This window comes from Athene noctua, chromosome 11 (genome assembly GCF_965140245.1).
Source record: "Athene noctua chromosome 11, bAthNoc1.hap1.1, whole genome shotgun sequence".
Lineage (NCBI taxonomy): Eukaryota > Metazoa > Chordata > Aves > Strigiformes > Strigidae > Athene > Athene noctua.
Window position 1 is genome coordinate 23,811,483 of NC_134047.1, and position 130,438 is coordinate 23,941,920.

The following is a 130,438-nucleotide window of genomic DNA, read 5'->3' on the forward strand; positions in this document are numbered from 1 at the left end:
TGTTCCCTGAGCAGAGAGAAGATAATTCACAGAAATTCAGAAATTCACAGCACTGCTCTGCCCCAGGACTGCTGGTGGGCAGGAAGCTTGCAGGGCCAGGCAGCACCCAGAAGGCATCTGTGGCCTCAGGGACAAATATCTCCCCTGTGGAAACGGGCTCTCCCGTGTCTTCTCCTCGCCGCTGGTTTCCAGGCTGAAATGCTGCAGCTCTTGGTCATGCTGCTCAGCCTGGAAAGTCACTTCTGGGCAGCAGGGCTGGTGGGAAGGGGCGGTCACAGCACAGACAGCAGATCTGGGGGGGGCAGAAGGGGCTCTGGCTGCTTTTGGGAGTAAACCCAGAGCCCTTTGGCAGAATGAAGTAACTTTGTTTTTTCCACGTGAGGATGCCAAGTTTCAGCCTGATCCACAGCCTGCATCCAGTCTGTGGTGGAAGAGCTACCCTCCCCCTCTTCCCTAAAACAAGGGGAAAAAAAAAAAAAAAAAAAAGTGGGTTTTGTTTGTTGTCTAAGGTCAGTGTCTGGAATTCATCCTCCCTTCCCTCCTCGCAGGATGTTTTCGTGTAATATACTCTGACTCATGAAAGTCAAATGACTTGGACTGTAACGCTACAGAGCTTCCAGCCAAAGAGCCTCAGCAGAGACGCTCCGGCCGCCTGCACACCCCGTGCTGGCACGTGTTGGCTACGGGTTTTCCAGCTCCTCCAACCACCACCGCAGCCGCAGGGATGCCTCTGCCCCCCATCACGCCACGTCTGGCACCCCCCCATCACCGGCAAACCCGACCTGCTGCCAGCCCTCAGCCCAGCACATACCTACGGGGGCCAGGGCAGGTTGAAAGTGGCATTTCCATCGAGGTGGGTGCGTGTACGGCGTCCAGGTGTTAAACATCCTCCGTGGGGTAGATGAGAAGCAGAGAGAGAGAGTCTTGCTGCCGCTGGAATGTTTCGCAACGTGCTGCAGGCATGAATCAGAGGGATCACAAGTGAACAGCTGTTTATTTCTTCTCGCTCTCAGAGCTTGGCTTCTCTTCCCCATCCTATCAGCTGCCCCAGCACGGATAGCCTGGCTTCCTCCAGACTTTGCTTCATTTGGACCGGCCACGGCTCATGACAACACTATTGCAACTTCTTCTGGTATGCTGCTAATCCCCCTCTTCGACAAAATCACAAGAAAACATATTTTTTTGGGTTCTGTTTTGCCTCAGAGAGAGAAACTTTAGACGAGACTTGCGTGGAATGTGTGTAGGGATCCTTTGGCTGCCATGAAAACAAACTTTAACAGCCCTCCTGCCAATTCTCTTATTCTTTAACCCAGGGAATACTGACAATTTAAAAAGTGTCCATCAAAGTCGTTACGGACCGTACCCTTCTGCTTTGTGCCTGGACACACGGCTGGCGCTAAGGCTGTTCTGCAGCATGGGGGACAGGGGACAATTCCCTGAACCCACTGGTCCTCATGCACCGCTTGGCCTCCAGAAATATGTTTATTAAAATTCCTGCATCACAGAAACACGGGTTTTAAAAATGAAAAAAAAAAAGCAGAAGAAAAGCCCTATCGCCTAACTCTATACCAGCCCGCCCTGGGGAGGGAGCTCAGGGGCTGGAACTGGGCCTGGAACTCGCCTCACTCCTCGCCCGGCCGGCGGGGCCCGGGCCTGGGCCTGCCCCCGCGGAGGGGGGTCACGCGTAGCCGCCGTTCGTGCCGTGGCTGTTAAAGGCCCCTCGAGGCCCCGTTTGCGTCGGCACAGGGCGGAGGAACGGCAACACCTGCCCCGCAGAAGCCGCTGCCGGGGCGCGGCCGCTCGGCCTCAGCCCGGCCGCGTCTCCCCGGCAACCGCCGCCGCCCTCCCGGCTCCCGTAGCCGCGCCCTCGGCGCCCCCGCGCCTTTCCCTGGTCATGTGACCGGAAGCGGCCGCCCGAGGCGGGCGGAAGCGATGGAGCCGGCCAAGATGGCGTCCCCCAAGAGCGCGCCCAAAGACGCGCAGGTAGGGCGCGGGCGGCGGGGGCCGGGGCGGGCCGGGGCGGTGTGGCGGGGCTGAGCGGTGCCTCTCTGCCCTGCAGGTGATGGCGCAGATCCTGAAGGACATGGGCATCACCGAGTACGAGCCGCGCGTCATCAACCAGATGCTGGAGTTCGCCTACAGTAAGCGGCGGCCGGGCCGGGGCTGGGCCCGGGGCTGGGCCGGGGGCTGGCGGGCAGCAGCGCTGCCCCTGCGCGGCGAGGTGCTCGGGGAAGCGCCGAGTGGGGCAGGGAAATGCGGTCTTCAGTCGTGATTCCCTGGGAGGGGCTCCCCTGTTGTTGAGAAGTTCCTTTACCAGATGAGTGATTCACGTTGAATTTAACAAGGCCGATGAGGGGTTGAAGTGTCGAGAGAAGGTATCCTAACCTCCCGAATACGTACGTCCCGGCAGAACGGCTCAGACAAGGTGGATACATCTTGGCCGGACAACGGAGTTGGGAAACATCTGAGGAGGAGAAATTGTCCCCAAAAGACTCGTGACCATAAATGGGAAAAAGAAATAGGAGGCAACTCCCCAAACGACCACCCGAGACCCCCACGCATGTGTAGTGTAGTTTTGCAAAGCTACAGTTATGTAAATAAAGTAAATAATGTAAATAATATTCCTATATTTAAGGAATGTAAAGGATGGACTTTTGTTTCAGGGTGTGCACGTTAGGAGGAATGATCCCCCACGCACCCGGCGCCCAACAAATATCTGCTGCTTAATGCTGCGTTGGGGTTAAGAGGTTTATTCCTGCTTTCAGTGACAGTCAGTCTTTCAAAATAACCCTGGAGGAAGCAGTGGTTTGGGTGGCATCGGGAGGGGGAAGTTTTCTTTCTTTTAATCCAGGTTTTATTTTTCAAAGGGTACGTGACTACTATCCTGGAAGACGCAAAAATTTACTCGAGCCACGCAAAGAAATTCAGCGTCGATGCAGATGACGTGAGGTTGGCAATCCAGTGTCGAACTGACCAGTCCTTTACATCTCCCCCTCCAAGAGACGTAAGTGAAACTGTGCTGATAATAACAGGACACGGTAAAAAGACTGCAGGTGGGAGTGTAACCCTGTCTCTCCAGTTCTTGTTAGATATCGCAAGGCAGAAAAATCAGACGCCGCTGCCGTTGATAAAGCCTTATTCTGGGCCTAGGCTCCCGCCTGACAGATACTGCTTGACAGCTCCCAACTACAGGCTGAAGTCCTTGCAGAAGAAGGTAAGAGCTTTGGGCAGGGAAGGATTTACCTAATGCTACTATTGTCAGGAGTATTGTTGGAATTAGGAGTTTTTCACACACACGTCTGCAGGATACGGGTGGGCATATGCAGACCTGTGTGTGTCTAAAGAGTGTCTGAAGCTAGGTCAGTGGTCTTTAGGGATGTGCAGGTATTCTTATTGCTGGTTAGTTTGCATTGCAGAGCGTGTTATAAAATGAATCTGTGAGCTTTTTTGGTGTTAAAGCAGAATTGCCACGTTGGATATCAGATTATAAAAGGAAAAAGCAAGGCTTTAGTATAGATATTAAAGGGTATTTTGTGCTTATATCTCAGTTGTTTCTGCTTGAGAGGGAAAAGATTTTCTTTGCTTGCTGGAAAATGCTGAATGTCTCAGATTTCATATTTATTTCCCCCATTTGAAAGAAAAAAACCTTAAAAGTTAAGCTTAAGTTTCCAGATATTGACATGGGATGTGCCTCGGTGCTAGGTGTTTGGTGGAATAATAATTAAAATGTTCCAGTTATGCTTTTGGGTAGAAACTCACCTGACTGAGGGGAGTGCTGTTTGCCAGCTCAGCAGCCCGGGAGCTCTCCAGCTCACACCAGTGACATTCCCACCCCGAGGAGTTTGAGAACTGCTGTGAAACAGCCTCTTGGGGTTCTGTAGGAAGAGCCGTTGCATTTTTTTCACTTTAAGAACTGCTCATTTCTCGTGGGATGCTAAACTGAGTGTTCCCTCTCAACAGGTCTCTTCCTCTGCAGGAAGAATAACAGTCCCTCGCCTGAGTGTTGGTGCTGTCAGCAGCCGGCCCAGCACTCCCACCTTAGGTAGGAAACAGCTCACTTGGGGTTTCTCATGGTGATTTTATGGAGAAAATAAAAATAGTGAGGAGTAATTGAAAGCATGCTTCAGCTGCTGAGGAAATGTTGGGTGTCACCTGAACTTAGTATCATTTGACAGCATGAGAAAAACGAAATTGATTTCAGAAAAATTATTGGGATCTTTGATACATACATAGAGGCAGTCTGGTTTCGTTTTGTATTTGTGATAACTTCTGTATGTGAAGGGGCTGTTCAAGAAATAAAAGTTTGAGGGTTTTTTTCCTTGCTGTAACACTAGGCTGAACTGCAAATAGACTGGCTCTGAGGAAGGATTTCTGTGCAGAAGGGGCTGTTGGGCGTTGGAATGGGCTGCCCAGGGCAGGGGGGAGTCCCCGGGATCCCTGGAGGGGTTGAAGAGTCGGGCTGAGCCAGCGCTGAGGGATCTGGGGGAGTTGGGAACGGTCAGGGGGAGGGTCATGGTTGGGCTGGAGGAGCTGCAAGGGCTTTTCCAACCCGGATGGTTCTGTGAAATAGCACTAAATTAAATCAGTTTTTAAAAGGTTCATAGATTTATGACTGAGCCTGTGCACTTAAATATTAGTGTGTGTGTAGCCTGGTCTTGAGCAAACGTGTAGTTCTGCCTGAAAGTGTGACTCCTGCCTCTCCAGTATCAGGATGTTTCTGTGAATCTCCGCTCCTTTGAAAATAATAGGTTTCACTTTGAAAGCAAATGTATGAGTGCAAGTGTGTTTTGGTGTTTGTTTTCTTTTGTGTTTTTTTTTTCTTCATTTATCTCCTGACTGAGTTGTTTCTCATTCCAGGTACACCTTCAGCACAGACAGTGTCTGTCTCAACAAAAGTTGGTGCCCCGGTGTCGCTGACGGGTCAGAGGTTCACTGTACAGATCCCGTCTTCTCAGGCAGCTGTCAAGTCAGGTAGAACACGAGCTGTAAAGATCAGCAGCGCTTCCTGGCGTTCTTTTTAGTAGAACAGAAATTAATTTATAATAATAATGTGGGAAATTCATTCACCTCTTCTGGTTTTTTAATATTGCTCATCTTTCCTGTCTCTTTACGGGAGGCCAGCAGTCCTCTCTCTGGTCATGCCAGGAACTTTTAGTTTTTATTCCCATTTTGAATTCCTTCTCTCTCAGGATTATTCCAGGGTTTTCAGCCCGGAATGTTCTGGTGGAATGCTGCTTTATTAGCTTGAAAATTCTGTTTCAGTGCGGGAAAATCAACTGTCATTTTTTTTCAAGCTTTTCATTCAACTTTTTTTTTCCCCACAGCCACACCAACTACTCCGACAGTTCAGAATGTCCTGATTAATCCTTCATTAATTGGACCGAAGAACATTCTTATCACTACAAATATGGTGTCGTCCCAGAACACATCCAATGAAGCGAATCCCTTGAAGAGGAAGCATGAAGATGATGATGACTACGATAATTTGTGAAGAGACTGTCCGGTCCCCTCCCGTTCTTCAGTGATTCATATTGAGTCTGACAGGGGTTTTGCCAGGAATTCTTTGTAAATGGTGGGAGAGCGTGTAAATACTCTGTTAAAGTGCAGCTGGGCGTGGAGCGAGAGGGAGAGCGTTGCCTGTGGAAAGATGAGCTCACGGCTGACCTTTTCCCGCAGCCTGTCGTGTGTTTTGAATCCCGGGCGCAGGGGGAGCAGTGGCCAGCACCCACAGAACAGCCTTCACGTCTCTGTCACCTTACTGCTGAGAGACGTGTCTGGTGAGCCGGGTGCTGCCCCGGGCCAAGCAAAAAGAATTTTTAGAAACCGTGGAATGGTGTGACCTAGATATTCATTTCAAATAACCACAAAAAGAGTCGTGGGCGAGGCGGGATGTAGCGTTTTTGTTTTTCCCCAAATACATTTGTTGTTTCCAGGCCGTGTGAGGATTCTCTGAGCAGCAGAGGAGGGCCTGCCGCAGACTGGGGTTTCTGTTGGCCGGAGCCAGTACCCACCGCTCAAAAGTTAGGGAAGAGGTAAAATCCCAGCCAAGGTTTGTTCTTTATTTATTCCTGACGAGCTGCTCCTCTGTCTGTCACTTGGTGTTGCCGGTGAAGCGCCAGAGCTTGGCTGCGCGGGGCCGTGGCGGGCTCCCCAGTCTGTTCTGCTGAAGACTGAATAAATTGAATGTGGTTTTATATCTGAAACAATAACCAGGCAGGATGCTTTTGTAACAGGGTAAGTGCCTCGGCCAAGGGGAAAGTTGCCGGGGGTTTTACACACACACACACACACGTATGTACATACCTGTACACATGTGCACACTCATATCACTGTTGTACACCTTTATACACCTAGTTTTATATATATAGTATACAGAGAATATATATTAAACACCTTTTATAGATCTATACTCAGTATACAGAGAATATTTATATATTACATACCTAGATGTATTTATATATTATACAGATAATATATATTGTGCACTTTTAGAGATCTGTACCCAGTACACAGAGAATATAGTGTGTGTATATAGATCTGTAATAGTTAATTATCATGCACAGAACCAGCCACCCTTTTTCTATCATATGGATGTATATATACACACACATTCCTGCAGTGACAGGTATTTAGACAGTCTCCAACACCCTTTTTGTAACAGCACACAGCATTTGACAACACACACACCAGAACAGGTAACATATACTTTTTATTTTCTTTTTTATTACACACATCCACACGCCCACAGGCACTATTCTTAACATAGATACGTGGTTCAAATATATAAAGCTGTATTATATCCTCTTACACACCCCCTGCTTTTTAAAATCGTTGATACAGGGTATGTGTGTAGGTTCAGTTTGCACATGCGTGCACACACTGATTTTGTATGGGCAGGGAGGCACGCTGTCTGTGAATGCACACACAGTCTCAGGCACTGATTGCAGTTTTATATCTAAGTATAAAATAATAATACATAATATATAACAAACCAGCCTGTTTGATATGTGCTGTATGTAGCATGTAGTCATTTATATAATACATAATTATGTTATTGCATATTGTAATTATATACACGTCTTAGAGCATTATTTATAACTATCACCTATAAAAAACCCCACACGTCCTCACAGAATCTCCTATTTCTGTACACACAGAGGTAGAGTTTTGTCCTCTGCGGCGGCAGGTGCCCTTTTTCATATATCTAATATGTAAAGTACACAGATAGCACCTAACACAGCTGCAGCAGGGATGTGTGCACCCCCCTCTCGCTGACAGACCCCCATTCTTGGCTATACACAGTACTGGTACGTGTATACGATAATTAATTACATTCTACTGTCTCTATTTCAGTATTTATGGACCACCCCACACTCTCCCACAGCCATCTATTGTTTTGTATACATACATATATTTTTACTCTGCACACACAGACCTCAGAGACCTTTTTTTATATACAATAAATACATAGCACATATTACTATATAATATGTAACTATATATCTTACCTATATATAATATATAGTGTATCTAAAATACATAGAAACCTATGCTTTTATATATATATATTTATTTTTATATTCTGTGCATGCAGTCTTAGACACCCTTTCATGGAGGTTTGTGTCTAGATAAATATATATTTAAAGAAAAATCTATTCACTATGCAATATATACTATAACAAAGTATATAATCTAATAGAGAACATATAGCATGGTCTTGTATAATGCTCATCTATCATACAGCTTATCTATAACACATATTTATATAACACACATATAGATTTATGTGTGTATTTAAAAAAAAAAAATACAAACCTGATAAATTCAATCATCTTGAGGGTCTTTTCCAACCTAAATGAGCCTGAAGCTATAGTTACATGTTCTCTATACACACAGGAGCTGACAGACTTACAGCTAGAACACTTATTACGTATAATCTGTAAGATACAATCTAGTGTAGCTATAAAGTACACACAGCCACAGTCAGTGCTCACAAACACCTTGTATATATGGAATATTCTATGTATAAATAAATATGTGGTCTCACACACGTCCACACTCTCGTTCAGACAGTCACACACGTGCTTATATACATGTGCTCAACAAAGCCACACACACACAAAGTTTATATATAAATAATATTTAATATATAACAGGGGGCTGTTGCCCACGCCATCCAGGGGGAGTCCCTGGGCAGCTCCTCAGCAGCTGTTGGGCTCCCTGCACAAAATGCAGCTGCTTGTCTTGCTTTAATCCCGGAGCAAGTCCCCAGGTAGTACAAGGAGCTGAAACCAAGGCAGTACTTCAAAAAAAACCAACCCCATTTTTCGGCTTTACTGGGCTTTTCTTCTTTTACAGCTGAAGAGAGCCATCAGAGGTGGGGCGGGGGGGCACAGGTGAGCCCCACGCCATTATTCAGGCCCCTGACAAAGGTGAGGAGGAGTGAGGAGAGACCCGTTCCCTCCTGGATTAGCTCATAATCCCCTGTAGGAGCAGTTTGCCTAACCCACAGATAGGCGTTACCGCCCGTTTGCTGCAGGAGGAGTTGTTGCCTCCGTGCTGTGGCTTTGTTCTCCAGCTCCGAACGGGTCCTGACTCGCAGGTTCCAAACCCCTGCACAGAAGAGGGGCAGGTGCACTGGGATAAAGCGGGTGCCCTTCCGCTGGGTGAAGGCCTTGTGATTTACAAGCTTGTTTAAATCGCTTTGAAACAAACATTTTACAGCCCGCAGGGAGTTTTACATGCTTGGAAAGTATAAGGAGGCCTGCAGTTACAAGTGCAGTCAGCTCACAGTTCTTTGTGAGGGTTGTGATCCCAACACACCCCCCTGAGCTCGGCTCAGTCAGGCAGAGCTCCGCCTAGTGCAGCATAAACTGCTTCTGCTGAACACACGTGTGTGCCAGGAGCCCTGCTCAGCCCTGACCCCTCCTGCCAGCACCAAGCTTGTAAGAGCAAAAGGAAACGCCTCTGCTCCTTCATTGATACTAATTGTATTTAGGAGGAAGCTGTCAGTCAGCCTTTGGGGTTTAGTAAAGGCAGGTCTGAACAGCTCCTGGGCAGAAGGGCCAGCTCAGCTGGCAGAGAGCAGGGGACCCAGCGCCAGGCCCCGAGGGAATGGCCTCAAGCTGCCCAGGGCAGGGTCAGGCTGGCTCTGAGGAAGGATTTCTGTGCAGAAGGGGCTGTTGGGCCTTGGAATGGGCTGCCCAGGGCAGGGGGGAGGCACAGAATGGTCAATATTGCACCAAGGCCCAGCAGAACACAGAGGGCTCCCCAAGGTACAGTGCTAGTGCAGCATCCAGCTGCAAGGAGAACATCTCACTAATACCGGTAGAAGGAAAAAAAATAAATTTTTTTTCTTCACACTGCAACTCAGAAATTAGGACTGAGCAGCAAGAAGGCAAGAGGAAACCAGCATCCTACTGTTCATAACAGAAGACAAATGGCAACTGCCAGAACAGTTCTGAGGCTTATTTTTATCGCAGAAAGCCCTGAGTGTCTGTGTGGTCCATTGTACCCAATAATGCAAAACCAAACATCAGAGGTTTTTAGTAGTTACTTTATTAAAGCTACAAAACCAAGTTAAAATGACTAAAATATTCACAAAGGGCTAGGAGGTTTTTAACTTCATTGAGCACAGACCCAAAGGGGACCAAAACACTGACCGTTCTGTATCTAATTTAAGACTATCCCGTGTCTCCTCGAGGTCAAGCACCAGCCCAGCTCCCAGGGCAGCTCGGAACAGTTCCTCAGGCTGCTTTGGAAGAGTCAGTGCCCGCAGTTCCAGTGCAAATGCAAAGTTCTGTCAAGATTACAGATGAGGCTGTACCCAGTGTGTTCACAGCTCAGGCTGAGGAAGGCAGCTGGAATGGGGAACCTGGATAAATCACCTCCACTCGCTACAGAAATCCTAGAGGAAAATGTTTCTTACCCTTGGCCCGAGACCACACATATAAATATTTACAAAGAATTGGATATGATTTAGCAGGAACTAGTGTTTGACTCCCTTGCCGACACCAGAAGCACAACAGGCATCAGGCTTTTGCTGCTGCAAGAGATCCCAACACTTCAAGAAGTCACCAGCAACGTGGTCCGAGGACGCACAGCACAAGGCAGACGTGGGGCAGCTCCCAGGCTCAGTTATGCTCCTCTTTGATCGGGGTGCAACCTGAGAAGAAGCTGCCGTTGCTACTCAGCATTCTCTTCTTTTTCTTTACAAGTGGTACCTGGTTCTCTTGGGACTCCTCATCTCTCACAGGCAGGGAAGCAGCAGCGCTGGGCTTCTTCACTAACATGTCTTGGTCTGTGATGTCTTTCAGGACCTGGCAGAAGAGCAAGGAAGAGGGTTCTGGGGTCGGTCAGTGCCCCGAAGCAGCCAGCCAGCTCGTGCTGGAGCTTGCGGGCAGCACCTACCAAAGCCAATGTCAAGAGTTGCTTAACTTCTTTACTCAAGTCAAAATTGTAATTAGAAATTCATGGGCTGAGCAGGAAGAGACAACAGCAGGAGTAGCATGCAGAGGGTACACAGAGTCTAAAAGTGAATCCATTTTTTGTGGCAAAGTTATAGTATGAAAACTTAAGAATTCAGCAGACTCAAGATTTAAATACAAGCTGGCTTGACAGCTGGTCTGTTCAGAATTTTCTTGTCTGGGGTTTTCTCTTTAAGGCTCGGGCTCAGCACCACTGTTCATTCTCACAGCTTGGGGCAGTACCTTTGTTGTGGGTGTGACACACACAGGCTGGAAGAAGGTCTCTCCTGCTGTCACTTCAGTGGGGTCTTCCAGTTTGAAGGAACCTTCCGAGTCCCTTGTTTGGTCCTCGCACAGCACAGCATCCTGAGGGACAGTACTGTTGTGAAGCACTTCTACAATATCCATCCCTCCCCTCCCTAACAGCTGCAGAAATGAGGGGTCCCTGAGCCCCCTTCTCTCCAGCTGCAGATTAATTCATAGTTCAAGATGCCTCTGTCAGGCAACTTGGTTTCATGTGATAGTTAATAATTAAAGAATTACTATGGGAGGTCTCCACTTCAAACCTCTAAGATCCAAGAGCAAGGCAGACATTTCCAGCAAGAGTTCTAATGAGCATCAGTTGGTCATGATGCCACACCCCCCTCCCCAAATATTTTTTTAAAGAATGGAAGGGATAACATCTGAAAAGTAGTTAAGTTTTTGTGCCGTCTGAAGCTAAAGATACAATTTTTAATTACCAAGGGCAAAAGATAGACTTAAATTGTTTGTCCTCAGATTTGTGGCTGACAACTGGCAGTAGGTAAATCGGTGTGACTTAGGAAATTGCACGATGTCCCGTATTTAGTGCAAGAGCCTGGTACTGCAGCAGAAAACTTTGTATTCAGTTACCACAGATAAACCCTGAACTACAGCAACATTTACAAGTATTTCAGAGGTGCCTAAGCTTCAGCTCACAGACTGGTCCTGTCCGCTGTCAGTGCAAGTGCTCCCGCACTCCTCTCCGGCACCCACAGACCCAGCACTACTCACCCGCACGCCGGGGTCTCTATTCCTGCACTTTGCCGAGTCGCAGCTGCAGCGCTGAGTGCAGCCCACCTTCTGCTTCCTGCAGCCACACTGCCTGTTTCCACACCGGCCCTTGCACGAGCACTAAATAAGAGAAGAGTTCTGTGCAGGAAGAGCTGCGGGGTTTTCTAGACAGCGTCTGGATTGCCACAGCTGTCAGCACCTAAAGGACAGGACCAGCCCCCAGGCTGCCGGGAACCTTTTATTGTTTCCTGCACGCCAGGAAAAGAAACAAGGTCTTTCCACCTAGAGCCAGCTCTTGCTTCAGTATCCCCAAAATATCTTCATGTATTCAATCCCTGACTGCAAGTTATCCGGCAGGATGCTGCTTTCCGTGGCTGTAAAACAAGCCAAGACTTATACACCAGAAAGCAAACCCGAGTCACCATACCGAGGGCCCTCCATCTAGATGGAGGTGAACATTCATCTTCTTCAGGGAATCTTTGCTACTCGGGGTACGTGAAGCAGCAGCAGACCACATGCAGCAGCTGCTCTAAGCTACGGATCTACACCGAGTAGTAACTTGCACTGGAGTTCCACTGGGCTACATAAAGGAACTCAGAAGAGCCAAGTGTCAAGCACAAACCCTTCCCCCTTCCTGCAACATGGCCAAAAAAATAATTCTCCCAAACCACTAAATAGTACTGTAGGTCAGAATTTATCACGTTAAGCTCCAATGAAAGGAACTGAAACTCGACCTTAAAATCCATAAGCTTTTCTGTGGTAACTGCTGAGGTTTTCAGTCACTCAGTAGTGAAATACACAATAATTTACCCCTTTGTGAAAGGGAAGAAGAACACGGCTCACAACGGAGGTGCAGCTTTACAGCAGTTTAAGCCCAAAGGGGCCCACTGGTTCCCAGCGACTTGTGTTTGGCACACTCAAGTCATCTCTTGCACCCCATCAGGGATTAACCAAGCAGAGAGCTGGAGATCCAGGCCCAGGCTGACACACAGAAGATGGAAGCTGAGGCTTCCACCACGACTGGGAGCCACAGTACACCACAGTGGGAACAGAACACAGGGATACGTGACAGAACATCCCTTTTTTCCCCTAAAAGGAGCTCCATGAAGGAATAAAGCTGCTGTTAGGGCTTGCTATTTTGCTGCTGAAACATATAAGCCAGGTTCAGCCACAGGCAGCAAGACAGAACATGAGTGTCTTGAGGTAGAAGATGATTCGGCCAATGAAAGAGTATTTAGGAAGCTATTGATGACTGTAGGCAGCTTTTGCTTTGTCAGATCATAAACAACCAAGGCCAGCAGTCCTATCCTATTAAGGCTTTTCAGACCAATCTCACTGTTTCTCTGTACACATACGAGATCCTCAGGGATACAGGCAAGTGATTCCCTAGTAGGTAATAACAAGTCAGAGGTAACTGGATCATCTTACCCCCATCATGCTTTTCTTTGCTCCTCTGACTGCTTTGACCGGAACCCAGTCTGCATCCTCCATCTCCCCTCCGGACTCCCCCGAGTCAGAGAACAGCTCTTCCACATCCACTTCTGGGGTCGGTGCACGAGGTTTTGCTGACGTTTGCCGGCGAGTCTTTGGCTACACACAGAAGGTACAAGGGTTGAGGCCCCAGAAGAAATAACAGTGGGTTTACATTTTATTAAGGCACTTCAGAGTCCCACCACCACAGCTCCGGCCCTCTCAGCCAGCCAAGGTGGCTGCAGGGTTAGGGAAGAGATTGAAAAATAAAATAAACAAATAGTCAGCATTAAAAAGTCAATCAGTCAAATTTAAGCTGCTAGAGTTGACAAATCCTTGGAAATGTAACAGATTTGTGTCACGGTCTTGACAAAATATAGTTTTAAAGCATTTATTCCTCCCAGCACTAAGATCTGGCTCTTTTGCAAGGCAATGATTAAGTTTTCTGTGACAGATGCCTTGCTCCATGATTCAGAGATTGGAAATGCTACAGAGAAAACACCTGGATTACCAAAAATACAGAGTCGGACCTAATTAGACTGAGGAAACAAATTTGGGGTTCTGTTGACCTTTTCTTTTTTTTAAGAAAGATCTAAAAAATAGTGCAAGCTAGTTCCAGAAGTATTCTGAAGACAGAAACCTTAAGGAGTGTCTGAAGTAGAGACCAGGCCTACTTCAAAAAGCAGAACAACATGCCCTGTAAAAAGCAACTTGGGAGAAAGAAATCAATTATCACTAGCCAACATTAACTTTTGGAAAGAACCCAGGTACAACACAAGCATGAAAACTGCAGAATCTTTACTTTGGGTGGAATATAATCAAAAGAAGAATCTGGGGACTCGGATGGAATTTGCTGAATGTGACGGAGCTTCTGTCCACTGGCAACTTGGAGGAGCAGCAGTTTCTGTTAAGAAGGACAAAACCAGTCAGTTTTGCAAAATACATTGACCCAACTGTCAAGCAGCTCTTGCAACCGATGTCTGTACAGATCTCTACCTGTTTAAGAGTGTCATTTTCCTGGAGAAGTTCTTGGTTCTTCTCACAGATCTCCCTCATTTTCTCCAGCTCTTCCTCCTGTTGGCAAAGCAAGGTGAAATCTGTAGGTTTACGTGGGGGTAGCACAAATAGTTGTCTAGGACAGATTTTTTCTATTTGGATCTCTCTTGCAAGATCAAAGGGGCTGCTTTATATTCTCCAACAGGAGATCAGCTCTGACTAATCAGGAAAGTCAGGAGTGCTGCTACCTGGTTTTAGGCATAGCATTGCCAGTACAGCAGAGAGAATTTAGTCCTTTCAGAGCAACCATTTAGGATCTAAAGCTCCCTCTATTTCTAAGGTTTATCTCCAGATTAGGTGCACCTGGGACCGATTTTGCTTTACTACATCACTAAACACTCCCTTCCACAGGAGCTTGCTACACCACTTAATTCTCTTAGTGAGAAGACAAGGTGCAGCTTGTAACGATCGAGCTAAAGCTCCTCCATTGCTGGTAGCACAGCAGAGCTCCAACAGCATGTTAAATGTCCTAATCAACAGCATGTTAAACATCCTAACCAACGGTGTTCTGAGCACGGGGCAAGTTTGTGTGAGCTGGTCAGACTGTGGCAGGCCTCACTCCTGTGTTTATGTCTATTTAATGAAAAATACATAAGAAAAAAAACCCCACACAGGCTTATTCAAGAGCAACTATCCCTTGCAACCACCCGAACTGAGCAATCTTGGTGACAACTAGAGACGGTCTTCAATCCTTCAGCACCTTCCTCATTCTAAAGTCACTGCTCCAAGTTCACAGGTAGCCAGCCCTGTGAGCAGAGCCTGCCCCCAGCCACATCCCGACACTCTACCTGGAACCTGAGTCGCTCTTGCAGCTGTTTCTCTTGCTCACTTAGTGAATCTTCCAGTTTCTTCTCTGCTGCTTCTTTTTGCTGGAATTGGCTAAGCAGGTACAGAACCTAAAAACGAATTAATAGAGCAAGTGGGTGTGAGTTCCTAAAGACACATCTGGCAGCCCAGGCATCAAAGGCTGGGACAATTTCAGAAAGAATTTTACTGCCACTTTGATTCCACCCTGATCTACTTTAAAAGTTACCTTGTGCTCAGGTGTAATAGCCTCAGTTAAAGCACTGTGAAAAGTTATTGAATGAAAAAACTTGCACAGGACAAAAGACTAAAAGCGAGATTTTTGTTAACCCTCTGTAAGAGTAACAAATCTTGATCAGACATACAGCCACAGGTTGGTTTCAGCACATCCCCTCGGCCTTTATCTCTGAGCAGATTTAGGAATCAGAGTCTCAAGACACAAACTCTTTAAGATTTCCATCACTTCTGTTTTACCTTTTCCTGGTGGTGTTGTTCCTGCACCAAAAGCTGATTTTGGAACTCGGCCTCCATCTCTGTCATGTGGTTTTGCTCTTCAATCAGCATCTTTTGTATATCTGAACAGTTGGCCTTACTCTGCTGAAGGCTGCTCTCCAACTTGCTTTCCTGCACTTTGGAGGAGACCAGCTGAAAGACAAAAGCAAGACGATCACTTGGGTCCACGAGTTCTGTGTTTCATAACGTCTGCGGGGACAGACACGCTGCAGCCCGAAGGTGAAGAGTTCCAGCCTCACTCCCAGCCACCCGCAGGGCTGCGCTGGCCATCAGCCACAAGGAGACAAGATGAGAGATTCAGCACTGGACCACCACTATGGAAATGCAGAACAGGTAGCAGGAGGTCCTGGTAACAGTTCTAGGTTAATCTCCTTTTCTGTGGCAACTGAAATCCGAGTACTTGGGGGGAGACCCCAAAAATGGATGTTCCCCCATATTAGCCCTGTTATTTTTTTACCTTTAGTTTCCAAGCACCAGGGACTAGTATATAATTCTGCCATCCAGTTGCTCTTTCCTTGATTCCACATCATCCCAATTCCTATTCTTTTCCCCCCAGTCTTGTTCTCCCATCTCAAACTGCCTACACACTGACTTCAGAGTACTCCCCTTGATTCCCTGCAGACTGCCTACTAATTCAGGAAGTATTTTCAGGTATTTTTTTCTCTTCCACTTCTGAAATTTGTCTCTTCCCTCTTACTGTTCCCACACAAGCCTTCTGTAAGCACAGCTTAGCTGCTATCTCCAGACCCGTGTCTATTCCATTTCCTTCTTCCTTGTTTTTTGGATTTCACTCCCCAGTGATCTACAGAGTTCAGGAGAATATTTTAACCACAAGTTGTGAGGGAAATAAACCTGATTCACTTGAATTCATCTCTGCTGTCAGCCTGTTAGTCACCTCCTTTCACTCCTGGCTAGAGCCTTTGTTTTAGTGATAAAATAGGACAATTCAGAATTTACCTCTCCAAGGAGATACTTCAGGGCACATTTAGCCTCTAGAATTGTTGCAATAGTGTCCCAGCGCTGCTTCGCACGATCTCCGTTGTCTGCATCTAAGAGTTTCTGCTGTAGATCAGCTATCTGGGCACTCCTTTAGAAGAACACATGTATTTGAGGTTACAACATGGGAGAAAACCTGGGCTAGGATCTGGGCTAAGATGACTGTTACCAGGATTTTAGACAAAATAGTTCAAGTTCAAATTTTGACTGCTCAGTCGAGCAGCTGGAGTCTGCAAGGCTGTACCTGGGAGTGTCTCCTCCCCTCCACACTTCCCACCAAAAGCACAGTGTTTCCTCATGCAGAGACACTCACAGATAAGAAAAGTAACTTAAGTGACAGAGTCATAGCCTCATATTTTGAAAAAAGTCAAACCACAAAAACCACATGGTCTTATTTTTAGTGCCAGTGTTCAAGTTATTTTTCTTTGTCTATTTCACAGGAGAGTTGTAGATAGAGGCAGGGGAAAAAAAAATGAAAGCAAGGCTGTGCAAATCAGTTGTACTCCTTACCTGAGCCCCATCTCAGTTTCCAGGCTTTCTATCTGCTTTGATATGGAAAGATCCATCTCTGATGCCTGCCAGTCTTCAACGGCGTAGGTGCGTCTCTAAAGAATTGCAGCAACGGACAGAAATGAGCAACAGGTGAAGAAATTGAAGAACAAGAACAAGACTGGCCCTTCACACACAGACACTTCAGCAAAGAGGAGCCACACTATTATAAATGCCTCCAAGTATCTCTTCATAGCTTAAATGCCGTTGCTCCTTCCCAAAAGCATAAAGTCCTTGATAAGGGGTGTGACCCGCTCACATCCACCAGATTCTCAAGTTACTCCAGCAACTCTGTTCCCTAACATGCCCGAGGACAGTAACAACATTAACCCTTTCTTCCAGAAAGGGAACCATCTCCATCCCTACCCTCTGAGGGAAAAAGGTCAAATAGGAGCAAAGAAGTGACAGAACTTGAGGAACAGTCAGAGGTGTGGGACAGGGAGAATGGCATTTCTCTCTCTCTTACCCGGAGCTTTAGAGGTGGGTTTTCCCCAGCCTCTTTCTTCTCTTTAAGCTGAAGGAGCTCCTGTGCCAAGATCTTTCTGTCCTCCAGCAGGTCCGCAAGGTGCCGTCGAGCCTCTTCCGTACTAACGAGAACCTCTACTTCATTTGCAAGCCAGCTCTGAAGGAAAAAATAAAAACGTGAAAGCCCCCAAATTAGCGTAGTGTTCATCGTAGTCTCAACTTCAGGACTGAATCCTTCTCTGAAATGCCTTCACGGATAACTTGAATAATCACGTTGCCTCCCTTAATACGCAACCCCATCTCCCTCCCCTCTGCTCCCCAGCCAGAGCCCATCAGCACCAGCTGGGTTAACAAAGCTGAGCCTGCCCACTGTTCGTTGGAACGCACAACACCGTCACCCACTTTTACTCGTGCAGCAACTCCTTCCATTCCCCGATTCTGAGTTTCCTTCCGTTTATCTGCAGCCTCCCGTTGTTTCTGCAGAGCATCCTTTAGGCGCTTGTTAGCGGCCGCTGCCTGCAAAACATTTTACACAAAAGCTGAACAGTAGTTACTTCACTTAATCCGCAGTGGCTGAAAACATGAGGCATTCACAGTGCCAGCCAGAGACTGAGGCAAGGAGAAGAGAGCGTAAGGTTAATACACTCAGAACAACTTTAGAATTAAGCGATGACTAGAGCTCTTGACCTTAGTCCCTTTGCTGACGCCCAGTTTCAAGGCCTAAAGGTTGCTTCTAGGCCTAAAGGTAGAAGACAGCATCCAAAACGATGGTTTCAAGATACATTTCTTCTATGCAGATGTCCTGAAAGAATTTTTAACTGCGATCCGGCATACCCACCACCCAAGCTCATTTCACACTGCCGAGCTCTAACAGATTTGCCACAGCAGCCTGATGCTCAAAGGGTGATTGAGTCTTTAAGGAGCAGATTTAACTAGAGTCCCTCAAACAGAGAAGCACGATATTTTTCTACAGAAAGAAAAGCACCTATTTCTAGGCCTCCAAACTGCTTTTAAGAAGTTTCTGCATAGCTTATGACAACCTCCAGCCACACTTTACAGACCTCTAGGAATTGGTCAGGAGTTTCTAGTAGATGTTGGCTCCTTACCTCTTCTGTTTTGCGCCGAAGTATGTTGGCCTGCTTCTGGAAATCTCGTTCTAGCTTCAGTAGCTCATATTGTCTCTTGCGATCCTGCAGAGAAATAAGGTTAAGACAGATTGGAGAGAATAAAAAAAAAAAAAAAAAAAAAAAAAATCACGTCACAATATCTATGACCAGATTCACACTTCTGGGAACAGAATAATTTCATTTGCTATTCTGCAAACGTATTCACGATAATGATTTCACTGATCATTACAAGCTTAAGCTGTGTAGTGCCTCGGATCAAACAGATGTTCAGCTTGAAGTGACTAAAAGGGGCTTCACACTTCCCATTAAAAAGGTTTAGGAGCCTATAGCCTGTAAGAGCCTGCAAACCAAAAGTTGACTCAGCGTCCCAAAGCACTGAGGAACAAACTTGTTGCAGTAAGAATTCCTGTCAGACCAGAACTCGAGGTCCAGATGTTTGCTGTCCATTACACTTGACTGCTACAAGCAGCTGCATTTCATTAACAATGCTGTTTACCTGCAGATCCAATATTCCTTTGAAAGTTCATACTTCCCATTCTGTGGCTAAACCCTACAACTTTTAATACTTAAAAATATTTTTGCCCTCTGCTTCAGAGCTGTATCATGACAACTGTGTTGAGAGTTTTAAGATCTCCAGAGATAAGCAAGCAAGTCCATTTACGACAACTGATGAAAGGTGGCAGCCATATGAACTAACATTATCTTCAAAGCACTCCCCAGATGTTTCAGATGCTTGCTAGTTAAACAAAGCCTAGAAGCAAACACTTTAATGATTTGTTTCACTCCTCAGAGGGAGGTACAGTTTGGGGATTTATGGTTTGCTCACCCGTTCTTTTAGCTGGATCACTTCCTTGTCCTTCTGTTGTTTCCACTGCCTGAATTTCTCAGCATCATCTTTCATTTGGCGCATTAGCTGTACCCTCTGGCTTTTCATTTCCTGAAAAATAGAAGTGGCTGGAAGAACTGTCCAGTATTTGCACTCTGGGTAGTTTCAACCTACATTTCCCTAGTGGGTCTGTCAGGGGCAGGGGGTGGCAGGCAGGAAATACTACAGAGTGCTGCCCACTCAGAGGACACGCCTAAGGATGATTTCAAAGTCCTAAACCCCAGGAATTAATCTTTTAAGGCATAAAGGGAAGACTAACACATGCACGGTACACACATGGGAATCAAAGGGAAGTCAAGTGATGCAGCTGAGGCAATAAATTATCAGAACAGCTAGAAAACACTTTGGACTTTATCCCTGCAAGTCTCAGTAGCCACCTGCCTATTGTATTACAATAAGGAGTCTTGCCAAAACCTGGTGTTCTTGGCCTAAAAACCAAAGTGAGTGTCTTCTGTCTGGAAGCTGCTTTATCTACAGTGGAGCAAGTCCGAGAACTCCATGCTAAGGTTAGTTACCCTGATCTCCTGGTTCAGTTTGGAGACGGTGCGTTCTGTAGATTCCTTCAGCTTTAAGAGCTTCGATTGCTCATTCAGCTTTTTCTTCAGCTCATTAATTTGCCCCTCCAACTCCTGAAGTCTTTTCCGACGCCGTTCACTCAGCCTGTTAAATTAAAAAAAAAAAATAAAAAAAAATCACACTTTAAAAAGTCCCCCCAGTTACTGTCATTCTCAAACAAGTACTCCCCAACTTTAGAGCCACCTCATGAAAAATGAAGCAGTTATCTTTCCCACTGACAAAAGCCCACTATCAAGCTTCTCTGCAACTCATACAACTCCCGAGGCATGTTAAAGAGATGCATTTGCATCAAAATAAGAGCTTTTACAAATAGTAAAAGTGCAAGACTGAATTTTAACACAATTTTCAGTGCTCCAAGCCACACAGCTCATGTAGTTGGCTTACTTGGCATGGTTGACATCCTTCTTTGCCATGTGCAGAGCAAGGATCAACTCCTCCTTTTCTTTTTGCAAACTGCTGACCTCCGATTCCAGATCCTTGATATTAGTCTAGAAAGGACGAGAGTAGTAAGTCTGCAAATAAAAATCTTGAAACTACACTCTGAGACACCACTTTAAGGCAGGAGGCCTCGAGAAACCACACTGCTTTCCAACAGGATGTAAGCCACCTTGTCTGAAAGCAGTATGAATGTCCAAAGAGTTAGTCTGTCGTACCCTGAAATCTTAGTCCACAAAACCACGGTGACAAACTAAAAGTTATGACTGAACAATTTCAGTGACAGGCAATCCCAACATAGGGGAAGCCAGCTCAGCTGGCTGTACTGTGAGAAGTAACTGAATCCCAGAACCATCCGGGTTGGAAAAGCCCTTGCAGCTCCTCCAGCCCCACCATGACCCTCCCCCTGACCGTTCCCAACTCCCCCAGATCCCTCAGCGCTGGCTCAGCCCGACTCTTCAACCCCTCCAGGGATCCCGGGGACTCCCCCCTGCCCTGGGCAGCCCATTCCAACGCCCAACAGCCCCTTCTGCACAGAAATCCTTCCTCAGAGCCAGCCTGACCCTGTCCTGGTGCAATCTGAGGCCATTCCCTCTTGTCCTATCGCTTACTACTTGGTTAAAGAGACTCAGCTCTCTGCACCCCCCTTACAGGTAGCTAACGATGAAGTACTTGCAATTTGGCTTGGTATGGCCAAGCAAGCCTCTGAGCAAAAAGCAGAGAAGCCCATTTCACATAGAACTGGTAGTGGCTAACAGCTTATTGCAAGGAAAAGACTATCTTCTGGTGGCAGAGCTGTTTGTAGCCAGCTGGGCATGGTCATTCCCCACCTTCTCTGCTGACTCATGTAGTTAACTCACACTACCCCCACCGGGGCAGCGACCCAGCTTACGGAAATAGAACATTAAGAACATGCTCATGAGAGGACAGATCTTCTCCCTTCTCTCCTCAACATGGACTCACTGCATTAACTGGGGAAAATAAACCAAACATATCCTCCCAAGAACTATTTCAGAAGAGCTCACCTGGTACTGGGACTGAATGGGCTCCAGCTGATTATCATTCTGAGTCATTTTTTTGGCAAGAGCCTCTTTCAGAGCCAGGGCTTTATTCAGTTCAAGCAGCTCTTTGGACATCTGCGCTTGACGGAGGGCATGCTGAGTGGTGAAGTCATCTGGGGATCTCTTGGTATCCTGGCCCATTTCTGCTTCCTGGAGGAGACACAGCCATAAGCTGGAGAGGCTGATCTGAAGCTCTTAACCACATGATCACAGTCTCCGCAGAACACTTCATTTTTTTATATAAAAAATTAGATATTTAGAAATAAGAAAAGGTGATCTTGAATACATTGAGCAAATAAGGGCATAGAAAGGTGGCACATACAAAAGTGACACATTTACCAAACATCCAGATTAGAAAATTAGTATAAGGACACAGATCAAAGAGCACTGAGGGGATAAAGGCATGCTAAGGTCTGCACTGCTGGACTCCCCTCACTTACAGCTGTAGCATCCTGCTCAGAGCTTGACTCCTCTGCAGCAGCTTCCAGTGTAGCGGCATTTTCACTCTATATAGGACAAAGAGAAGAAAGTTTTGTTAAAGTAGTGAAAGATGAAGTCAAATGAAGTTAGTAACTGTCTGTTGGCCTATTAAGACAAAGCATAACACTATTCTCCTGTGTCCAGAAGATTCTCTCTGGAAACAGGATGCCATTGTCTTCCTCCTTTAGTGAGGGGAGTGTACTTCTAGACTAGCTGCACAAGCCACACCTACTAGTCCTCCCTGAACTCCAGCACTACCATCCAGCTCCTCAAAAAAGTAAAGGAGTCTGGGAACAGAGGGAATGCTCAGCAAGGGAGAACAGAGAAGTTACTCAATTAGACAAATATCTGGCAACTTCTATTTAACAATTTCAGGTCCCTGCAATTTGGGTTGCTCATTAAAACTACCAAGTTTATAATCCCAGAACCATCCGGGTTGGAAAAGCCCTTGCAGCTCCCCCAGCCCAACCATGACCCTCCCCCTGACCGTTCCCAACTCCCCCAGATCCCTCAGCGCTGGCTCAGCCCGACTCTTCAACCCCTCCAGGGATCCCGGGGACTCCCCCCTGCCCTGGGCAGCCCATTCCAACGCCCAACAGCCCCTTCTGCACAGAAATCCTTCCTCAGAGCCAGCCTGACCCTGCCCTGGGCAGCTTGAGGCCATTCCCTCGGGGCCTGGCGCTGGGGCCTTGGCTCCAGAGACTCATCCCCCCTCTCTGCCCCCTCCTGGCAGGGAGTTGCAGAGGGCCAGGAGGTCTCCCCTCAGCCTCCTCTGCTCCAGACTGAACCCCCCCAGTTCCCCCAGCCGCTCCCCAGCAGACCTGTGCTCCAGACCCTGCCCCAGCTCCGTTGCCCTTCTCTGGCCACGCTCGAGTCATTCAATGGCCTTTTGGGGTGAGGGGCCCAACACTGAACCCAGGAATCGAGGGGCGGCCTCCCCAGTGCCGAGCCCAGGGCTCAGATCCCTTCCCTGTCCCTGCTGGCCACGCCAGTGCTGACACAAGCCAGGATGCCATTGGCCTTCTTGGGCACCTGGGCACACTGCTCTCCTTCCAACTTTTGGATTCTAAGTCCACACTAATCTCCTACCATCACATTCTTTTACAGAGACTCTGTTTCCCCCAACCAGTGGCTTTTCTGCAGCATTAAAACACAGCAGGACAGTTTGTTTTGAAGTGGATACCAAGAGTCATTCAATACTTGTAGTTCCTGGGCTCCTTAAGCAAGGTTTCTGCAGAGTGGAGTCCCCCACTTGGCAGAGGAACCCTCTGTTTCATTAGTAAACTCACTTGACACACACTCTTCTCTCCCTGGATTCAGTCTTACCTGCAACTGACCCAACACTTGCTGTAGATTGCGAATCACCTCTACGTTCTCTTTTAGTTCCTCATCTTCCACAGTCTCTACCAGCTTCTGCAGATCAAGCTTGCACCTACAGCACAGACATGGGAATAAACCCACGATTAGGTGCCATGTTTGTGTCACGCACGCCAGTAAGGAACAACTTCCCTCACTGAACATACAAATGAGTTCTGGATGAACAGACACAAATTGACTGTACCCAGTTCGTCCCCACGAAACCATTTCATGCTGGAAGACATTTCCTCAGCAGGAGTAGGGTGTGGAAACAGACTTACACAGCATGCTGCTGAAGTTGCTCTAGTTTGGCATTCATCTTCTCATTTTCTTGTTCTGTCTAAGAGAAGTCAGAATTGTACTCAGTTGTAGGAAAAGCAAGGTAAGAAGAAAACGGCTAACTTATTCGCAGCAAAATTACGTTGTCAGTCTGTGGCAAATCGATGTACTAAAAGATCCTGCATGATTGCCACCACCAGTTTGTTTAGACTTCACAATCTTTTCTCACAGGAATATATACTGCAGTGAATTGAAACAAAGCAGAATGGGGTGGAGAAGAGGGAAGAGAGAGCACATGCGCAAGTGCTGGTATTTAAAACATTAAAGCAACATAAAAGCTGGAAGATTCAGGTCTGCTTTTCTCCACTGAAACCAGCAGATCTATAGGCTCTGCCAGGCTCTGGAAGACTTTCGGTTGTGACTGATAGCTAAAGATTTGAAATAAATGTGAAAGGAACTTTAAGGAGAGAGAGTCCCAGCATGCCATTAGTGCAGGAGCTGCATTGATTAATCTTCAGCTAAAAGAGGAAGTCATGCAACTTAGAGCTCTTCTTGGGTAACTAAACCTTACCAGAATGATCCTCTCCAACATCTGTGCTGTCTGACCAGCAGCCTCACTAAGCCCTTGGCTGAGCTTTTGGTTCTCCTCCATTAGTGACTGGTTCTTCTCCATCAGGGACTGAAGATTCTCTGAAGGTGCCATGCTACTGAAACATTAAGGACCAGTTTGCTTGTGAGCATGACTTCACTAGAGGTTTGCAATAGCACTGAAGTTACCTCCAGGTTTCCTAAATCACTTACAATAAATATAGGCTGTAGCAGGCGCAACAGATATATCTGGAGGAAGTCAAACTTTTGAATTCAGATTAAAGTAATACAGCATACCAAACATTTTCAAGAGAAGAAAACACTTTTGAAACACAGCAGTGCTGCTCAACAAATGGCACGTCTGTAAACTGCATGTACTTGAGATATGAAACATCCTCAGAAGACAAGGCCTACAAAATCCAACTCTTCCCTGCATTTTGTGCTTTTAAGAACAATGGAGTTGCCCTATATTTAGAGGTAGAAGAGAGGAAGAAAAAGGGATAGCAAAGTCTGAGAAACAGATACTTAGGGGACATTGCTTAGTTCCTCTCATATTTTCTACAGTGGATTTTTGCAATATTAGGGGTTTGCTACAAAACTAAATGACCCATACATGCATCAAATGTCAGTAAGCATGACAAAAAGAACAAAAAGGAGAAAAAAAAAAGTCCAGATCCTATTAGAAAGCAACCAGCTTGCTCCACCCTCACTTCACAGCACTGTCTAGAGCAAAGGAGATCTAGAGCCTTTGCTGGTGTGTGATGGCTGTCAGTTACATCGAGCATTAATCTATAAAGCTTACTTGATAGTCACTGGGAGGGTCCCTCCATGGGCCTGCAGCAGTAACACCTGTAGCTGTTGTACCTAGAAAGACAATTGCTAGTTGTAAACCTCTCCCATGTAGTAAATAGATGGTTGAAGGAACACAGTTAACATTTAGTCTTAAAGAGTCACCTGTCAACTGTCTTTTTACCATTGCCTGTGGAAACAGGTCAGACTGCTACAGTATTTCATCAAGTCATTTACTCCTAAAAAAGAAGCAAGCTACTTTGTCAGGAACGCTCAGATGGGAGCACGTTACGTCACCCCCAGACAGCAGACACACCGCTCCGGGCAGGCTGTCGGAGGCCCTGCTGATCCAAAGAGCAGGTCTCCCACTTTGCTGAACCAATGCTCTGCTGCTACATGAGATGAAGAGTCAGATTTGCCTTCCCAAGCTGCTTGAATACGTGACTTGAATTTACAGTGCGTCACTAAACATTCCCTAGGCGCTGGTGAACACTCTTGTGCAGCAAGTGATCCATTGGGGAACAAGATGGGAGAGGTAGCACAAAACTGGCATAGGCACACAGTCAAGCAGGCACAGCAAACCTGGTTAACTCACATTGGTAGACAAGCCCTGGGGCACTTCCAGCTTCGGGTTTAACCAATTCTAGCTTATGCAAATTATTTCCCTCTGAAGCTGCCCACACAGGAACACTCTCCACTCCCCACTCTGTGCTGGACACAGGCAGGTGATGTCAGCGAGGCAACCAGCACTGTATTTCTGATTTTGCCTGTAGCCTAACAGCCAGGCGATGATTTGTTCAGCAGAAGGGACATGTAAATCACACTAACACTACTATTTTTCTACAGCATTTGCTTTAGAATTACAAGAAATATTCAGGTATTCCCTTTACAGCACTTATACAGCCATCTCAAGAGCCAGAAAAACACATTCTAAATATTTTTTTCACATTTAGTGTGACTAGGCACCCTACATCTCTACTTGTTGTTCACTGAGCTTAGTACCAGAAGGACAGATCGACTCCTCTCACACAAAGGAAGCACCCAATACCTGCTGCTTTAGATGATGCAACTCAGCTGCCTGGGGATCAAGGTTGACAATTGGTTTATTTTTTATTTTTCTTGCTCTGTCAGCATAACGCAAAGTATTTAGAGTTTCTTCTAGATTGGAATCCGCTGGGCTTACACAGGCAATCATGAGAGTGTGGCTGTTACCACCCAGAGAATCTGAGAAGGAAAACAAGGCATCATCAAAGCTCAGACAAAGAACAACCAGTATGGATCATCACTAAGATATCCCACACCACGCAAGTGCGGCTCCATACTACAGCTCGAACATATCCTGCTGTAGGTTCGTGTCATTGTCACCTCCTTTCTCCTCTGCCCCAGTCAGTACTAAACTAAAGAGCTTTTTTGAAAGCTGAAGTCCCAAAAGCTACGTCTCAGCTCTACACACCAAAGATTTCACATCAGAAGCCCCAAGTAATATTGTTGTCCTGTTAAGTAATTTCTGTAATTGCTGCCCATTTCTGTATGATGTTTCTGGCACAGTTCTTTTAGGTTTTCCCCTCCCTTCTCCCACACATTAGTGAAGACCTCCATGGATATCCAGACATCAGAATTCACATCATCTTCCAGTTTAAAGAATTATTGGCTAAGAACATTGTTTGTTCCAATCATCAAGCTGCATGGCGTTTTATTTTTTTGGTTTTCCACTAACACATATTGGATACTTAAAAACTTTTCATCACAAAAGGGCCCCATAACCAGCTCTGCATAATCCAGTGTCTTTTTATTAAGATACTTTCAGATAGGGAAAACACTTGAAGACTAAGTTTTTCTACCAAATTATTTAACTACCAAAAAAATCCCAGTAAATTGCATTAAAAGAGCTATGCTCGCCTTAAGGGCTAACTCAGATAGAATATATTAAAAGACCTTGCAACTATTGAAGAATAAGTACCACGAAGACCAAGGATTCAGACTAAGAAAACAAAACAAACACGAGGCGCACAGTGAAGGCAGAGGGAGCTTGAGCTTCTGGTTGCTATATCCTCCAGTAAGGAGCTATAATTAGGGTGTAATAATAGATGTCTGCTTCCAGACTTATCTTCCTTCTCCCCACCAAAAAATTGCACTGAATTTGTCTAGTTTTCTCCCATCACATAGAAACTGCAAAAGAGCAGGACTCCTCCTAAATGAATCCATCTCAATGCATTTGCAACCTAAAAATAAGAGTACAGAAGCGGTCTAGCTTTGGTGAGAAGAGGAATGAAACCACTAAATGCAATCCCTTTATCCACAGCACCTACTGCTTTGAACAGTGGATGTATGGCTGAGGGCTTTTCTGCTACTTTGTCATTTACAGTGCATCTGTAGATTTAGGCTTTATCACCCATCTCTTACCTTGCAGCAGTCTTGTTAACTTTGAGTCTCTGTAGGGGACAAAGCCACCCTTTTTATTTTCATCCCCAAGAGCACTAATTACGTTCCCCAGGCAGAGGAGCCCTCTGTTGATGTTGATGCCTGCGTACAAACAGATAACAGTGAGTACAGCCACCTCAATAGCTAGGAACTGGTTATTTCTGTCCTTATTAAAAAATATAAGAAGATTAAAAAAGCACCTTATAAAGGTTAATTAAAGAACTACTTTGCTTTTCCTGACAAGGACTCAACCGATTACCTCAAAAGTGATAAGAAACTCACGCCATACCAGTCCTTTTCCTACAGACCTTCTTTTAGTCTGTCTCCCTCAGCCTTGGTCTTCTTTTGCCTCTCAGAGCCAGCAAGATCAACCAGGTGTAGCTTGGAGCGATAACTGCTGTTCCTGTAGCAGAAAAACTATTTTACTCTCTCAAATAAACATGCAGTTAAGAAAGGAGCAGTCAGTGGTTACTACAGATGAGCTACTGGGCTGAAAAACATACTTCATATCAGAGACAGCCAGATAAAGGACTGCCTCAAGAGTAGCTCAGCTGAGTTGATCCCAGACCAAGAAAGAATGACAGGACTATGAAATTTTGAGGAAGCCTGAGCCCCAAAAGTTACCAGGAGTGGCTGCACGATCACACTTACTTGTCATTTTTCTTTTTCTGATCAATGCAAATGGTGAAGATGGCATGGGACCGTGAGGACTGGGAGTTCATTGCCGTGGAGGCCACTGTTCTGGAGTTGTTCCCTTGCTCTAGGCAGGAGACAGTATCTTGGGCACAGGTGACGTTTCTTTCTGTTAACCCTATAATCTGTATCCAGGAAGAAAGCATCATTTATCCTCTCCCACTTCACCCCGACATACATCAGAGAAATTGCTGTAGCCTGACAGAAGATAAAGTGATGGCTCTGCGTAAATACGCACTCACAGGAATCAATCTCACTTCAAGCCAGAGGCTTCCTACCGAGTAGGAAGGACTGATTGTGCTTCTTGGCAAGTTTGTACTTTCCCTGAAGGGCCAATGCCACTATAACACATGGATGAGTCACACCCTGGTACTTTAGAGATGACAGCGAGCAGCACAAGATTACACCCAACAAAACCGTGAATGGATGAAAGCTACAGGTGTCACGCACACCTAAACTGTGTGTATGACAACCGACAACGCACCCACTACTACAAACTGAAACCATACGAATGAAGCACGACTGATGGACAGAAGCTGAACTATAAAACAGAGCAAGCAGCAGCACGCAGTTTTTCTGCACTACGCTATAAGCGCACACCTGTACAAAACTGCCAAGGAAATATCTTGGGCACTTAAAATAACTTCCCCACAGGATCCCTTTGTGGCGTGCTACTTCAGCCAAACTGATGAGTACAATGGCAACAGAGTTTGAAATTTGGTGAAGGCACCCAAAGTACAACGTTCTCAAATATTCACCTAAATCAGCCTTCAGAACAAGCCAGAGAATGACTTGCAAGTGGCTTTGTCATGAATGTCTGACCCTATTGGTGTTATTCTGAGTAAACTTAAGGATCCTCAACAGCTCAGTTTTGAGAGGAATGAGTAGTTGCAATGATTTCATATGCACTAACAGAAAGCAGTGCTCCAGGAGTCAGACAGCTGTTTCACCAAAACATTCATCCCTAGCCACGTCACCCTCTCACGTACTTATATCTAACAGGGCAACAAACCTTTATGCCTTCTTTTGGATCCTCCCGTATACTGATTTGAGAAGACCGTTCTTTTGATGGGCACAGCAGGTCGAGAATATCCTCATTGTAGATCTGAAAGCAACAGGACAGCAGTTCAGAGTTAGCAGCCTTGCAAGAGAACAATTCACATGAAGATGGACGGTCATGCTGAAATCATGGCGAACTTTGCATGATTCATTTCACCCTTAGATACCCAGGACTCAGAATCGCATTCCTGACAAGACCTTATATAGTCTTCAGTTCTGATTTAATAAAAATACCTACTACTTGAAGGAGGTGGCCTCATTAAAACTTAACTTTCTCTCTAATTCATAACTTTACAATAGTTTGCAACTCAAAACAACTTTTACCTCTAGATAAGAAACTTTGAGGATGAATTCCCAATCCTGCCTTTGCTCCTTCTCCTTGAATAGCAGTTTGATTACCCGAGGGATGACCCCCACGCTAGGCTCATGCTCTTGATTGGCAGTGTAGGTACCTCCCATAGAATACGTTTTTCCAGATCCTGTCTGTCCATAGGCCAAGACAGTAGCATTATACCCTGGGGGAACAAAGGGCGTCCAGATCAGACAGTCACGTGGGAACCAGAAGAAACTGTGATGAACAAAGCTACATTCTAGTAAAAGCATCCTTCCAGAAAAGCACTGCCCCTCACTGTTGGTTTACACAAGATTTATGCACAGTTAGTAACATCAAGGGGGAAAAAGTCAATGAAAAGCTCCCCAACGCACAGATAAAATTATTATTCCAGGTCTCTTAAGACTGCGGTGTTGCTTCACTAGAGCCAGTCATAGAAACAGTGTAAGTCCTCTGCCACCCCAGCTCCACTGTAGCATCCCTAACAGCTTCTGGTATGGGATGTTTATCAATTCATCACATCATTCTTGATAAATTTCTCTTGCCTTACACCAATAGTTTCAAGAAGCAAAATGACCCAAAAGAACACACGAAAATCACTTTGTTAACCCTGTGAAGTGCAATGGGTTGTCAACAGGTAAGATTTGGCACATCTCACTAGAGGCTGGAGTCAGTATCTAGATAGCACAGGGTTTTATTTTCTGAGAAGATCAAAGAAAAAGCGAGTCACAACAGAGAATTAAACAGCACCTTCCTCCACACAGCTAAGCCCACCAAAACCCCCAGTATCTTAAAGCAGAGCTCGATCTCAGTTACCACAAACCTTTGAAGATGCCTCGTATGAGAGGGCTGACAGCTGTGTTGAAGACTTCCTCTTGCTCAACAGAAGGGTCGAACACGTAGTCGTAAGTGAACGATTTATCGTTACCTACCACCACCTGCGGAGGAGACGGACAAGCAGGGCTGACTACGCCGCACCCCGACAGCACAGCCCGGGGCAGGGCGGGGGGAAGGCAGTGCAGACCCCCGGGCGCAGGGGGTTGTCTCCCTTACTTGCGGCTCCCCCGGGACGAAGGACAGGCACATCTGGCAGCCTTCGCTGGTCTCCTTCGGCACCAAGGGCCGGCAGCGCAACGCCACCCGTACCGGGATCACCTTATCATCTTCCCTCACCATTTTCAGCCCCCTGCGGAGGAGCAGAGCCGGCTGAGGCCTCGCAGGAGCAGCGCCCGCTGGGAGGTGCCGCTCCGGCAGGGCCCAGCGCCGCGGCCCACAACCCCCGCCCGGCACCCCAAGGCTTAGGCCGGGCCTAGGCCGCTACCAACCTCCCGACGGGCCGCGCCTAGCGGCAGACCAAACCCTGGTGGCTCCCCGCGAGGCGCTGCCGAGGGGAGAAGCGCCGCGACCCACCACACCCGGCAGCGGCTCTGCCCCGACCCGCCCGCCCCGGCGGGACGCACCTGGAGCCGCCGCCGCCGCCCGTTGTAATGGCGGCGCCGTAACCGCCAACATTCAAACCGGGGTCACGTGCCGCAGCCGGCCAATCGCGGCGCGGGGCGGGGCGCGTCCGTCCGTCCGTCCGTCCCCTGAGGCGGCCGCGCCAAGATGGAGGCCCGGTTACCCTACGATGATTTCCCGGTGGTTTTCCTGCCGCCTTACGAGAGCCCGCCCGCCTGGGTGCCGCCGCATGAGGTGAGGGGACCGCGGGAGGGTGGCGGGGGGCCGCGGCCTCGGTGTGCGGCGGGTCCCAGCGCCTGACGGCCGGCGGCGCGTTGCCGTTTGCAGAGGGTGTATCACCCCGACTACAACAGCGAGCTCACCCAGTTCCTGCCCCGCACCATCGTCCTCAAGAAGCCGCCCGGGGCGCAGGTGAGACCCCTCCCCGCTTAACCCCGCTGCGGCCGGGCGGGTGCCGCCGCGCAGCCCCGATGGGGAGGTGCAGGCCCTGCCCGGTCGTTCCCTCGGTGTGGCGTTTCCCGGGGTTTCATTCCCGGCCGCCCTTCCTAAGGCTTTTCCTGATAAGAATCAGTTGTTGCAGAGGCCGAGCTGCGGGACGATGATAATCCTCGCAGCAAAGGGGACGTCGGGCAGGTTGCGGGTACTTTCCTCATCCAGGGACACGGGTGGGGGAAAGGGGAAGGGAGGAGCCGCAGAGGGAGCAGAGAGCTTCGTGGGTGAGGCGGAGAGAAGCACAATTGTCTCGGGATGTGGAGCCGCTAAAGCACAGGGAGCCCCGCGGGTGCTGGAGGCGAGATCGCCACGGAGGCTGGCAGGGAGGGACGGGCCGAAGGCAGAGGCGCCAACACCGGAGCAGCGGGAAGGGCCCTCGGGCCGAAGCGGGTGACAGCATTTCACTGCCGGTGTCTCTCACAGCTGGGCTTCAACATCCGGGGAGGAAAAGCCTCGCAGCTGGGGATCTTCATCTCTAAGGTGTGTCTGTCCTTCTGCCATTGTGTCTGTTTTGTCTGTTCCCTTGGGTGTTGCTGAGCCAGCTGGGCGTGCAGGGAGACTGTCCCATGCCTTGTACGTGTCTCTGAGCTCACGGCTGTAATTTACCACGGGCCAAGCAGCAATCATACAGTCCTGCACCATTTCCTGAGCCCTCCCCAGCCCACGGGGTGTTGCTGGTGCGCTCCCCGTTCTCCCCAGTACTGTGTGGAGGCCGTGGCTGCACGGGGAGGGAGCCGCGGTGCTGTGCGAGTGTCACTGCTGCAGGCTCCGCTCTTCCCTCCGCAGGTGATCCCCGACTCGGATGCGCACAGGGCTGGGCTGCAGGAAGGGGATCAGGTGCTCTCGGTGAACGACGTGGATTTCCAGGACATCGAGCACAGCAAGGTGAGCACAGAAATCGGTGCACGCACCATCTCCTTCCAGCCTCTTGGCAGGCGGCACTACATAAGCGGTGCATTCCTCCTTCCTGTCCGGCCTGGGTGCTGAGCAACTCTTTCTGCTTTCAGGCCGTGGAGATCCTGAAGACAGCCCGTGAAATCACCATGCGCGTGCGTTACTTCCCCTACAGTAAGTGCCTGCTAGCTCCCGAGTCCGGTCACCCAGCAGTGTTTCTCCTTGGAGAAAAGGCCCTGCTGATTCCACCTGAGCTTAGCTGTTACAAGTCTAAGGCCTCAGACAGCATTAAGCCTGCAGGTTGGGAAGAACATTGGGCTTTGATCTGTGGACCAGGACAGGTACCAAGTCTAAACAGCAAGGACTGGCTCTGGCTGCCCACGTGGAAAAACTTGTAGAGCAGGGCTTAGTGACACAGCGCTGAAAGATGGGATGATTGTGGAGTGGAAGTGTTAACTTTACGAGCTGCAGAAGCAGCTACTTACCCTTGAATGACACAGGAATTGGTTCTGTCACTAGTGGATCTATGCTGATGCTTGTGGTTTTAATCCTTAAGGATGTTTAAATTCTGACTGAGGGGAAAAAACTATTAATGCTCAGTTTCTGCACCCATAAAGTTCATAGATAGAAGGTGGGGGGGAAAATAGAGGTTACATCAAGCTAAACAAGGATTCCTGATAAAATGGAAACTAACTCTTATGTGAAGAAGAAAAATATGAAGCAGGGGAAGAGAGGACTTTAAACAAACTTTTGTTCTAAATGCCCTGAAATAACCTGGAAAGACTGGCTGGGGTGTGAATATGGTGTTGTAAAGGCAGCTGCTACCCAAGAGGGCAAACAGAATTTTCCTTTAATATTTTGGCTCATTCCCCCTTGCCATCAGCGAGTGCCTCTCCTGCTCTTTCAGCCCTGCCTTCTCTTTCCCTTCCAGATTACCAGAGGCAGAAGGAAAGAACTGTTCACTAGTAGGCAGCCGTCTGCTGCGTCTCCAGAGTGGCCGCCCTACAAAACACTCTCCACTCTCTTCCTCAACATCCGAGATGACACATGAAGTTTCCGAGATGACACATGAAGTTTCAGCTGTCGCTGGAGGCACAACTTCCCTGTTGGTTGCACAGGCATCAGCTCTGCTTCCCAATGGAGTCTTAATTTAGCTGGAAGATGGCTGGGAATTTAGTCTGTACTCCTGGAACTGGGTGTTGAAACAAGCTGATATGGAAACGGGCAACTTCTCCGGCAAAATCTGTGCTTCTCTTCTAGTAGGACTTAATTTAAAGGGGTTGCTCTGTGGGTTGTTGGTAGGATGTAAGGCCGAGAGGGTCAGAGCATGGCCTTTGTCCTCCGAGAGATCAACCCCTTCACTTCTCCAGTGATGTGAAATTGTTCCCTTTTCCACTGTCCTACCTCTGCTCTACACTGCTGCGTTTGCTTGGGACTTGAGGAACAGGAGTAAAATCCACTCAAACTCAGCACACATCTCTAGCTGCACTAATCTGCCAAATTTGTACCTCTTTGCTCAGCGACCCCGCCTGATGTGGGACCGAGACGCCCGGAGCAGGTTTGTGAAGGGCTGTGGGGACGCTTGGCCGGGTCCCCTCGGGGCTGGTGCTCGCGTGGTTGAGGGTTTTGCTCGCTGAACCTGCTGCCTTCCCTTGGCACAGCCCTGTCCCTGCCACGTGCTCCCAGCACAGCTCCCCGCCACTTTGAGGCCAACTTCTCCCCTTTGCTTTTTCTCTGAGAAAGAGGAGGAAACCTGTTGTGCCCTGCGCTGGGAGAAAACACGCTCGTTACTGGCAAAACCGGGTGCGATTGCATGGTAGTGTCACGTTGTAAACGGCATCAGGACAGCCCTTGCTCTGGCCTTCTGTGCGGTGTTTCCCGCTTATCTGTAATAACTGAAGTAATAAAACAACTACAGCAACCAGAATTCATCTTATTCCCAGTCAGGAAGTGGAGGGTTGTTCGTTACTGCCCGAGGAGGTGCTGGGTGGACAGCTGGGATAGGGTTTGCCTCCCGTTGCCCCTGCAGTGGGATCTGCACAAGGTGCAGCTTGGGTTTAAGGGTGTTTTTCCCCTGATTGTGGTGGAAATTGGCCCTTGAGCCCGGAGCAGTGTGTTGGCACTGCCAGGAGTAAGTGCTGCAGTGGAGGATTTTGTCTGTGGCGATAACTTGCTGGAGATGGCCAAGAGGAAGAGCCCTGGCACAGCTTCAGCACTGCCAGCCGGACTGCTTGTAGCCCAACTGCTGGGCAAAAAGGCAGCATAAAATACACTAGAATAGAGACTTTCACTCAGAATAAAAAAATTAGCTTTTCTACCAGGGAAATAGGCATCCTGGAAGCCCCACTGTAATGCCCTGAAAAGGTAAAAGAGCTTTTCTACGGAGACAGGCCTCTGTGTCCCATGGGACATTCGCAGCTCCAGTTTCCCAGGATTTACGTGTTCCTTGGGGAAGGAGGATGCTCGGGTTGCAGCGAGGCAACGTTTCAATCCTCCCTCTTCCCTTCTCCCCTCCCTGTTGTGCTTGGACATGCCGGGGTGAAGGTTCAGTGCCTCTGCCTGCTGGAAAACAGCGCAGGCACGCACGCCGAGAGGCACCTTGACCTCTTTCCACAGGGGACTGCAAATACAACCTCAGCGTTCCATCTTAATCCTGCTTCAGAGCACAGGAGCTCCCGGAAGATCTCCCCTGCCAAGGGCAGCTTCCTCCCTGTCATTACACAGGGGTAATTAGCGGGGTGCCTTCGCAGCCATCGTCACGCTGGCCCCGTGACTGCCTGTGGGCTAACAGGAAAGTGTGGATTCTTCCCCAAAACACATTCACGTCTTGGGTATCTGAACCGCCAAAGCAGCGCTAGGGTTTGTACTGGTCATCAGAGCCCATTTTATCCTCTGGAACTGGAGGGACAAGCAGGTAATTGCTGATTCTGTCACCAAAACGGGGAATAAAACTCCTTAATGCTGGGTTTTGTGTTAATGAGCAGGCGTTACTTTATTCAGCCAGGGACATGAGGGAATCGTTCCACCTAACGTGTCCACCGTACGCTGCCTCAGCCAAAGCTTGTATCACTCTTGTTACATGTGTATTGAATTTCCCAGAACTAATTATCATATCGACATAGTCATTATGTGTGGGGCTTGGGTCTCTGAGGGGCTTCCCTGGGGTCTTTGGCAGTCTTTTAGAAGAGGAACTTTCCTTGAGCTTTGTTTGAACCTTTGAATTCTCCTTCCTTATATGATACAACCTTGGTCGTTCTGTTTGTTACAGTCCTTGATCAGTCATCTAGTTCCAAGGAGTTTTCTTAGGTACCTTCCGAGATACATTTTTTCTGAAATGGCACAAACTGTCCTTACTGATTAAATTAGTAACTATCTTTCAACGATTCCTGCTGGGAAAATAACAGGCCCAACAACAATGGATTTTTTTTAGCAACTTGCAAGAGAGGCCAAGAGTCAGGAGCACTGGAGCAGCTTTAGTTTGTCAATGAGTAACTCCCTGGCCAGGTGTAAGGAACTGAAGGAAGGAATGCCTCAAACATTCACTGACACAGAAAACCTCAAGGATGTTAGTCTAAGGAGCTTAGTCTCAGTTTAGTCTGAGATTAGTTTAAGGAATGCCACCCAAGAAAGCGGGAGTGTGTCAAAGGATGCACATCCCCACTCTTGTGTGGTTGTATCCCCAAAGTCCTTAGATAAGCCTCACAGGGGGAGAACTGGACTGAGTGAAACCAAACGTTTCTCATCAACCCCAAGGAGCGCTGATCACTGGTGTAAGCCCAGTACTTTGTGGCTCTGCTGTGTAAACCTGACACCATGCAGGCCTTGCCAACAACTTGATCATCAAAGAGGTGATCAGGACTGGTAAGAGGTGAGCATTTCTGCCCCAGAAGCCGGATGACTGCTCAAGAAGTCAGCAAAAATCTGTGACAACGGGAAGAGAAATAAAGGTGACGGGGAGATCACAACCACTACTCCATTGGACGAGAGGGCTGGTGCACCCAACTCCCCCTCAGTGCACACGCAGAACCCCCGCTCCACCTTCTCCTTGTCTCTCATGGACATGAGTTGGTGGAATACCTGCCCCTCCTCATCTAGTGTGCAAATCAGCTGGTAAGATGAACTGAAAAGGCGACAGAAAACAGTGGGTGTACGATCACCAGACCTGAGGCAATACTGGATCCAGGGCTGGGGACTGGATTTCTTTGACTCTCTTTCTCTCCTTTCTTTTTCTTTCTTTTCTTTCTGATAGATTTATAAGAGACCACATCACTTACTACCCTTTTCCAAATATTTCTACTGCAAGTAAAACATTTTAACTGGCCGTCTATCGTTTGACCTTGATTTAACTCGAGGGGATCACAGAATCTTTATGACCAGGCTCCCACTCCAGGTGCTAACACCAGGGCAGCAGACTGCATTTCAGGAAACTCAACTTTTTAAGAGCAACAGCCCCAAAACTAGCTGAGCTGTGTTAAGGCACAGCAGCTTGTACCTGAGAAACGTCCGGTGCAGCACCGGCTGCCCGCGTGCTCCCCGTCCAGTCTCAGCGCTAAGCGGGGCCGGTGTGGTTGGATCCGCACAGTCCCCTCATGAGAGAAAAGCCTACAAACCCAGAGATTTTCTCTAAAAGCTTCCCTGCTGCCTTACTGTAAACCACGGGATGGGTCTGAGCAGGACTGGGTAAGGTTCCTCCTTACAAAGGTTCACACAGGGGGAAGCATGGGAGCAGCAACCATGGAAGCTTAGAAAAGGCCTTGACAATGTCTCATCTACTAACACCTACTCTTTTTTTTTTTCTGGCTGCTTAGGAGGGGCTCAGGACCCGCTAGAGAGAGGCAAAAGGCTGATTTAACTCCTTCTTGGGACCATATTCTGCTCACCCAGAGCTCCTGATGATGCCAGCTGCTTTAGGAGAGGAAAATTAAACTTCCTGTATTGAAGCCCCACTGGTGCTAACGACCTCTCCTAGCAGAGACCCCAAGTGGCATCCTGTACCCCAAAGATCTCTTTCCTGCCCGGCAGTTTGGACAGGCTGACCCCTCAGTTTAACACAAGCCAAGACTTTGGTGGAAGCGAGCCAGCCCCATCCCCTGGGGCCCTCAGTCCCAACTCACAGGTGCAGTGGCCCACACGAGTGTTGGCAGCCGGCCGGGTGCTGTCACGCCTGTCCATGGCGTTGGGTGTCCCGCTCCGGTCGACACTCGATGCCGTGCAGCGTTACCGTACCCCTCTCCGTCAGCACGTCCAGACGGCGATGCAGCGCTGTGGGGAGCGCTGCTGGCTCAGGACAGGCTCTCCCACCCTGGCAGGGTGCCTGTGGGAGGAGGGGGTGCTCCCCTGTGGCCAGCAAGGCCAAGCACTGCCTTCAGGCTCCCCAAACACCTCGCACCCCCAGGGAGGGGCTCCCATCACCCCCCTCGAGTGCGAGGGGAGCCGGGGCCGCCTGGCCGGAGCAGGCCGCCACTGGGGCAGGCAGGCGCTGCGGAGAGGCAGGGAGGCCCAGCCCCTCCTGCCGCCCTCAGGGCTCTCCCCGGGCTCTGCCACCCCGCGGTGGGGCGGTGAACGCCGCATCGCGGGGTCGGGGGTCACGGCGGCGGGGTCGGGGGTCACGGCGGCCGCTGCCCTCACACCGCCTGGGCGGGAAAACAGATCCTGAGCGGGGCTGCGGCGCCACGCCCCCGCCACGCCCCCAACGGGCAACCACCAATGGGATGCACTGCCACAGCCCGCTAGGCCACGCCCCCGGCCCGGTTTAAAGCCCTTCTCTCCGCCTTGCCCCGCAAAGCCGCGCTTTAAACCGGCAAACCCGGCCTTTGCCCCCCATACCGCCGCGGGCCAGAGTCGTTAAACCCAGAACGAGCAGAGGCCGAGGCCCCTCGCCGGCAGCAGGGGAGCCAAGGTGTTGGTGAAATAACTTTATTTAGTGTGATACACGGCCGTGGTCAGACAGTCCATACTCATAGTAATAGTCACACTTACTCGGCTAACAGCTAGAGACAGCAGGGCCAGACACACACTCAATATTATACACATCCATAGAGAAGACAGTGGGAAGTGAACTATTTTATTTCACTAGTTACCCCCCCCTCCCTCCCGTTACTTAGGGTCTCCCCCCTCCCTCCCCCCCGGTCCGTGACTCAGAACAACACGAGAGCAGAGCAGCGCACGCCTGCCCGTGAGAAGGGGACAGCAAAACCTGGTCTACGGCAGACACGGACACACCGACAAACATCAGCAATTCCCACACAACAGGGGTATGTACAGAGGAGGGGGACCCGGCTCTGCCAGCTGGGACGGGGGTAAGGGCAGGGGACACACGCACACGCGCACGCACACACACACACTCCAGAGTGAAATGGGAAACCACATCCCGGCTGCCTCCTGCAGGCCAGCTCGACCGGAGGGCAAGGGACAAGGCTCTGGGCAACAAAAGGTCAGTTGCCGGTAGCCAGGTGACTTGCCACCGTTAATCCAAGGCGGGGACTGCCAGCTCCCAGGCCGAGGTTGCCCCTTCCCCTCCCTCAACAGCTCGCGGGCTTTGAAGTGCACAGTGTCAGTGGCCAACAGGTATCCTGCCAGGGGAGGGCCACTAGAACCACCGAACACGGTTGTCCCCACCCGTCACACCGCTGTCAGTCGCTCTCCTGCCCACTAGCACCCTCCGGAGCCATCCGACTGTTTTATTCTCCTCGCTGTCAACAAACTGCCAGACTTCTGGTTAGGACAGATGGATGAAACCCCCCGTAAAAGCCTCTGAAAAGCTCCACTAACGTTATTAGAAACCAGGGGCAGGGCATGGATTTCCCAAGCTCCACGGTCAAGAAGCAACACCACAATTGACTTCAGCAGCATATATTCCTTCACCCAGGTCTGACACTTAAGCCCCAGCCCCTGCTCATCTCAGTTCTGGCAACCTTAGAGCTTAGCACTAGTCCGAAAATGAAATGGCTCCCAGTCCCCAGCAGACTACTACAAAGGCAGAAGCAGCTACGTAGGATTTCATCAAGCAGCAACGTAGACAGGAGAGCACAACAGCTACCACGGGCCCTCCATCTGCTGCAGCCCTCCAGCTCCACATGAAGCAGCTCCCGATGACAAACAGAAGCCCAGAGACTAAGAAAGGAGCCTCAAGGGCCTCCGTGACTCCCAGGGCAGGCAGCACCCCCATCATGATGCATTCCAGGTAACTGTTTGCAGTCCATTCCTGTCTCTACAAACCACCCGGAGGGATCTCTCCCCACCCACCCTCACACTGCTAAGCCTCCCTACCCTCTTCCTTCCCCACGCCCGAGAGCCAACACCGACCCAGCGCCAACATCCTCGGGATGGGAAGATACTCCAACTGAGGAGAGCAGTCGGGGGGGCTCTGCTACACAAATGGGAGCAACGAGGCCAAAGCTATCAGAGTTTGGGGGTTTCCAGTGCCGTGTGTAACTCAAGGGGCAGAACTCGGGAGTCATGACCAAGAGTTAGCCAAGCTCATCCGCAGAAAGGAGAAATGGAGGAGCTAATGTTGTGTGTGCCCTACAGGAAGCAAAAGCCTAGAAACGGATAACCTGTATTGTCCAAAAAGGCAAGGCCAAGTCCAACTGACTGGTTTAAAGGGAGCAGCCTTTCAACAGAGGAAGTGGGGATGCAGGATAGTGAGAGGGCTGGAGTGGTCAGGGAACTAAAGACGCAAGGCAGTAAGGAAGGTGGAAAGCCCACCCCCAAGCTTTGTCTTCCCTAACTTGGTGGCTTTTCCATTGCATTCACAAGATACATCTGAGCAGACAGGCTCAAGGTGAGGAAAAGGGGGAGGAGGAGAGGAAGAGAGTGTAAAGGGCACCAACCACAGTGCCAAAGTGCAACAACATAAAAAAAAAAAAACAAACCCAAAAATAAAACGACAGGACACTCATTCTGCACTCAGGGCTCATACCATGCAGTAAGAGGGGCGGCCGGGGCTGCTCCCCACCAGTAAACAGGGAGTTCGCTCGCTTAGTAGATCGTTTTTTCAGCCCACAAAGTAGGGTTGCCTAGCCAATGAGCGGTGATGTTCTTCAGTGAGACTGGCCGGTTGGGGAATGTGCTGCTACAGAACGGGTCTGTTAGCAGGAGCACCCGCTCTCCGTTACTGGCTGCTCAGGAGGTTTCTCTAGTTTGATGTCAATCACTGCAGGAGACAAGTTAAGGAAATCACCTGGTTCGAGGGAAGAGCAGAGAAAGGGAGCAGTGTTTGGAGAGGTTGTCAGCTATCCCTTCTGCTGGAGCAGAGCACATCCTGCCTGAACAGGATTAACTGCAAAACCAGCAGACTCGGTGTGTCAAGACTGTTTAGAGGCTCAAGCCCGGTCAAGCAGGTCTGCACACAAGAAAGTCCTGTGCAAAAAGATGAAACAAACTATTAAAGTATTTTAAAATCATGTAGATTTTCTCCTAAGCTTCAGTGAAGAAAGCAAAACTTGTGCTTGCTGTTAGAAGTAGTTGTGTACATTTCTATACAGACCACAAGCAGGGTCCTTGATTTACACTCAGATACACCGGCCTTTTCAGCCACCTCTCTGCAAAACCCCAGTAAGGCCCGTCCCCACAACGTGCCAACAAGTCTGTTAGCTCAACCTAACAAATTGTCAAATTCTAGAGAACAAGCAGCTACTGAGGGGAAAGCAAGGATACTGTCTTCTTTGCTCTTCTCTGGTGTGCTGTCCATCCCAGGTAAGGCAGCAGCCACACGACGGAAAAGCTGGAAAGTAGCAAGAGGTAAAAGCTGAAGGCTTGTCAGACAAAAAAAAAAAAATCCGTGTTAAAAAAACATTGCTTTACAGCAGATCTTAGAGTCTGAATTGTACAAACTTGTCACGTGGCTACTTCAGCAAGTAGGGATCAAACACCATGAGAATTTTACCTAAGAAATTTAATAGGATTTATTAAAGAAGTTATTCAATGCCCTCAAACCTGTTTTATTTTACCTATTCCTACTTGAACGGAATATGGAATTAATAAGTAACAATGCTTCCAGGGATGCATAAACCACCTCCCTCCTGCACTCAGTGAGCCTGTCATTTACTCATTCCCAGCCTCATCAGCTTCTGCACCCAGCAGTGGTACAGTGCACAGTTTGGGACTTCTGATAAGCAACCTCACGAGACCCCCAAGGTTTAAGAAGTCTACGGAATAACGGAGGTTTAACAGCCCATCCTTTCAGTTCAGTCCTGCTGCAAAACAGCCATTTCTGAGCAGAACAGCTGGCTCAAGAGAGCTGCATTGAAGCTATTAAGGATGGGCTAGAGCTGGGAAGGACTATCATATCCCCCTAAAAAAATGGTTTTGCACAGGTTTTCAAGTCAATGCTTAGAGCTCCTCCTGCTGACATTAAGGCAGCAGCTAACACCACAGAGCCACCTCCAGGCAGGCTGGGGAAAAGCACTGCATAAAGAAATCATCAGCTAGGGATGATTCTTCTCACAGTTGCATGGCAGGGGCTTCTCATCCACACCTCCAAACTGCGTTACTTGGAAAATCAAGCCAGCCCAGCGCTGCAGTTAGCATCCTTTTAGTCACAGATGTTCTCACTGCAAACACCCGCTAAGCAAATAAAGCAACGGTAAGTTAGAACCAAGGGCTAAAGTGGATTCAACCCAGAAAAGCCAAAAAGAAACAAACCCAAAGTCTCCTTATTGCACTGTGAGGGTCTCCTAAGCTGCTGATGTGCAGCAAACTCTACGTATGGTTCCCAGCTGACACCAACAGTACCTAAGCTCCCTGCAGAGCCCTGGGCCTTATGCCCCAAGTTGTCACACTTCAGAACGATTCCTGAACTAGTGGAGAGCGGGATCACAAGCTTATAGCAAGAGGCAATATGGGCACAAGCTGAAATACAAGAAATTCTGCTTAAAGGTAACAAAAAAAAAGGTTAATTTTTTTTTTACTCTCCAGTCAAACACAGTGACAGGTTGCCTGGAGAGATAGATGGAGTCTGCACCCTTTGAGAAATTCAGAACTCAACTGGTGTTACTTCTGGGCAGCCTGCTCTGAGCACGAGGGCTGGACTAGACGATCTCCAGAGATCCCTTCCAACCTCAACTATTCTAAGATTTTCCTCTGCGGTTTGCAAACAGAGGCAGGAACTTCCACTCTAGTAGAATCAGCATAAGCAATTATCCTGACTGATGTCAACACTGATTTTAGGAAACAGGGCATTAACTGTTAACAACGGCAAAGGGAACGTGCAAAATTTTGTTTGGCTGCACAAGACAGTGCCGTTCCCATCGCTCAGCACATTCTGGTTTTCAGTTCCTCTTTCTTTCAAGGTAAGTTCGCTGAGCTTTAACAGGGAACCACTGACTTGACAGGAGAGGAGCTTCCACTAGGTAAAGCAGCAGCAAACATCGGGCAAGAAGCACCTCAGGGGTTGACTTTAAACAATATAAGCAAACATCTGATGGAACAGAACACCAAGCAGAAGCATACACAGAGCAGTAAAGCACAAGATTTCCTGTCGTTAGAACAGGACATTGATCTACCTGTTTCACATTGTAGCCAGTCTTTGCACTGGTCTCAATAAACATCACATTCAGCTCTTTGGCTCTCTGTTCACCTTCTTCTGTAGTGATTTGCCTGGACAAAGATGCAAACAGAAGCGGGAAGACAGAAAAGGAAGAACAGACAGGAAGAGTTAGAGATGTCCGTGACGGAGACGCTCTCCAGCGGAGGGACTGCTTCACCACCCCTTACAAGAGCACAGAGACCACCAGGGAGATCTCAGGACCTCCCACATTTTTAAGACTCCCAGATCCTCCAGCTAAGAATGAGACAACCTCAGGTAAGTTACCAGGGGACCCTGGACTTAGGACTATTAGTAACAGATGAGTAGCACAGGATGAAGTTTGTGCAGTACGTTGGAGCCTCATTCACAGCATCCTCAAGGGAAGGAAGAATCCCCAAATGCTGCACCTGATATAAAAAGCAGTTTCCCAAAAGCTGACAGAAGGGAACTCCGTGAGGTTACAGAAAGATTTCACAAAGGCTCCAGCAGCGAGTGCAGTGCAACAGCAAGTGGTAGGCTGCTGCCCGCGAGCACTTGCAATGGCATCTCTGACCAACACCCTGTACATACCTGTTTCACATTATATCCTGCTTTAGCACTGGTTTCAATATACATCATATTCAGTTCTTGGGCTTTTCTCTCACCCTCCTCTACAGAAACCTGTCTACAGCAACGAGAACAAATCACAGAAAAGAAAAACCAAAACAAAGAAAAATAGTCCAAAAAATGATAAAAAGAAAATTACAGGAAAAAAAAACAGCTACCAACTGAAGCAACATTAACAGGAAAGAAAAAACTTAACAGGCTGCACCAAATAGGAACAGTGCTATTTTTAGTTCAGCTTTTTGGCCTCAGAGCTTCACTTGCATCATCACTTGTTTTTTACCCGAGGACGAACGGCTCCCAATCCGCTGTATTCCACCTCGAACAATGTGACCAAGCTCAGAGTGATACTGGGGCTTTGTCCAGCCTTCAAAGGCTTTCAGCACAAGACAGATCTAACTTCCTTTTAAAAGAAAGGCCAGGCAGCTTCCTTTAATGGTACCTGGATACATCATGAACCCAGATTCTAGCCTAGACCAGAAGGCAAGAAGATAAGAGTCACTTACATTAAACTGATACTCTCATTAAACTTCTAAAATAAGAATTTCTAATGCTAAATGAATTTCAACTGTAGCTATGTTTCCAGCTATTTTCTGGCCTTTCTAATTCTTAAGCAGTGCTGGGCCAGCTGTCCTGCACACACACTTCACTTACATACTGTCAGGAAATAATCCGAGGCTGAAGTTATCCCATTGGGTTTTCCAGCTCCATGCAAAACTGGATTTTGATAGAAATTAGAAAGTCTCAAGTCTAAATGCCAGGTTATTCAGTTAGGGACCCGCAGTTACTTCTAGCCCCCAGGACGACTGAAGAGATACCAAGTGGTCAACATCCAGAGCCGGCTCAAGTAGAACTTGTTACTTTTTGTAAGCTGATTTCAGAGACCAGACTGATCTGAGGTCTTGCCACCTGGAATTCTTAATCCAAATCAGCTATCTAGATGTATTTTAATCAAATTTCTGAAGCTCTGAGCACCAAGTTTTACTCAGTATTTCCACAGTGCAAGGCACAGGACACTCAGAATGGCCTCCCACTGCAAGTGGGAAAAGCCAAATAACTGCCAAGACTGAGGTGGTCTGCGTGGAGGACACAGAACACATTTCTGTAAGAACCATCAGTACAAAGTCCACAGAGTGCCCAGCTGGAGTCTAACGTTATCCTTTTCCCCACCGACTCAAACCATTTGCCATTATTAGAATTGTCTGTGCTTTTCCTGCTAGGCATGGCAAACTAAAATCTAACAGCACGACTCGTCCAGGGACGGGGGGGGGGGGGGCAAAAAGCATCTCCTGACACCAGGCTGTGCACCAGGGATGCTGGGTACAATCTCATATGGGCATTTGGACAACAGCAAAACCACAAGACAAAACCAGTCACAGTATGTTCTGAAGCAGTATGTACGCTGCAGGAGTGAGTAAAGCAAGGTTTAGAATTTAAAATGTGGTAGCATCCAACAGTGAAACAGTCAGATCCCTATTAGGCCCATCACCCCAAGGAACAGAGTAAACAAACAGGCAGGTCAGAGAATAGTGCAAGATTTTTCAGAGAAAACATGAACATTCCACCTGTAAGGCTTTTCAAGCGGTTATCTTTGATCAGAAGTGTCTCGTGAACAGAGAAGGGTTTGATTTTGTAAGACCCCATTTTCGCTCTGAGATCCAGGTGTTTCCCAGTTCTGCCTTTTTGAGGTGCTTGCTTTTGCATCGATAAAAGTTCCCCATCATTTCAATACTTCATACGTGCTACGACACACGAGGCACACACCTTAGAGTACGTGGTGTCTGTGAAGATGTTTCAGTTTAAAATATTGGGACTGTAAGGAACCACACGGCTTACTCCATCTTCCCTTTGCCAACTACTAACCATTAAAATAAAAACCTTTCCTCAGCTACACTGTTTCTGATGTCTTCATAAAGGATGAAAATCTCTGAAAACATTCAACAACGTTTTTGTTAAATCAACAGTTGAGAGAATTTGAAATAGAAATCCAAAAGTGCAAACCTGTGGTTTTTCTAAGCTGCCATTACACTGGTTACATTGGTTGAAGCAGTGTTACAGGATTAAGAGTTTTAAAAGCAAAATGCTCTATGACACGTCCCAGAATATTAAGTCCACGTGATTTTAAGAGTCTAATTAACTTTTTACGTCTCTCGAGGAAGCCTGCTTTTGCTAATCTAGTTTCCTCTCACGCATCCCCAAGATCAGTTTGTGTCATGTATGACATGAAATTTATGCTCAGAGGGAAACCTTTTAGACCGATACTGCAAAAACTTGTGCTGCATCTTGTGACAAGAGACTTTACTAGGAACTTCCAGTTGCACATGCAGAAAGAGTCATGTAAACAGGAATACTGAAGAAAGGCAGATTTCCTTGCTTTTGCATGACGTCTTTTTGGCTTTACCTCAGCATGAAAAGGAAAATCAGACAAAATACATCATTGAGAAACATTGCATAGAGACTTCATTTAAATAAAAGGAATTTTTTTAGGTAGGTTTCTTTAAACCGAAACTATTTGTAGAATAGCAAAAGGGAGTGACTTTGCTTATGCCCAAACCAGAAATCAAATTTCATGACAAGGTATTTATGCTTCATTTAAACATCAACAATTGATTTGAAGATGGACTAGTTGGCCAGCTCCTGGCTTTTACTGGTCAGGGCAGCAAGGCCACCAGCCTCTCCCCCCCACCATTACCTCTTGTCTGCCAGGTCAGTTTTGTTCCCCACCAACATGATGATGACATCGCTTCCTCTCTCTGTCCGAACGTCATCGATCCACTTGGAGGTTTGCTGGAAAGAATTCAAGTCTGTAGGGAAGAATCAAATGGGAGTGCTAAGGATAAAACTTCTTCTCAGAGAGGGAGAACGCTACGCCTGCACTCTCCATATCTCCCCACACCACATATAAATGACCCAGAAATAATTTTCCGCTCAGACAGAAAAACAGGGTGGGGGGGGGGGAAAAAAAAACGTTCTGAACGTTAAGCATCTTTTTGCAGAACTTCTGGTCGTAACGTAAAGAGTTCTGCTGACGGGCAGTATTTCAAACGACGCGACGCGGAAGCATCACTCACTTGTAATGTCATAGACTACCACAGCAATAGTGGAGTCACGGATGTAGCTGGGGATGAGACTGCGGAACCGCTCCTGGCCTGCTGTGTCCCAGAGCTGCAGCCGAACCTGCTGGTACCAGGCCAGGGAGAGCAGAGAGGACGAGAGAGCAAGAGAAAAGAAAGGAGGAAACTGTCCTTTAGAGAAAAGGCCATTTCTAGAATTAACCATACGCACCTCAGTCTGAGAGGCTGACCTTGTAACCTTGCCCCAAACACCCCCACACCACAGAAGTTGGTTTTTCTGCCTCTGGCAGTAGATATTGTGCTTTAATGACCTGCTCTGCTTGCCGAGGGGTTCTGCTGATCCCGGAGAGCTCCAGGTTACACTGCTGAGCCGTAGCTAACAAGTCACAGAGAGCTGGCCTTCCTGGTCTACCCAGAACTCTCCACAGGGCTCCTAGCCTAAAGCATCTCAGATCAAAGCTTTCTGGGCAATTCCCACGTGACAGACAAGCAATTCCCTCAACCCAGACACCCCACAGTAAACCAGCAGCCATTCTCCAGCATCAAGCATCCAGAAGATGGCAACGGGGATTTTCAGGCAAGATTAAGGCAATCAATAACTGACGTTATCAAAAGCAAACGTGACGTGCTCTAGGCTTCACGTGACACAAAGGGCACCGCGTTGTCTTTTTCAGATAAACACAAGAGTCAGGAACAAGCACAAATGCGATGACAGGTCCAGTCTGAGCTCCAGAACTACGCTCAAACACAAACTGACCTGTTACATACGACAGCTCTAAGGTCTTGGACCTGCTTATTTGAAACAATAACGGTCAAAACGTGCCCAGCTACCACAGTGAATACTAAACAAGAGCTTTCCACAACTGGGAGTGATACCATTTCCTTCCAAGTCATTACCCCACACGGCTAGCTGGACAAGTAGCTGCCAGAAAACAAGATTGCTGTTGGCATTCTCAACAGGCACGAGTTTCACAGGAGGGCCGATACTGGATCCCAGCTTAATTACACAAATTGGTTAGATGTGCTCACAAAGCCACTTGTTCAGCAGTGAGGGAGAGCAGCTGTTCATGCACAGGACAGCCGTTAATAAGGCAGCTTGCAGGAGCCTGGCTACAAGGGAGAAAGGAGTTTCAGAAGGACCAATAATTGGCTTGTTGAGAAGAGAAACAGAAGCTGGACAGAGCGTATGTCTGCAAAGTGTCTTGCTACAAACAGATTCAAACAAACATGGTGTCTACATCAGGGTATGTAGATCTGATGCCCTGGGGCTTAAGGAAGATTAAGGTTTATAGTTAAAGCAATCAGCTCATGCTTCGTTTTGAAGGCAGCCTTGATTACAGTAGCAAAAGTCAGGGCTCTTCATCACCCCAGAAACTCCGGGTGACAAACTCCAAGCACCTGCACAATATTACATGGGACTGGAAGATCCGATTGGTAAGGACAGCTTCTGGACTTCACAAGCTTCCACAGAGTCCCCCAGACATTGCTGCTACACCAGTGTTCACCCAGGAAGTTTACCAAGGGGGTGATTTAAACATTCCAACCCTCAGACTCACAGGCAAAAAGGCAACTAGAGGAATAACCACAGAACCGGGGGAAGAACTTGTAGCACAGGGTAATGCTATTTGAGGGAAGGCCTTCAGCCACTACGCAGGTACCACGCAGGCATCCCTCAAACGACCTGAGAAAGCTGCAGTATTGCTGTGGCTTCTCATTTCTAGAAGTCACGTTTGTGTGCAGCCATTTTGAAGGGGAAGAAAAAAACATATAAATAAGCCACTCAAACACGACAGTGTGCTAATGACCTTACCAGTCAGGAAAGATGAAAGGTCAACCAAGAATTAACCCAGCCTCTCCTCAAAACGGGTAACTTGTTCAGAGAGGGACCCGAGTCTTTCACCATGGCTCTCTCCACAGGCCACTTGCATTCCAAGCTGCCCAGCAGATTAACCTCTTTTTTTTTCCTCAGTTCCCCACATGCTACCAGTTTTTCTCTACTAGTTAATAGTATCTTGGCTGGTACTTAAGTATGTCCTATGGGACTGTCCCTATTTCACACTACCGTGACCAGCATTAACTTACAGGAGACTATCTGAGGTTCCCAAATACAGTTACCACTAAAGACAGTGCTGATAAACAACCCTGCAGAGTGGTAAAGGAAACTGTGTTTTCCTAATCATCATCATGCCCTCAGAAGTACATGAACACGTTCCTTTAGCAACAGGAGAAACCTAAAAGCCTCTCAGTCACTAAGAGCAAAGAACAGTAACAAGAACAAATGAAAGTACCTGGAAAGATCAGTCCATTACCAAAGTATGAGATCAGCTTAATTATTTCTGACACGTCTGGAAGCTGTTAAGAACAGCCTAGACTGGCAAGATTTTTACACCTGCATGGATAAACAGCATCCTGTGCCTGTCGCAACAGTGGGGAGAAAAGATGCCAACCTCTGCAGGCTGCCACGCTGCCTCACCTAGATGAGTTCCCAGAGCATCTCAGCACTCCTCTAACCCCAAACAGATCAGTTTTACATTAGTTTGCACCAAACCAGAAATCCTCCCAGAGTCAACTACTTAAGCTACAGGACTGGGAGAAAGACCATATAGTTATTTGCCTTCAATATACACGATGAATCATAAGAAAAGTCTATTATTTGTTAAGTGCTTCAGTCAACCAACACAAAACAAAGCCCTGGTCCATAAAGCCCCACTACAGTCTAGAGTTTGTGACAGAATAAAGGTGGGCCAGAGGTTTTTCATCTGCACTACACTCTTTACTTAAGACTTTGTCCACATGGTGTTGGCCCATTGGTATAAATCCTGTCTAGATATTTATGCCGATACTGTAGCTTAACCAAAAAAGCCAGATCAAGTGGAATCAATAACAAGGAGTTCTAATGAAATAACTGTATTCATATCTTTGTATCTCATACTAAAACATTCATGCCAAGAGTTACAGAGAATTCCCCTCTAAGCTTGTTTATTCTTTAGTAATTATGGTAGTTGCATCTCTTCTCTTTCAAAAGCTCTCATTACTTACATGAATTGCCAGCTCTCTTCTTCAATGAAATGGGAGACTTGAATCCTCACAAGCTGCTACACGGCTTTTATTTAAATGGGTGTTGCACTGTTTTACCTACTCTGACAGTGTCCCTTTGCCTTGGCACCTGAAGTTATTTGTATTACAACTCTGGTTATCCAGAAAGGAAAAAAAACCTGTTATCATTCTGAGGTTTAAAAAAAATAATAATAATCCAAAGCAGAAAGAGTAAAAAGCTGTCCAAAGGCTACCAATCACCCCTCATTCCAATCAGCACAGACACAGGAGAAGTCACAATCCCTATTCACCCATCTGCCAATCCTCTGTGCGTCGCCTCCACTGTTGGAGCTTTGAGCAGCCCTGGGTTAAACAATTCCCCAGTTGCTGAATTATGGGATGGAGTTACCCCTGGTTGTGGGGGAAGATGCTCAGTTATTTCCTCTCTGCTCATGACAGCCCTCTGGTCCTGCAGGACAGCCTGTCTTAGCTCCTTTCGGATAACCACCACCACTTGCAATGTGTAAAAGGTCCATGTTAAAAGCGAGGTCCCTGCAGCCACTCCGGCTCAATACCTACTTGTAATGTCAAAGACAATGACAGCCACAGCAGAGTCACGGATGTAGCTGGGAATGAGGCTGCGGAACCTCTCCTGGCCGGCTGTGTCCCACAGCTGCAGCCTGATCTGGGAAATGGAAAAGTGCAGGGGAAGAGGGAAGGGGAAGAGCAGGAAAATGGAAAACAAAACCAAAACTCAAGTGAAATAAAAATAAAAACAAACAAAAACTGCAAGGCAAAAATAACGCAACAAAAGGAAAGTTAAAACGGAACAGAAACGTGAAAAGAGCCAACGACACTTGGCGTTCTCACAGTAACCTCGGCCTGGCCCGTCGGAGAAACCTCCACAGACCCACTAATAACTCACACAGACAAACACATTCTTCCGTTTAATCATAAAATCAAGGTATCCCTAAAAAATACCTTCTCACACCATCTGCTAAGGAGGGAAATAAGCATATACATACCTCAGGGCATCCTGCCATGCCAGGACTCCGGCTCTAACAGCCCCAGGAGCAGACTGCAGCCTACAGGTAACTAGCTGGGGTCAGTCCTAACAGCAAGGACATCACCCCGCTACCGCTCCACCCGCGGGAAAGCCCGCTGCGGCGAAACGCAGCGCTGGGGTACGAGCCAGACCGGCAAACACCCTCTAAACTGGCTTATCTTAAATCCAGCAAGTCTGGCAACACCAAAAAGGAAATATTACTCGGTCTTTCAAGAATGAGGTTGTAGCTGTTAGGTTGGCAGTCTGGACTGAGGACGAGGCTTCTCCTGGCCCCAGCGGACTTAGTGCCCCAGTGCACTGGCAACGTGCTGGAAATGGGGTACTTGGAGCTGCCCTCCGTGGGAGGCTACTGGAAATGGCTTTGAAAAACCAAATTCCACATAGATTTGTCCTTTTTCCTGGCTAGTATGCACTACCCAGGCTGTATTTAGAGCTGAGTGATCTAGCACAGGTATAATCTCAGGATCTATTATCTGGTCTAAGGACATATCAAATATGCCAAAGCATATGCCGCAGTTAGAGGCTTAGCAGTCTCCATGTCAAGCCCAGCAAAGCCTATTGCAAAATACAGCATTAGCCGTATCAGATAAATCATTTCAACGTCTGAATTTTACTAGCTTGTGTGCTTGTATTGCTCCCTCCTCTTATCTACATTCAACACCTCTGTTATTTAAACAGGCTTTATGGGCTCTGTGGACCACTCGCATAATCAGGAGAGCTAACAGTATGTCCAACATTGGAAAGAAAATGTGATTTTTCTGGCTAGCGGGCCAGCAGGTGAATGACATCCTGACCTACACAAGCACTGGCAGAAAGGGCATAAAGGCATCCCAACTTCACAGGGGTCAAGCAGCACTCCCAAGCTCTTTTTCTTCTTCTACCATTGCCAGTACTGCTGACGAACATTAGCCAAGTAGTTTCTCTCATACAAAGTTTAAGCAAGGTCTTTTCTAATAGTGAATCCCAGGTCAGATGGCAGAGCAGCACTCAGAAAACCCACCACACACACCTGGCTGAGACTTTTTGAGAAGCAACAGACCCAAAGCAACACAAAGGACTTCCACTGCACCATCGGCCCCTTCCTCCCCACGACAGTTTCACAGTTCTCAGCCAGCAGTAAAACTAGCAAAAAGGCAAGTCCTAGCAAAACATAAACTAATGAAAAGACAAATACTGAGAGACAGGAGAGGGATGGGAGGGATCTGTTTATGCAAAAAGGAAGCTTGTGCAAGCTAAATCCAAAATGGCATTATTAACAGTATGTCAGAACTGTGGTGCAAAAGGAGCCTTTCTCCAAGGAGGAGCTATGCCACCGCTGGTAATCGTGAATGTCAAGACTTGGGACTGCCTGGGGTCTGCTCAGACCCATTTATACTGACAATCCCAGGGGCAGAGCTGCAAATTCTGGCAGCAAACTACACCTAAGGTACATATAACAGACAGCCCCTTCCCCAACATACAGACATTAGCCTGCTCCAACTTTGCATGGAAGATTCTGACTTGATTCTAGAGGTATCAGATCCTACCACGTATCAGAAAGAGGAGAGTGGGTCAGCGACTGGACCCAACAAAGGCCTCTGTGGGATTTCAGCAGCCGTTGGAGGCACGGCCAGGCGAAGCAGCACGCACGCTGCCGTTGCCATGCTATCACACAGATGCCTCACTTACCGTGCGATCTTCAAGATACATTGTTTTTGACAGGAAATCAATGCCAATGGTCGCCTGAAAAGAAGAAAAGCATTAGTAGCTGCAACTTGCCTTCCAGCATCTGAAGATCAGATCTTTCTATACAAACTCTCAGAAATATTCACAAACTTATAACTAAGACGCTGAAGTCATCTGCCTTCAATACAGTTGATAAGAACAAAGCAATTTGGGTATGTGCACCATCTTCATTTCACATCATTCTTCCAGCAATTCTGAATGGCACAAGAACCTCCGAGTCTCCATTTTAGCCTCAGACATTCATACATCTTACCACAGATCATATCTGACTGGCATCCCCTTCTGGTCCACTGTAATTCGGTCTGTTAAGAATGATCTTATTAGAAATAACCAAAAGGTAGAGCAAATTGTAGGTGACTGTGCTGAAAGCTAAAAAGCGATGTTTATTCAGGGCTTTCCATATCAGAACGTGCTTCCTTTCCAGTAACATTCAGAAGCTTCATTCCCCAGACAGCTCCTTCTGTACGTCTCCTTCCACTCACGTTTCCACTGCTGTACAGCAATTCCGGTACAAAGACATTTAAAGTCATTTCCTAAGTTAGATGTGCTCCCAGACACTTAAATCAAGCAGATGTCCTAGCCCATCATCACCCCAGGAAACAAGTTGCGGATGTAACAGATTTTAGTATTTTAGACAGATTATCTCTAGTCTTAACACACGCAGGCAGCATAACGTGTTCTGGCAGGTCTGAATCAGAACGTGAACCATTTAACATTAGAAGAGCCCATAACAGTCAATTGCTGTAGTACTTATTTCTGGGAATCCTATTCTGTGCAGCCAGGACACAGTTTATAACAGCTACAATAAGCAGATAAATCTATGAGAGCACCTTACAAAAGTCAGGAAAAGAAACACAGAAAGCACCAGAGGATCCAGTTCCAGTGATTGACTCCCCCTCAAGAAAACAATCTTCTCTTCTTTTTCCAACTTAAAATTACCCTAATCTAAACCAGTAACTCTTTCTGCTCTGAATTAAAAGATAACATCCTAGTCTCATCTTCTTTAAAGATATTTGGTATCCCCTTGAAATACTGCTGTGTGTTTTCGACGAAACTAACTTTGCCTGAAATCTTCAGGCCTCTTTAAACACCTTCAGCTTTTCATCTGCAGCCTCTTCATTCCTATCCCACTTTTTCCTCACCAAGACTTCCCTGTTTTTTTCCATCTATAGCCTTTTAGTTAAAAAAAAAATAAATAGTAATTTTAAAAAATTTAAGTTAAATAAATAGTAATAAGAGAAAATATACCATGCTGCTTCCTTACAGATATATCTATACACTCCAGACTCAACTATTCCTACTTAAATCTCTAAAGATGATACAGACCAAGAACTATCATAAGCATGTTTGTATCTTACTGATTCTGATTCTCTCTCTTTCCTGAGACTTCCACATCCATCGTCAGGCACCCTGACCGCCTTCTCTGTTAGCCAACCCATAAACCAATGCTTCTCCCTGTTTTCCTCAAGGCTTCTCACATATCCAGGCAGGATCTAAACCTTGCTTGTTTTTTGTACTCTGTATTTCCTGACATTATACCAGGTGCTTGGGCTTAATCATAAAGTCTCATCTCCATTTCAAGGCACATTACAGCCTTACATATGATATTGAACTGACATCTCATGGACAAATGTGCTTTGCCCCAACAGTTCTCACAGGCATCCATTTTAACAGCAGGGAATAGATTTACCCATATATACTTTTAATAAAAAAAAAAAAAAAAAAAAAAGACTACCACATACCTGGTAAGTATTGTCAAAACTGTCATACATAAACCTGGTGATCAGAGAGGTCTTCCCAACTACAAAAGAAGAGAAAAATTACTTTCAAGCAGCAGGAGGAAAAAATAACCACTGCTCTGGGAGTGGCACGCTGGTAGCACTGATCATCAGAACGAAGCTGCCAATCTCAGGCTATTTCTCAGCTAGACCCTCCTGTGAAATAACCAGCTAAGAAATTCATTCACAAAGTGATAAAAATCAAATCAAACTCAGTAGGCCAAAAATAAATCGTGATGAAAACTCGGTCCTCAAATTAGGTACGTTGTGATGCATATGACAAAGAATTATTTGCTTTAAGCAAGCAATAAATCTGCTTTGTTACTCATTTTGCTACTTATGTAATCACCAAGTCTAGGACTTAAAGGCATAAACATCAAAACAAGACATGGTGATGCCCCGGACACTCTAGCTGCTTATGGCTGGGTCAAAAAGCAACTCTCAAGATTTACATCCTTTTTTCATAACAAGATTTTAGATACAGTGTTAACTTTGGTGCCTTGCTTCAAAACTCAAAATTTACATCTCCAAATATTTTCAAGAGACAAAGTGCAGAACTGACAAGAAACAGGAACCAAAGCTAAGAGCTTCGATTTTGAGGAAGCCAGAGGAAGCCACGAAAAATTCAAAGGACGTGGATGGAAGAGAAGAGCGAAAAGAACAAATTGCCTAGAAAGGCTGTGAAATTGTGAGCACTGGAGAGGGTTAAAAACAGGTTAGATAAATATCTACCGGCAACAATGCTGATCCCGCCTTAGGAAAGGAGGGGAATTAGACAAGTTCTGGAAATTCCTCCAAGACTACAGCTCTGGGACTGAGGTAAGCTCTAGTGAGAGATCTAAAGAGAGTAATACAGCAGAGAACCCCACCATTGCAAGAAAAGGATACAACTCCTCCGTGTATTATGAGGGAAAGGGTACAAAAGGGAGTCAACTTGAGGCAAAACAAAAAAGATGATGTAAGGGAGGCAGCAGCCACGCCACACCGACAGCGCTGCTTCGCCGTTGGTTTTCTCTCCCCGGTGTGTGCCCCACGCTCGGCGCGGGCACGGCCAGAGGCACACCGCGCGGGGCGGAGCAGCGGCCCGGGAGCCACCGCCGCTCGGCCAGGCGCCAGCCCGGCCCCGCCGAGCCCCGCACCTCCCCACAGCACGGCCGCACTGCGGGCCAGCCCCGGGAGGAGGCCCGGCGAGGCGGCCAGGCCCGCCGAGCAGGCACACCGGGGAAAACGGGCACCGGGGCCCTCACCGGGCCCGCGCCTGCCGCCGGCCGAGGCCTCAGGCCGGGCCGCCCCTCCCTCGGGGGGCCCCGGCGCCTTATTACCGCCTCCCCGCCCCGGGGGCAGAAAAACGCCCTTAACGGTTCCTCCGCCGCCGCAAGACCCTCACCAGTCCCCACCCCCGGTGCTCAACGGGATCCTCCCCCGCCGCTCCCGGGGAGCTTTTGGCGCTTCCTCACCCCCCAAAACACACACACGGGACCTTAACGGCCCCTCAGGACCCGTCACGGCTCCTCACGGCCTTTATCGGCCCCTCAGGGCCCTTAACGGCTCCTCACGGTCCCTCAGGGCCTCTCACGGCCCCCCCGCAGCGGAAGGCCGGTGCCGGCCGCTCGCCCCGCTCACCGCTCTGCTCGCCCAGGAAGACGAGCTTGAACTTCCTCAGCGGGTTCCCGAACTCGCCGCCGCTGCCGGGGGCGGACATGGCGGCGCGGGGAGGCCGAGCCGGAGCCGTGACTGAGGGAGGAGAAGCAGACACCGCCGAGCGCTCACCGGCACCACCGCCCCGCCCCACCCGCCGCCGCCGCCGCCTGCGCGTCACTTCCGGCGGCGTCACCGGCGCGTCACTCCGCCCCGCCCCCGGGGCGGGCGTTACCGTGGCAACGGGGGCGGCCGCCGCTGCGGCCTGTACCGGCAGGGGGGAGTTGGGTTCGGTACCTCGCCCGCCCGCCGGGGCCTGCAGCGGCCTGGCCGAGCCACCGGCTGCCCGGCCCGGGTTCTCCCACCGGCCCGGCGCCACGACACGGAGCCTGCACCGGGTCTAAACCGTGCTTACACCGGGCCCCTGGGGCGCGTTTATTGATAACGGTGTCACAGAGCATTGCATAAGCGACAAACACTCTCAGCCGGGCTCCGCCGCACCCACGCGGGCCCCTGCCCGGCACCCCTGGGTGCAAGGAGGTGGGAGCACTTCCCGGCGTGACGGTACCGGGATGAGGTTCAGCGGCTCCCGCCGCCGCAACCAGGGTTTGGAGTCGGTGCCAGGAGCCCGGGGGAGGAGGAGGGGGGACAGTGGGGAACACACGGCACCGCGGGGAACGTGCTGAGGGTGTCCACATCCCAAACCGGGCCGTGCGGGAGCGGTGGTCGGCCCTGGGCAGCGGGTTAGCTTTCCTCTTTTTCGGCCGCCTCCTCCTCCTCATCCTCTTTCTCCCCTTTGAGTTTTTGGCGAGCGAATTCCTCGATGATGATGTCCTCCTCGCTGGAAGGGAGAGCAGAGCATGGTGAGCCCGGGATGCACCGAGCAAAGAGGGAGGAATCCCTGCTGACACCCAGAGCCTGCTGCTGCGCACCCCAGCCCCGTCACCCCGCACACCCCAGGGAGCGGCGGGTCACCGCGAGCCACAGCCTGACCCCAGCGCACAAATCCGGGACTCGCTGCCAGCGTGCGTGACCCGAGGAGCTGGGCGAGAGCAACTGCAACTTTTGGCGGTTTTTAAGACAATATTTTGCACTGTCAAGGGGAAAAAAGGGAAGGAAAAGAAATTAAAGTGGAGACAAAGAGATTAGTTACCTCCTTGCGAAAGGCGAGCGGCAGATGACATCAAGGGAGAGCCACAAAATGAAAAGTGGGGGAAGAAAATGGAAAAAAAAGAGTCAGCAAAACAGATTCCAAAAGCTTGTAAATGTGAAACGACTTGGCAAAAATCTACAGGGAGCGATGGTGGGGACAGGCCAAGAGATTTCCTCCTCAGGAAGTTTAAATAGCCTCGCCAAGCTGGGAAACTGATAGGCTTTGGTGTGGAAGCCTTGCAATTGCAGCCTGAGTTTCCAGGCTCCAAATCCCAGTGCTCGTGTCCCGTTGCAGGGTGTAACCAGACACAAAACAGCCTTTTGGGGCTTTGCAAGCCAGGGCCGGCTGCGGGGCTGGTTGGCGGCCGTGGCTGCCAGGAATGGGTTTGGCACACTGCCCCTTCCCGGAGGGAAGCAACCCCAGCTGTGGCTTCAGCTGGAATAAGCCCATGGGGTGGGAGGAGAAGAGGGCTCCAGCCCTGGGGAGCGTGCGGGGCCACGGGGCTGTGTCCGGCGCCGCTTCCAGCAGCCGAGGGGCCTCAGCGTGGGGCAGACGGGGACCGAGGCCGTAGGGGACATGATGTCCAGCAGTGACACTCGTGGCTGAGGGATGGAGCACTGCTGGCTGCTTGCAAGGGATGAGGCAAGGTCTGGGCTTGCAGCAGAAGAGGCTGCTGTGTTTGTAGCAAAGAGAGTTGTAAAATAAACCCCGGAAAGTTGCAGAACACATGCCGAGCCCAGCATTGGAATCCTTCCAGCTCCTGGTGCCTGTGCCACCATGGAGGGTGTCATGCTGGCTGCTGTGGCATAGGGGCTCAGGACTTTGAGACCCGGATGATTTAATCCAAGGGTGTGATCTCAAACTGGAATGGAGCATCACATCCATCTGTGACGGATCCATCGCATCCATCTGCAAAGGATCTGTGTGGTTTCTGTGCTAGAGGGAATACTGGCTTGAGGTATAAGGAAACACCCAGAGGGACCTGGGCAGGCTGGAGAGGTGGGACCGTGTGAACCTCATGGAGTTCAACACAGCCAAGGGCAAGGTCCTGCCCAGGGGTCGGGGCAATCCCCAGCACAAATCCAGGCTGGGCGAGGAGTGGATGGAGAGCAGCCCCGAGGAGGAGGACTTGGGGGTGCTGGTGGGTGGAAAACTGCCTGTGAGCCAGCAACATGTGCTGGCAGCCCAGAAAGCCACCCGTGTGCTGGGCTGCACCCAGAGCAGGGTGGGCAGCAGGGCTGGGGGGGGATTCTCCCCTTCTGCTCTCATGAGACCCCCCTGCAGGGCTGGGCCCAGCTCTGGGGCACCAACAGCAGGACACAGACCTGCTCCAGCGGGGCCAGAGGAGGCCACGGAGATGCTGGGGGGGGGCTGGAGCACCCCCCTGTGAGGACAGGCTGGGAGAGTTGGGGGGTTCAGCTGGAGAAGAGAAGGCTCCGGGGAGACCTCAGAGCGGCCCCCCAGGGCTGAAAGGGGCTGCAGGAATGGGGGGAAGAACTCGTCATCAGGGGGGTAGGGATAGGATGAGGAGTGATGGTTTTAAACTGAGATGGGGCAGATTTAGGTGAGATCTAAGGCAAAAATTCTTCCCTGTGAGGGGGTGAGGCCCTGGCACAGGCTGCCCAGAGCAGCTGTGGCTGCCCCCTCCCTGGAAGGGTTCAAGGCCAGGTTGGACGGGGCTTTGGGCAACCCGGGCTAGTGGAAGGTGGCCCTGCCCAGGGCAGGGGGTGGCACTGGAGGGGCTCTAAGCTCCCTCCCAACCCAAACCGCTCTGTGATTCTATGGTTCTGTGATCTCTTTACCTTGGCTTATCTGTAGTCCATCAATAAGCAAAGCACAGGGAGGCAAGGATTGAGAGACACACACATGCAGGTTAACAATACAGAAAGGACATTTCAGTTAACAACTCTTCTCAATACTCAGGTGTTTTTCTAGAAAGAGAGACATCAGGATGGGTGGCAGCTGGGGCACCACAGGGAGCAGATCTGCTCCCACAGTTGGTCCCAGACAGGGTGGCTGCCAGGCAGAACAGGGCCCTTTGCACAGAGGCAGCTGTCCTGGTGTAGTTTGTACCAGTTCCCCTCTGAACAGGCTCTGCCTCTTCCTCCCCCTCATTTCAGCAGCACCCCAAGCACCACTTACCGTCCGCAGGCTTCGGGTGCATCAGGATGACAGGCAGCTCGACACCCACGTCACTGGAAAGAAAAATTTCTTTCAATAAACTCACCCAGCACCCCACTCTGCTCAGCCCCACAGGCAGCTTCCCCCCTTACCTGGAAGTGAGATCCCCCAGGATGCTGTGGAGAAAGGAGAGAAATCAGCCAAGGCAGAGGAGCAATGTTAGACTTTGCTTTATAATAAGGTAGATTCTAAGATTTATAATAGGGGTGGAGGGCAGTGGGGATGGAGGTGTGGGGGTCCCATGGCCCGGGGAAGCAGGACAGGGGGCCAGGGGATCCACAACACAAGTCCCTTTGTCATCTGCCCGGTGGTACAAGATCCCACAGCACGGCCCAAGGGGACGGTCCCCACCCCGGCGCCCGCAGAGCCTCACCCTCCTCGGGACACCAGCAGGTTGACCTTCAGTTTGTAGGACACCAGGATGCCCAGCACCTCCTTGTCCATGCCGGGTCTCAGGCTAGGAGAGAGGCAGAGCAGAGAGGTGAGGTGGGGTCGCAGGCCCCGTCCGTTCCCCCCGCGGCAGCCCCGGGGCTGGCTCCGTGTCGAGTGGGGTGCTCTGGGGTTTAACAGGAGAGGACAGCACATGGTGGCAGTAAAAGAGAGGGGACGGCGGCTTCACTTGGCTAAAGCCATAGAGCAGTTTCTGGAGGCCGCTTGAGCTGGAATTAACTCCTGAGACGAGACCCAATAAAGCTCTGCAGAGAGTTTTGGGTGTTGAGTGGGACTGGGAGGCTACGTCTCTCCTACAAAACGGACGGCTGTGTCACAGAATCCCTTCATTTCCCAGCTGGATAGGGTGGACTCGGGCACAGGAGGTGGGGGGGACCCTTGGTGGGAGCCAAGAGGGAGGAAGGTGTGGGTCTGGCCGTGGTGGGGAGGCGGGGGGAGCCCACCCGGCTCTTACACGGTGCTGGAGGCCAGGTTGGTGTCCTCGTGCTTGAGTTTTCCGTCGAGAGCGAGGCCTTTCTTCTCCCGGTTGGTTGAGAGCATGGGGGTGACGGAGTACGTTTTGGAGAAGGTGGAGTTAGCTGCCACGTTCTCGCTGGAAGGGGTGGAAGAGCTCAGAGCCAGCACCAGCCTGGAGGGTGCTCAGCAGAGCCAGACACCCCCGACCCTGCCCTCCCCACACAGCTACCTGGGCCCGTTTCCTCCTTTCGTTCCCTTATACAACCACTTCTTTTTTTTCTACCCACCACCTTCCCTGCAGCCCTCCTTGTTCTCATCTGTGGCTGGCCTCAGAGATGCAAAGCAAGGAGAGGAAGCAGCCGGAGGCGGGGCGGGGGGGGACACACAGCTGCTCACCTTCCCCCAGGGACCTCCCCAGCCAACACTGGCTTGCACTGGGGGCCAAGGCGTCCAGAACCTTCCCTCTCCTCTGCTTCCTCTGCATCTGCTCTTCTAACTCTGATATTTTTACTGCCTGGTGTAAAACCGTCTTCCCCACCCCCTCTCCCCATCACTTTCCCCTCCTCCTCCTCCTCCTCTCTCTTCCTCCCTCTCACCACGATGCCATGCTGCTCCTGCCCCTTTTGACTTACTTTATCTCCTCGGTGCACACAGTCTTTGTGTATTTATCCAGCGAATAAAGGACCACATCTGTGATCTGATCAACTGAGGAGAGACAAGAGGGAGCAGCGTTGGTGACGCGGCAGAGGCACAGGCACGCTGTCCCCATCTCTGACGGGAAGGCCAGGACGTGCCCCTCCTGCCCCCTCTCACCCGAGATCTTAACTTTTTTCACAATCTTGTTGGTCGCGTTGTTGATATTGACAGTCACATTGATGGGGTCTCCGTGGTAATAGATCTGCAGTGGGAAGAGGCTTGGTTACACATCCGGGCATCCCGGTCCCCGTCCCTGGGGACAACACGTGGTGGCATGAGCCAGGGGACATCCCCCGTACTGACCTCCTTATCCAGGGAGGCTTCGAGGTGCAGGGGCTTGTCGGACATCATGAACTGCCGCGTGGTCTCCGACTTCGGGGGTGGCCCCATCTTCAGGGGTGCAAACTGGATCTTGCGGATGATGAGGCGCACGGAGTTCCTGCGAGGTGAGAAGCTGTCACCCCCAGTCCCCCCGGCAGGGATGTGATGACACAGCCTTTGCAGGGGACACCGCGGTGTCTCAGGCCAAAGGGTGCAAGCTGCAGCCTGCTCTTAGGACAGGGTGGGCTCTGACACGGGGACCACTGCCCTTCCTTTGGGCCACGTACCCATCCAGCAGGTCCTCAGCCCGACCCCTGAGCTGGCCACCCCAAAACCCTCCGCTTGTTTGGTTTTTGGGCCACAGGAAAGGAACGGGATCTCCTTCAAATACCTCTTGTGAATTTTCTCCTCCAGATTTTCAGCACAAAATCCTTTGACCTCGAAGTCTACGCCACAGGCCTGGGGAGGAACATGTACAGTCGCTAAGGAGGAGCGGTTCAAAGCTGCCTGAGGTTTAGGTTCATTCCCCTCCTTCCTCCACTGCATCCCCAGAGATCCTCGTCCCAGGTCCAGCCATCCTTCCTCCCCAACCCTCACCCCAGGAGCCGTGTCCCCAAAAAAGAGAAGCAGCTCCCCACAGCTTAACCCTCTGCCAGGGCCAACGTGTCCAGGGGACAGGGGTTGGGCACAGCAGCTCACCTTTCCCACATCATCTGGCCCTGGCTGGAGAGTGACCGAGCAGGGCAGGTTGGTGGCCATCTGGGCAGAACAGGGAAAGAGAGAAAAAAAGTGAATAAAGAGCATGCGCAGAGATGATGCAGTCAGGAAGGGCTGAGCAGCCCCTACCTCAAAGGTGAAGGGGTAGGCATTCTCCCCCAGCTTCTTCAACAGCTTCTCCTGCAAAGGAGTGAGGGTTTTGGGTGCCTGGTCCGGCACCGGTGGGAAGATCTGGGTGGTCAGGACATAGAGGTCCTTCCTGAAGGTCAACCCAATAACGTCGAGGTCATCTCGGCCGTAGCGAAATGCGCAAGTAAGAGTCACGTAGACTGGAGCCGGGTGGGAAGGGAGAGGAGTGGGGTTAGGGGAAGGGTGAGACAAAGGGTTGAGAAAAGAGGAAAGAAAGAAAAAAACGCTTTAATAATTCTTTAGGAGAAATATGACCCTGTTATCGGGACCCACACCTCAAACACCAAGTTACCAAGATTCATCACATCTTTTTGCAAGGCACGGGGAGCTTCAGAGCTGCCCCAGGCAGAAGAGGTGAGAAGAAAGAGGCAGCTTTCCTCTCCGGGTCAGCCGCTGTCTCCCTGCTGCACTATATGAGCTATAGATGACCCATCGCAGCTCTAACCTGGCTACAGCCCCAGCTGGCTTGTGAGCTTGGCACTGGTTTCCACCCCTTCCCCTTCTAACGTGGGGTTTTCTGTATTAATACCTTTCCTGTCCTTTAGGTACTCCGGGTCGATCAGGCAGACGCCATCTGCAAACAAACAGAGAAGAAGGGCCGGTGAGCTCAGCTGCCTGGGAAATCCTTGCAAAAACACTGCGCTTTTAAAATTCAAATAATCTGCTCGTCAGCTGGGAAGGGGACCGAGGGGAGCTGCTGCTCAGGGGGATGGCGATGCCTCCTCCAGCATCAACACTAGCAGCATAGAGGGATTGTTTAGCAAAGGGACTTTGTCCCTTTCCCCACTATTTTTTTTTGGTAAGGAAAATGGAATATTTGCTCCTCTGGAGCTGCCCTTGCTCCTCCTGCTCCGGTGGGAAGCTGAGGTGAGCAGCCACCAGCACAGGGACCAGCTCCCTGGCCGCTCGCTGCCTGGGCTTCCCCCTCCGTGGTGAGCACAGCCCCACTCACCTACGGAGTCCACCGACTCCACGTGATCCACAAAGTCTCTCTTCCCCAGGTAGAGGGACAGCTGAAGGCAGCACATGGTGAAAGGAAAGAAGGAAACATGTTAGTGTTTGCCATTGAATTGGCCACAATTTTCAAGCCCTGGGTTGTGTCGTGGGGCTCATTAACCTGCTGTTAGTGTGTCAGGCCAGGCACTGCATTTAGAAGTTCATACAGTTGGGTTTTTTAATTTCTATTTTGAAAAATGAGCCCTGCGGTGTCATCATACAGGTATAGCAGGAGTCAATTTGGAGATCTCAAAGGGAAGGGAAACCCAGCCTGTGTCCCATCCCAGGGGCAGAGCCACCCCGCAGGACCCCAACAGAGCTGGCACCTTGGGCTGACCCACACCCCGGGACGGGGCGCACGGTCCCATCTCTGCGCGCGTGGCCTCACCTTGCTGTTGGGGCTGGTCTTCTTGAACACCCTGTGGAGGAAACGCAGACATATGGGTTGGGAACGCTCTGGATGAGGCACAGCCTGCTCCTGCCCAGCCAGGGAGGGAGGGATGGGGTGGCCATTTGTCTCCCTGGGATGAGGAGGGGAGGGCTTCCCGTGGTGCATCTCCAAGAGCTACACCAGAGCCTGCACGGGGTGTCCTGGCCTTGGGGAAACCCGTGTCCTGCAAATTCAGAGCCAAACCCACCCCATGTGGCTGCCCCAGGCGATATCATGCTCCTGAGCTCAGTGCAGGGGCATCAAGGAGGGGGTGTGTGAGCGGGCTGCGTCTTACAGACAAGTGAGAAAACACCAACACGCAGAAGAAAAGAGAAGGTGCTTCGCTGGCCCCGTGACAGCTCGCTCCATCCTGCTACGGCGAGCTCACGTACTGGTCAGTGGGCTCAGCGGGTTGGGGGGGGGGCTGGGGGACTTTCTCCCTCTGCTCCCGCCTCACGGTGCCCTGCTCCCTCCCAATTAAAAAATAAAAAGAAGAAAAAAGCCACTTACTTTGGTCCTTCCGCCATTTTAAGTCAGCAGCCACGCAGGTGGGGATCTGTGCGGAGAGATGGAGGAAAAACGATGGGCGATGTGGTGGGGAAGGGGCAGCCGCCAGCCATCGCTACAAAATCGTTTATGTCCCAACAAACCGCAGGGCTGGGGCACTGCTCGGCCTTCCGCCTTTGCGGGGTTCAGCTGGGGCTGCCCCGCTCCGGGGCCACGCACAAGGCCCGTGGCCAGTGGCTGGAGACCCGGCAGGGGCAGCTGAGCTGAGCAAGCCCTTTGCATCCGCCTGAAAATGTGGCGAAGAGGAGGTGGGAGAGTGATGCTGCAGGCAGGCAGGCTCCAGAAAATAGGAAGCACAGGGGTGACTCCCAAGGGAGCGAGTTCAAGGCTGGGAAAGGCAAGAAAATGAACAAACGGGCTTACGGAGATGCAATTTTATGACTTTTTCTTGTCTGCAGGAAATTGGCTGTCATGGCTTAACGGCAGGAACGGGCTCATTTTGTCCCGTCACTCACAGGAGAGCGAGGAAACCGCAGGCAGAAAGGTCGAGGGCAGCTGATCAGCCCCGTGGGCAGGGGGGTCTCGGGGCGCACGGCCCCTCTGTCCCCATCCCTGGGTGGCAGCACCGGAGCTGCCACCGGGAGCCCGGCCCGGGCTGCCCAGCCCTGCCCGACTGCGCTGCCTGTGTTTTGCTTGCTGGAGCCTGGCATCCAGAATTAAACCGTAAATATGGCACTGATCACCAGCTGATTCGCCAGGAGATTAGATGGGATGAGCTCAGCTTCTTAAAGTTAGGCAGCTCTGACATTAGCAAAGCTTAAACCCAGGTAGGATTTTAAGCCTCAGGGGCATGTGGGCAGAGTTGCCTCTTTACACAACCTCAGAGATGCGAGGGAGAAAGAAGATATTGATCTGGGGTTAGGAGATGATCCTCTTCCCCATGGGAAAACATGGGATTAGTCCCAAAGACAGGATCCGTGATGCCCTCGGGTGCTGCGGGACGTGAAGCTCGGGCACTCTCCCCTGCAGGGTTTTTTGGGCAGCACTGAGAGAAGGTGTGAGGGCAGCGGGAGCGGTGTGGCAGGCTCGGCCCCTTCCAGAGCTCGGGAATTGGGGATAAGGTGATGAGAGGTGGAGGAGTGAAGAGCTGAATTCCTCCTCTGCACCTCTCGAGCCCCAGAGCAGGGACTTGGACCCCTCCTGGCTTGGCTAGAGCTCTACCGGCCCCTCCGCCCCTGCCCTCCGGCTCACAGAATCCCGGAATCATCCGGGTTGGAAAAGCCCCTGCAGCTCCTCCAGCCCAACCATGACCCTCCCCCTGACCGTTCCCAACTCCCCCAGATCCCTCAGCGCTGGATCAAAAGATCAGCCTCACTGAAATCCTTTTGGCCACGTTTTTTCCCCTTTCAGCCCCAAACCACCCCCCTTCCAGCCATGATCCAGCACCAATGTCCCTGTCCCCATGTGTTTTACCAAACAGCAGAATCCATGCCCCAAAGCACTGGTAGGCAGCAGAGCAGGCAGCACTCACCTGGAAGGAGGATGGACAGACAGATGCTCTCCTCTTCCTCTCCCAACACGTCCCACTGCCACCCAGTCACTACGGATTGCTCCCAGTCCTGCTGCTTCTTATACCCCCGCCGTGGTCCCTCCCCTTGGCATCTGATCTCACTCACTCGGCTGTGGCTGGAGATGGGGAGGTGTGGGGTGGGTGTGCGCCACGGGGCAGAGGTACTTCTGGGCTGATTACTTCTGATTGCTTTATTAACTGGGGAGGCGCTTGATGAGTAAGAGTGGGCTATAAATACAGCTGCTGCCAGAGCCCTGAGAAAGCAGCTTACGGAGATTGGCAAAGCGGGTTTAGGAGCAAGGTGATGGTAATTGAGGTGGAAGCTCTGCTCCCGGTGGGCAGGGTGTTGGCAGGGGGGCACGGATTCCCACAGGGGCTCTCACAACTGCTCCTGTGGCAAGCAGAGCTGGGCCAGCCCTGGGCATGAGGGTTCATGGAGGTGGCAGGGGGCCGGGAGGGACCTGCTGGGTTTTATCCCTCCCTTGTGCACTTTACAGAATCATCTTGTTTGGAAAAGCCCTTGCAGCTCCTCCAGCCCAACCAGGACCCTCCCCCTGACCGTTCCCAACTCCCCCAGATCCCTCAGCGCTGGCTCAGCCCGACTCTTCAACCCCTCCAGGGATCCCGGGGACTCCCCCCTGCCCTGGGCAGCCCATTCCAACGCCCAACAGCCCCTTCTGCACAGAAATCCTTCCTCAGAGCCAGCCTGACCCTGCCCTGGGCAGCTTGAGGCCATTCCCTCGGGGCCTGGCGCTGGGGCCTTGGCTCCAGAGACTCATCCCCCCTCTCTGCCCCCTCCTGGCAGGGAGTTGCAGAGGGCCAGGAGGTCTCCCCTCAGCCTCCTCTGCTCCAGACTGAACCCCCCCAGTTCCCCCAGCCGCTCCCCAGCAGACCTGTGCTCCAGACCCTGCCCCAGCTCCGTTGCCCTTCTCTGGCCACGCTTGAGTCATTCAATGGCCTTTTTGGGGTGAGGGGCCCAACACTGAACCCACTCACCAAGGGGCGGCCTCCCCAGTGCCGAGCCCAGGGCTCAGATCCCTTCCCTGTCCCTGCTGGCCACGCCAGGGCTGGTACATGCTGGATGGCACAGGCAGCCTCTTGCCTGGCCAGTGTGCCCAGAGGTGACCTGCTGTCGCCCAGGGCACATGGGACACCCTTGCCACGAGGACACTGATGTAAGGGATGACGGCGTGAGGGCACACGTGAGGCTCGGGACTGCACACACCAGGCTTTTCTCCCCCCACAAGAAGCCGCAGGGAAGGAGCATCCACCCCTCAGTGGTGTGACAGGGACCTGCCACCACCCCCCGCACCCCTGGGCAATCATTTCATAACCCCACAGGCTGCCCTCGCCTGACCTGATTAACCCATCGTTAATTCAAGGTTTGCTGCTGCAAATAGAAAACTGTTGAAAGCAGAGTTGGATTTGCCTTATGGCCGGCCGGGAGAGAAGTGCTCCCTGCTGCTGTCCTTGCTCCCCACGTGGGATCCACCTCCCCTCCCGCAGGGGTGTCTGCAGGATGCTCCTGTGGGTGCTGCCCCCACCTTGGCCCCAGGAACAGGGCACAGACTCCGGGGTCAGCCCAGAGCAACCACAAACTGCACCAACAAGACCCCACTCCTCTTCCTCACCTCCAGCATCCCTCAAGCCCTTCCTCGCTCGGCCAGGCTCGTTGCTTGGAGCCCACCCTTGATTCTGACTGGGGCTCCATCCCAGAGCTGCCTCCTCACAGCACCCCGGGTCGGCTCAACAGCCTTTATCACCTGGGCACCAACTCCTCCCAAATGCAGCCCACCTGTGCCCCTGGCCCTGGGAGCCACTGGGAGCCACCATGGCACACCAGCCCCACTGCGCAGGGCTTTAGCTGTCAGCACATATTTCCCAGGGCCGGGACTTGTCATCTCTTTAATTGCACACCAGAGAGCTGCTTAGTTTACAGATAAGCAGGTGCTATTTCTGCCAAGGTCGGGGGGACACGTGAACTGTGACCTTCCCGCTGGTGGGTGGAAGAGGAGGAGGAGGAGGCAGCCCCCCCACCTGGATACCCGCTGCTTGGCTGGGTGGACGGTGGAGCAGGCACCCCAGGGCCGTGCCTACAGCACCTAATCCCGAGATCTCTACTGGCAGCTCTTCGTTAGGCTCTTAATAAGGCCCCTGAGACTGGTGCCGTTCCCAAGGGCCATGGCTGTAGGGTCTGCGGAGCGTGGTGGGGATGGAGAGCAGATTTTGTTATGGGCATCTTAAGCTCGGATTAATCCTGACTGGGTGGATTCAGCAAGGGAGATCTTGCCCTGGTGGGGGGGCAGATATTTCCCCTCCCAAAGCCAGCCGTGAGACGGACAGACCACATCCCTTCCCGCGCTTGCACCGTGCTCTGACCCAAGTGCCGGGGAAGGAAGCTGGGGGATGCAGCACCGTGTTAAAAATAATAGGGAAATGAGAGAGGGCTTCTTCCTTTTTCCTGTTTAATAAATGCCCAAAGGCTCCTCTCATCCGCCTCATCTCGCCTGTCCTTCCAGGTCCACGTGCTGTGTGAAGCACAGCTCAGACGGCTGCTTCCAGCGGGGCAGGAGGTGGGTGGGCGTGGGGCTGGGGGAGCACGGGGGTCCTGGCTCCCCACGGACAGTGCCCTGGGGTGTCCTGCCACTCCGGCCACGGCTGCGGGGCATCCCCCATCCTCCTGCTTCCGTGCCCTCACCCACGGGGTCTGTCCTCCAAAGGGAGCCCCGGGGGCAGCTGGAGACCCCCAGCAAGCTGGTACCAGTAAACCCACTTTCTGAAATACAACAGTGCCCTGGTGCTGGCACAGCTCCCCGGGTGCCCGTGCTGGTGCCTCTGGCACCGTCCCGCAGCCACCTTACGTAAACACCGGCAGGCAGAGCCGCTCATTTCTCAAAGCCCCTCAAATGCTCCAGGTCTTCCTCCCCTGATCCGGATTAAGCGGCGCAGACGGCGTTAATCAGAAACCAGGCGCCTCCGCGGCTGCGGGGAATTATTGCTGCGCTGTTAAGTAACGGGAGGGAGCAGCGCCAGTGGGAGCGGGGTCTCTGGCAGGGTGGGGGTCTCCAGCACACACCCACCGTGCAGCGTGTCCCCGTGGTGGGTGCTGGTGAGGGATACAACTGCTGCCGTGCAGCCTGGAGCCGCCAGACCAAAATCAAACGGTGCCCTGGCCGCACGGCAGCGGTTGGCCTGGCCACAGGTTCCTCTCGAGGCCGGGAGCCCAGGAGGAAGCCTCAGCAGGGGATTTTGGCATGTTGGTGCCAGTGGGCTTGGACAGGGGTGGTGGGGGAAGGTCCCTTCGCGTTGGGCTCATGGCTGCGGGGGTCAGCTCAAGGGTGGCAGACAGCCAAGAGCATGGCTCGGCTCGGCGCTCCATCCTCATCCTCCTCTGGCAGGAATCCGCTGTCCCGTCTGCTCCCGGAGCCACCCTGGTGCTCCTGGGCACCCTGGCAGCAGACGGTGGCTGCTGCTCATCTGGAATTAATTGGTGTTAATCACCCTAGTGCAGCTCGAGCCAGCTGCACACGCATGGCCCGCTCGCTCTTCGCCCCGAGGAGCAAAACCTCTGGGTTTGCACCCAGGAGCTGCGGGGAGCCCTGGTGCCATTTGCAGCCCCATCCTGCTGGGAAAAACCTCCCTCCTTCCCGACCCCTTCCCGGGAGCCCCTGAACCCCACTCCCCTCCCACCCACAGGCAAGGCGGGCGCAGACAGGGTGACAGGAGTGCCATCGTCAGCCACCTCCCACCCTCAGCATCTCCATCTCCGGCAGAGCTCAGCCCCGATGCGGGCAGCAGGGTCCCCAGGAGCAGGCAGGGGGGTCGCTGCCTGCCTGCCCACCACCCCAAACACATTTTCAGGGGCTTGCTGCTGTCCCACGCCGTCGGCCATCCCTTCCCCCGGGGTCCTGCCCGAGGGATGGGGCTCTCCCCCCTCCATCGCCCCTCGCCCTCGGGGCAGATGAGCAGTGGGGAGCGGGGCGGAGGCCGAACCCCAGCTCCAGGACTGCTGCTGCCTGCACCCTGCCATGCTCGGCCTCGCGTGGCCACAGGCTTCCCCCCATAGCGGGGCCGGAGCGGGAGGAGGAGCGAGGAGGCTGTCCCGGCGCGGGGAGAGCGGAGCGCAGAGAAGGAGGAAGAGCGCGGGCGGCCGCCGCGGTGCCGAGCGAGCGAGCGGTACGGGCTACCGAGCGGGTGGGCCTGGCCACTGAGTCCAGAGAGTGGGGCCAGCGGGGTGGGTGCTGGCAGACCGCCGGGCAGGGGCACCGGCGTGCCCCGCGGGAGGAAGCCCAGAGCGACCAGGGCAGCATCGCGGCTCCGCTCCCGCCTGGCTGCACCCCGAAAGCTCGGCTCGTTGCCAGCAGCACCCTGCCAGAGCCACAGGAGCCCTGCACCGTGTCTGCGAGGGACGGTGAGTGTATCGGGCCAGGTTTGGGCCCCCGCGGGACACCGGGACCCCAGCACGGCCTGGACTCACTCTGCACCGGGGCAGGATGGTGGCCCCGGGGCTGGGGCGGCAGCACGGGGTGATCCCTCCCGGGGAAAAGGATCCCCTCACTGAGCTGCCACTCTCTGTCCCTGTGCACGCTGCAGGCTGGAGCCTCCTGGGATGAGGAGCAGCCGGACCCCCGGCCTCCACCAGCCGCCCCCCCCGTCCTGCTCCTGCCACGCTGCCTGGCCACGGGGCACCCTGTCCCCATGAGCATCACCTCGGTGGCTGCCCATCACCCGCTGTGACCTCCAGCCAGCAACTCGCTCGGGTATCGAGGGAGACTGATCCCCCCCCCAACAACACCCCCACTTTTGCTTTTCCTGGCCCACCCCGTGGGCCAGCGGATGGCCAGCAGCCACTGCTGAGCCCGGATGCAGGCCTGGGACAGGGACACAGCGCAGACAGTGTCCCGCCGCTTCGGAGGATGGCGGCAGCAAGCTGGTACCACCGCGACATCAGCCGGGTGGTGGCGGAGGAGCTGCTGGCCAAGGCCGGGCGGGACGGCTGCTTCTTGGTGCGGGACAGCGAGTCGGTCTCGGGGGCATATGCCCTCTGCCTCCTGTGAGTCACCTGCCTGGCTTCTGCTTGCGGCTTCTCCCTCCTGTCCCTTGCCGGGGTCCCTCCGTCCCTCTCCCCACGCCGGGCTCCAACCACAGCAAAAACTGTCTGAAAAAAAACCCTCTGTGGGGGTGCTGGTGGGTGCCAACTCTCTGGCATGGGGGGTTTTTTGGGGTGATCCCCAAGTTAGTCCAGGGGAAAGCCCCACGTCCCTGGGAGCAGGCGGCAGCCTGGGCCAGCAGCCCTGCGCAACACCGGCGTCGCTGAAGGGACAACCCAAAATCCAGGGCACGCCAAAGCCTTTTGGGCCGCCCGCCGGCCCTGTGCGTGGGAGCGGGAGAGGCCGACTCGCATCACCCTCCCTCTGCAAAAACAAACATCCCCTCTCCCTCCAACCCCCAACGCGGCCGCATCCGGACCGCGATGCCCGCTGTGAACGCCTCAGCTGCTGGGACTTGGGGGGCTGCCTCCCCCCACCGCCTGCGGGACCCCTCGCCATCCCCCCGCCTGGAACCAGGCTGACAACCCCCCTGCGAGCCCCTGGGGCTGCCTGCACCCTTCCTTGCTGCCTGCACCCCTTTCCTGCTGCCTGCACCCTTCCTGCAGCCGAGCGACACGTCTGCAGCGGGGAGCGCGGGGCGGCGCCTCGGCGGCTTTGGCAGGATGCCACCCCCTTTCCTACGCCCGGCCTGGCCCGCTGCGCCGCACAAATTGCAAACACATGGTGCCGAGGGGCGCGGGGGGGTCGCGGGGCACGCTGGGGCGTTCAGCCGGCAGCGACCCCGGCTCTGCCTGCGTCCCGGCACCGATCGGAGGTCGGGGCGATGCCACGCAGGACGGTGGCACGGGCTGGGATGCGCAGCGGCCTCAGAGCGGGTGTGACCGTGCTGTCACAGCCGTGGGCCGAAGATGCCACGCGGAGCCACGGGGCCGTCGGTGCCCCAGCGAGATGTGGCTGAGCCCCGGCGTGCTGTGGCCGTGGCCGTGGCCACTGCAGGCAGGAGAAGGCTGCGCCCCCTCCCTTGCAAACAGACCCAGAACTGAGGGTGGTACTTTTATCTCCAGCAGCGGGAGCTCAGTTCCTCTCTCTGCAGAGGTGATGGGGCGTTTGCATCAGGGCTGGGTGCTGGCACCCCCCAACGGTGCCACACGCCCGTGGTGTCGTGGGGGGGTGTGATGGGGGGACCCTCGTCTGCTCTCTCCCAGGTTCCAGCGGCACGTCCACACCTACCGCATCCTCCCCGATGACGAGGGGCTGCTCTCGGTCCAGGTGGGTGCCCAGAGGCTGGGTGCTGCCGGGGTGCCCTCCCTGTGCTGGGTAATATCACTGGGTGCCACTGGCTGCGAGCTGGGGTGCAAGCAGGATGCAGGTGCAAAGGAGTCGGGGTGCTCATCTCCCCCCCCCAGCCCCCACGCAGCACCGGGTGAGGTGGCATCGGCCTCCCGGCACGCGACCGAGCGTGTGGTTTGCTTTTTGCACGAGCTGCCCGCAACACCCAGCACGGCAGGATGCGAGCGCTTTGCAGCCATCCCCCTTCGGCTGCTTCCCTGCCAGCCCCCCCCCGGGGTGGTGGCACAGCAAAACCCTTGTCCCCTTCCTGCCCGCTGTCCCCTGCCCCACCCTGGCCACGCAAGCCTGATCCCCGTGACATCTGTCCCCACGACGTCTGTCCTGGCTGCCAGCTCAGCCTCACTTCCCCTCTGCTGTCACCTCAGGGTTTCTCTTCATCCCCCAGCCACCCTTTCTAGGCCCCTAAAATTGCATCCCCGGGGTCCCTGGGGAGCATCCCCATCCGCTGCACGAGGTGGATGTCCCCACGCTCCCCCCCATTGCTCTGCTGCCCAGCAAGGGGCCAGGGTGAGCTCCCCGCGGGGTCCCGCTGGCACATCTTGGGGGCCAGACCCACTCGATGCATCAGGCTGCTCCGCGCCCTGGCACACAGAGCTGTGGCAGAGTGGGGGGGTTGTGATGACTTTTCCCCTCCTCTGCTTCCCCAGACCATCCAAGGAATCCAGGCCAAGTGCTTCCGCACCCTCCCCGACCTGATCGGCGCCTACCAGCACCCCAACAACGGGCTGGTGACACCCCTGCTCTACCCCGTGCACCGGGCAGGGCAGGCGGCCGACGAGGACTCGGGTGAGCCGGGGAGGGGGCGGCGGGGGCCGCTCTGAGCAGGGAAGGGGGGTCCCGCTGAGCTGGCTGCCCTCTGCCCACAGATGGGGAGGACGGCCGAGGCGGTGGGCAGGCGGCGAGCGCGGTGTCAGCCGGGGGGGCCGGAGGGGGCCCGTGGCTCAGCGCTCCCATCGCCGCCCGCACCCACATCCCGCAGCAGCTGCACCAGAGGCTGCAGGAGCAGGTGCACAGCAGGTAACGTGCCCCTGCCCGATGGAGGGGATGGGATGGGCACGGCTTAAAGTGAGGGAGGGGAATCTTTCCAAAGATGCTCACCCCACCCTTACAGCCCGGCCAGTGACTTCATGGGCTTCATGGCCGAGTACCTGAACCACCACCTGCAGCTGGACCTGGAGGCGCTGCGCCACGGGCACCCGCAGCTGCGGCACCTCAGCACCGCGCTCGTCACCGCCTGCCGGGCGCTGCACAGGCGAGTGGCCCCGCAGCGACACCCCCCCGGGGACACCCACCTGCGTCCCCGTCCCCTTCGTGGGGGCTGAGCGTCACCACCAAAGCCATGGAGATGCCTGCGCTGCCTCTCACCCGCTCCTCTCCTCCTTGCAGTGAGATCGACTTCACGCTGGCGGGGCTGGAGACGCTGGCCAGGGTGTTTGACCCCCCCGTGTCCCCTCGTAGCCCGGCCAGGGAGCAGGTGAGCCCCCACCCCGGGTCCACTGCGGTCCCCAGCCACCTCCAGGTGCCTCATCGCGCATGGCTGGGTGCAGCTGGGCTGCAGGGGAGGCAGTGGGGTGGTTTCGGTACTTGATGGCACCCAAAGGTGTTGCGCGCCCCGTGGGGCTGCTGGATGCCAGTGGTCACTGGGTGCTGTGTGTGTTGGGGTCCCTGCAGGTGGCAGGGGGGACTTGATCCTGCACCCAGCCCAGGACACAGTGGCGGGGGAAGCTGCTCCCACAGCCAGACCCCAAGGACCCCCCCACCACGTCTCGGGGTGCAGCTTGGACCCGTGGAGAGGAATCCACCGGTCCAGTGCCACCCAAAAATGTCCCTCCTTCCCCTCAGGGTCTCCTGAGCAGTGATCCGGACCTTGAGTTGCTCCTCAACAAGATATCTACTGTCAACCATCTCCTCTCTTCGCTAGAGAAGAAGGTGCCTGTCCCCCATCCCTGCCATGCCAGGCTGGGTGCAGGGGGACACAAGGCCACCGGGCCACCACACAGGGCCAGTGCCCCGTGCTGAGGAACCTCACTCTGCCCCAGCAAACCCCTCACCTAAAATAAACCCTCTGGCAAAGCAAGCTGCCGGCGCTGGCACAGCCCCCTCGGAGCAGGCTGGGCTGGCGCAGGGTGCCCAGAGTTCCCAGTTAGCCCAGTACCCCCAGACCGGTGCCCATCTCTCCGGCAGGTGCTGAAGTCGCTGCAGGAGACGGTGTCGAGGCACAACCTGGCGCTGCCCAGCGTGGCAGCAGCCCCCCTGCCAGCCGCCAAGCCCCTGGCCGTGCAGAGCTTCGAGGTGAGGGTGGGGGTCCCAACGGGGGTCCCGGCGTCGCTGCAAGTGTGGGGCCTGACCCGGGAACCGCGTCCCCGTCCGCAGGTGAAGGTGGGCAAGTCGCAGCGGGTGGCCCTGAGGGTGGACGTGGAGTTGGGCACGGTGGCCATCACCAAGAGGGGCAGCGGGTCCCCGGAGGAGACGATCCCGCAGGACAAAAGTAAGGGGCTGCTGACACCCCCGCACCGCACCACCGCCGATGGGGCGCTGCGGGGCCGTGGGATTCCCCGTCGCAGGCCTGACGCCAGGGTGACGGGCTGCAGAGACATGCACACTCCCACCCCCCATCCCACACGCCCCATGGCAGGAGATGGGGGGCCACCGCTGCCCCCCCTCACGCCCAGTGTTCAGTCCTGCAGCTGATCAAATACCAGAGCGTGCAGAGCAAGGTGAGGCTGGTGTACGACCGGGAGCCGCAGCGGAGCCTGAGCAGGGACTTCATCTTCCCCAGCGCGCGGGTAAGCGGCACCAACCGCGCTCACGGGGTGTCCTGGGGGAACACAACGATGCAGCACAACCCTGCAAGCCAGCGCCTATGCCTGGGGGTCCTGGCCCCCTGATCCGCTGCCGGCACCCCCTGGGGTGCTCCGGCTCCCCTTCAGGACGCTAAGACACCCCTATCATCCCGCAGAAGCGAGAGGCTTTTTGCCAGCTGCTGCAGCTGATGAAGATCCAGCACTCCAACCTGGACGAGCCTGACCTCATCTCGGTGTACGTTGGGACGTGGAACATGGGTAAGGGCTCAAGACAAAGGTCACGTTGTCCTGGGAGGCTGCTGTGGCTCGGTGTGAGCCCGGGGGGGTTTTTAGGAGGTGAAGGCTGCAGGGAGCAGCAGGGCTACAGGCGTGGGGAGGAGCGGCTGGAGAGCTGCCGGTCAGAGAGGGACTGGGGGGGTTGAGAATGAGCCAGAGTGTGCCCAGGGGGCCAAGGAGGGCAACGGCATCCTGGCTTGTGTCAGCACTGGCGTGGCCAGCAGGGACAGGGAAGGGATCTGAGCCCTGGGCTCGGCACTGGGGAGGCCGCCCCTCGATTCCTGGGTTCAGTTTTGGGCCCCTCACCCCAAAAAGGCCACTGAAGGACTTTTCCAACCTCCATGATTCTGGGATTCTGTGATTCTGAGCTGCCTCAGGAAACCTGAGGTCCAAGCTGGGTGGGAGGAGGAGGCTGGAGATGCTTCCCATCCCCAGTGCTCCTGGAGATGAGCAGGCTCTGGGGTTGGGGAGGAGCTTGAGGACCCTGGTCCCCGCTGGTGACCCACCGTCCCCCACCCACAGGCAGCACCCCACCGCCCCGCTCCCTCGCCTCCTGGCTGACCTCAAGGGGCTTGGGGCGCACCCAGGACGAGACCACCGCCTGCATCCCCCACGACATCTACGTTATTGGCACCCAGGAGAACTCCCTGGGCGACCGCGAGTGGGTCGAGTTCCTCCGCGCGTCCCTCAAGACCCTGATGGCCATCGACTACCGAGTGGTAACGGCGGGGTGCAGCCTGGACCCCCCCAGCTGTGCCTGGGGAGGCACCCAGGGCTGAACAGGCTAAAGACACCTCAGGGTGACAAGCACCCATCGCCCCAGGGCTCTTACCCCCAAACCCAGGGTCCTCGCCCACCCCAAATGCAGCCCAGGGAACCTCCTCTGGCCCATGGACCCCCCCAGGAGCCACCTTTCAGGGATGGGTTGTCTGACCTTGCTGCTTCTCCCTCCCCGTGGGGTGGTGTGGGGGGAGCAGGCAGGGTCACCCCGCCTGCCCTCCTCCCTGCACAGGTCGCCCTGCAGTGCCTCTGGAGCATCAAGATCGTGGTGCTGGTGAAGCCCGAGCACGAGCGGCGCATCAGCCACGTCCACACCTCCAGCGTGAAAACTGGGATCGCCAACACGCTGGGTAGGGATGGGGATGGGGCAGGGGGGAGTGAGGGGGCAGCCTGGGGGCCATCCAGGCTCCCCCCCAAGAGCTCAGTGCCCAGCACATCCCTGCAGGGAACAAGGGAGCTGTGGGTGTCTCCTTCCTCTTCAACGGGACCTCCTTCGGCTTCGTCAACTGCCACCTGGCCTCGGGCAGCGAGAAGACCCACAGGTGATGGGGGGACGGGGCTGCCTCGGGGCAGGCGGGTGTCCTGAGGAGCCCTGGGTGGCTGTGGGGCTGTCCCTGTCCCCACCCAGCAGGGGCAGGATGAGGAGGTGTCCCGGGGGTGGCTCAGGGGGTGCTGCTGTCCCCTCCTCAGGCGTAACCAGAACTACAGTGACATCCTGCGTTCCCTGGTCCTGGGTGACAAGCGGCTCGGGGCCTTCGACCTCACCCTGCGCTTCACCCACCTCTTCTGGTTTGGGGACCTCAACTACCGCCTGGACATGGACGTGCAGGTGGGAGCCCGCGGGCACGCAGGCTGGGGGGAGAGTGGCACGCTGGAGGCAGCGCCGGTGAGCCGCGGGGGGCGAGAGGAGCCGGGGCTCACCGTGCCTCCCCGCTCCCGGCTCAGGACATCCTTGCCCATATAACCAAGAAGGAGTTTGAAGCCCTCCTGGCTGTCGACCAGCTCAACTTGGAGAGGGAGAAGAACAAGGTGTTCCTGCGATTCAGTGAGTGCGGGGGCAAGGGTGCTGCTCCCCGCCCAGATAACGGCACCCGGGGTCCCTGCAGACCTCTCCTGGTGCCACCCCCAGCATGCTGTGGTGCTCTGTCCTGGCACAGCCCTGTGCCAGGGACCAAAAATCCAGGGGGATCTTGACATGCACCATGAACCCCCACCCAGGGCAGGTCCTTGGGCTCTGTGTCCCGAGAGCATGCAAGCACGGGGACAGCTGGAGGTGGCTGAGGGTGCCAGCCATCAGTGGGAGCCCCGGATGGGGACCATGACACCCCATGGGGGCTCTCCCCAGCCCTGGGGACAGGCAGGGAGGCTGGTCCCTATGTCACCTCGGTGTCCTGGTTCCCAGGCGAGGGTGATATCTCCTTCCCACCTACGTACCGGTACGAGCGGGGCTCCCGGGACAGCTACATGTGGCAAAAGTTCAAGCCCACGGGGGTGAGTTCCCGGAGCCTCCTGCTGAGCTGGGGGACATCACTGGGGGATGGGGATGACAGGCTTGGACGGTGCCAGGCAGCGGCTGCGTGATGATTTTAGGTGTTGGAATGGGCTGCCCAGGGCAGGGGGGAGTCCCCGGGATCCCTGGAGGGGTTGAAGAGTCGGGCTGAGCCAGCGCTGAGGGATCTGGGGGAGTTGGGAACGGTCAGGGGGAGGGTCATGGTTGGGCTGGAGGAGCTGCAGGGGCTTTTCCAACCCGGATGGTTCTGGGATTCTGTGATGCTCAGCCCCCACACCTTCACCAGCCTGTTCACTCCCCAGAGTGGGTTCAGGCAGGAGGGAGCTCACTTTTTGGGGTGCTGGGTTGCTTTTCTGAGCTGGCGGGGAGCCACATCCAAGGGGGCACTGAAGCCAGTGGCTTTCCCCATTTTTAGATGAGGATCAACGTCCCTTCATGGTGCGACCGCATCCTCTGGAAGTCACACCCGGAGACCCACGTGGTCTGTAACTCCTACGGTGAGTTGGTGGGAGTGCGGGGTGGCTCGGGGACCCCCAAGCCCCCAGAGCTCAGGGACTATCGCCCACCTGCCCCTTCCCACCATCCAGGCTGCACCGACGACATTGTGACCAGCGACCACTCACCCGTCTTTGCCACCTTCGAGGTGGGAGTGACATCGCAGTTTGTGCCCAAGAAGGGTAAGGGACTGGAGGCCATCGCCCCCCGTGCCCGGTTTGGGGCCAGCCCTGGCTGTGGGCGCTCGGCCGGTGCACGCTGACCCGCCGGTACCTGCCTGCAGCTCCCAGCTCCGGCCCCGAGCCCCTGGCCTGCATCGAGTGGGAGAGCATCGAGGTGATCGTGAAAACCGCCAGCCGCAGCAAGTGCTACATCGAGTTTCATTCCTACTGCCTGGAGGGTGAGGTGGTCGGGGGGTGTCGGGGTGCCGGGGGTGCGCCGTGGGGGTGAGCCGGCCCTGCCTGGAGCTGTGCCCCCCGCTTTCCCCCGGCAGAGGCCCAGCGGAGTGGGGAGAACACGTCCCAGAGCTGCGACATCCCCGGCTTCCTCCGGTTGGGCTGGTCTGCAAAGCATCTGCCTGTGGTATGCACCCGGGTGGGGGGCAGGTGCTGGCACCCCCCCCCGACCCCAACCCTTGAGCATCCTCCTCCCTCCTCTTCCCTCTGCTCCATACCCTGAACCCCACAGGGTGCCGGGGGCTGTCACCGTCCCCTCCCTACGACAGAGCCACTCCAGGGCCACCTAACTTTGTGGCAGCCCCCCCTGAGCCCCCTCCTCTCTCTCTGTGTGCAGCTGAACCCCATCCTGCCCGACCTGGAGTACTTGGGGGACCAGCACCTGCTCCTCAGCATCAAGGGTGTGGAGAGCTGCGAGTCCTACGGTGCGTGTGGGGCGATGGGCTGGGGGGGCACCAAGCGTAGCCCTTGTAGAAGGGACCCTAGCACCCACCCCGCTCTGGGGTGCTGTGGCACACAGGGGGGATCACCCGCCCCCCAAGCTGCCCAGGTTGGGGTAACGCTGTGCCTGCAGGCGAGTGCTGCATCGCCATGAGGTCGATGATCGGCAGCATGGCCCAGCAGTTCGAGACCTTCCTCTTCCACCGTGGCGAGGAGACGGGCTCCATGCGGGGCTGGATGAAGGTCCGGGTGCCCAAGGACAGGCGCAGCACCCGCGAGAGACTCTACGGTAAAGGCACCAGCCCCCTCGCAACGCCTTGGCCATGGGGGCTCAGGGCCACCTCGGCACGGGCCATGCCTTTGCTGCCCTCCTGGACCCCCGGCCCTGCGCTGCTGTGGGGGTAGACGCCAGACTTTGATGCTTTTGCAGAGTGGATCAGCTTCGAGGAGGAGGAGGAGGATGCCGAGCTGGCGGCAGATGCCCCGACGTGCCCCAAGCCACCCCTGCAGCGCCTCAGGTACCCCAGGTGGGCTCAGCCCCGCCACGAGCCCCGGCCGTGGGGTGATGCTGAGCCCTCTCCTGTTGTGCTTTGCAGGAGCCGGCCCCGCAGCCTCCCCGAGCCGGCGGCTGGCTACACCAACCCAGCCTACTTCATCTTCGAGGGGGTCCCCAACACGTGGGTGCCAGCCCCCGGCACTGGAGGAGCCTACGACAAGCAGATGGAGAGCCCAGCCGGGGGGCAGTGGCACCGGAGCCCCCTCAGGGCACGGGTGCCTTTGCCCTCTGAGGAAGATCAGTGGGGTGGGTGGCCCCGCTGTGTGCCAGGGGGCCCATCCCATGGGTGCCCGCTCAGCCCCTCTGGTGTGGGCCGGCAGAAGAGACCCAAATCGGCCATCCTGGCGAGGGACATGCCGGGGCTGGGCGACTGCTCGCTGACAGCGCTGCACATGGCCACCTGCCTGAGCCAGCTGGACCGGGTGTCCCCCGAGCTTTGGGGGGACAGTCAGAAGACCCACAGCACCCTGGAGCCGCCGCCGCGGCCCTGCCGGGAGGTGCCGAGGTGCACGCCGGATGCTTGCCAGCGTGGCCACCCTGGAGAGGTACCGCTGTGGTCCCCACGGGGCTCTGGAGCTCAGACAAGGGGATCTCAGGGACCAGAGGGGACCTGGTTGTGGCCACGGGGCCACCAGCGGACGTGAGGTCCCATCCCCATGGCAGTGCCTGTGGTGTGGGCAGCGGGATATGGTGGAAGGTAGAGGAGCAGCAGCGTGCCCCGTTCATGCTGGGTGAGGACAGGAAGGTGGGGACTTCATGGTCCTGGTGCCAGCTGCTGGCACGTGTCCTCCTTCTCTCCCCAGTGGCCCTGCGACAGGGGCGAGCAGTCCCACAGCGTCGGCGGGTGCCTGGGCCACCTCGGCTTGAAGCAGGATGAGGAAGGGCTGAAGGAGCGTGGCTGGGACCACCTGGAGATCGTCAGGTACCCCCAGGCCCTGGAGCTCGGAAAGGGGGGCACCCTGCAGGCCAGCTCCTGTGGCCCCGGGGTCCCCGGCAGAGCCCCCCACGCCGGGGGGGAGGAGACGTGAGCCTTGGGGAGGGGGATGCGGCAGGGCAGGGGCAGATGAAATCCCCACATCTCCACGGCTGCCCCGGGACTCTGTGGGCTCCCTGCTCCCTCTCGGAGGGTTCCCCAGCGCTTGCTCCCCCTCACCCCGTGCTCAGAGATGTCACGGAGCGGGACCTGGTGGATGCCGGGGTGCGCAGCACAACCCACCCTCAGCTTGTCCACAGCAAGCTCGGCGAGGGCACGGCGGTGAGCCTGCCACGGAGACCCGACCTCGGCCCCAGCGCCTAGAGCGCCTCTCCCTGCTCCAGCACCCGTCTGGGGTCTCCTCCAGGGAGCTCCCGGGGCAGGCAGAGAACTCCCGAGGAAGCACCCAGGCCTGGAGCTGTTGGCCACGCTCCCCTGCGCCCCAGCGAGAGACTCTGTTGGACTCTGAGGAAGCTCCTGTGGCCATCGGGACCGACACTCCCCGGGTCTCGCCGCCTGTCCCCGTCCTCCCTCCCCAGAGCGATGGAAGGCCGGTGCCACCAAGGAGGGCTGGGGGACGGGGGAGGTGCTGAGCCCACCTGGCAAGTGGGGACCGTGGGGTGCTTCGGACCTTGAGGCTCAGCTGCCAACTGCAGCCTGCGAGGGCACGGGGGGCATCGGCGGGCAGCCCGGCCCTGCGCAACCCCCATGCCTTCGGCCTCGGCTCCCTCCTCCCAGGCCCAGCCCAGGGGGGATGGCATTCCCAGAGGAATTCTCCTACGGCAGCCGCTCCGGAGGCTGCGAGTCGCCTCTTGCTCTCCCCACCCAGAATAAAGTCTCAGGGATGCTGGGGGGGGTGTGTGCGTGACGCCTGGTTCTGCGCAGGGGCGAGGAGGGAGCGAGCCGAGCCCAGCCGGGTGGGGACAGCACTGGCTCCCTCTGCCCCGGCTGCTCCACGACCATTGCCCCCCACTTCCACCGTTTAACTGGGGACCCTGCAAACCGCAACCCTCAGACCTGCCCTTGCCCAGTGGCCAGTTCTCTCTCCGTGGCCAAGCTCCCCCGGGCTGCCTCACACCAGCCCCCCAGCCTCTTGTGCCTCTGCTCTCCCCGAGCTGGCCTCTTCTTGGCCACAGTCCCCCACATCTTTGGGTGCACCCGTTCGCCCCCGGCATACCCCGTTCTTGGCAATGCTGATGTGTTTGCCCAGTACCCACCCTCTGCTCACCAAAGAGTTAAACCCCCAGACCCAGCTCTGCGGGCGGTGGGACCACATGCTCTCCCCAAAACACGGAGACACCCAGACCCAGCAAGACCCTGGCTGCTGCGACACCCAAAGTAGCCCCGGTTTTGGGGACACTATGCCCAGGCTGGCCTCAAGGTGGCAGTGGCCACCTTTGTCCCTAGGGTTGCCCTGCAGGGTTGGGGTGCCAGCAGGGCAGCACCCCGGGGTGCGGGCACTGCCGGGACCCGTGTGGCTGCAGCGGGGCAGGGATGCTGCCCTGGGGTGGGCGCGGGGCCACGGTCCCCATGGGCAGGGGGACAGGGTCCCCACAGACAAGGGGCTCTGGCCCGTGTGGTTGAAGGGCCGTGGTCCCCATGAGGGAGGGACCATGGTGGTCCCCATGGGTCCCCAAGGGTCCGTGACCCCCACGGAAAAAGGGCCATGACCCCACAGGTGAGGCCAACAGATGCCAAGTTTGGGGGGCTGCGGCGGGCAATGCACCTGGCCCAAAGCCTGCGAGGGCGATGGACGGGGAGCGCAGCGGGGCCCAGCCCTGCGGGCAGCCCCTGGGGCGGGCAGGGATGCGGGCAGGGATGCGGGCAGGGAGGCTGTGGGCTCCTGCCCCCGCCTCCGCCCGCCTCCAGCCCTGCCTCTCCCGGGCACTTTGCTCCCAGCAGCAGGAGAGCGGGAGTGGGCACACGCGGCACGGCACGGCCAAGGGCAACCCGCAGCCCCTCTGGCATGGCCCCCCAGCCTGCGGGGTGCAGGCGCTCCCCGGGGGACCCCCACTCCTGAGAGCCACCCCAGCCCAGGACCGCAGGTGAGCCGGGACAGCCCGTGCTTGGTGGGGAGCAGGAGCTGGGATGGCCCCGCCGTGGCTCTGGGGGGGCCCTGTGGGGACCAGCTTTGGCCCCTCAAGAGATGGAGGCGGGATCCCCAGGGCTGGAGGGATGTGGGGTGGGGGTGAGCCAGTTGTCCCCATGCTCCACCATCCCCAAATCCCTCTGTGCATCCTCCTCCCTAACACACCACTGCCTTCCTCCATCACCGAGGGCCTTCATCCTCGCAGTGTGGCCACCTCCTCTCCTTCACCTTCCTCTCCATCCCCCTCCTCGCTGTCTCCTCACAGGGCAAAGCTGCCGCGGCTTAGCCCGATGCTGCGGGCTCCTGCCCTTCCCTGGGGAGGCGGAGGGACAGGGACAACCCACCCAAGGGTGAAAGAAAACCCTCACCCCCCCACCCAGCTGAGAAAAGGGGTCACCTCGGAGCAGGGGATGTGATGGGCAGCAAGGAAAGCACCCGACCCCGCTGGTGTCTCCAGGGAGGAGGCACCGGCACCCCGGCAGCGCAGGCAGATCGTGCTTTGGCTGCTCTCGCAGTCCAAGGGAAGGACAGAAAAGAAATTAGGTCACGCTCCCCTTGTGCCGGGGCTTTGGCTGCACGAACCACGTGGCGATTAGGGACAAGGGTCCTTCTGCAGGATGTTTTGCATAATTTCCCCTTGTTTTGCAATTTCCGAGAGCTTAGGCGAGAAGAAAAGCCCTGTTTTTCCCGGGCTCCAGCAGCAGCCGGTCCCAGGCTCACCCAGTCTCAGTCCCAGGCTCACCCAGCCCCAGGCTCACCCAGCCCCGTGTCCCTCGGCGGCTGCTCACTCCCCGACTCGCACGTCCCCTCTGTGAAGCTCCTGCCCGCTACACCCCGATCCCCGACAGCCCCGTCCCGACCTGCCAGCCGGCAGGACTTTGGCTCCAGGGCAGAGTCTGCCTTTGGCGCTGCCCCACTCATTCATTTCATCGGTGCTTTTCCAACACCCCCCTGTAAATCCCCAGGGCAGGAGCCTTGGCCAGCTGCTGATGCACCCCGGGCTGGGAGCCCCCTGGGCTAGGGGTGGCCACTGGCTCCCTCCGGGACTGGTGCTGGCCACAGGGACAAAGGACGGGTTCAGGCTGGGTACGGCTGCGGGGCGGGGAGCCAGGGCTGAGCTCCTGTTCCTGCAGCAAAGGGTCAAGGCAGCACGTGTCCCTTGACATGCGGCCCCGCGGCCGGCCCCTGCCCCTTTCCGCTGTGGCTGGCCGTAGGGGTGTTCTACAGGACCCCTCGCTGCTTCCCAGGGTACACGCCATCCCACAGGCACCATCCTGGGGGATGTGTTTGCCACGGGCAACAGATTGCCCAGCATCGCAGCCCTCATGCATCCACAAAACAGGCAGGGCAGGAGCGGGCATCACCTCCCCAGCTCCACGCACTCCCTGCTGTGCTCCCGCAGCGAGCCCGAACGCTCGGCTCAGACCTCACCGCGGCTGGGGTCGGTCCCTCCTTGTGAAGCCGACGCTGGGGAGGCCGTGGCCAGGGAGAGCTTCTCTGGGGACGTCAGCGAGGAGCAGGAACGGGCCTGGCGGTGACGTGTCCTTGGGATGGACTGATCTGAATCAGTAATTTAAACCACAGATTTTGATCATGACTAAGATGAGGAAGTAGGAAACCTGTTGAGATAAAGCTTGCTAAATGTAAATTATTTTTTTTTTTTAATTATTTATATTTTTCGGTGGTTACCCCCAAAGGAAGCTTGCTTAGGAATGGTTAAATCACACTGCTGAGCACTGACCGTGCTCAGGCTTTATCAGCTGCCAGAATCTGCGCACCTGTGCTCTTCTCCAAGCAGCCAACAACCACACAGCTTCTCAGGCTTTTTCCTGATGCGTTTCTCACACCAGATCATTATTATTTTATTTACTGGCTTCTCCATATCTTAGCTGTCTGCTGACCCCATGTCATGGGCATTGGCTTTGATCACTGAACCCTGCAGCACCTCCGCTCTGGTTGGGCTCAAAATTTCATGCTCTCTTGCACTCAGAGATTAGAAGAGGAAAACAAACCTCCTGATGCCTCCTGTCCTCAGCAGCATCGCGGTTTGGGGAGACGCAGCTGCTGGACTGGGACCAGTGCGACCAGCACAGCACCCTGTGGGACCAGCACCAGCGCTTGGGGGCTCAAGGGTTTCCTACCAGCTGTTTTTCCCTCCCAGTTCTGGGAAAACAGAGCAAATTCTTCCCGCTGTTAATGTTTGATCAGGACCTGCCTGTTGCTCTCTGAACTCATCCCTGTAATAAAGCCAGGCAGCTGCCCGTGCCGGGGAGGAAGCTGCAGGGTGTTTAATGGGAGCCCAGAGCTGCGGCTCGGCCCAGAACGCAAACAGAGGGCACGGAGGTGCGTGTGGCACGGAGGGGCCGGTCCCGCGGCCACCTGCCTGCCCATCTGCCTGCTGATGCACTTATCATCATCTCTGTAAACTCAGGGATGTCTCTCCGGGCGAGGCTTTGCCAGGAGAAGCTGGATTGCAGCTCAGCTGACCCCACGGATACACCCTACGGGATGTTCCAGCGCTTGCCCCGAGCAGCCGTCAGTCTGCACGGGGACAAACAGGGGGGGATGATGAGGGAGCCCAGGGGTGAAGGAGCAGGAGAGGATGTAGCGTTCCACCTTGTACCACCAGCATCCCGCTAACACACATCATCTCCCTGAGCCTCCGTCCTGGTGCCCATCACCCCAACAGAGCCGGGAGCCACTCCACTGTTCCCTCCCTCAGATATGGGTTTGGCTACACCCTCGTCTGCTGGCAGCACGGCAGATGCTCCTACTCCCAGGTTACTCATCCAAGCATCCATCCTCAGCCAGCAGAAGTGGCTGCTCTGAAACCGCTTCACCAGGGCTGGAGATGGTGTGGAGCGGCCAGGGCATGGGCAGCCCTCACTGGTCCTTTGCTAGACACCCCGATGGTGGCAGGAGCTCCTTCTACAGAAAGGCCACTGAATGGCCTTCGGTCGTGGCCAGAGAAGGGCAACGGAGCTGGGGCAGGGTCTGGAGCACAGGTCTGCTGGGGAGCGGCTGGGGGAACTGGGGGGGTTCAGTCTGGAGAAGAGGAGGCTGAGGGGAGACCTCCTGGCCCTCTGCAACTCCCTGCCAGGAGGGGGCAGAGAGGGGGGATGAGTCTCTGGAGCCAAGGCCCCGAGGGAATGGCCTCAAGCTGCCCAGGGCAGGGTCAGGCTGGCTCTGAGGAAGGATTTCTGTGCAGAAGGGGCTGTTGGGCGTTGGAATGGGCTGCCCAGGGCAGGGGGGAGTCCCCGGGATCCCTGGAGGGGTTGAAGAGTCGGGCTGAGCCAGCGCTGAGGGATCTGGGGGAGTTGGGAACGGTCAGGGGGAGGGTCATGGTTGGGCTGGAGGAGCTGCAAGGGCTTTTCCAACCCGGATGGTTCTGGGATTCTGTGATTCCCTCTGGAGGAGTGGGCTCTGAACTTCAGACATCCCGAGAGGCAAACGCAACACTCTGACAGCTTGCCCTCACGCCTCAGCCCCGGGGCCCGATGTACCAGGAGGCTGCAGATCCCAGGCTTTGATCCCAGCGCTGTGCGAAGGGAAATGTCCTGCCTGCCTTGTGAACTTGCACTGTCTTGGGCCGGGAGTTGGCTCTGGTGCAGCTCCTCTCCGCAGGGCTTAGATCATCCCTCTCCTGCGGAGAATACGCGGCAGCTGGAGGCCCCCTCACCGTCCAGGGACGCTCTCTCCCAAAGGCTTCTTTAACAGCCCCCTGAGGATTTCTCTGGGCCATAATATTCCCCTAGACAAGCCTTTCTTCTCCTCCCGCCTTTCTTCTGTCAAGGAGCCCTCTGGGATGAGCAGCATTGTCAGGATGGTGCCAATTAGGCTGAGCCGGCTTCCAAGAGGCTGCGCTGGCACCGGCCGGGGGCTGCTGTTGCTCATAAAGGTCTCATTGTTCGGCTCACCATGGGGCTGCTGGCCGGCGGGGCCGGCGCGGCCCTCTGTCTCAGGCACGCTTCCCGGCTCCACGCGGCGCTGGTGTCACTGCGCGCTGCTCAAAGGGATGATTAATGGGTGTCATTGCGGGGGCTGCGAAGGGGAGGATTTGTCAAGCCTCCCTCAGCTCCCCGCGAGGCCCGAACGCGCGAGCTGAGAAAAACCAGAGAACCATCAAAGTGGCCGGAGCTCCTGGAGGGGGGGGAAAATCTGGCATCTTTGGCTCCTTTCCACGCTTTGTGCCTGACAATGGTCGGGATCAACGACTAATGCGCTTTTATTAACTGCTCCCCTAGATCTGGCTCGGAGAACATGGCCACTCCAGTGAGGACGTTCCCAGTTGCCCTGTGGACACCGACGCTGGCTCCCTGGCCAGGAGGAAACACCACGGCGGCGGCAGAGACAAAGTGCGTCTTCAACGAGGAGTTCAAGTTCATTCTGCTGCCTGTCTCCTACAGCATCGTCTTCGTGGTGGGCCTGGCCCTCAACTCCTGGGCCCTGTGGATGTTCATCTCCAGGATGAGGCCCTGGAACGCCACCACCACCTACATGATCAACCTGGCCGTCTCCGACACGCTCTACGTCCTCTCCCTCCCCACCCTGGTCTACTATTACGCCGACCGCAACAACTGGCCCTTCGGGACGTGGCTCTGCAAGATCGTGCGCTTCCTCTTCTACGCAAACCTCTACAGCAGCATCCTCTTCCTGACGTGTATCAGCATCCACCGCTACGTGGGCATCTGCCACCCCATCCGCTCCCTCAAGTGGGTGAAGACCAAGCACGCCCGCATCATTTGCGTGGGTGCCTGGCTCGTCGTCACCATCTGCCTCATCCCCAACCTTATCTTCGTCACCACCAGCTCCAAGGGTAACAGCACCCTGTGCCACGACACCACCAAGCCTGAGGAGTTCGACCATTACGTGCACTACAGCTCCTCTGTCATGGCTCTCCTCTTCGGGGTCCCCTTCCTGGTCATTGTCCTCTGCTACTGCCTGATGGCCAAGAGACTCTGCAAGTCCAGCTTCTCCAGCCCCAGCTCCCGAATGCCCTCCTACAAGCAGCGCTCCATCAAGATGATCATCATCGTGCTCAGTGTCTTTGCCATCTGCTTCGTGCCCTTCCACATCACCCGGACCATCTACTACACCTCCCGCTACTTCCAAGCCAACTGCTTGACCCTCAACATCATCAACTTCACCTACAAGATCACTCGGCCCTTGGCCAGCATCAACAGCTGCCTCGACCCCATCTTGTACTTTATGGTTGGGGACAAGTACCGCGGGCGGCTGCGCCGGGGGCCAGCCCACCGCCTCCGGCCCGTGCCCACGTGCGACCTGGCCCTGGTATCCCCCTCCATGGACGATGTCACGGGTGGCAGCCACGCTGCCAGTGACACCCGAGGGACAGGGACAGCACAGAGCAGAGGCAGGTTCTGAGGGGACAAAGGGGGTTCCAGGAACCTCAGCCCTGGTCTCCAGGAGTTGCAGCCCCTCTGGGCTCCACGTGGGCACCTTGGCACCCCCAGGTCCCCAAACTTGACCCCCCCCTTTGCAGGGGCAGAAACTGCAGGGCTGAGGGCCGGTGGCCACAGGGCTTGTCCCAGCCCTGCCCTGGGATACTGCGGGAGGAGAGTGTGGATGCCACTCAGGGCAGGACAACTGCCAGGCACCCATGGGAGCGGGGAAGATGCTGAGAAAGCCATTTTGAGGAGATAGGCTGATGTCCCATCCCAGGGCACTCCTGGGGACACGTGAGGGCTGACATGTCCCTGGAGAGAAGGGACGCTGGTCCCTCTCTGGGCACGCGCAGCCCTTCCACTCTGCTCAACAGCAACATGCGGGCACCAGACCGAACCCAGGGATGGAGCCAACGCTGGGGCCCCCCGCGTGCCTGGCGAAGGCTCTCGGAGACGTACCCATCACACTCCTGGCCTTGGAAGAGGCGGGGAAGGGGGTGGCGTGGGGCACTTGCTGCCCATAACCCCCCAATAAAACCCTTTCCCCTTTCTCTACGCCCAGACCTGTTTCTCTCTGTAGCAGAAGGAAGAGGGATGAGACGCCCACCCTCGCCCCAGAAACCGTTTGAGAGCAAAAGCCACCCAGCGCCTCGACACCGGAGCGAGGAGCCGGCGTGGTGACACCCGCGGTGATGGAAGAGTCCTCGGGAATCTGCCTTTACGGGTGTTTGCTTTCCAAATGTTTACCCAGCCTTTTTGTTTGTCCAAGTGCCTGCGCAGAGAGGAGCGGGCAAGAGATGACTATCGGCGCTGGCGACAATCCCCCACCAACCCCAGGCAGGGACGGGCCCCACCACGGAGACTCCCATGAGTCCTTCCAGGGACAGCCATAGCGTCATCGGGGGGGTCACCCCCCAGTCGTGGCACCAGCCCCATCCCACCAGGAGCTGCCCAGGTCAGGGGGGGAGGGAGAGGGGCAGAGGGATGCCATGTCCCAGCCCCACGTCCCCATCTCACCAGGGAGTGGAACCCAGAGAGAGGAGGAGACCACCACCCTCCTCCCCAAACCCAGTTAACCCAGTAAGAGCAGCTGCTGCCCCTCAACTCCTGTTATGTCCGACGTGGCCCGAGTGGACCCAGGAGCTGTTTGGTTGCATCTGAGTGGTGCAAAGGTCCCTGCCAAGGAGATGGGACAGACAGGGAGGGGACATGGGCGGGTGGCATGTCCACCTGCACAGGGAGCATGGGGGTAGAGCCCCAGCAGTGCTGATCCTGCCCCCCTCCCCGGCCCCCAGCACACACAGGCAGCGCCGTGGGGGTTGGAAATCTGTATTGGCTACAGAGGTGGTGGAAAAGGCTCATCTGGGGCCAGAGCAGCACCTGCCCCCACCCAGGACAACATGGCCCCAGCTGAGGCCACTTCCCCAGGTCCCCAAGTCCAGGAGTGTCCCCCCTCCACTCCAAGGGGGTTGTCTCCCCATCTTGCTCCCACTGGCCCCTGGGAGAGACCCCTAAAAAACCCATCTCCTTCCCTCCTCCCATGACACCCCCTCCCTCAGCTCGTGGTGTCCTGGTTATCTTGGGGGGACCGTGCCCATCGCTGGCCCCCAGCCTCACACCAGCCCCCGCCACATCCTCAGGGGAAAACTGTGTCACCTGCAGCCTTCAGACCCTTCAAGGGGGACCCTTTCCCCATCTCTCCCTTCCCCTCGTTTCCTCCTCTCCTCCCACCTCCCATGCAGGTTTTTCGGGTGGAGGAGCAGAGGGGTGGAGTGGGGAGTGGTCCCCCGCGTGACCCCTGTGCCGGGGCGGCTGAAATCCCCACCCGCAAGAGCCAACAACCCTTGTGAGCCAGGATCTGGCCGCCGGCACCGGCTGCACTCAGAGGATGTGCAGCTCGTCCGACTCCGACAGCCCGTACTTGGTCTTGTTCTCGTTGAAGAGCTTGAGCAGGGAGCGGACGTACATCTCGTGGTACATGTCCACCATCTCACGGCTCGGGTTCTCAATCTTGGGCACCATCACTGGCTCCCCCACTGCCAGGAGGGGACACAAGGGTCAGGCTGAGGGCATGGCAGGGATACGAGGCAAGTGTTGCTTTCCAACGCCACTCATAGCTGGGTGTCCTTCCTCCTCCAACCTTCCACCTCCAGGGGGTCCCTTCCACCCCACAGAATCCCAGAACCATCCGGGTTGGAAAAGCCCCTGCAGCTCCTCCAGCCCAACCATGACCCTCCCCCTGACCGTTCCCAACTCCCCCAGATCCCTCAGCGCTGGCTCAGCCCGACTCTTCAACCCCTCCAGGGATCCCGGGGACTCCCCCCTGCCCTGGGCAGCCCATTCCAACGCCCAACAGCCCCTTCTGCACAGAAATCCTTCCTCAGAGCCAGCCTGACCCTGCCCTGGGCAGCTTGAGGCCATTCCCTCGGGGCCTGGCGCTGGGGCCTTGGCTCCAGAGACTCATCCCCCCTCTCTGCCCCCTCCTGGCAGGGAGTTGCAGAGGGCCAGGAGGTCTCCCCTCAGCCTCCTCTTCTCCAGACTGAACCCCCCCAGTTCCCCCAGCCGCTCCCCAGCAGACCTGTGCTCCAGACCCTGCCCCAGCTCCGTTGCCCTTCTCTGGCCGCGCTCGAGTCATTCAATGGCCTTTTTGGGGTGAGGGGCCCAAAACTGAACCCACTCACCGAGGGGCGGCCTCCCTAGTGCCGAGCCCAGGGCTCAGATCCCTCCCCTGTCCCTGCTGGCCACGCCAGTGCTGACACAAGCCAGGATGCCGTTGGCCTTCTTGGCCCCCTGGGCACACTCTGGCTCATTCTCAACCCCCCCAGTCCCTCTCTGACCGGCAGCTCTCCAGTCGCTCCTCCCCAGGCCTGCAGCCCTGCTGGGGATGGTTGCAGCCGAAGTGCAGAACCCGGCATATGGCCTTACTGAAACTCCTCCAATTGCCCGGTGGGCAGTGCTCACCCACGGTGGTGATGGGTCTGGCGTAGGGCAGGAAACCACGGGACTGGCCAGAGGTGAGACCCCGGCCATAGAAGACGCAGGGAGCAAAGCCCATCATCTTCTGGAAGCGCTGCTGGATGCTCCTCATCCAGCTGCCCTCCTCAAAGACAACCTGTCGGAAAAGGTCGTTCTCCCCGAAGGAGAAGGAGGGGACAAGGTAGGCCCTGTGGAGGGGACACAGGGTGTTGGTGATGGGGTGCAGGACCCTCAGCCCCCCGCGGTGGTGGCGGTGCCTGTGACCCACCCGTGCTGCAGGGCCATGCGGACGAAGCCCTTGCGGTTCTTCAGGATGAGGGTGGTGACGCCGGGACGGCAGGAGAGTGACTCGGCCGCTCCGCCGATGACGATGGCCACCGCGTTGCCGGTGCCGTTCTGGGACAGCAGGTAGCTGATGGCACGGCGCGTCACCGGGCACAGGCCTGCGGCGGGACCCACCCACCCACTGCTGTGGGATCACCTGCACGGACAGTGCCCAGGGAGGGGGACGGGCACCCCGCGAGGGACCCTGAAAGGGACCCTGAGGGCAGGGTGCTGGCACGGCGCAAGCAATGGAGGAATGGAGGGGGGGAGGGGATAGTTCGGGCAGGGTGCAGGCAGAGCGCTGTCCCTGCCCACTCCTGGGAAGCACTGAGGCTGTCAGTCCCCAGTATCCCACAGATGGGACCCCCCGGGAGCCCCCCACCACGTCTGCCCAAGTGCAGGCAAAGGCAGGAGCAGGGCAGGCAGGAGGTGCGTCCCCGGGCCAGCCATTCGTGCCGGCAGTGCTGCCCATGAGGGCAGGGTGGCAGGCAGCTGCCCGCCCCGCTGCCCACAGACACTCACCCCCACTCATCAGGTACTCCCTGAAGACGGGCAGGCGGAAGTTGCCGGCCAGGGTGGTGAGGAAGGGCCGGATGCCTGGGAACATCTCGCTGAAGCCCGTCGAGCCGGTGATGAAGTTGCAGAAGGCACCGACGCAGAGGATGCCGTGGGGGTGGGAGCCGATGATGTAGTTGTGGCTGGGGGACAGGTCATGCGTCTTCACCAGCTGCGGGGACAAAAGGGGACATCACGGCAGCACGTCCCACCGCCACGAACATCCCACCCCGGCTGCCTGTGCCGTACCTTCACGGGGAAGTAATCCCGAAAATGCTTCCACACGGGCCATCGCCGCAGGCACGGCAGGCGCCTGCCACCTGAAAACCAGAGAGGGACAGCGGGAAGTGACACACCCCCCCCTCCAAGAGCCATCACACCGCTCTTCCCGCTGTGAGGATAATGGGGGAGAGGAAGGATGTGGTGCTGCTCCTCCTTTGCTGTGCTGGGATGGACCCAGAGAAAAGGGGGGGACCCTACAGCCCATCCTGCTGTAAAGTTGGAGGAAATTTATGGGGGGGGTTTCTGCCTGTCCCCACCTTTTTCCGGTGTGTCCCAGTCGAAGATGATCCAGGCCAGGTAGAGCGCGGAGATGGGCCAGAAGCTGGTGAACACCAGGTAGATGAGGAGCAGCAAGCTGACAATTCCTGCGGGAGCCAGGGAGGGTGGGGGGTGAGCAGCAAGGCAGCCACCCCGCCGGGCCCCCCCCCCCAGCACCCTGCACCCCCCCTGCACTCACCCAGCAGCAGGAAGCTGAGCACCCACTGCAGGACGGAGAGGAGCTGGAGCCAGGAGCGGAGATCCCGCTGCGAGGGCCAGGGCGCTGCGAGCAGGGTGCGCAAGGCCGTCTGGACGCTGGGGCGGTTGCCTGCGAGGAGGGACACGGCCCCCCCAGCCCAAACCAGCTCAGGTTACACAAAAAAACAGCCCCCGCCCCACCCGAGCTGACAGGGGGGTGAGGCTGGTGGTACCCGTGGCTGCCACGGTCGGGGTATGGGGAGGAGGTGGGAGGTAGGATGGGAAGGTTGGGATACTCATCCCTAGGGAGCTCTGGACCACTCCAGGAGGTGGCCCTGGGCAACCTGAGGCTGTTTTGAGGCCAGTCCTACCCGGGGGGAGTAGGGGTGGGCACCCCAAAGCCCAAACTCCAAAGATGAGCCTGGGTGCACCAGTGGAGCCGAGCGCAGCTGCACATCCCACACTGTGCCCAGCTCCCCACAGGGCGGGACCTTTCCTGCGCCCTCCCTGCTGTGTTCAGGATCACAGAGAATTCGGGGCTCTCTCAGCATCCACCACCCCAGCAAGCGCCAAGGACAGTGGCCACAGGCCGAGGCAGGGTGGCCAAGACTGGCCATTCCCGCCAAGCTTTGCTCCTAAGAGGGACAGCCCAGCAGCCTGTGGTTGCTCCACTCCCCCCGCCGCCCCGTTGCCTCCAGCTGACCTTGGTGAACCATTAACAGCCCCGGGCCGGGCGCCAGGATCCAAACTCCACGCGTGGCCCCATCCCTCCTCCCCAAAACCCCCGAGGTGCTCCCGGCCAAAGGTCCAACCACAGCCGAGACCCCCCGGCACAGCCTCCGCTGACTGCAGTGAGCTACCCCTTGTGTCACAAGAGCCTTGTTTTCTTGAGAAAACAACCCAAAATCAGCACTCTAGTCAGACAGGGAGATGCTGGGTGAGACAGGAGCAGACCCATCCCCACAGCTCCCCAGGCTGGGGACACGCGGGTGGCTCAGAGGAGACCCACCAAACCCTGGTTTGGGGAAGTTCAACTCTTCCCGGCTCAATCCAAACTATGAACGGGACAACTGAAATAAATTAAACACTGGAGCCATCACCAGCACTGAATTGTTTTCCCTCTCCCCCAAGCTGTGCTTTAAGCCATCCTTCCTGCCCATCCCCATACACCCAGTGAGGCATCTCCAGAAACCCAGCACAGCCCTGATGTTCTCAACTTTCCAAAACGCCGTTTTTTGGGTTATTATTCCCCACCCACCCACCCCAGGAAGACGCAGAGCTCTGCCTAGCAAACTTGTGCCTACCGAACAGTTGCTTTTTTTAGTTCCTTTTTCTAGCTCCCCCCACCCAAGCACTCCACGAACGTCCAGACCGCAGACGGAAAAGGGAGAAACCCCAGGGGCTCCGCCGCTGGCCCCGTCTGCGGTGACAAGAGCCTCTTCAAAACTAAAAAATTCAGACTGCGCGGCCCGGGGCGGCAGGGGAAGATGAAGGGGAATTTGCAGCACTCGGGAGCATCTTGCGGGAGCAACATAACCGAACGCATTGTCAGAAATGTCGTTTCTGTTGAGCAACTGTATGTTTTCTTCTGGTGCTGCTAACCTCAAGTCGCTCCGAACACCTCCCTTCCCCCTAAGCAGTCTAAAGCAAATAGACAATGGTGACAACAAACGCTAATTGCCCGACCAGCCACTTGCATCGCCAGAGCATCAGAAACCATTCAAAAGGGGCTTTGGAAATATCTTACCGCTAAGATTTTGGGAACAGGCTGCAATAATTGTTTTCATGGCGGTAAGGAGTTCCGCGCCAGACCCTGGTTCAGCAGGTTAAAAGGCGAGTTTGGAAATCCCGGAGGGCGATTGATTGTGTATCCAAGCTGCTTCCACCAGCCGATCCAAGGTAAAGCGGCCGTGGCGGAGGGGAGCGGACCCGCGCCAGCCCCAGCTGGCAGAGCGAGGAGCTGAGCTGCTGCTCCTTGGGAGGATGAGGAGGGGAAGCCAGCGGTGAGGAGCTGCCGTGGTGAAGGCACCTCGGAAAGGCACTGCTGCGGGCACCGGTGGCGGCTGGGCCGGGGCCACCTTCCCCCGGGGAATGGTACCGTCCGCGCTGGGTATTTCACAAACCGCTGTCGTGCTCTGCCGGTGCGACTCCCCTCCAGAGCCGCCCAAAAAACGTCATCCCGCAGCTCCGTGGGACAGGCCCTGACCCACAGCCCCGCCAGCCAGCACCAGCCCCAATTCTGCCACCCAAAGGGTGGCACCGAGCCTTGCCTGCTAGCCCAGGGGAGCTGGAATAGTGCCTGCAGGGGATTGGAGGGAAAAATATAATAAAATGAGAAGAAAAGGCAACAAGAGCAGCACAAAAGCAGCGGTGAGATGGGGCTTTGGGCACCAAAGGAAGGGTAAAAATCCACAGTGTCTGATTCACCAGAGCTGTTCTCGGGATCTACCTCTCCAGAAGGGCTCGCTAGGAAGAGCGTGCTAACGCCGAGTGTAGGAAAGGGATAAACACACACAGAGCATCGCACGTGAGCCACGGAAACTCATCATCTGCTCTCGTAAATTGTAGAGACTCAGTATCTGGAAAAAAGGGTGTAACAGCATCCGCTGCAGGCTGCAGCTTCAGAGATGTAGAGCGGCAACGAGGAGCCGCAACTGGCATGTATAAAATACCTGAGCTGGCCCCTGGGGCGCGCCGGAATCACAGAGTCCCAGAACCATCCGGGTTGGAAAAGCCCCTGCAGCTCCTCCAGCCCAACCATGACCCTCCCCCTGACCGTTCCCAACTCCCCCAGATCCCTCAGCGCTGGCTCAGCCCGACTCTTCAACCCCTCCAGGGATCCCGGGGACTCCCCCCTGCCCTGGGCAGCCCATTCCAACGCCCAACAGCCCCTTCTGCACAGAAATCCTTCCTCAGAGCCAGCCTGACCCTGCCCTGGGCAGCTTGAGGCCATTCCCTCGGGGCCTGGCGCTGGGGCCTTGGCTCCAGACTCATCCCCCCTCTCTGCCCCCTCCTGGCAGGGAGTTGCAGAGGGCGTGCTAATAGGAAGGAAAAAAACCCAAATTCTTTTAGAATCCTGCTGTCCCCAGGGTAAGGGAGCACCCTGCTGCTGAACCCAAAATTGCCCCGTGGCCGGCTCTGGGTGACACACTACCACAAGCACAAGCAGCAGCGATGCTTCTTTCATTTTTTTATCCCAACATTTGTGACAGGTTTGGAACCACAGGCCCAGCTGCCAGCCCACACTGGGCAACTCACCCTTCCAGCTGTGATTCCTCACTTTTTCACCCAGAAACACACGTGGGCCAGGTCAGTGCCAGACATGCTGTGGCCCCTCCCTTCACCCAGTTCAGGATAAGAGCCAGCAGCTATTTAAAGGACCTTCAGAGGAACCCAGAAAACGTTTTTACCCCCTTGGGGTCATTCTGCAAGTAGATTTCAAAGCACAGTGACAATCTACATGCTACTTCGCTTTGAATACGGCACCACTTGTCCCAGCGTTGGCCTGTCGGGCTCCACGAGAGGGTCTGGAGCACAAACACACACACACACGTTGTGCATTACACCATGTACGCTAAAGCCACGCCATCCCCACACCACGCCAAGCAAAAGCACAAGTATTTCTATTAAACCATTAGTACTACGTGTAGCATCAGCCCTTCCTGACATCACCCTCAAAACACCTGATCTACTTAACAAAAAAAAAATCCCCAGCGCTCCTGGCCACCTGCTCTGGGAGGAACAGAGGCACAAGCCTAGGGAAAGGCCATGCAGCTGTGCCACAAGAAGCCTCGGCTGAAGAAACAAGCTGTTGGATGTTCCCTATTTCCCATCCCCAACTCCTCTGGTGGCTGGAAATCAGCCTGACAGGCTTCCTCTGGAAGAGCCTGGGATGAAGAGCAAGGGATTTTCACAGCAAGAACTAGGCAGCACAAGAGATTTTATTTTGCTTAAAATAGAGAGGAAAAAAAAAATAAATACATCCACCCACAATACAAAGAGCGGTTTCCAAATTCAGGGACTTTCCTCTCGAGGATTTCCTCTGGGAGAACAGAGGCAACCTGACCCCTCAGCAAAAGCCCCACCTGAGAGGAGCTCTGGGGTATCTGTACACGCCCAGTGTGCTCCAGTCTGACATTTAATGTAAACCAAAGCAAACTGTCAGGTTTACTCCCGACCCTGGTGCCTCCCAGCGAAGCCCCGGGTACCTCCGCCTATGTACAGTGTATTTACTCCTCTATCTCCAGGACACGGGCGATTCTTACAGCATTTCCAGGCCCTGCTCCCTCCACAGCGAGAGCATCAGCCCACGTTCTGCCGGTTGCCGTAGCCTCTCGGGTGCGTATCCTTCCAGTCGTCCCAGTTCCGAGCTTTCTGAAGAGCTTCCTCATCATCCTCTTCCTCTTTTTTCTCCTGCTGCTGCTTCTGCAACTCTTCATCAGTTATAGCTGCTGAAGGTCAAGAACAGGAGTGAGGGTCAGTAAGACAGGGGGAGATCCCTACTCGAGCCCTCCAAGCAGAGGCCCTGCCAGGCGCTCGTCTAGACAGAAAGTGGGACTTGCCAAAGCTCAGCCCAGTTACTTTCACAGCCTGACAAAGTTCACTCTTCCTCAGCCAGTGGGTGTTTCACACCCTGACCATGGCCCCGTTCACCCTCTCCCTCGAGACTTCCCAAATTCTCTACCCCAGCCTTGGCTTCGCCGCTCCTACCTGCTGCTCTCTGCGGCACGCTCTGCCCAGCCACGACCCCCTGCCTGCGGCGCTGCTCGTACCAGTCGTCCACGGTCATCGTGGGCAGCCCGGGATACCCGGCCCCAAACACTCTACAGGAAGAGACAGGCAAAGGCAGCCCTTGACATCGCTACGAAGGAGCAGAAACACAGACAACCATGCACAGCACTGCTCCGTAACCCGATGCGTACCAACGGCAGGCACGTTATCACGGAGGGCCTGATACAGCCCGGGCCTTCAGACTTAGGCTGTAACGTGCCTAACGAGATCCTGCTGCTCGTTTAGAGAGGTGAGGGCTGCTCCAGCCCAAAGACCTTCGATCCCTTCTGCAGCCCAAAGCGGAACACGCTGTGCTAGCACAGCCTGCCAAGGGGAACCAAGTTAGGCACGGTTTGGCTAAATAGTTATCTGGAAGGCTGAGGGCAAATAATGTCAAAAGCATGACAAGAAAGCTGCTTTCTATCCCATTTTGTGCTTTAGCTGCTATATTCCTTGCAAGAATCTCACGGTGCCACAAAGCGTTAAGACAGATATTCTTGGGAAAGCCTCACAGCTAAAACTGGTGTTATTGTGACTGATGATTCTCTGATAGGTATCACATCTTCCCAGCCCCTATAATCACCTCTGAATTCACTGAAATCTTCCCAGGTTTACATCAGAGACCATGTGTGCTTTTCACTGCGGGGCTCTTTATTTTAAGAGTGAAGAACCATCCTGTTGCAGCACACAGAGGTCAGGCGGGGGGATAAGCCTTGCCTCTCTGCAGCTTACCAAATGGCAAACTCGTGGCCTAGCAGCTAACACAGTGACGTTTGCTTAACAACATCCCCCCTTCTGCCATCCCAACAGCATTAGCCAAGACACTGCAGTGCACCGGTACCAAAAAAAAGAAAAAAAAAAAAAAAAAATCAGAAAGTCCAAGAAATGCTTTAAACCTTTCCCCTGTCCCCTGCCCAGCAGCACAACACACGCCGTCTCGCTGCAATTCGCTGCCTGAAGGTAATGACTTTCAAAGAGTATCTTAAGCTTGACCTAAGAACAGAGCACTGCCTTATGCTGTGTCTAAATAATCACAAACCAACATACTTAGCCTGAGCAGCATCCCGGGTAAGAATGAAAGGTTTCAGTGGAGCCCTGGCTTGCCGAGAAGTACCGTGTGGTGGTGCTGAAGACTGAAGATGCAAACAAAAGTCACAAGATAATCGTGTAGATGAGAATCCCCTTCCCGGCTTCCCACCCCAAACAAGTTATTAAAGGTCTTGTAGAAGACAAATGTCTCTGCTGTCAGAGCAAGATGGACAATTCAGGCCTTACTCCGCTTTAAATCGTGAACTCCATCTGTGAGTTTCCACAAATCACTTCTGTTTGTGCCTCTGTTACACCCGCTCTGATCAAAGCGGAAAGCTGACAGAGCTAAACCAGATCAGCTCAGATCAAAGCATGAAATATAGTTTATTTTTCCCAGGGATCAAACGCAGCACACTCTGAAGCCAGCAGAGCTCGTTGTTCCCACTGATATCACCCAGGGCACTACAGAAGAGCAGAGCTCTGCAACGCCAGTAACGAACTGCACAAACCAGCTGTGCCCACTGGGCTGGACCACGGTCTGTGTCAGCACATTATGAATTTTTATTTCTAAACAGATATTTTAGGTGAGTGACGTAAAGCCCAGGACACTATTCTACACAGGAATGGCAGGTCTGTGAGAAGCTTTCATCATTCAGAATGGGCATTTATTCCTGTAACATCTGGGCATGTTGTAGACCAGAAGCGTAGGGCTGAAAGAAATCACAAGGGTCTTTTAATTTTAAACGTACTCACTTCTTTAGAGTTAAGGGTCTGGCAGAACCCAGCAAAGAGGAGAAAAGCCTTACATACGAGACCGGTTCAGCTCTGATATTCAAAGCTCTAGCATTTCACCAGCCACGACTGCCTAGAACACATGGCAGCAGTGGACAGTGACTAATCCCAATGTCAGACCAGAACTAAACCAAACCTCATCTGCTTGTGCTGTGACTGAGCTAAATTTCAATCTAGAATTCGAATAAAACTCACATAACTCTGCTACTGAATTCCTCCGGGGCTCATTTACCCGCAACAGTGCCCAGCACCAGGTGTGCCTGTCCGCAGTCCCCAGGCCCTGCAGTTCAAGAGAGATCTCGTACCTGTTTTGCGGTACCTCTGCTCCTCAGGATGACCATTTCTTGGTCAATACTCTCAATTTCCTCCAGGCTGGTGTTGATCCATTTCTGGATTTGTAGTATGTAAAATTCCCGTATCTGATCCTCATCTGCTTGCCCACCCTCCACGAAGGTTCTCATAGAGGCCAACCTGTTCTCCAGTTCCTTCTTCTGCTTATACCTGTCTCAAGGAGAACAAAGTGAGATCATTAAATAACCTTTCTCTAGCCCAGCCCAGACACGGTGTTTTCTACAATAAACAATCTCTTATTTCCTGAAATTCAATCAAATGTAGTTAGAGAGCCATCTCCTGCCCCAATCCCTTTTTAACTGCTCTTCACAGTTGCTGACCAGTGCCCATAAGGATACATAAACCCCAGATATTCATAAAGCTTCACGTGCCTTTGACTTTTGACTGCTCTGTGCGAGAAGGACCCATTCATTTAACAACTAAGAGTCCTGAAAAAGTGAAGCAGAGACTCACAGGAATGTTCCTTTGAAGAGGAAGAGCACGGGCAGCACCAGATCACACTGGTTGTCATTTACTGATCATCTCTTGCCTTGTGCTTACACGTTGTTAAACACCCAGCAGGGGGGGATCCATCTCCTCACCTCATCTCACCACCAACAGAAGGTTTTTGTCAAAGAAAACTACATCAGAGTTCCAATCTGCTTATAAAAGGCTTTGAAAATGCAGGGTTATATGCATACGTGCAAAATATTTTCCTCCCGTCTTCCTCACCACTTCCATCTGCCAACTCAAATTTAGACATCACGTAGGATCTTTACTACCCTAAGAGGTTTAACATGATTTCATGTATTTAAAAAGAAAATTGTATATAAAAAGGGAGGCTGTGATGATTTACTGTTGTAATTTAAGTATCTCCTCTCTGTTTCAAGCAGCTTTGAAGAAGACAGTTTAAATTTAGAGGCGCCTCTCTCAATTACTTCTCTTCTCCTAAAAGTTGAGCAATCCTTGAAAATTAAGCCTCCCAGGTAAAATTAGGCAAGCCTGGCAACTTTAATCTGGAGAAAACAGGACTGTAACTCATCAGCTCCTTCACTGAGAAAACCAGTGCAACAGCTATTTTGAATTGCTTCTATATGACACAACGATACCAAGAAGCCGCTTACAAGGCGGATCAAAACACTTCTCCAATTTCTGTCTCAGCTGGTTTTGTGGGTTGTTTTTCAATATAATTTTGGCTTTCTGGATTTTTTGGCCTTTTCAGGAATTAAAGGGGGGAACTACCTATATAATACACTTCCAGGTTAAATCCTTGTGTCCCACTTCCTCCTACAGTGCTGCCTGAAGAACGAACAGTAAGAAGCAAGGATTAGAAACCCACGGGAGCTGAAAGGACAAGGAGCACAGAAAAGCCATTTTAAAAAAAACCCAAACAAACAGCCACAAGAACCCCAAAAATACATCTTAACCAGCCAAGCACCTGACTGCCCAGCCCTGTCCTGTGGGGAAGCAAAGCAAACCACCCCTTTCCAGTTTGTCTTTATGCTCTGCAGTGGGATAAATTCTCTTCAGTTGGCCACTGCCATCTCAGCCTGCCCCCCAGGACGCCGGATCGCCTCAGCGAGCGAGGCTGCAAGCAGTGAGGATGAGCTGGGTCTGGAGCCGGTGTGGTGATACAGGCCTCCTTAGGAAAATTTTGTTCATGATGCCTGCACGTTTTACTGAAAGTAAATATAATTGCAACACCTCACCCTGATCGACCTGCTTGTGACAGAACTCACAACACAGGCACCTCCCTTTTGTCTTCAAGCAGAAGAGAGTCACAGGACAGGCAAACACAAGCCCTCAGCGAGAGGGGAGTTCACACATAACCTAAGCCTGGCCTGCAGCGCCCACCAAACTCACTGGGGAGGTGACGCGCAGCTCTGAGACTGCTGACAAGGCGCTGACCGCAAAGGCCCTGATGTACTCCAGTACCTCAAACCTATCTTAGTTAAGTTACTCTCTAGAATATAAATCAGATTTTTGCATTTGTGCAATTTAAACAGCTCTTTAGCCCCACTTAGGCCTTTAACACAGTAAAAAACAACTTAATCATCGAAGTCCCCAACTAAAGCATGACAAAGAGCATCAACCACCTCTTTTTTAAAGACCTTTTTAAAGCCCATTGGTAGGTAAGTTCCAACATGAGTAGCTTTATGCCGTTAGCAGGCTGGAAACTGAAGACGTAAATACATCCCTCCAGTCTGTGCACAATCCAACACCATTAAGTAATATGTGGCGCATATCTTAAAAGGAATGTTTAACGATCGAAGTATTCCAGGGAATTCCAAGGGAACGAGTTCTTTCCTGACAGTCCTTGTCTCTACAATGTCACACAGCCTGAGGCTCTCCCCTTCCCTTAAACAGATGACCAGAAGCCTTTAAACACCGCTAAGCAAGGGCCTACCTTTCAATTTTGGCTTGCCTGCTCGACGCCATGGCCACCAGGCTGGGCTGGGCAGCAGCGGGGCCCCCCGGGGCCGGGCTCCCGGCAGCTTCCTCTCCCAGGGGACTGGCAGCAGCGGGGGGTAGGTGGAAGCTGCCCAGCCCGTAGCTCCTGCAGAGCTTGAGGAAGCGCCAGAAGTGGGCCCGAGCGCTCTCCAGGTGCTCCAGCCTCCTGCTCAGGTCGACCTGCTTCAGCGTCAGGGCCCCCAGCAAGGCGGGGAGCAGCAGGTACTTCAGGTCGGCCGAGGCGATCTCCTCCAGCTCCTCGTTCTCGCTGCAAGGGGAGAGATGAACCTTCCCGATCCCGCTTCGCTCCACCCGAGCCCGGCCAAGCCCTGCCCGCTCCGCGGCGGCCCGGGGGCCCGTGTGGAGGCGGCGGAAGGCACGGAGGGACCCTCGCAGGTCCCCCCAGGCCCAGGCCCGTCCCTCCCCTCACCTGAACAGGTCCAGCTGCGCCACCATGGCGGCCGCCCGCTGCAGCGCCTCCAGCCCCTGCCGCACCTTATCCTGCACGGCCGGGGCCCCCGAGGACGGCTCGGCGCCGGTCTCCACCTCCTCCCAGAGCCGCCGGCCCGCCGCCAGCAGCTCCGACAGCCGCGGGCCCTCCACGGCCGCCTCCGCCATGCTGGGCCGCGAAAGCGCCGCCGCAGAACCACTTCCGGGTCGGCCGCGGGAGGCCCCGCCCCCGGCCGCCATCTTGGTGAGGGCACAGGGGCCGCTGGGACGCGCTGGAGCCGCCATCTTGGTAGTGGCGGGCCGCGGGCAGGGGCTGGCGGCGCCTTAGCGCGCCCGCCGGGCCCTCGGCTCGCCCCGCCGGGCCCTCGGCTCGCCCCCAGCGCCCGGGGAACCCCCGCAGAGGGCAGGCGGCGTCGCCCGCACCAGGCTCGGCGGGGCTTCGGGCCCTCCCATGCATCCTCTGTCCCCAAAGTTTTGACCGGCTGGTCCCTGCCTGATGCACAGGCCTCCCCGGACCTTGCCAGGCACTGCAGGGGAAGGTGTACTACTGGTTCAATAAACCAGCAAAAATGAGGATAACTAGGTAAATTAACAGGAAGAATGCACCTTCCCCCTCTAGAAAAAGGAGCAAGAGGCGTGAGGAGGGCAGAGCGGCACTGAAAGGGCTCTGGAGCCGTCAGCTGTCGGCACGGTCAGTGCTGCCGCGCCGAGCCCACCCGTGGCTCCTCTGAGGAGCCGCTCGGCCACTGGCCCCTGAGCTGGCATTTCATCGGCGTGCTCGGCCCCTCCCCGGCTGGGCTGCACACCCCACGCAGGCAGCACCCCGGGGCTGTCCCGGGCAGATGTGGAGGTGACGAAGGGAGGGTGTTGTGCTACGGGTGCTAGGGCAGATCTGCCGTCTGGGACGGGAGGTGACACGTGGGGACCTCTCCTGCTCTTGGGCGAGCCTGGGCGATGTTAAGCCTTAGGACAGCAGCTGGGTTTACGAGGCCTTGTGCTGTACGTAGCCTGGGCCCTACATCTGACAGACGACCCTGGCAGCGCGCGATGCGCAGCGCAAACGCTTGGTAGCATAGTGTTGTGTTTTTATTTTTTTAAGCACAGCACCTTCCATTACTCTCTATATTCTTTTTATAACAAAAGTAAGATAAGCAGCCTTTCTTATTTCTTTTTTTGTGTAGCTCTTAAGTCCCTTCTTACAGGATCTGTGAAATTTAAACAGGCATAAGGCAGGTTAAGGTTAAAGCTGGGCTTTTAGGAATGAATGCTGGTCCCTTAGACACACAAGTAATTGACCTGGATGTGATAAATGTATATGGTGTAATAATAAATCAGGGCTGGCTGGAAGCACTCAGCCTCCAGGAATGAGACAGTTTACGATTTAGTCTGTTTGCTTTCTGCATACCTACGTGAGATAGCTCGATATAAAGTTACTCATAAAAACCAGAAGAGCTGTGGGTTTAGGTTCCTGTTCGCTGTGCCCTGAGTCCCCCCCGCAGTGACGTCACTCTCCTGTCACCCCCCCTCCGTGTGACCGCGTTGCTGGGCTGGGAAGGCAGGCACGGCAGTGTGAGGTACGGCAAGAGCTGACTATGTCATTGCGTGGTGTTCCTGCACGCCACGCGGGAGGGCAAGAACAACGCTGCGTCCGGCGGTGGGAAAACTCAGCATAATGATTGGAAGTGGAATGGAGCCAGGAATCTACAGCTGTTTGTTCTTCACTAACAGAAGATGCTTTGGCATCCCCAGCATTTTCAACCAGTTCACTTTCATCGGAGTAATAGCACTCTCAGTGCAGCATCTTACCCCTTCTTATATATCAGTTAAAAGCTCCAGTAAACCTCTCACATCATCACTCCCTGTAACCGCCGAGATTCAACACTTCAGCATTTCTAAGGATCAGAGCAAAAGAGACTGCTAGAGTGAACTCCTCTGGTGCATTATCCTTTGTGTTCCGCAGAGGCTCTGAGCAGTTCCCAGATCACCCTTCTACAGGATATCTCTGTTTAATCTTTAACAAACATCTCCTCGGGGCATTCTCCTCGGAGGCCTTCACCTCTCAGAGGGAGCCAGGCAGGTTTATAGGCTTGCTCTCCAAGGAATTGTAAATAGGCTGCTGATGGAGCGTGGGACCTCAGCCTGCCTCCCCTCCCCTTTAACCTGGGGGGTGGGAGAGCCCGTTGTGACCCAGGTTGTGGGGGCAGCACATTGTCCCGGCTCACCAGGCCAGCTAGACCAAGAGAATAGGGAATCCGTGTGAAGCCGGGTTTCCTTTGAGATGGAGAAGGCTTTGTCTCTAAGAGCCAAGGGGGTTAGCTGGTTGGAAGCTCCTGAATCTCCTTTCTAGAAGCTGGTCAGCCCCGTGTTTTTATCTGCTGTCCCAGCTGGTCAAGAATAAGTTTCATTTACACCATGCAGACACGAAATTAGTAAGGGTTAGTAACCAGATTCACCCACAATCTGCTCTTTAACTCCAGCGTAGCAAACTGCACGTACCCTCACGTGTTCTCCTCCTGCCTGAGGCCTGCCTGGCAGGACACGTTTTTTTTTGAGCTGCCCCTTCTAATTACAGAGCTAATGTTCTCAATACAAGGAAAAAACAAACGATCCTTTGGAAGGCATAATTACCCAGCAAGTCCCTGTTTGCTCCACAATGAGCCTCAAGCTGGAGACTACAGGAATAGTAGCTGTGATTGGACCCACTGCATGTGAAAAGGGGGAGTTCCTGGAGTTTTGGCAAGCTGGGGATCGGTCTCTCCCACTCCCCAGTTCTGCCAGGTGTCTTGGTGTAGCAGGTTTTCAGCATAAAGTCAACGTCTAGGGATCAGCCTCAGCTTCTGGAGGTTCGTACGTTTCCAATTCCAGAAATGAATCGCGCCCACGTGCTTTCCATTATACAGGTAGTAAAACCTACCACCACGGTGTATTTCATTTAACACACATGTGTAAAACATCTGGCCGTGCACATCCAGACAGCCTGCCCGGTGCTTCCCAAGAGCTCCAGCACGTTCCGTGTACATCCAGTCTTCCTGGAAGGTGTTAGAGCTCCTGCACGTCATCCTACAGCGCACGAGTGCTGCTCCAGCCAGACTGGAGCACGCCTGGAAATCCCTGACCCCCCCACGCATCATCACATGCACAGTGGTCACGGCTGACACATATGCAAGATGAGAAAGTCCTCAAAATCTGTACGGCCCCGGTTCTGTGCTGGGGGGAGGATGCTCCTGGAAAAGCCTGGTTCTGTATATAAAATACGGGGTTCAGAGCTGGAAAGGATGCCAGCCTGCCCAGCCTAGGAGAAGGGACGGAGGTCTGTTCCTCCTGTGAGCCTCACCCAGCCGTTACCCCGACTGCCCTTCCAGCTATGCCCAAGGGCCGTCTGTCTGCAGCCTAGTTCCCCCTCTGGTCTTATGGCTGTTACTCACCTACGTTGATCTGGCCCTGTCCCTCAGCTGAAGATCCCCATAAGGACAATCCCTATCATTATTTGTCATTCTTAGGGGCATCATGATATTGCTGAACGCCCCAGAAATAAAGGAGAACAGAGATGCAAGGGTTTTTCCTTAAAGACAAGCATTTACTCATGTTTGTGTCTTGTGGTGTGACAGTGTAGGCACCAACCATCCCAAAGGTCAGAGCAACATCCCCCAAATATTTACAGCAGTACAGAGGCTGATCAACAGCTGAGGAGGCCCCAGACAGCGGCCCCATCCTGTGCCTTTTCCTTGTTCTGGCTCAGTTTTCTTTGTGAAGAGCACAAGCAAAGAGCAGGTGGAGGTCCTGACCCACGGTCCAGGCCAAGCTGCAGTCCAGGGCTGGAGGGAAGAAATAGCCCAACGTGTTCATGAACAGAGAGTCATTCTTCCTCCAAAATGTTTACTTGATTACCGACAGCTTGTTGTCTTGCTCAGACTATCCTCTTGGAATAAGTTACGCAGAATCCCTCAAAGAATAAAGAAATAAAAGGGGGGGGGGGGAATCAATGCTTTAGCAGGAAAGTCAAAAGAGACCATGAAAATCACTCGCTTTTCTCCAGACTTCATTGTCTGCACAAGTCTAACCAGCAGGGAACGATCACATTCATACCAGTGTTACTCCTTTCAAACCCAAATTAAAAGTCAGGCAGTAATGGAGAGGAGGCTTTTCAAAGCAAGCCCTTCGCCTGGTTCTCACCACATTTCGTGTAGAGGGATGGTTTTGTTCTGCGCACAAGCCATTTTCAGAGCCATCTCTTCCATGTCAGCTCCCAGCACCAGAAAGTGAAAGACTTCTGCCATGACCATGGAGAATTCAGCTCCAGGGAGTCTCATTTCCAGAGAGACAGATAAACAAAAAGCCACAAGACATAGGGAAAAATGGCTAATGACAGAAAGTCAAAGAGGTAGATCCATCACATTAGTAGTGCGCCCGGCAAGGGCTCGTGAAGCAGAGGGTAATGACAGCAGCCTACCACAGCCTGGAGAGGACGATTGTGAAAGCGGGGCAAAAGAAACGCGTGAGGAAGCGTCTGAAGGGCTGCAAAGCCACAACTGTTACAGAGATGCTCTTGTTTTCGGAGACGCTGCTACCGTCCTTGCCCAGGTTTATGCAGGTCCTGAAGGGCTGTCTGCCAGAGCTGGAGATGTCTGGGGTGGAAGTGAAGGTGCAGAGGGTTAGAGAAGAGCCCTCTTGCACCGATTTCTCTGGCAGAGGGTCGCACTGACTGGTGCTGGAAGCCACTGGAGGGTGGTGTCAGCGTCCAGGTTTTCTCATCTTTTACCTCAGAGGGTGCTTGTGCTAGCCTGGGTGGGGTGAAGGGGCTCCATGTTCCCCTGACACTTTCCTGCTGTTTTTAATGCCCAGGCAGGGTTAGAGAGATAAAATACATCCAGTCAGAGGGATCCCCTCAACCCCTGGGGCCAAGCGCAGGGTTTATTCCCTTCGAATCCATCATCTGCTGCCGACTGCCTTGCTCTGGCTCTCGCTCCCTCAGAGACTCTTCCCGTCCCGCAGATCTCACAAACCTGGTAAATCCAGGTGTGGGCCCAGACTGTAACACCCCCCACTCAGAGCACTGTCACTTAGCTGTCACCTCCCCACCATCCTCCTTCCTGACAGCCTGACCTTTTGCACCTTCCAACTAATTGCAGCGTTTCCCGATTTCCTGCAGGACACAAAGGGAGCCCAAGGCCCTGGCTGCTGACTGACCCCTCCAGTCCTTTCCCAGCTCTTCCCTGTTGGGTTTGCAGTCAGGATGCGAGGAGCAAGAGGAGGAGAGGACTCTGCATATTCAGCACTTGACCCTGCCTTTTCCCAGGCAGAAATTCAAATGGGACCTCTCTAGGAGGGGATCACAACATCTCCCCGGGGCATTCCTAGCTATTGTGGCTCCTCTCCTCTACCCCAGGCTATGTGTGTTTGTAGTTACCAAATGCAAATCACATTTCTCACCCTCCTGGCTGAATCTCCCACTCCACAAGATCCTGCCCCTGTTTTGTTGTTTTTTTTTTTTTTTTTTTTCCTCTCACCAGCTCGTTTTGCAATGCTCCGCGGAGTTCACAGCCCCTCCCGGTTTCACCTTCCTCTGATCTGGGGATGCACAGGAGGTGGCTATAGGGAAGGTATTTAAGCCATCCTCCTAATTAAGTACCTGCATCACCTCTCGGCTCGGTCTGCCTCGGGACACAGAAACTGCAGCTATTTTGCAGTTTAGCAGCTGAAGTCTCCCTTTTCTGAGGAATGCCGGTGACTAACCCCTCATTGCATTTTAAAAGATAGCTTTTGGGTCTTCAGCAGCTGTGATGGAAACCTGGCAGCTGTGGCTTTACTGTCGGTCTGGGAAGGCTAGATGTCAGCAGCCAGATCAAGTCAATGGCACATTAACAACTGATAATGATAGTTAACTCACTTGGTTAACTATGCAAGCATATGCTTCACCCCTGAGCATTTCAACTTCCAGCTCCCAGGCTTGTCTCAAACCACCTTTGACTCTCAGCTCTTATTCACTGTTAATACAGAAACCTGGAGCACATTAAGTGGAGGGGATGGTTTACAATAAAAGCTCATGAATTGATTCCGTGACCCTGCAGAGGCTATTAAAAATGATTGAATGAATATGGAAATGAGTAATTGTACAGCTGGACTCGGGGCTGAAGGCGGCCAACTCCATTCAATGAAAACCACAAATAAAGCGAAGCTCACGCGAAGCCACCAGAGTCTCGAGGTCGTGCTATGAGCTGCGGGGAGTTGCCCTCGGATTTCCACGACGTTTACCTGCCCTCCTGGTGCTCTGGGTTCTCCTCAGCACCTGTCTGCTTGGCCTCACCCTCTCTCCCCAAAGGCGGCATGACCAGGAATCTCTCACCCCCTGCAAGCTTGGCCAGCTTCCGTGCTAGGGAAAACAGGGGGCTGTCAGAGCCCCCACCCTGGCTCCTGACTCCTTGCAGTTCACACACGCATGCTTAGCTAGTCCAGCTCACATTCAGATCAGAAAATAATCTCTGTCTGCCTCAGTTTCCAGCCCCCAGCACTGATCTCAGAAGCTGGCTGGTCAGAGACCTGAAGAAGCGGGTGGTAGAAACCTTCCAGCAGCTTTGCCATATGTGCACAGTAGCTGGGGCTGACAGATACCTGTAATTAAAGACAAACCTGGGCCAATGAGCAGCAGAAAGAGTTAAGACAGAACTGGTCCCCCCGCTGTGTGTAAGGGAATGGACATGGGGCTTCAGGCTCTCCTTAGACATGTTCTTGCTTTCTCTGTGGCCAGAGATGGAGGAGGGAGGTCGACCTAGGAAACATGTCGCACAGAGGTATGATAGAATATATTTATTTTAAAAAATACGCACCAGAATCCCACTTAGATTAAGTATAGAGGCTAAAGTTTCATTCGTATCCCCCAAGATCCTCTCTCCAGGCCAGAGTGCCAGCACACCTGGTATTCAGGGGGTGGAAGGAGTGGCCTGAAAACCTTAGTGGTCTGCAAGAAGGGGCAGGAAGGAGAAGCCATGAGTGTGCCACACCTTGAGAGGGCTTCCACCTCCAACACAAGCCCAGAGGGCAGAAGCTACAGTGCTGACATTGTTAACAGAAGGCAGTTTTTCCATGCTGCCCTGCTTCGGCAGCCGCCGGGACCACTCCTGTCTCCCGGTCGGTCTGCTATCATCAGTCACCCCCAAGAGCAGCGGCAATCTCCGTGCAGGTCGTGTGGAGGATTGAGGAGTTCTGTCTCCAGGAGCAATAACTGGCTCTGCCTTCTTCATTTCAGATGCTGCAAAGGGCTCTGGACCAGTATTTGCCCCTGAGGAGGAACATTCAGTGGTGCTGGGTGAGCCCACAGCAAAGCCTGTCCCCAAAGGAGCTGCCCATGACCCCCTCACCTGGAGCAGCTTTCTTCCCCTGCAGCCTCCTCCCAACCAACAGCTCTCTACCCCCCTTCCCATCCATCACTCCTGGCTTTCAGGCCACTGTCAGAAACCTCCTGCAAAGAGACAATAGCAGCCCAGGGTCCCCATTCACCCCTGGAGAAAAGGGCCTGTGTGTGCGGCGTGATAAATGGTTTGTCCCCAGCTGGAGACAGAGGGCTGGATGCTGCCAACCAGCTGCAGGAGGGCAGCCCTTTGTCTCGCTCCGGAGAGGTGGAGCAGAGGTCGGCCTCTGGTCTTTGGCTTCCCAGTATCACTCAGTCTGAGGTCTTCTGCGGTAATGTGAGAGTCCAGGCTTCCCACACAGCCCACTTCTTGCTGGAGCTCCGAGCATCCCTCACGGTTGGCGTTCAGTGCCCCGGAGGACACCAGCATGAGAGTCCTCCCGCCTGCCGTGACGATGCTGGTGTTATTTACAGACGTATCTCTCCACCTTCCGCCGACACTTCTTGCACACCACGTAGCAGCACCAGTGATACTTGCAGTGACACCTCTCCACCACCTCCTCCGTGTAGGTGTTGTAGCCGCGGCCGCAGCACATCAGATTGCAACTGTTGCTGCTCACGGAGGTCTTGTTGCACTGCCTGTCAAGGTGGGATGCACGAGTGGGAGCTGAGGGACCGTACCCATGGCCTCCTCCCAGCCCTTACATGCTCATAGCAGGAGGCAGCAAGACAGAATCCCAGAACCATCCGGGTTGGAAAAGCCCTTGCAGCTCCTCCAGCCCAACCAGGACCCTCCCCCTGACCGTTCCCAACTCCCCCAGATCCCTCAGCGCTGGCTCAGCCCGACTCTTCAACCCCTCCAGGGATCCCGGGGACTCCCCCCTGCCCTGGGCAGCCCATTCCAACGCCCAACAGCCCCTTCTGCACAGAAATCCTTCCTCAGAGCCAGCCTGACCCTGCCCTGGGCAGCTTGAGGCCATTCCCTCGGGGCCTGGCGCTGGGGCCTTGGCTCCAGAGACTCATCCCCCCTCTCTGCCCCCTCCTGGCAGGGAGTTGCAGAGGGCCAGGAGGTCTCCCCTCAGCCTCCTCTTCTCCAGACTGAACCCCCCCAGTTCCCCCAGCCGCTCCCCAGCAGACCTGTGCTCCAGACCCTGCCCCAGCTCCGTTGCCCTTCTCTGGCCACGCTCGAGTCATTCAATGGCCTTTTTGGGGTGAGGGGCCCAGAACTGAACCCACTCACCGAGGGGCGGCCTCCCCAGTGCTGAGCACAGGGCCCAGATCCCTTCCCTGTCCCTGCTGGCCACGCCAGTGCTGACACAAGCCAGGATGCCACTGGCCTTCTTGGCCCCCTGGGCACACTGCTGGCTCCTGTTCAGCCGGCTGGCAACCAACACCCCCAGGTCCCTCTCTGACTGAGACACACGGGTCTGCTTGCAAACTGGGGTCGGTGTCAGCTCGAGTTCCTGTGAGGGTGTTTGAGCAGCTGGGGCGGAGGTTGGGCACATTCTGTGTCATGCTGGGGGCAGGAACTTCCCATGGAGAAGGAAGGGCAAGGACCAGGAACTTCTGCTCCTGATAAATCCAACAGGGATTGCGAGTCACAGCCCTGAGGCAGCCCTGGCTCAACCTTCAGACCAGGCTTCTTCATCCCTCTAAAAACTCCCCCCTGCCCCGCAATCGCTCCAGACAGGAGACGTGTGGGAAGCACCGCAGAGTCCGGCCTGCCAAACCGTCTGGTTACGGGCTGGCGGCACCCACGGGCGGGCAGGGAGAGGCGGCGTTTCCCTCTCTGACTCCTCACGAGGTGCATCCTCTGCTGGAGAGCGGAGCTGACGGGCTCTCAGGGAGGCCTCTCCCTTGCCTTTACGCCTGCATAGCTCTGTAAGAACAACATCTGCCTTCCTGCCCCCCCGGGGACTTTAAGATGCAAAGGTTTCCCAGCGGTGGTGTCCCCACCCGCACCTGCTTCCTGGAGCACGCTCTCAAAGCAGACACTCATCAAATTAGAGCCTGAGTTAGAGCATCTTTGCAGCAGTTTCTTACCTGTCCTGTGTCCCCAGAGACCCCAGCTGTTGATTCGGCATGCAGTAGTCGGGAGAGTTGATGAGATAAACCAGATCTGTCTCCTTCACTGGCCTGACATCCATTTCTTTGGGTACCAGCTGCTTCCTGGGCCCTATGAGCCGGTGGGTCACCCTGATGGCTGCCAGGTACTTGGACTTGAGGTCAGAGGCAATTTCATCCAGGTTTGGCAGTCCTTTCCAGCAGGTCTTCACCGAACAGGAGCCTGAAACACCATGGCATTTACACTTGGTATCCAGGGAGTCACTCAGCACCTGCAGAGGACAAGAAACCAGATGAATTTGCTTCTGCTTTCTCCTGGTACCCACCCTACGGGTCAATTTGTAAAAGCCTCCATGAGAAGCTTCAAGAGATGAAAGAGCTCAGCTGCTTATCGCCACCTTTAAATTGAAAAAGCCCTCGGGAAGCTCAGCCCTGCTGGAGCTTGCAGTGGAGCTGGTGGCTTCCCCAGCCAGCGCGGGTGCAGAATGGCCATGTCCTCACCTGGGGAACACGAGGGCATGAAAACACAGAATCGCACAGCGCTGGGCAGAGCTGGGGAGCCTCTTACCTGAAAAAAAAGTCTCTCGAAACCAGAGATTAGTTTAGAGAGGAGACACTGCTTTATTCTGCACAGGGCACTAGGTGGAAAGCTTCCCCGAATGAGGCAAATCAGCTGCACAGGCCTCGGCTTCCCATGAGAGGGGTGGGAAAAAGTACTGGAAGTACTGGTGTGAAGTGGCAAATACCTTGTGCTGGTTGTGGAAAGGGTGCGAGCATGGTTGGGGGGCAGAGGGTGGGTAGGAGCAGGGGGTGTATCTGCCAACATCTTTAACTTCGTTTTAACCATTTAGTTGCCTCCTGACTTTAAGGAGAGCACCCCAACAGCCTGGCCGGAGTCTACTGTCCTATATTAGTCACCTCTACCCCCCCGGGGTGCTGTGAGGTGTGCTGGGCTGGCGAGAGAAATCCGGGTGGGCACCGAGAGAAATCCGGGTGGGCACCATACACACCTGCCGCCCCGCTGCGTTGTTATGCAGGTTCATGGCCTTGAGCCCCTGGGTCCCCAGCTTGCTGGATTTTAAGGGGCTGTCAGCAAAAGCGGTGCCAAGCTGGAGGCCGTAGCGCAGGTTGTCCCCGCAGCCACCCCATCTGAAGTCGGGCCCGGGGACCTCGGAGGGGACGGAGCCGCAGGAGCAGAGGGGGAGCTCTCCCGAGGTGCAGGCTTGGGCGATGGAGTGCGAGATGGCGGCGGCAGCCAGGGCGTAGACAAAGGCGGATTCCCGGGTTCCTGGGAAGAAGAGGGGGAGATGTCCTTCCTCCCTGCCCCGCCAAACACTCCTCTCAAAACTCTCACAGTGCAAAGGAGGTGTTTTTGTTTTTTTTTTCCTTTCAACAGAATAAAACCAAAGCCCAGCAGGTTTTTTTTATACTGTACTTTTACCCTGTGCCACCCATGATATTACACTGTCAGCATCCCCACCTCTACCCCCCTTTTTACGGAGCCTCTAGCAGCTGTTTTTTGTTTGAAATAGAAGTTACGGTCTGTCCGTTCCTGTAGATCTCAGTCGCACAGGATTAGGGCCGGTGTAACAGCAGCAAGTTTTCTCCAAAAACACACATCTGAGACAAAATTAACACCCAAGCGCTGTAGATTAAAGCGCTGCCTGCAAAGCTATGTGGGGCAGAAAGAGGAGCACGAGCGCAGCGGGTGAAGCGTCCTTTTTTTTACCTTTCAGCAGGTCAGGGCCAAAGCTGGGGGCACGCTGGATGGAGGAGCAGTTCCACCTCATGTCTGCGAAGGTCTTCTGGCAGACGCTCTTGGTGTGGCGGGCGGCCTGGACGATGCTGGGCATCACCTCCAGGTTCCTGCGGCACAGCTGGAACTGGTCGGGCACCAGCCCGGCGAGCAGCCGGCAGTGGTGGCTTTCGTTCCAGGCCACCCCGCTGCCGCTCTCCGTCAGCCCGCTGCGGGGAGAGGATGGGGATCAGTGGGGTGGTGGGGGGGATGCGGAGCACCCCTCAGCTGCAGAGGGGGAGCCCCCAAGAGGGGCACCGCGGAGGGACAGGGTGCATCCCCCCCTCCCTGGGGCCACTACTCACAGCCACTGGATGGCCACGGAGAGCCCCAGCTGACAGAGCAGCGTGGCGACTGCGCTGGGGTGACCCATGGCCAGGGATGGGACCGGCACCGGGGCTGGGAGCGGGGCTGGGGCCACCAGCCACCACCGCCCCCTTTTATAGCCCAGGGCAGCGCGGTCCTCCCCCCCTTCCCCCCCCGGGGAGGGGAACAAAGGCGGTTTCGGTGCCATTCACAGCGGGTTAGGGCCGTGGGGGGGGGGGTACAGCTCTAATCAGCAGCCACAGTCCCTGAAACAGCACCTGGGAAGGGATGAGGGGATGAAGGGACGAAGGGATGAAGGGACGAAGGGATGAAGGGACGAAGGGATGAAGGGAAGAAGGGATGCGGGAGCAGCTCTGTGGGACGGGGAGCTGGGGCCATCCGGGCTGGCACCTCACCCTGCTGAGAGCCCAGCTGCCGCGGACCCCTTCGCCCCCCCGAGATGCTGAGCCCGGCGGCCGGACACCTTTGGCACCTTCGGGAGAGCCAGCAGATCACAAAGCAAATACACATGGTTTTGCTCAGCACCCAAAACTCCTCCCTGTCCCTGGCTGGCAGGAGTCGGAAAGGGAGAACATTGGTTAAAGACAGATGGGGTTGGCACAGACTGATAATAATTTCTGGCTTTTTTTTTTTTTTTCCTCCCCCCAAGAAGCTTGAAAAAATACATATTCCTTGAGCCAGAAAGAGTGAAAGTCTTGACCGTGCGCCTCCTCTGCCTCCAGACCCCAGCGAAGACCCCCAGGATTCTGTCATAACCAAGACTCCTGCTGTATATGTGTCAGTCAGGGGTGCAGATGTGGCTCTCACCAGGCCGGAGAGGACTGAATGTGGGGAAATCCTGCCCCGAGACACCCTTCAGCCCCTTTTCTTACAGCCAAACCATCCTACTGACCCGTGCTCGGTCAGGGCATCGGCCGCTGCTAGTGGTTTCATAACTGCAGAGACAGAGGGTGAGCGGAAGGAAGGACACACGTGGAAGGGCTCTGGGCGTGCAGCCCACCGGCTCATTTCAAATTAATTGGTTTAGATCAACCCCTCCCTGCTGCGGGAAGGTGCGGGGCTGCAGCGCCAGGGCTGCTGCCGCTCTACAGCCACGTGAACTTGAGAAACAGCCCTAAAACTGAACGCGCCCATTAGAAAACATGTGGTCAGAGCAGGATCTAACTCAGCGTGGGGCTGTCTGGAGCTTGTCAGCGCGTCAAACCCCAGCCCATCCTTGGCACGGGGCTTTCTGTTGCCTTCAGCACCCCAAAGCACGGGAGGGACAGCTGAAGGACTTCACTTTGAGTCTGTCGTTGGGCTTTTCAGATCAGGACTAATTCTTTGATGTGTACTGCTAATTCCAGGCTCCTGAAAACAGCTTCTGCTGCAGTTTTCCTCTCCAGGCCAAAAAAAAAATGAGCTTAAAGTCCACTGGCTGCCTCACAGGCAGCCCAGAGGGGAGTTGGGCTGGTGCTGTGGGCTGACCACGTGCACGGTGTCCGTGAGCCAGCGCTGGGCACCGGTATCAGCTGCAGAAGGGCCCGTTCCATCGCAGGGACCAGATTACAGCTGACAGAAACGACGCAGCCAGGGAGACGGTGCCTGCATGGACGGGGACTGCTTTGGTGTGATGTTGCCATGGCTTGCACGTGCTTGCAACGAGGGGTTTTCTTCGGGAAGCTTTCTGTTCCCCAAAGCCCAACCTTGCTGCTGTGAAGACCTGCAGGAACCAGGTCGGCCGATATTTTCCCCCAGTGGGAGGTGATATTTGAGGGACAAGTCCAGCTAACAGCAGCTTCTCTTAGAAACAGTCCCAGGTTGAAGATTTCTACTTTGGGCTTTCACTTTCTCCCGCGCTGTTCAACTTCCCTTCTCACTGGAAGGTGCTTTCGCTTTCCAGGAGGCAGCTGGGTGGTTGGTTAGCATCCCCCCACGACCTCCCTTTGACTCGCTATCACGGGCACTAGAACTAGGACACGCAGCTTGAATGGTTGACCTTCCCAAACTACTTCCCTTGGGATGAAAAGGCCAAGGTGCATTGTGCCGGAGCAGTGGCCCATGAGGAAAGATCCTGCTAGGAAAGCGCCGAGGTCACTCCCAAATCCCAAGCAGAGTTACAAGGGCTTAATTAAAGGACAGAAAGAAAAGAAAGATGCTGTATTCAGTGTCCCTGGAACCAGCTGGCTCTGATCCCATTAACCTCCCTCTCCCTGATGCCTGTGAACTGTCACCAAAGGGCTCCCACGTTACAGCAAGCTCTTGTCAGCTGAGGAGCGATTTTTCAGCAGGAGTAGGAAAGATGCAGGAAAAAAGCAAAATTTGCCAACACCTGGGATGTCTCTGCAGAGGGGAGGCCAGCAAGCACCATTCATGGATTTCTGCTTCGGAGTGCAGGAGGCCTGCCCTGCTTTAGACATGTCGCTGGCTGGACATCGGCACTATCGGGCTGGGATTCCCTGGTTTTGGGCAAGAGGAGCCTTTTCTCACTGCAACTGGTACTTAGAAAATGATCCTTGAGTATTTCAGGGTGGGAAATGCTTTTCCAGCTGCGGAAAGCAGAGTCCATGTTGGAAAAGGGATAATCCAAGTCTGTGTTCTCTAAACACCAAACCCCATGCTTTGGTTTCTGACTCTAAAATGAGGGACTAAGCTGATTAAAATAACAACGATTTTTAAATTTTCACGGGATAAAATGAAACAAGAATGTAGCAATGAGCATGCCCTCCCCTAGAGCACACGCTGCTCCCAGCCACTACAGACCAAGGTACAAGAGTCCTCCAGCACCAGTGGGACATCAAGGCAGGTCTTGCCCAACTCCTGCCCTCTCCAGCCCGGATCATTGCCCCGCGGAGGGAGGCGTAAGGGCAGGTCAGGCACTACACCCCCATAGCTGTGGGGTGGGTAACTCACAGCCCGCAGGGAGGCATCTGGGCAGGCTTCATCCATGCGCAGGGCATCCACCCTGGGGAGCCCCGGGAGCATCTTCTACTCCCTAGGCTTCCTATGGTCCCAGACACGATTCAAACACCCCGACCACTTCCACAATGCAATTCACTGGGTTTTTATACCACGTTAGGTGATGCCCATGAAAAAAACCCCTCTCTCTTGGAGAACCGCGCTTGGCCTTGGAGTACCTGTGACAAAATCCACAAAGCGGTTTGAGACACAAGTGCGTGCAAGGGGGTTGGAGCTGCACCGTGCCGTACGGAAAAAGCCAAGCAGAACTGGTGGGGAAGGGTCTCACCACTGCTCAGCTCACACCTCCTGTATGATCTGCTGCAAAGACCCACTGCCCACACCGATCCACAGCTTTGAGACACCTCAGTGCACCCTCCAAGGGCCAAAACTCACCAGGGCTGTAGGACAGGGGACAATTTTCTCCATTTTCCACAAGCCCCCAGATCTTCAGCCCAACTCAGCTGCTCCCTCGTCAGCCCACTGTCTCCTCCAGCATCCGTGCTGTTTAAGAAAGCTGCTGTTTGTTTTGCTCCACTGGCACCTGAGGCTTGGTATTGCCATCCCGTGGAAGAGCAAACTCTCCCTGGCTCCAACCCCACGTGGCACGTGGCAGAGATGAACCTGATCTCTGAACCTGGTGCCACTTCTACTGGGGGCCCTGCAGTGAGAGATAGTACCTGTTAAGTCCCTGACATGATGGATTTTGCTTTATGCATCACAGGACCCCGAGGGTGGAGGTTAGAAAAGCCCCACGAAGAAGCACCTGCTGTTGGGGCCAAATTCTGGTGCCGCGCGGGACAGGGCGACAGCACCCTGGGGTGCCTGGGGCCCCGCTGTATGGCCACCAGCTTGGTGCTGTGAGACTCCTTAGGGCCTGGGGTAAAGCTGGGGTCCTTTGCCATGAAGTTATTTGTCATTTTTGGTGAGAAACTGAAGTCAGACTGGTCTCACAGCAATGACACAGTTGAGCTTTCACCTTTCTCTGTAAATTCCCTTTTCAGCCTTGGGGGATGGAGATTTGCCTTGGGCCCCGAAGGGGACATTGCAGGGAAACCTGAATAGCTTCTGGAGGGATTAAGAATTTTCTGAGCAGGAAAAGCTGCTTCTGTCAATGTTGGGAGGTGTCTGGGTGCTTTTTTGGGGCATCACGTGCTCAGCGGGCAGAGGGAGGGCAGCGCTTCACCAAGGACGTGCAAGGCAGGAATCGCCAAGCAAAGGCAATCCCGTGTGCTGGGCATGTCCAACCACACACCTCCTTCTTCAGAGGGATGCGGGGGCTCCAGTGGCTTCCAGTCCCTCCCAGTTACAGTCACTCTTCCCTGGACTCCTTTGCAGGAGGTTTCCTGCATCCAGCCTGCCTGGAGCAGCTGCTTTGCTGGTTGTTTGCTCCAAAGTGTCCCAATGCCACATCTGTGCTGCGGGGTGAGGAGGCGGCAGCTGGAATGGAGGCAGGCGATGTTAATCCTGGGGTGATTTCTAACATTATCTCATCAGCTGCCTGGAGCAGCCCCACAGGGCCCAAGAAAAAGCAACCATCAGCACAACTAGACCCTACGACAGAGGACTTCAGACAAGAGGGTTGGGAAGGTCAGGAATTCCCTAATCTCCCCTGAGCGAGACGCAAAGGTGGGCAAAATACAAGCCCATCTCCGTGCAGGTGGAGGGGGAGGACAGTCCAGTGTTGCTATCTGGGCGAAGCAGTTTTCCAGCTGGGTGGCCCCAGGATATACCAGTTCCTGGGACTGTTCCTTGCTGGGGCAGAACTTTGCACCCCCCCTGTTGCACAGCCTCCTCCTCGCTGGCCCGAGGTGCTGGGGCATTCACACCACCAGCACCCACGATGGCCTGTGCAGGCTGAGCTTCAGGAGACGGACACCGGGGTGCCCGGCCACCTGGGGGGGACATTGTCCTGCCACTGCCTGAGCTGGTCAACCCAAAGCGGGGCTCTGAGCGGGGTTAGAGCTTCCAAACCAAAACGGACCCATCCCTGACAAGGGGCTGACCCCTTCTCTGCTCTGCGCAGTGTCAGGCCTAGAAAGGAGAGGGGATATTGCCACCTTCTGGCCAGTGGTTTGCCTTTTAAGGGCCACTACCTCCCCTTCGGGTCCCTGGAGAACCGGTTTTCACAGAATCCCAGAACCATCTGGGTTGGAAAAGCCCTTGCAGCTCCTCCAGCCCAGACATGACCCTCCCCCTGACCGTTCCCAACTCCCCCAGATCCCTCAGCGCTGGCTCAGCCCGACTCTTCAACCCCCCCAGGGATCCCGGGGACTCCCCCCTGCCCTGGGCAGCCCATTCCAACGCCCAACAGCCCCTTCTGCACAGAAATCCTTCCTCAGAGCCAGCCTGACCCTGCCCTGGGCAGCTTGAGGCCATTCCCTCGGGGCCTGGCGCTGGGGCCTTGGCTCCAGAGACTCATCCCCCCTCTCTGCCCCCTCCTGGCAGGGAGTTGCAGAGGGCCAGGAGGTCTCCCCTCAGCCTCCTCTGCTCCAGACTGAACCCCCCCAGTTCCCCCAGCCGCTCCCCAGCAGACCTGTGCTCCAGACCCTGCCCCAGCTCCGTTGCCCTTCTCTGGCCACGCTCGAGTCATTCAATGGCCTTTTTGGGGTGAGGGGCCCAGAACTGAACCCACTCACCAAGGGGCGGCCTCCCCAGTGCCGAGCCCAGGGGTGAGATCACACTTTCACCACGCTCCTGCCTGCTGTGTTGGTGCTGGCAAGTCTCATATTGCAGTAAAGGACTTTTTTTCCCTAGTTGCTTTCAGGAAAACTCCTCAAGGTGTGGATGGTGACTTATTCTGGGACCTGGAGGGTCTCAAATGGGTCACCACAGCCAGTGCATGCTGGGGTGGGATGGCAGCTGGGAAGGTGAGAGCACCCGCATTCCTGGGGCTCCAGGAGAAGCCAACGGTCAGGAAAATCTGCTGGAGAGCAGGAATGCAGGGAGAGGACACGTGCGAGGATGGTCTGGCTGGTGGAGGCATCTCATGGCTTCGTGGGTGCTGGGAGCCGTGACCAGCGCTGGGGCGGAGGGGCTCAGTACCAGCCTGTCCCCTTCCGCTGGGATGCGAGTCACGGTGGGAGCTGGGCACCAGAAGGCAGTGCCAGCGTAGGGAAGTGTCCACCGATTTCTGACGCCAGCCTCCTACAAAAGGTGATTTTTACCAATCCCTCTTCACAGAATTTTTGCAATGACTTAGTAGGAAAAGAAAAAAAAAAAAAAGGCTTCCTTTTAAAGCAAAAGCAACCCTTCATTTGATGTCAATTCCTCCTCTTAGCTCAATCCTCGAAACAAGCGTGGGGTAAGTGCTAAAAATACCCCTTCCCCTTCCGTGTCAGGCTCTCTCTTGGGGAAGGAGGAGGGCAGAAGGGGATTCCCAGCCCAAGAGAAAGGCTTCCCTTCCCCAGCCTGCCCGCGCTGGAGAGCCGCCACGGGGAGAAAGTGCAGCCGCGCTGCCGGGGCTTCATCTGCAGGTGCTGAGCAGAGGGAAAGACCAGAGGGAAGCAGGTGAGGAGCAGGGAGGAACACTGGAAAACCTCAGCCCCTGACTGCCTGGCTGCCCTGAGGACACAGCCAAGGGGGGAAAAGCTCAAGCAGGAGCTCACAGGAGGTCAAGGAGACGACCTGCTGCTGGGTCGGGGCTTGCCTGCCCAGAGTATGCTCCTGCGATTAAGCTAATTAGTGGAGGAACATCAAACAGTGGTCCTGGATGGCCAAAAGTTTGTATCCCCTGCTACTGGGACTCAGACTGGGGCCAGAGCAAGCACCCATGAGTGGTTTGTGACCTGTGTAAGCACACAGGGACCCCTCCCCATGTCCTGTCCCAGCTTGCAACAGCTTGTGGCTTCCAGGCTCATGCAAGGACCCTCCAGGGGTTCCCCAGCCATCGAAGTGCTCCGTGTCCCCTCAAGCCCCCGTCGACCTCAGTGCTCCCCGTCCCACACCTACCTACCAACTGACTGCGTGAGGAGCCACATCCTTTTCCCTGGGGGGCCGTGACAGGGCTGTGGTGACGCAGGTGGCGGTGGCACGCTGTGATGTGGCCCTGACGTCTTGGCCAGAAGGCAGCTCCTGCTCCTTGGCCACATCCCAGAGGTTGTGGGGGAGATCCCTGCTGCCGGCGGGCACCTGGGAGCGTCCTGTCCCCTCCGGAGGCTGGGGATGCTGGCGAGGGTCACCCTGGGCGCCAGGTGACCATCCTGTTGCCGAGGGCTGCTTTCCTTTAGCGAAACCACCCTCCTTCCTCTTTCCGATGTCACGGTGGAGTCAGTGACCTCACCGCAGGATGGGTACTGAGAAGCGGGCTGGGGGTGGCTGCAAGGATTTGCTCCTGCCAGCTGATCTCCTCCGCAGGCGCTTACGCAGGGTGCTGCCTCCCAGCTTCACCCGCCCCCCCCCGCGGGCTTCCAGTGCCCCAAAGCTGGGACCAGGAGCCGTGGGGCTGCACCAGTTTGGGGGGTTTGAACTGTAAGAAGACAGAGAGGCACCTGGTGATGCTTCACATGCTGCTGGGACCAGGGGTGTGCACACTGAGGCAGCCCAGCACAGGCTCTGCAGCACAGCCTGTCCCCAGGGCCCCAACATCTGTCAGCAACTGGACCCCCAACCCAGCAGCCTGGGCTAGCGATGCTGCAGAAGGCAGCACAGGGCTTGGTGAGGAGATGTTGGGAGCTGCGTTCCCCATCTGCTCCCTGCCAGAGTCTCCTCTGGCTGAAGGTCTGTGTGCTGGAGAGCCAGGGGCAGGTCCCAGCCTGGCCGGAGCCACACCAGAGAGGAAGAAAGTGTCATGAATAACACGCCCGACCTCACTGACTAGGCTAGAAATAGCTGCCAGGGGAGTTTTGTTGAGTCACTCAGAAGAGGCTGTGGCCGTGGGTGATAATGGAAAGCAGCGGCCACACAGCCCTACAAACGGGAGGGACAGACGGGCTGATGTCCCTGAGCTGACATATGGGGACAAGCCACTGTCACCAACCTCCTGTCCCACCCCAAAGCCGCAGAGAAAATGCCACATTAACTAGAAGCACGTAAAAGGCACCCGGCTGCGGGGAGCCAGGCTATGGAAAGAGGGTGGTGGTTTATGAGATCAGCCCCATTTAGGAACACATATTGCAGCAATATCAGCAAAAATTTTTTTAAAAAATGATACTTTCCAGTGAACTTACCTGAGCTCTTTGGTTGGGTGAAACCCGGGCAGGAGCTCCTAGGCAGAGGGAGGAACAGAGTGTTCTCTGCTAGGATGGTTTCACACCTTGCAACAGCCTAAAGCACGTTATCTCGTAACAGAGTTGGGGGGATTTAGGGTAATCTAGGCTCTGTCTAAACCCGGAGGATGAGGAGGGCTCTCCCCACTCTGCCAGGCAGGGGCAGGTTGAGGAGCGATACCTGCCAGCCAGCGACCAGGGGATTCTTCAGCTCTTGAAGCAGATGAAGGCTCGCGTCTCCACAGAGAGAAAGGGAAAAAAGGAAAAAAAAAAAACAAACAAGCCAAGCGCACTCAAATTCAAGTTAGTTGCAGACAAGGTAATTTCCGCATGAGTTAGCAGAACAGCTAGTTGGAAATTTTTAATGAGATCCATTTCTCTTTGAAAATGCAGATCCGGTGATATGTGAAGGCTTTTCACTGGAAAGAATGAGTTTTGCTGGATTTCGCAGCTAGTTCTCTAGAAAATGTGCAAACGGTCACAATGTTTTAACCACCGCTGCTATTTTTTTCAGGCCAAGACTTACACTCCTACTGCCTTGCAGCTTGACATGAAAACGCAACAGTTTTGGCATCATCACTTTGTTTGAACTTTGATATTTGACAGATCTTTTACCCTTATTTTGGATCAAGGAAAAGCCTGACGTGCCAAGACACCCCTGGGATAAGGAAAGTGTTTCCCCTAAACCGTGGGCAGCTCAGGCCGAGGAGCAACGCGGACCATCGGACATACCCCTCCTGCTCAGTACTGTAGCCACGTTTCTCGTGACCTAGTGGGTAATTTGTGCTGGTTTCTGCTGATGTGAACGTGGTTCGTGGGGCAGGGTCACACCTCGGCGTCCCCTGTGCCCTGGGGGCTCACCCCGTGCCAGCTCCTGGCCAAGCTGAAAGCCCGTCGCTTTTCCTATCGCTGGAGAAAGGGACGTTACCCTCGGCACTGATGTGGATTCTGTTCTTGTAGTACCCGTGAGACCACAACCTGGAATCCTGATTTTCTTTGAATCGGAAAAGCACACAGACATCGATAAAAATAATAACGCAACACGCCACTTCCCTGGCTCAGTTTCTGTACCTTCACAACTCTTCTTTGGCCTTGAGGGTTCTCCAGGCCTTCTTGTCCCTTAGCAAGGCCAGCATCAATCTTCCACCCTTCCCACCCTAAGCTTTACGTGTCTTTGGGAGCCTTCCCTGCAGGTTAAAACCAGCACCAGCATCCTTTCTCCTATTTTTAGCGCATGCTTTAGCAGATGCTCTAATCCCTGGACAAAACTTGGGGTGTCAGCAGCCAGTTGTCCCCAAACGCCACTGTCTTTGTGTGGGTCAACCGCCAGCTGCTGGGGACATGACACTGGTGTCAACAGCATTGGATAAACACAGTGGGGAGCATCCCCTGTGCGTGGTGTCCCTGAGCACCCAGTGTCCCCACCGGTCACCCAGCTCTGGGTGGCTGCAAGGCCCCAGCCCCCCACTAACCCTCACGTGAGGAAGACACTGGTGGGAGCCGGTGAAGAAGCAGCACAAAGGGCAGGACATCTTACGGCAACACGCATGGAAAGTACAGCCTGGGAGGGGGTTTAAATGAGGAACAGAGGCCACACAAAATGTACCAGAAACAGCCACCAAAGGCAACAGCAGCACTTCGGGCTCCGGCCAGGCAGCCCCTAAGAGCGTCCCTGGAACGTCACCGGGGCAGGGGAAGGAGGCTGGCACGGCTTTAGGGACGGGCCAAAGCTGGGCTGAGCTCACCCACCTGCTCATGGCACTTCATGGGCACGTAGGAAAGCCCGTCCCTGCCCCAGGGAGGCACCCGAGGAGAGGGGACCCTCCTAAGGGGAAGCGCAGGAGAGAGCAGGGTGGGCATGGCAGCTCCTAGCGCTTCATGCCCAGAGCCCAGCGGGCTGTGTCCCCCCAGGGATACTGGCTGGAGCGGGGAGCACTGGGATGGGAGAGGATGAGGGCTCGCGGTGACGGTGGGAGGGCGGCTGGCACGCACCGGGACTTTGGCAAAGGAGAGGGACACGGGAGCAGGAGCAAAAAGGGGAAGGGTGTGCGTGGAAGCAGGAGATCAGGCAAACAGCCGCCCTCGAGCAGGAGGTTGGGCTTTCACCAGCAGCACGGGCTGCCTGCTTGTCCCAAAGGTCCCTGCAGGGTGGTGACACACAGCGCCAGGCTCCCCCCACAACACCCTGGGCACCAGCGTGGCCGGTCGCTCGCTGTGACAAGGCACAGAGCGTCAGATCAAAGGGAAACTGAGGCAGGGATGGAGACGTGGGGCCATCAAAGGCACTGGGGGTCCCTCGAGGGAGCTGGATGCCTGTCACAGGCCGGGAAGCTGCAGCCCCAGCAGCTATGCAGGCAGCAGGGGGAAGGCATATGTTTTACAACAAAAATGCCCTTTGCTTCACAGTAAAACCACGATAAGCTTGAAAGAAAAAAAAAAAAAAAGCAAGCAGTAATTGGGATTTTAAGTGACTTCCCAGCCTTTTTTTCTCTCACAGCCTCTAAACCAACAGGTGTGTGGACAAGTAGGTGGCCTGGGCCAGCTGGGGACTTTCAAGGTGGAACCAAAGAGATGTGAAACAGAAAAAGTTTCATTGCAGCCTTGTTCTTCTCCTTCCCCAAAGCCCTCCCCAGCCCTGCAAGTGCTCATCGGGGAGGGAGGGGTGCAGCACCAGTCCCCCCCGGGGAAGCTGGACACGTCGCCCCCAGGCCAGCCGTCTGCCCTGTGCTTACCAGGAGCGTCGCACCCATCGCTGCCATCCCACATCACTGGTCGTTTTAAGCCCTGCCAACTCCACAGCATCGTTCAGATGACAGCTTGGCAGGAAAAAATAAACAAGAAGCACGTTGGATCCTGCAAAAGCCCCCTCCCCACCGCCAGAGCCAGCCCACCAGCACAGCTCCAACAGGCAGCGTTGCCTGCTGCTGCCCAGGGCTGGGCCGGGAATGCCTCTGGCAGCAGGAGCAGGTATTTAACCGAGTGATCAAACCCACTTAACGAATGCTGGGAAGGCTGTGAAACGCTCAGGTGGCACCAATGGAGACAATGCCCTTCCCACAAGCAGAGCAGGGAAGGGAATCCAATCCAACCAGCCCAGGTTTCTTGTCCTGGGTTACGAGGATGTATGATGGGCAGGGCGGAAACTCCCCCTGCAATTGCTTATGGAGCGTTTAATTTCTTGCAGGGAACAGAGGAAATGGGGGCCGCTTCCTTCTGGAGAAGGAGAGGTGGCCCAGAGACCACCTCTGCCCAGCCCAGAGCTCAGCACCCACCACGCTCCCTTTATTGGGTTTGCAAAACACAGAGGACACCGGTGAGGGGAGGACACCCAAAATACGATAATATTATTAATAATCATTAGAGTTCTGACTGATCGCTACAGTTCCTGCTCCCCAGGGCTGGGCTACACCTTATCGGGTTTGCAATAAACTTTACTGGGTTGGCAAACCGCAGAGGACATTAAAATACAATAATATTATTAATAATAATTAGAGTTCTGACCGATCGCTACAGTTCCTGCTCCCCAGGGCGGGGCTACACTTTGGTGACGCTGTCTGCTGGCTTCGCCTCGGCTGGCTCCTCTCTTTCGGGGTGGGGGGGGAAGACCCCCACCTTGTTGCCACGGGGTCCCGCACACCCTGGCGACTTCTGCCTTTTCTTCAGAAGGCAGCAAGCCCCAGAGCTGAGAGAGAAAATCCCGATGACGACCACAAGCAGAGCCAGAGGGCTGATGCTCTTGGGACGTGGACAAAGCCACCGAGGGCTGCTGGTTATCTTGGCGGAGAGGTTCCTGCTCCCGTCCCGGTAGGTGCAAAGAGCTTCGTCCAGGTCCCGCAGGCCCACGCCGGCCGCCCGCAGCGTGTCCAGCCAGCCCAGCGAGCAGCAGCTGAAGGGGTTGCCAGCGACGGCCACGTCCTTCAGGCTGCGGGACCAGCTCGTGAGCGCTGGCTTTTCCAACGCCAGCAGGTTGTTATGGCGAACGTCCAGGCTTTCCAGCGGGGAGCAGAAAAGACCCGTAGGCAAAAGGCTCAAATTATTGCCCGAGAGATCCAAGACTTTGAGTGTGCCCAGGCAGGGGAGCTCTGCCTTGCTGTTGTCCATCTGGTTGTCCCTCAGAGAGAGTTTCTGCAGGGAGAATTCCAACCCCCCCAGGGCTTCCTTAGGCACAAACAAGTCCTTGTTTCCTGACAGGTCCAGGGAGAGCAGCAAGGTCTGGTTGAAGGCGTAGGGGCGCAGCCTGGTAATGTTGTTCTTGCGAAGATTCAGGTGCTTCAAGCGAGGCACGTTGTAGAAGGGGGTGCAGTTGCCCCCCGGGGCTGGCACGTGAGAACCGCCGCCTGAATTCCCTCCCCAGTTGCTCCCCTGGCTCTCGCAAGGCTGGAGGCTGTTGGAGCCCAGATCGATCGTTTCCAGCTGAGGCAGAGAATCAAAAAACCATCGCGGCAGCACGCGGATGGCATTGCTACGGAGGTCCAGCGAGCGCACGGAGAGGGCGGCGCGCTCCGGCGGCACGGGCGAGCGGTCGCTGGGCTCCGTGCTGCCGGCGAGCGACTCCCTGGCTACCTCCTGGAGACAGTTCATAGCCAGGCTGAGGCTGCGCAGGGAGCCCAGGCTGTGGAAAAAGGTAAATGGGAACAGCTGCAGCCGGTTATTGCTGAGATCCAAGTCAGCTACATGTGTCAGACCGGCCACGGCGGGCGAGGTCCCGTTAAAGCTTGCCATCTCCTTGTAGCGCAGCGCAAACTCTCCCAGATGGTGTGAGCCTGGGAGCAGGGAAGCAATAAGGTTGTTGGAGAGGTTTAAGTGTGTGAGATAATGGGCTTTGGGGAGCTCTGGAAAATAGAGCAGTCTGTTATGGCTCAAGTCAAGCACTTGAAGCAGGTAGGGCTCCGCTCCCTTCTCCGAGACAAAGAGCTCCAGGGCGTTGTGGCTGAGATTTAAAACTCGCAGCTGCGTGAGGCTGAAGCCAGAGATACAGTGGAGGGAATTCAGAGCCAAGTTCACCACCTCCAGCTCTTCCAGAGCCTCAAAAGCTCCCTCCTCGATTTCCATGATGTAGTTGTTGCTGAGATCGAGTTCGCGCAGCCGCCGTGCGCTCCAGAAGATCCCCGCCAGCAGCCTGGTCATCTTGTTCCCGGAAAGATCCAGTATCCTCAGTTTGGTGAGGTTGCTGATGTACCAGCCTGCCATGTGGCTCTCCAGGTTATTTGCTGACAGGTCCAGGACCTCTATATTCCTGAGCAGATGGAAGGCTTGCCCATTAGCGATGTAATTGTGGTCCAGGTGGTTTGATCCCAGGAGGAGAGAGCGCAGCTGGGGCAGCTGAGCCAGGGTCGTGGCTGACACGGCTTCCAGCTGGTTGAAGCACACGTCCAGGTACTCGAGCTGCCCGAACCCCAGCATGTGGCTGCCCGACAGGCTTTGGATGAAGTTGTTGGAGAGCTCGAGGTACTTCACTCCTTGGCCAAGCTCCTTCGGGAACTTGTGCAGGCCAGCACCTTTGCACGACACCTTCGTGGGGCTCTACAGGAGAAGCATCAGCATGAGAGAGTCTAGAAACTACAGCTCCAGCCAAGCCATTTGCTGTCCAACAGAGGCATGAGCACCATGGCAATGAGCACTGATCCCCCCTTCCAAGCCTGGCTCAGAGACAAGAAGCTTAAGGTGAGCTTAACCGAGTTGTTTCCGATGGTGCAAGGAGAAGGCTCAGCCTCTGGCCCCACAGGTTGTCCTCCCACGTGTCCCGGCAAGCAAGATGGGCAAAACAGTAGCGTAAGCACTGAAGATGCAGCAGGCCAGTGGGGAAAAGCCAGCCCCTGAAGAGCACTGGGACAGTCCAGGGACTGGTCCAGAGCATCCCTGTCCTGTCTGGGTAGAGGAAGGACAAAGTCCTGGTGGGATCCACCTTCCCTTCCCCTCCAAACTGGTTTCCTCCACCAGTTTGGTCTTGAGAGCCTGGACGTGGAGCAGCTGGTGTCTGTCCACTCCCTCCATCATGAATGTGGAACGTGGGGGTGTGGACAGACACCAGCTGCTCCACATCCAAGCTCCCAACTGCCTTCCTACCATCCACTGCAGCTGCCTGAATCCCAGTGAGACCCCGCTCTCCATCCTGCCTCTGAGCATCTCGAGCTGACACCCCGCAGCAGGGACGGCTGGAAGGTGCCACCAGCACAGCAGGGATGCGGGAGCAGCTGGGCACTGGGGACGGGAGAGCAGAGAGGAGAGCAAAGCTGGGAAGGTCAAAGAGATGGAGGCTGGAGGGAGGTGAAAGCTGTGGGGACATGGCTCCTGTGCTGAGCAGAGGGATGCTTGCGGCCCCGCTGAGGTCCCAGCGATGCCCAGGGGCTCCTCGGAAAACAGCCTTACCTGGTGGCACGGCGTGGCCCTGGGCCTCGCCTCCCCGCTAGACTGGGCTCTGAGGACAGACGGGAGCAGCCAGAGCAGCAAGCATCCTCTTTCAGCCAGGCGGTGTTCAAAGAGGAGCATGGTGGGCTGCGGGCGCTGCCAGCCCCGTCCTGCTCCCCCAGCGCGCTCCGGCAAGCTGGGCAGGGGCCGGGCTCTGTATAAATAGGTTTCAGGATGGGATGGGGGAAGGAGATAACGCATGTGGGTGTTCGTAGCTACGGAAGTGGGAAAAGAAAGGCATAAGATTGCAGAGGGGGAAAAACAGTTCAGAAAGCCACAAGGAAGGGAAAGAGAAACGGCGGGGCAGGGAGGAGGCAGGGCTGCACGGGCGCTCAGGTGATCGGCCGGCCTGCGCGCCCATGTCGTAGGGCCAGGAGGCAGAGGTGGTGCTGGGGAAAGGCACGAGGTTCTGGGGGGTTCCCCTGCGTGGACCTGCTCTTCCTCCCGCTTCCCCTGCCCTGGGCCACCACCCGTTCCCAGCGGGATGTGCGGACCTGGCATCCCCCCTCCTCCTCCTCAGGAGTCCGCTGTGCCGCAAGCGCTGGGCTCCTCGCTGCCACGTCCCCCTGTCCCTGCCACGTCCCCGTGTCCCCACCAGACCTGGAGGATGGCTGCTGGGTCACCCCCTCGCAAAGGGCAGGAACCAGGCGGGGACTTTCCCAGCGGCAGCTCCAGGTGGTACCAGGGCACCCAGAGCTGCACCTCACCCCCAGGGATTATTTTGCAGTGCTATCTCCGGGTCCCTGTGTCACCTAGGGCTGACACGCTCCCTGGCGACGTGCTCCTTGTGTCCTGCAAAACACACGCTTTTGGGGTTTCTGGCTCAACGTGGCCAATTTCCTTCCTGCCTGAAGGAGCACCTCCAGGCTGCTGCATGGTTGCCCGAGGGCGTGTTTTGCTGTAGTTTCAGCTGTAGAGCTGTTGCTCTAGTCCTAGATGTGTCTGGCAGGAAGAAAAAATAAGAATTATAGATAAAATAATATAAACACAGAGGTACAGATCTGGAAGATGAAGCAGCCTGGCGTCTGTTGTTGCCTCCCACTCTCCTGACACAGTGGGGAGCACTTTGTCCCCTCCAGGATGTGGTTCAGCCTTGAGTTTGACCAGTGTCACCAGGCAGCGGGGCTCAGCCCCGAGGCTGGGGCCGGAGTTCGGGGCTGCCGCCCTCCCTGCGCACGGCAAGAGCACCCGGGCTCCAGCAGCGGCTGCGCGCGCCCGGCCCGCTGTTGTTTTCGGAGGCGCGGTGAGGACAGCACATCTGTGCAGATGTGAAATCCTGCGGGCCAAGGAAACGCCGACCTCTGGATGAACCTTTGCCTCCAGCGTCCCTCGTCCGGCAGCAGCTGCCGAGCCCCGAAAGCGGAAGGCGGCGTTGGGGGGAGGAATCGTGCCGTGCAAGGGTTCCAGCCCCCAGTGCCGCCTCGCCCGGGGGAACCCCGGCCCTCTCCTCCCTGCATCCCAAATTGCTTGGCACAGGTCTACCAAGCGGGCACGGCCGATGAAATCAGCTGAAAAGTCCCTAATTTTGATGAGGGACTTCTGTGGAGAATCCCTGGGCATTTGCATCTCAAGGCTGTGAACTCCCTTCCGCAGGAGCGCCCGGCTGAGCGCACCGGCCGTGGGCCCGGAGCCCTCCATGGCGCCCTGTGAACACCCAGAGGCTTTTCACGGCCCGTGGCTGAAGGCAGAGGGAACCGCACAGCGCCGATGGGGAGAGATTTGCTCCTGCAAATCGTGAGGCATCCCCTGCCTCTTGCCACTCCTGACCTCCAGGCTGGCTCCTAGGTCTCCAGTGAGGTCCGTTGAGGAGAGATGCCTCGTTCCCCCCATGAGGCTTTCACCTGAGAGGTCTCCAGAGGACAGGAGGAACGAGCTGCACGGCTGAGACTTGGTAGAAAAGGGGATAAAGTCACTCGCCCAACGTCACAGCTGTACCATGGGGTGACAGACGCTCCCCTCCTGGGCATTAAGCAGGCAGAAGGGCATCTGGTTATCCAAGTACAGAGTCCCAGAACCATCTGGGTCGGAAAAGCCCCTGCAGCTCCTCCAGCCCCACCATGACCCTCCCCCTGACCGTTCCCAACTCCCCCAGATCCCTCAGCGCTGGCTCAGCCCGACTCTTCAACCCCTCCAGGGATCCCGGGGACTCCCCCCTGCCCTGGGCAGCCCATTCCAACGCCCAACAGCCCCTTCTGCACAGAAATCCTTCCTCAGAGCCAGCCTGACCCTGCCCTGGGCAGCTTGAGGCCATTCCCTCGGGGCCTGGCGCTGGGGCCTTGGCTCCAGAGACTCATCCCCCCTCTCTGCCCCCTCCTTACATCGAATTGTTCCCTGTGATAGTGATGCTGTTCCTGTGCATTCCCCT

At 54.5% G+C, this 130,438-nt stretch overlaps 11 protein-coding genes across 22 annotated transcripts; 4 read left to right on the forward strand and 7 right to left on the reverse strand.

Annotated features, from left to right (window-relative positions):
- The first annotated feature begins 1,879 nt into the window (after positions 1–1,879).
- On the forward strand, positions 1,880–6,457 carry TAF9B (TATA-box binding protein associated factor 9b). Its single transcript, XM_074915362.1, has 7 exons — positions 1,880–1,983; positions 2,060–2,141; positions 2,868–3,004; positions 3,080–3,214; positions 3,961–4,042; positions 4,858–4,971; positions 5,325–6,457. Exons 1-7 carry the CDS (start codon positions 1,933–1,935, stop codon positions 5,489–5,491), a joined length of 768 nt encoding a protein of 255 aa, XP_074771463.1. The 5' UTR covers positions 1,880–1,932; the 3' UTR covers positions 5,492–6,457.
- A 3,169-nt stretch (positions 6,458–9,626) lies between these two features.
- KIF4A (kinesin family member 4A) lies at positions 9,627–30,608 on the reverse strand. The gene is made up of 30 exons (XM_074915108.1): positions 30,486–30,608; positions 30,256–30,370; positions 29,426–29,616; positions 29,055–29,147; positions 28,001–28,167; positions 27,658–27,752; positions 27,332–27,451; positions 25,977–26,152; positions 24,942–25,003; positions 24,123–24,258; positions 23,554–23,612; positions 23,243–23,348; positions 21,877–21,942; positions 21,401–21,586; positions 20,325–20,428; positions 19,880–20,024; positions 19,305–19,415; positions 18,458–18,541; positions 17,754–17,867; positions 17,353–17,508; positions 16,848–16,942; positions 16,299–16,428; positions 15,303–15,473; positions 14,813–14,920; positions 13,965–14,042; positions 13,771–13,872; positions 12,927–13,088; positions 11,499–11,618; positions 10,710–10,832; positions 9,627–10,319 (listed from the first exon to the last, which is right to left on the reverse strand). The coding sequence occupies exons 1-30, from the start codon at positions 30,606–30,608 to the stop codon at positions 10,134–10,136; spliced, it is 3,684 nt and encodes a 1,227-aa protein (XP_074771209.1). The 3' UTR covers positions 9,627–10,133.
- Positions 30,609–31,000: 392 nt separating this feature from the next.
- Positions 31,001–34,195, forward strand: PDZD11 (PDZ domain containing 11). Of its 2 annotated transcripts, XM_074915085.1 has the most exons (6): positions 31,001–31,124; positions 31,218–31,301; positions 31,806–31,862; positions 32,169–32,267; positions 32,390–32,450; positions 33,208–34,195. In XM_074915085.1, exons 1-6 carry the CDS (start codon positions 31,038–31,040, stop codon positions 33,240–33,242), a joined length of 423 nt encoding a protein of 140 aa, XP_074771186.1. In that variant the 5' UTR covers positions 31,001–31,037; the 3' UTR covers positions 33,243–34,195. The 2 variants fall into 2 exon arrangements, with proteins under 2 accessions (XP_074771186.1, XP_074771187.1); XM_074915086.1 differs by lacking the exon at positions 31,806–31,862.
- A 4,178-nt stretch (positions 34,196–38,373) lies between these two features.
- Positions 38,374–55,931, reverse strand: RAB41 (RAB41, member RAS oncogene family). 7 transcript variants are annotated; one of them, XM_074915036.1, is made up of 9 exons: positions 55,710–55,864; positions 54,051–54,109; positions 52,252–52,305; positions 50,097–50,202; positions 46,479–46,584; positions 46,100–46,211; positions 42,782–42,875; positions 40,935–41,001; positions 38,374–40,431 (listed from the first exon to the last, which is right to left on the reverse strand). In XM_074915036.1, the coding sequence occupies exons 2-9, from the start codon at positions 54,074–54,076 to the stop codon at positions 40,367–40,369; spliced, it is 630 nt and encodes a 209-aa protein (XP_074771137.1). In that variant the 5' UTR covers positions 54,077–54,109; positions 55,710–55,864; the 3' UTR covers positions 38,374–40,366. The 7 variants fall into 7 exon arrangements, with proteins under 7 accessions (XP_074771137.1, XP_074771136.1, XP_074771140.1 ...); XM_074915035.1 differs by having other exon boundaries at positions 46,479–46,587; XM_074915039.1 differs by lacking the exons at positions 42,782–42,875; positions 46,479–46,584 and adding an exon at positions 43,375–43,468 and having other exon boundaries at positions 55,710–55,902.
- A 415-nt stretch (positions 55,932–56,346) lies between these two features.
- Positions 56,347–65,513, reverse strand: ARR3 (arrestin 3). The gene is made up of 18 exons (XM_074915032.1): positions 65,352–65,513; positions 63,824–63,869; positions 63,272–63,302; positions 62,840–62,900; positions 62,417–62,461; positions 61,828–62,027; positions 61,681–61,740; positions 61,373–61,440; positions 60,964–61,099; positions 60,778–60,862; positions 60,597–60,669; positions 59,963–60,100; positions 59,432–59,515; positions 59,151–59,174; positions 59,020–59,072; positions 58,680–58,689; positions 56,878–56,880; positions 56,347–56,565 (listed from the first exon to the last, which is right to left on the reverse strand). The coding sequence occupies exons 2-18, from the start codon at positions 63,838–63,840 to the stop codon at positions 56,469–56,471; spliced, it is 1,185 nt and encodes a 394-aa protein (XP_074771133.1). The 5' UTR covers positions 63,841–63,869; positions 65,352–65,513; the 3' UTR covers positions 56,347–56,468.
- Positions 65,514–69,528: 4,015 nt separating this feature from the next.
- On the forward strand, positions 69,529–80,896 carry LOC141964450 (phosphatidylinositol 3,4,5-trisphosphate 5-phosphatase 2-like). The gene is made up of 28 exons (XM_074914844.1): positions 69,529–69,801; positions 69,984–70,443; positions 71,647–71,710; positions 72,439–72,577; positions 72,658–72,808; positions 72,903–73,043; positions 73,178–73,265; positions 73,634–73,720; positions 73,976–74,083; positions 74,165–74,279; positions 74,471–74,577; positions 74,751–74,853; positions 75,394–75,590; positions 75,884–76,001; positions 76,097–76,193; positions 76,342–76,480; positions 76,597–76,696; positions 77,054–77,142; positions 77,577–77,658; positions 77,749–77,838; positions 77,940–78,056; positions 78,150–78,238; positions 78,449–78,536; positions 78,686–78,841; positions 78,983–79,079; positions 79,149–79,653; positions 79,912–80,030; positions 80,273–80,896. The coding sequence occupies exons 2-28, from the start codon at positions 70,307–70,309 to the stop codon at positions 80,403–80,405; spliced, it is 3,456 nt and encodes a 1,151-aa protein (XP_074770945.1). The 5' UTR covers positions 69,529–69,801; positions 69,984–70,306; the 3' UTR covers positions 80,406–80,896.
- Positions 80,897–82,018: 1,122 nt separating this feature from the next.
- On the forward strand, positions 82,019–87,750 carry P2RY4 (pyrimidinergic receptor P2Y4). Its single transcript, XM_074914903.1, has 2 exons — positions 82,019–82,126; positions 86,415–87,750. Exon 2 carries the CDS (start codon positions 86,431–86,433, stop codon positions 87,553–87,555), a length of 1,125 nt encoding a protein of 374 aa, XP_074771004.1. The 5' UTR covers positions 82,019–82,126; positions 86,415–86,430; the 3' UTR covers positions 87,556–87,750.
- Positions 86,519–94,074, reverse strand: LOC141964470 (diacylglycerol O-acyltransferase 2-like). Of its 2 annotated transcripts, XM_074914905.1 has the most exons (9): positions 93,916–94,074; positions 92,170–92,298; positions 91,970–92,077; positions 91,680–91,750; positions 91,398–91,602; positions 90,820–90,994; positions 90,537–90,739; positions 89,497–89,611; positions 86,519–86,645 (listed from the first exon to the last, which is right to left on the reverse strand). In XM_074914905.1, the coding sequence occupies exons 1-9, from the start codon at positions 93,953–93,955 to the stop codon at positions 86,627–86,629; spliced, it is 1,065 nt and encodes a 354-aa protein (XP_074771006.1). In that variant the 5' UTR covers positions 93,956–94,074; the 3' UTR covers positions 86,519–86,626. The 2 variants fall into 2 exon arrangements, with proteins under 2 accessions (XP_074771006.1, XP_074771005.1); XM_074914904.1 differs by lacking the exon at positions 86,519–86,645 and having other exon boundaries at positions 88,931–89,611.
- Positions 94,075–96,091: 2,017 nt separating this feature from the next.
- Positions 96,092–102,168, reverse strand: IGBP1 (immunoglobulin binding protein 1). 4 transcript variants are annotated; one of them, XM_074914945.1, is made up of 6 exons: positions 101,971–102,168; positions 101,497–101,808; positions 99,065–99,260; positions 97,986–98,071; positions 96,879–96,991; positions 96,092–96,616 (listed from the first exon to the last, which is right to left on the reverse strand). In XM_074914945.1, the coding sequence occupies exons 1-6, from the start codon at positions 102,156–102,158 to the stop codon at positions 96,471–96,473; spliced, it is 1,041 nt and encodes a 346-aa protein (XP_074771046.1). In that variant the 5' UTR covers positions 102,159–102,168; the 3' UTR covers positions 96,092–96,470. The 4 variants fall into 4 exon arrangements, with proteins under 4 accessions (XP_074771046.1, XP_074771045.1, XP_074771047.1 ...); XM_074914944.1 differs by having other exon boundaries at positions 96,092–96,619; XM_074914946.1 differs by having other exon boundaries at positions 96,092–96,599; positions 96,853–96,991.
- Positions 102,169–109,799: 7,631 nt separating this feature from the next.
- Positions 109,800–113,567, reverse strand: LOC141964675 (protein Wnt-11b-like). Its single transcript, XM_074915349.1, has 5 exons — positions 113,500–113,567; positions 113,129–113,364; positions 112,410–112,687; positions 111,379–111,671; positions 109,800–109,974 (listed from the first exon to the last, which is right to left on the reverse strand). The coding sequence occupies exons 1-5, from the start codon at positions 113,565–113,567 to the stop codon at positions 109,800–109,802; spliced, it is 1,050 nt and encodes a 349-aa protein (XP_074771450.1).
- Positions 113,568–125,199: 11,632 nt separating this feature from the next.
- LOC141964412 (transforming growth factor beta activator LRRC32-like) lies at positions 125,200–128,154 on the reverse strand. Its single transcript, XM_074914755.1, has 2 exons — positions 128,035–128,154; positions 125,200–127,188 (listed from the first exon to the last, which is right to left on the reverse strand). Exons 1-2 carry the CDS (start codon positions 128,152–128,154, stop codon positions 125,200–125,202), a joined length of 2,109 nt encoding a protein of 702 aa, XP_074770856.1.
- Between the last annotated feature and the right edge of the window lie 2,284 nt (positions 128,155–130,438).

Excerpts from the sequence above, each read along its gene's own strand:
- ARR3 (XM_074915032.1), bottom strand. Across the intron at positions 61,100-61,372 it reads GAGGAGAAAATTCACAAGAG|GAACTCCGTGCGCCTCATCA; the intron begins GTATTTGAAGGA and ends CTCACCTCGCAG. Across the intron at positions 60,670-60,777 it reads GAAAAAAGTTAAGATCTCGG|TTGATCAGATCACAGATGTG; the intron begins GTGAGAGGGGGC and ends GTCTCTCCTCAG.
- LOC141964675 (XM_074915349.1), bottom strand. The coding sequence starts at position 113,567 with ATGGGTCACCCCAGCGCAGTCGCCACGCTGCTCTGTCAGCTGGGGCTC. Across the intron at positions 111,672-112,409 it reads ACAACGCAGCGGGGCGGCAG|GTGCTGAGTGACTCCCTGGA; the intron begins GTGTGTATGGTG and ends TGTCCTCTGCAG. Across the intron at positions 109,975-111,378 it reads TCTCTGGGGACACAGGACAG|GCAGTGCAACAAGACCTCCG; the intron begins GTAAGAAACTGC and ends CCACCTTGACAG.
- PDZD11 (XM_074915085.1), top strand. The coding sequence starts at position 31,038 with ATGGAGGCCCGGTTACCCTACGATGATTTCCCGGTGGTTTTCCTGCCG. Across the intron at positions 31,125-31,217 it reads CCTGGGTGCCGCCGCATGAG|AGGGTGTATCACCCCGACTA; the intron begins GTGAGGGGACCG and ends TGCCGTTTGCAG. Across the intron at positions 31,863-32,168 it reads TGGGGATCTTCATCTCTAAG|GTGATCCCCGACTCGGATGC; the intron begins GTGTGTCTGTCC and ends TTCCCTCCGCAG.
- LOC141964412 (XM_074914755.1), bottom strand. The coding sequence starts at position 128,154 with ATGCTCCTCTTTGAACACCGCCTGGCTGAAAGAGGATGCTTGCTGCTC. Across the intron at positions 127,189-128,034 it reads GGGCCACGCCGTGCCACCAG|AGCCCCACGAAGGTGTCGTG; the intron begins GTAAGGCTGTTT and ends CTTCTCCTGTAG.
- TAF9B (XM_074915362.1), top strand. The coding sequence starts at position 1,933 with ATGGAGCCGGCCAAGATGGCGTCCCCCAAGAGCGCGCCCAAAGACGCG. Across the intron at positions 1,984-2,059 it reads GCGCGCCCAAAGACGCGCAG|GTGATGGCGCAGATCCTGAA; the intron begins GTAGGGCGCGGG and ends TCTGCCCTGCAG. Across the intron at positions 2,142-2,867 it reads GATGCTGGAGTTCGCCTACA|GGTACGTGACTACTATCCTG; the intron begins GTAAGCGGCGGC and ends TATTTTTCAAAG.
- P2RY4 (XM_074914903.1), top strand. The coding sequence starts at position 86,431 with ATGGCCACTCCAGTGAGGACGTTCCCAGTTGCCCTGTGGACACCGACG.
- RAB41 (XM_074915033.1), bottom strand. The coding sequence starts at position 55,788 with ATGTCCGCCCCCGGCAGCGGCGGCGAGTTCGGGAACCCGCTGAGGAAG. Across the intron at positions 52,306-54,050 it reads GTTTTGACAATACTTACCAG|GCGACCATTGGCATTGATTT; the intron begins GTATGTGGTAGT and ends TCTTCTTTTCAG. Across the intron at positions 41,002-42,781 it reads CTGGCTACAATGTGAAACAG|CTTTTCCGTCGTGTGGCTGC; the intron begins GTAGATCAATGT and ends GCTACTTTCCAG.
- LOC141964450 (XM_074914844.1), top strand. The coding sequence starts at position 70,307 with ATGGCGGCAGCAAGCTGGTACCACCGCGACATCAGCCGGGTGGTGGCG. Across the intron at positions 74,854-75,393 it reads CGTTGGGACGTGGAACATGG|GCAGCACCCCACCGCCCCGC; the intron begins GTAAGGGCTCAA and ends CCCCACCCACAG. Across the intron at positions 77,839-77,939 it reads GCAGTTTGTGCCCAAGAAGG|CTCCCAGCTCCGGCCCCGAG; the intron begins GTAAGGGACTGG and ends ACCTGCCTGCAG.
- LOC141964470 (XM_074914904.1), bottom strand. The coding sequence starts at position 93,955 with ATGAAAACAATTATTGCAGCCTGTTCCCAAAATCTTAGCG. Across the intron at positions 92,299-93,915 it reads CTGTTCCCAAAATCTTAGCG|GCAACCGCCCCAGCGTCCAG; the intron begins GTAAGATATTTC and ends CCCTCCTCGCAG. Across the intron at positions 89,612-90,536 it reads CAGACCCATCACCACCGTGG|TGGGGGAGCCAGTGATGGTG; the intron begins GTGAGCACTGCC and ends CCCTCCTGGCAG.
- KIF4A (XM_074915108.1), bottom strand. The coding sequence starts at position 30,608 with ATGGTGAGGGAAGATGATAAGGTGATCCCGGTACGGGTGGCGTTGCGC. Across the intron at positions 28,168-29,054 it reads ATCCAAAAGAAGGCATAAAG|ATTATAGGGTTAACAGAAAG; the intron begins GTTTGTTGCCCT and ends TCCTGGATACAG. Across the intron at positions 27,753-28,000 it reads CAGAAAAAGAAAAATGACAA|GAACAGCAGTTATCGCTCCA; the intron begins GTAAGTGTGATC and ends TTTCTGCTACAG.
- IGBP1 (XM_074914946.1), bottom strand. The coding sequence starts at position 102,158 with ATGGCGGAGGCGGCCGTGGAGGGCCCGCGGCTGTCGGAGCTGCTGGCG. Across the intron at positions 98,072-99,064 it reads GCAGAGGTACCGCAAAACAG|TCTTCAGCACCACCACACGG; the intron begins GTACGAGATCTC and ends TTGCATCTTCAG. Across the intron at positions 96,992-97,985 it reads CGGGATGCTGCTCAGGCTAA|AGTGTTTGGGGCCGGGTATC; the intron begins GTATGTTGGTTT and ends CTCTTCCTGTAG.